Raw genomic sequence first — 144179 nt, 5'->3', positions numbered from 1 at the left:
CAATTCTCAGCAAAGCTGGGAAAGCTGGCTTTAAACCTACAGCTAATGCTGACCTGCAGACAAGCACTGAAGACTGAGATCTCCCCTGCTCAGCAGCCCTGTCACACTGCCTGCTCAGCCCACTCGAGATTGTCTCCCTTTTCCTGCTGCTTCAGGCTGTTCAGCAGCTTACGGGACACACACAAAAAAAAAACCACTAGAAAAGGGGCTGCTTCAAAACTGCATTTTTTTGCTCTGCTGGCAAAGGAGAAGGCTGGTGGAGAGCCAGATGTTATCAGCTCCGTACAGCGAGTAGACATACACAGTTTCTGTACCTGATGGAGGAGCTGGTAATTAATAATATGACAAGGAAAAGGGGTTTCATTGCCAAAAATCACAAGCAGCCCCTGACTTAGTGTGATCCAGAATACTTCAAGGTTTAAACAGTTTTTTCTGTGGTTTTAGCATTTCCCTGCACAGATTTTCAAGAAGTACTTTTCCACCGCGATGGGATTTGGGATGTATTCACACAATCCAAACATGCACGCAGGTAGCTCACTGTAAGGCAAATCATTGCAGTGAGAAATGTGAAGGTGGAAGAGCCGAGCGCGTACATCCACATGCAGTTACTGAGGCTTGTCTGACAGCGAGTACCTCACTAAGCCCATGTAACTTTATTGCTGTAACTGATGTGACCAGACAAACCGGTTCAGGCAGAGAACATACCCATTTCCACCTCTTCCTATCTCCTATGCACTCTTCACAGTGCTATTTCAAAGAACTGACACAGAAAATACAAGCAGCTTCTTGGTGAGTAGGTGGTGGATGAACTCTGCACGGAGGGTTGTGATGATAAAGTTCTCCCCTGTGCTCTCGCACTTGGCTGCCCTTTCCTCCTCCCTCCTCTCCCTTCCAAGAAGTTTCTTTTCAAATGTTATTGTATTTGCACCATTAATGTCACCATCTGAATTCCTCAACCTGCTTACAACAGCCCTTAGATCACGGATTTATTATCCAAATGCCAAGAGTCTCGTTATCACTAATGAACTTTGGGAAACAGGAGAACTCATACATGATGGTCTGGGTTTATTTACTCAGCTGACATCTTTTAACTACTGAAAAATGTTACCCCTTTAAATCATGTAGTCCCAGATATATGTGCTTAAAGCCTGGCAACTCTGCTGACAAAAGATATTGTGACCCTTCCCCAGCACAGCTGATGACCTTCAAATATTAAACAGGATCCATTTTCTTAGACTTTGTCTGAAATTGCTTTCTTGTCCAGAAATCTGAGTTATCCCAGTCTAAAGAAAGGAAATCTGTGAATTTTGATGCTGGAGATGAATTTCCTAAAAGACCAGGAATACAAGCATGTGGATGTTGAAATAAGCAAGCCATCACTTCCCCCATCACCTAATTTTGTTAAAAAAATAAATTATATATTTTGATCAGCTAATCATTCATCACAGACAAACTACATTAATTGAACCTCTTTCCAGCAGCTAGTCTCCCCACTCTATAGATCATAATTCCACAACACAGGAAGCAACTTTGTGATTAAACAGGTAAGTGACACACTCGTATCACGTAATAAACATTGGCTTTGGTCAAAAACTGTGAACTTAATACTTTGATTCGCACATGCAAACTATTAGTTTGGGATATGGAATACTGCTGCACACAACTTTAAACTTTATAGAGAAAAAAAGCTTTCATACCAGCAGGATTTTATAGTCCAAATTTTCATGGGAAGTACTTGACAAAAAGGCGTGAACACAGCTGAAACAAATTCAGTTAAGATGTTACACACTTCCTTAAGATTGCACATGTGTTTAAGAGTTCTGCTGGGCTACGAACCAAAAAAACAGTCACAGAAATCCTTCTTATTCACTCTAAAATTTTGTTTTAGTACTTCTGGCCCATCCACACACAGGCTGACATTTCTAACAGAGATCTGTAACAACGGAGCTAAAGTCTGCCGCAAAACTCTCCCCTTCCATTTACATGGCGGGGCAAGGCCAGCTGCTATCAAACAGTTAAAAGGTGGTGTGAAATGTCCCATTTCAGCAATACCTCACAAATTCAGCCTGTTCCTCTTCAGAAATCAAAACCTGTACTTTCAAGATCAAAAACTGCTTGTAACGTACTGTTTTGAAGACACAACTCAAATGCACAGAGAGCTCAGACTCCTGACGTGGTCCGAGAGCAGCAGTGATGCTCACGGCTGCGTGGAGCGGGAGAGCAGGCACTGCAGCTTTCTCACTGAGTGAAAGAGGGCAATGGCGTTTCTGTGAACAGAAAAAGTTCCCAGAGAAGTTTCTGTGGTCAGTTAATTGTACCAGTTCCAGTTTCTTCACGAGTGTTTACAGTCCAGCAGGCTACTCTGACACACAGCAAATCTTCAGCTAGCTCTGATGGTCTGTATGAAGTGTAACATGTTGGCTTGACCAAAAAAAACATAGAAATAAAAATAAATGTACCATTTCCATGACTTTTTAAAAAACAAAACAAACAAACAAACAAACCCACCAAAAAAAACAAAAACCAAACCACAGAGCCACTTAAGACTTTTCAGGTGACAGTCATTCCCCACCTTTTTTGACTGATAAACCACCACCCAAAACACTCAGTGTCACATCACGTCTTGTCCATCCCTTTAGCACCTGAAGTGCATTTTCTTGATTCCAGTTGCAGAAGTTCCTACATCCACTTCCAGCTTTTCAAAGTGGAAATAAATTCACCATGAAAAGCCATTTCCACAGCCCAGCATTCTGCCGCTTTGGCTTGCATTGGATTTCCAGCAAGTGAAGCAACACAGGAGGAGGAGAGCAGTTTCAAATATTTTTGTTATAGTTGATGGTAGCTGCTTGCCAATTTCTTACTTAGACCTGAGTTTCCAAATGATAAAAATACAAGTGAACATCTCCAGATAGATAGATTTAGATATATAGAGATGTATCATGAGCATAAGTTGTCCACCCTTTAAAAGAAAAGCACAAGTAGCTAAAAAAATAATAGGGGTTGTGTTTTTTTTAACTTAAGTTTTTATTTGCCTTCTAGTTCCTGAGTCTTTACAGTGGAGCCAGATCACATTTTAAAGCCATTCTCTCAAACCACAATTACTAGAAACCCTTTAAAACAAAAGCCAAGATTCTCCTGCAGTCATTTGCCTGCAGGAGCTGGGACTATAAACACAAGACCAAATATCTCAAGACTCAGTAAAAGCACAAGATCAGGCAACACTGTTTCAAAGCATTAAAAGGTATTAAAAGCTCTGGTCACTATAGGGTATAAACCAAATACTAAAGGATCTGTGACTAGAGATCCTATTACACAAATTGATTTGCCCAGCTATAATTTTATAGAGAAAGCTCAAAAAATAAAGATGCCATGTAAAAGGTCATTGATCAATTCACCCGGGGCAAGTAACCCCCACATCGATGGGCAGAGGTGGACACGGTACCAGAAGCCATGTGCCAACTTGGTGCGAGCTCCAGCATCTTAGCTTGGCTTTGCGGATGCAAGATCCAGGCAGGTCCCTTGTTGGACTTTAATGGCCAGCTTCAAGAAATCCATCTGGTTTTCCTCTAACTACTCAACTTCTCTTGGAAGACAAAAAGAGAGAGAAACAGAAAGGGAAAAAAGGGAGGGAGGATTTAGAACAAGATGGGTATCTGAGAAGGGTTTAAAAGCTTCAGTTAAATATGGTGGGAGTTGGCACACTCAGGTTTTATTGTCAATTTTACATTCTCATAAAATTTTACAGCTGCAGATGACCTGGCATGCCACCGTCTGCCTCGCTGCGCCTCTCACCGCAGGCGTGCTGGTGGTGACCTGCCAGCTGCCCCCGCTCCGCTCCTTCATCTCCTCACCTCTCACCCTAATTGATTATTTATCTAATGCAAGGCTGAAATTAAATCCTTGCAGTCAGTTTACCGTAAGAGGAGAGCAGTGGGCAGCGGGGATTGGAACACATCTAATAAAGTGCAAATTTCCCTGTTTGGCATGTGCTATAGGACTAATCTCTCAACCCTGACAAGACTGATAACAGACCTTGCGCATCGCTTCCCACTGCAATCAGGGATGCGGGGATGCGCCAGGAAGCAGCCGTGTGCAGGGACTGGCCCCAGTCCACCGCCTCAGGACCCTCTTCTGTGGCATTTGAGCAAAGCCTGAGAAACAGCAGTGAGAAAGGTGAGTTTTGTAAGGTGCTGAAAGCTACAGAGCCCACTCGAGTTACCTGCTTGTGGAAGCAACTCCAGATGAAAGGGGAAAACTGAGAGGAGCTATGTTATACCAACAGCAAGGGCAGGGCACTGGAGGAATGGGCTTACACAGAAGCAAACAAAAGAAAAGGAACCAAAACTTTTTCTTTCATTTTTTTTCTCTTTTTTTTTTTTTTAAATAAACACAGATTCAGGTCAACCAAAGTGTTTTGTGAATTCATATTGTTTTCTCTTAATTGTTTGTTAAAAATCTTACCAATAAAGTCGGGGGGGGGGGGGGGGTGTTCATCTTGACATTTGCAGAACACAGTATTTTCATGCAAAATGACAAAATATTTTGAAGATTACTTTAGATAGTGGGGGTTTAAAATGGTCAAAAATAAACTGTTCTTCTGCCCAGTCTGGCCAAGAATGTTGGTTTGGTTTGGGGTTTTTTTTGGTCAATCCTAAACCCTTTAACTCCCCAAACTGCCACCATAAGCTGAAAAATTAATACACAGTCATTCACACGGCTTTCACCCCTTCCCTGACACCCTGTACACTCAGCTGTAGAAGAAGAGAGCTCTCCTTGCAGCATGCTCTTTGGTATACTTTGAGGGAAAAAAGATGAAAGACTGGAGGGTCCGGGCCGAGAGAGGATGACGGAATGTGGAGCAGGGTAGCTGGGGCAGGGCAGCACTGAGATGAGATCCACCTCCTGTGGCTGCGGAGCGGGGAGAAGGGGTCTGGCCAGGAGCCCTACAGGTCTTTCAAGTGAGGTAGACAAAGAAACACATTGCACAAGTACAGAGGCTTTTCTCCTTTCATCTCAGCCCTTCCTGCATTTAAACAGTATGCCACTTAAATTTGTCTAGTAAAGACAGAGCAACAAAACAAGCAGGAGATAAGAGATGTTCCTACAGAATTTATCATGGATAAATGCAGGGTAAAGTCCTTTTATCTCAGTGTATCAAAGGTGTGTCCATAAAGTTTAGTCTCTTACCTTTGGCCTCTCAAAAGAATACAAACCTCCCCTCTCCATGGTCCCAAATCTGCAGCACTGTACAGAGGGCCCTTCCTCACCTTACACTGATACACAGACATATTCCATTCAATTACTGGAATAGTTGTTAATTTTACAAACTTTAACACCAAGGCGCATCTGGTCCTTGAGTAAAGGCTTTAAGCAATGATGCTTGCGTTTGCGCTGGGGTTATCTAAGTTGCAACATCAGTATCCCCAGTTCAAAAGGAGCAACGCAAGCTGCAGACTCACATTTCTTCCCCAAACATCATTAAGCTAAATCAGAGATGGAAAAAACTGAGTCCTGTTGTTAACTGACTAACCTCTGTTTCCAGCTGGGAGAGGTAGAGACATTACTTGTGAAGCAGCTGCCTTAGGCATAACTGAGATGGGGCTGAGGATTCAAACCAAGTAATTACAGAAGTTTGGGAAAGCAGCTAATACTTTCCAGCATATGATACTGCTGTTCCACTAGTTGTCCTGAGAATCAGAGGAGAGTGAAGTCATTGCCTAGTAAAATCTTAATTGGCTTTTCTTTTACACTGATGGTATACTCAGTAGCATTAATCACATCCTGATTAATGATTGACTTCAAAGCAGGATACTTACTTCACTAGAGGATCTCCAAGAGCTCTGCCACCATTAATGGATTTTACATGATGCTCCACTCCATTTTAAAAAAACCAAACACAAGTTAGGAGGATGCAAGCGCTGTAGCGCAGTATAAGGGAAATAGCTGGGAAGGAAAGACAAGAACCTTGACTTCCAGCTCCGTACTGCACATCAGAATTTCTGAAGCTCAGCTCGTGGCACTGGGAATAAACAGCCAACCATCCAGCTTGGGTTACCCCCTGTATATACTCAAAGTGCTAAAAATAAATCTGCAAAATAAAAGCTCCCGCCTGGCGCACCAAAACACAACGGACATCAAATTGCATTAGAATGTTTATATTGAGGAAAATTGCATCCTGCAAACTTAAATTATCTCTCTCCTCCCTCTCCCCTCCCACCTGCCACGGCCCATTTCCTATTATATTTTTCTAACAAACCAATAGATGCTTGAAATCACGGAAAGCCATAAAGAATTGGAATCAAATTAAGTCTACATTCTAACTGCATTAGGTGCTGTCAAGCATAGTTTACTCACTCTTCACAGTTCTATCTAGAGGCTAGACAATTTTGTACCCTTTCTCTACTAATCAAAACTGATTACTCTGATAATGGACCCCTGACGCTGAACACTTTATGAAGGTAAATTATGCCATATCGAACAGGAAGGGGAATGGAAAAATCATCCAGAGATAAATAGGTCTAAAGATGCATATATTGATCTTGCACTCATTCTTTCTCTCTCTTTCAACATCTGCAATGGCTAAAGGTTCAATCAATACTTTCAGTGCTGTAGTGCCATCTTTTATAATACCATCATAATTGGCCGTTACCACCACATGCCCTTGGATTGGCCTGTACTGGGGCCTTTTATAGCCAAGGTCTTTTGTTTCTTCCCTACCCAGATCACATAACTGAAGGGGCAGGTTAAACGTGGCCCCGGTGTTCTCCAAATCAGGCCCTGCCTGTGCACCAGGGAAAGGGGAGGACGGGGATGCTTGGCCATGAGCTGAAACTGCTGAGAAATTCAGCCAACAAGCATCTTCTAATTCATTTACAAGAAACGTGCAAGCACAAGCAGATCTTACGGTTAAGCATATTGATTTTTGATTGCAAGAGACAATGTAACTTTACTGTTCTGGAGCTTCAAAACTCTTCCTGTTCCCAAAAGAAAGGATGGCTTTGGTTTAAAAGACTATTACCAATTAACAGAACAGACTGCTCAAGGAAGTGAAATTCTGTTTTGGTACCTACCCAGCATGAATTTCAGTAATTTTTGACTATTCCATTAAAGGACAAAGAACAAAACTGCTTCCCACCCCAGCAAATTCCCAGCATAGTGCCTCAGTGGACTTCCCTGGGGTGGATTTAGGGTCCTGAGAGATCAAGGTGTTACAGGGAATAGAGTGCACATCTCCAGAAGAGAAGGGAGGCAGGAAACGGCCTTTGAGGGCTTTTGTTTTCATTGTGGAAAGCCTGTATTTGGTCACATTGCGTTTTGGCCATATTGGTTTCCAAACATCCTCTAAAGCACCTACATGAGATACCACCAGTACAAATAAAAAATTAGTGTTATCTCTGGGTAGGGACCCCTCTGATTTCAGTCCAGACCCAGCATCTTCCTTCTCATACAACTGTTCATTTACTGAAATGAGATACTTACTGCTTTTTCATAGAAACTGAGAACATGCTGAACAGTAACCCATCAGCTGCTAATTTTACCTGCTGCCCTCTCTGGAGCAGAGTAAAAAGCGTTTGATTGTCTTGCAGAGGCCTCACCTTGCTGAACATGGCTCTGCATCAACAGTGGAAGCCTCTGCTATCAGAAGAGGCCAAAGATCCCCCACAGCCACAGACAGCAATGTAAGCATGAAATCCTCTATAATCACAGGTTAGGGCATGATATGAGCTTGTGCAGACCTCAAGAAAACTCCTCTTGGGAATCAGTTGGCAAAAAAATAGATAGAAAAATAAAAACAAAAAATCAGCATAGAGCTCTCTGCATAGCTGCATAAAAGCATATGCTCCATGGAATAAAAGTGACCCTTGATAAAATTCCTGCATTGCATCCATAAATACTCCATAGAATTCCTTCATTGCATCTATAAATATTCTATGTGTAACTTACACCTGTGAAACAACAAGAGCCAGACAATATGTTGTTGACTTTCTTGGTCCTAGATGTTTAAGTATCACTCAAAACAAGGGGAAGATTTGTTGCGTCAAATACAAGCTCTACTACAGAAGGTACAAGCTGCTCTTTGCTACGTGACTGTGGACAAAGAAATCCAACCCACTTATCGATATGGTGATTTAGTCTACTTGCAAGTGTGCAGTGTTTAAAGACATGACAGATGACCTGTGTGAAACACAAATAAAAATGCTCAATTAACAAATGTTTAGCTGAGCTGATACTGGACTATATCTTCTATTTTGACACATCTCATTTATGCATCTTTCTATGTAGTAGGAATTAATACCCCATTCTCCACCCTCACGAAACATTTTGTTCTCTCCCCACCCCTGTAAATCTCCAGGAGGCCAAAATACTTCTTTGCACTCCACTAACCCAGGATAACTGACTCCAAATTAGACCGTAGAAAAACACAGAGAGGATCCCTCTGGGGAGGTCAGCAGCACTATTCCAGGAACTTTTAGATCAAGAGAAGAAAAACAAGTGAGACCATCAGGAAGCAGGTAAATGCATACACACACACACACAGACATGCATCAGGGGTCTGTTTCCTACCCATCATTACACCCAGCCTAGACAAAACCATTGTGCCCTGAAGGGCAACTGTGCTTTACTGCACTCACCAACATGCTCGACCAAAGGAAGGTTTGTTATAAAGCTACATCTGCTGTCCCAATTTGGATAAAAATTTCTGCCCTAAGAAATCTAGAATTGTCTTTGGTTCTAGGAAGAGAAAGTGACTGTTTAATCTAGTTTAATTCATTAAACTAACTCACGCAAAGTGAGAGATTTTAGTTATCAAGGATGAGCACAACAGCTTGGATCAAGATCTGAGAATTCTTTTTTACATCTCTTCAGGTCTCATCGGGAGATGGCTTGCTTTCAAAACAACTGGCTTGTTGGTGAATATTTAGAAATCAAAACACGAATATCTGGCGCTCACAGATCAAAACAACCTTAAATACCGCCACAGCCCCCGCCCAAGCCCTGTCAGTCACCACGGGCTGACACCCACGCAGGCACCCACATGCTGGCAGCCGGGCCTGCCCGTGGATGCTCAGCAAGATGAATGTCCTCCTCTCAGAGATGAGATACCTATCCCACAAATCACTGCTCTCTTCCCCCTGCACCTTCCCTTCCCTCTAACCCTCTTCCATTACTCATCCACTGGAAGAAAATGCAAAGAGTAATAATAATTAGACAAGTACAAATAGCTGGACGGTGCTATGGATGGTGCCTTCCACTAAATAACGGGCCGTTACCATACCAACGGGCAGGACAAGCGCTGGTCTAACAGCACTTAGAAGTGCTCTGGCGCTGGCACATCATCTGTTATCCCACTGCTTGGGCTGGCCTTGCCAAGGCACGAGGCGCTGCCCAGGTCCTCGCACCCCATCAGTTTAGATCAGGAGGAACCGGTGTTTCTCATGCGGGAGTGCTGGGAAAGCCTCCCCATTAGCCGCAAACTAGGCAGTGGCTCAGCTTTGCTTTGGGAGGGGGGGACAGGGATGGAGTAAGCAGTTATGGGGAGAGGATGGACTTTGGGTCCAGAAGGGTGCATGTGACATCCACACTCTGACCTGCACTTCTCAATACCTGCAGACAAACTGTCTAATTGGGGTGTCTTGTATAAAAACCCAGAAATTATAGGAACACTGATAAACTAGAAGGGAGAAAGCTGGAGAGAGTTTGATGGCCTTGGTCCTTGCAACAGTAGAAGATCAGCTGGATTACTCATGCATCCGGTGACACAGGTCCAGCAAGGTGATCTTGCTGAAAGCCTAAAACGCTTCGTTATGTCACAGGACACAGATAAAAGAGATCACTTAGAGAGATCACCAGTCAGGTGAGGCTCCGAGTCCTTATAACTGTAAACAGTCTTCTGACGCAACATGCTTCCAGCAGCAACCCAGCTGCACGAATATGTGGATGCTTGAACGGAAAGCCTCTTTAAGAGCAGACATAATAAACACCCTCTGTGATCCTGCTAGCAATGTTAATAAGTCAAGTTCAGATATTTTTGGAAAAAAAACTATTGCAGAGGAGTGATGCTCTTTGAAGGTCAGCAGCATGCACCTTCCCACGTGTGTGCTGCTGCAGGGTGATCCTGGCAGATGTTCGATCTCCATCATTTTTCCTGTCTGCCCAAGCATCTCAGCTAACTATTTCCTAGGAATTAAGAGTATAAAACTTAACAGGCTCAGCACAGTATAAAACCCAACAGGATGTGCAAGAAATACTTGTGCACACAGTAGCTGCACACCCAAGATCAATGATCTTTTAAAAATCTTGATCATTGCTCCTAACTTAGGTAATGAAATCTGGTTGAAAGAGAATGCCTGGAAACACCAGTTGTACCTTTCTGAAGGGACAGAGGGTGGCAGTGGGGTTTCCTCCTTTTGCCACTACATGTTCAAAACTTCAACACTGGAAGATCTAACAGCAAAAGAAAAAAACCTAACTCTGAAATATCAGTTACCAGTTTTTCTATCATGTGATGGGATGAGAAAATGGGAAGAGGAAGAAGTAAATAATTTTTTAAACTGCTGAAAAGTATTTCATGAACAACCAGTTGTTCCATCTCATACTCTGCAAAGGTAATCAATTTTTCTGCCCAAAGTTTTTATTTAAGGTTTTATTATGAGGCTTAGTGATCACATATTGATTTAATTAAATTAATCTGTCTTTCCTTGCTGATCTGTCTTTGCTGCACATAAAATGGTCAATGTCCCAGTTAAAATTTGCAATACATTTCCAATGGTAACCCTATCCATCAAAATAAACACTATCTTCTGGTTTTAGGATCTTCAGATATGAATTTAAGGTGCAGTTGTTTTTGTACTATCATATAGAAACCTGATGAAGCCAGCAATTGCTTTAACCTCTCTTCACTATAGCTAAGCTACGTGAATTCCCTTCTCTGTCAGCTTCCTTTGTGGACTCCCCTCTTCCTCCCCGACAAAAACCTCCTTGGGAGGACCTGTCAGTTCCTGTGCTAAAATTATTCATGGTACACATGCTTTTAGGACATGTCCTGGTTTTAGCTGGGATAGAGTTAACTGTCTTCCTAGTAGCTGGTACAGGGCTGTTTTGAGTTCAGTATGAGAAGAATGTTGATAACACTGATGTTTTCAGTTGTTGCTCAGTAGTGTTTAGACTATAGTCAAGGATTTTTCAGCTTCTCCTGCCCAGCCAGTGAGAAAGCTGGAGGGGTACAAGAAGTCAGGAGGGGACACAGCCAGGGCAGCTGAGCCAAAGTGGCCAACAGTGTATTCCATACCATGGGACGTCACATCTAGTTTAGGAACTGGGAAGTGGGGGCAGGGAATCACCGCTCAGGGACTAGCTGCGTGTCGATCGGCGGGTGGTGAGCAATTGCCCTGCGCATCATTTGTACATTCCAATCCTTTTATTATTGCTGTTGTCATTTTATTAGTGTTATCATTATAATTACTAGTTTCCTCTTTTTTGTTCTATTAAACCGTTCTTATCTCAACCTACGGGTTTTGCTTCTTTTCCCGATATTCTCCCCTATCCCACTGCGGGGGGGGGGGGGGGGGGGGGGGGAAGTGAGTGAGTGGCTGCGTGGTGCTTAGTTGCTGGTTGGGGTTAAACCACGACAGACACTACATCATCATTACAACAGGGATCTTGTGTATACCTTTAGTTAGTATTTATTTCATCTTCCTTTTCTTCTTTACTCCACAAGGGAGGTGGGCAAATGCCAGAGGAAAGACAGGAGCCAGTGGAAGCTATCTTTCAAAAAAAAACTAATAAAAGGGTGGGGGTTTTCCATTTCTTTGAGCCAAGAGGACAAGCCCCATGCAACTCTGCTTTCCCAGTATTCAGGATCTTTGCAACCACAATAACGGCAGGTAAAAGAAAGTGCACAAAGACAACAGTTCATGCGAACAGATAATGATGTAAGTGCTAGGATAATTATAAAATAGCTCAACAAAATAGCTTAAACAGACACTCTCTGCTATCTCTGCCTAGTTCTGGGACAGTCCTGTTCCTAGACACACAAAGAACTGGAATAAAAGGGCATTTTCACAATGAAGAGGTCAAGCAGATCATTTAGTTCCTGCCTCACACTAACTTCTAAAGTACGTGAAACAACAAAGATTTTGCTAGAAGATACAAATATTAAACAGAAGGAGTTATTCTAATTTGCTGCTTTTTCACAGTACAGATGAACATGTCCATGAATTATTCACTTAAAATCCACATACCTGCAAGGTCTAATGAGGTCTAACCTCATTTCAAGGACTTCGTTTGCATCCTGCATTTTTTCCCCCCACTGTTTCTATTGCAAGTTGAAGCAAAAGACTTCCTCCTATCTATTGCTCCTTCCCTTTACTTGTGGAACTAGTTCAGTACCCAGCTCACTTCAGATATTACCAGAATACAAGATATTACAAGAATACAAGATATAAGATTCTATATTACTGGAATACAAGCAGTGAATGAACTTAATGCTCTACTTGACCCTGCTTTGCAGAGGGTTGGACTAAGAGGATCTCCAGAGCAGCCTTCCAACCTCAACCCCTCTGTCAGTCTCTGACCATAGCGATAAAGACATGGATGGACAGTAACGAATGTGACACTTTGTCTGCTAAGGTGCAAGACAATGTGTCTCTGAGGTGCAGCTAATGGCACTGGAGAATCTAGACAGCCACCAATTTGAATATTTTAACCACTTTTCAGTTGTGTAGGGAATGCGTTGTGCTTTACAGCAGCCAAAAGCCTGAGATATCAGAATTCAAGTTTCCTGCTAGATTTTACATTAGCAATTCAGCTAAAAAGTCTTCTCCAGAAAAAACCTATAATTCAAACTAGGGAGGTTTGATTTTGGCTGATGCTGTATGTAGGTCTAATCTGCCGGGGGAAATTATCTAGCCCAGCAATTCCCAAATAATTCTCCAAATTATATCTTTAATTTCATGACTCTAGAAAAAAAATTCACCATGCAGTCTAATTTTTTTAATTGGGACAAAAGAACAAATAAAGTGAGTAAAAGTCACTCCTATACTAGGACAAAGCAATTGCAGAATACTTTATTCTAAAATAGCCAGGTTGGTTTCAAATCACAGTAAAGGTCTTACTTAAGCTCTTTTATTTTTTCATAGCACCTATACCTCTTGACAGACAGCAGTTTCTGTTCTTGCTCAGATTAAAGACCCCTGAAATTTTTTCAACAGAGTTGTGACCCCAAGATGTACCAAAGTCAGCCTTTTACAATAAGCTTGTTACAATGAGCTGCCTTCTCTCAGCAACCTTTGTGGGCCATTCAGCAGCAGCTCTGAGACCCTAGGAGGCTGCCTACAGGCTGAAAATGACTCCTAGAAAGGTATGATGCATTTTCCATTTGAGTTCAGATTAGATATTTCCCAGTACAGAACAATCATCCAGCAACTTCTCTCATTAAAAAACAGAGGAGTTGAAAAGACTCTCCTAATCCCTTTAATTCTAAGAAAAGAGGAGATGTTTTTTCCTTCTTTTTTACATGTATGCATCATCAAGAACCAAAAATGGAGTTATTCCATTTTCTGCTGCAGCCTACCACACAGCCTTATTCTTCTCTCTACTGTTACCTTTTCCAGACAACACTTTAAAACACATTTACTCTCTTTGCAACTACTTTCCTCTCTCTTTTCACACTGTCCACTCACCATAAAAAGTCATTTTGAAGTGACTGGCAGTTGGAAGAGAGGTCTTCACCCCAGGCAAGGCTTGCTCCCTCCCCTGCAGACCTCGGTTTCTGCGGGCCCAAGCTCCACAGCGGCAGGGACGCTTCCCGATGCACAGCAGTGCCACAAGCATGCTCTTGTCCAGCTCAGGGCAAGTTTTGGTACACGAGGTGATCAAGGATAGCTGAGGGTTGTGGCTGCACCAGCACACCAAGCTGAACCTATTTCAAAAATCAAAATAAATGAGGGCATCAAATCCTCCAGGCACAATTTCAGGCATTTCAAGGGGAAGGAGGCAGGGAATAAACATCTGTTAATTGAATTATTGGTCCCATTTGAAATGTCTGTGTCCTGTGAGAGACCTGCCATTATGCGCATCCTTCAGCCATGTGCAGTTAGAGGAAACCAAGCAATACAAATAGCCCCATCTTCCCTCTGTAAACCAATTCAAGGTCAAATTTAAGGCTTCAGCTTTGTGGGACATCACTAGCAGATGTGCAATGGTATCACCGCAGGAGTTCAGATAGACAGGCTAAGACAGGAGCACCCATTTAGTTTTGCAGCCTGAATTCTGGGGCATGACTCCAGTCTGAGATTTCTGAGCAGAGCTAGGTTGGCTCCCGCAGGTGTCCTGGCAGAGCTGTCAGCAGCAGCTTGCGGAATTGCTGTCCCTCTCCAGCATTACTAGCTCCTCTTTTCTCTCAAAATCCACTCAGTTTTCAAACCCCCTTTTAATAACATAGGAAGCCTTCATCCATCCCAGTTCCCTAGCTGTGCCTCTCCACAGAGCTGCTTTGTCCCCTTTGCACTTAACAAGACAAAGAAGGTGGTTAACAAGAACTTTTGCAGATACATTTTCTTTTTATTTTTAAGACCTTCGGAAGCCAACTCATCTGCTCTCATGGGCTTCTTGCTGATACGTCTCACTTTATTAGTGACTTTGGCCTTGAGTGTCTCAGCTGTTTGATCAATACTGCAGGGGGTCAGTGATATTTTCTCACTTTTAGTGTCTCGCTGCCTTTAACTTTGTCACCTGATGAACAGCACTACCCCTGGAACGCTTATCTCGTATCGATTTTCTCCAGACTCCTGCTGCATTTCCAGCTGTCCCACCATTTCCCCCCCTGTCACCACATGCCCATTTAATGTTAACTTATCCCCTTTCTCCCAGGCTCCTCATTCTTACAGGGTCCTTTGCCCTCCCCCCACCCTCCTTCCCCCAACAGCAGATTGTCAAAAAAACAATTTCCTTTTTTCACCTGACTCATTGTTATCCTTCAGCCGTTTATTGTTTGTCAGCCGGGCGCCCGCCAGCCACCGCTCCACACTGGGATGGGTGGAGGAGAGGTGCTAAGTTGAAGCAGATGTTCAAAAGCTGCCTGCCCCCCGGCCATACCACCCTACCCAGGGTGGATGGGCTCACATTTACTGTGGGAGTGATGTGGGCAGGTAACAGGGACCCTCAGCCCCCCACCGCTGCTATGTATTTCATCCCAGCCTGCATTTGGAGCAAGTGACAGCGTGTTGTAGGCTCCAGGAAGCTGCTTGCTATACTTTGCACCTCTTGATACTAGAGAAGTGACCAATGGCTACCAAAAGGTCCATTTGTAATGGAGTGATGGTTTTAATACTGCTGGTCCTAACTCAATCATACCCAATACAGATGTCTTTGTTAGTGGAATGGGCCACAGATGGAGTAGACATCTCATCCCTGGGCTTACGCTGGGCTGGGTAGAAGAGTAGAGAAATGAGTGCTGCTGCAGGTTTTACACCGGTAAGAAAGAAGAAATGGTTTCTTTGTGGATTTTTCCTGACATCAAAGCCTTTTCAAAAGATCCCTCTATGCAGACTCTCACCTAGAGCCACACACCTTCCCACTAGTTGAGCAAAAAGGCTCATAAGCAGAAAGTCTGTATCTTCCTTACAAAGAGTAAAACTTTCCCTCCCACCACAGTAGCTCAGAAAGAAAATAAGATGATTTTCATGTAGCATGGAAAAACAAAGAGTGCTGTCAACGGCTTCCAAATGTCTCTCTTTAAAATTATGTCAACTTAAAGACCAAAGGTGTTTTGGGGGAACCCTGCAAAGCACTGCCCTCCTCATGGCACAGGGTGTTTAATCACACCGTACCTTGCTCTGAAGCAGCTGGAGGATGAAGAAACCTTTCCAGCCATGTCACTGGCAGTAGCTAGCTGGTTTTAAGACTAACAAGGTGCTGCCCAAGGAGATACATCTCATTCCATGCTCAACATCTGAGAAATATCCTCAGGTATAGAAAGAAATGCTTCTCCAACCAGGTTCATTTCCAGAGCTTTGGGCTCTCTACTCCATGTGCTTCACCCAGCAGTTGGTAAGGGCAGACTACTGTTCACAGCTTTAGCTGAGAAGCCTTTTCTAGTGAGAGAATCTTACAAAGGTACCTAAATTTAAAATTAACTTAAACAAAAGAATTCATCTGGAATGAAAAAATGTCATAGGATCCAAAACAGTATTTCTGATTTTGCATTCTGACAGAAAAATACAAAGTAAAAAGAAGTTTCACCTGATACTTGACATTTAAAATTTAAGTTTATAAAAAAAAAAAAAAAATCAATGATTTACACAGTTCTATTTCAGTCCCATTAGAGCCACATAGGTGGGAGTCCCTTGATTTCAGCAGACCAGACCTAACAGGTTTCCATATTGTTTTCCTGTTACCAACCCTGATCTTTAGCCTTCAGCAGTCCTGAGCTCAGGGATGCAGAGTTGGTGAAAGCCAATTGCTTGCCTTGTTCTACTTTTACTGTAGGTCATTGGCTTGAATGTCTTCATTTTTAGGCAAATGGTATGGTGAATTTTAGGGAAATCACTCCACTACCTGTATTAATATAGGAATAGTCCTCTGCAGTACTTAGCCCAACATTTTCCTGATTTATACCTTTTTAAAAGTTTATTTTCAATAAATACATCATCCCTTAAGAGTTGAGCATCTTCCTACGTAAACTAGGATGATACAGTTTTAGTCTTGGAACTATTTACTACAGGGCCTATTCTCCATCTAATCATAACAAGTGCTGCAAATCATTTGTAAGCACTCAGAAGATTGGTTCTTATATCTAACAGATAACACCGGGGGGGGGGGGGGGGGGGGGGGGGGGCGGGATATAAAACCTTATCAGCAGGAAAAAAACACCAACTCCTCCCTTTAATCAGGCCTGAGGTCCTGCTTGTTCTAGGAAATTCCTTCTACCTTAGGAGTCAGAGCAAACCAATTCTCTTTGGTTGAATTCCCATTGCATTTTGCCCTTCGGTGCTATGAGCATTAATGCTGCTGTATGAGTGTTCATTTGGGCAAATGCTGCTGTACTGCTGGGTAGGGCGAAGGGTCTTTGAACCGGTTCAAGTGCTGCAAAAGGAAGATGGTGCACTGACCAGCGAGTGAGGCCAGATCATTCCCCACACCTGGGGATAAACCAGAAGGGAGGATCTATTCGTAGACCATCCAGCTTAACTCTCACTAAGGAAGCTGGGAGTTGAGGTGAAGGAGGTGATCACCACTCTGTAGATCAAGCAGCAGGACTTCCCCCCCCCGAACAGCAAACATGCAGAAGAGCCAAGGAACAGTTTTTAGCATTGAAGGGTTTCACAGAAGCTTGTTTCCCCACCAGGACCAGTGGAAAAAGTATCAGAGGCAGAAAACCTTTTCTGCCCAGCAGGAGAACCAGAGTCCCAGGGACGGGAAGAAGAGTGTAATGGCAAGTGCTGCAGAGAGTACCTCTCCTCAGTGCAAGGCTGCTTCATAGGTCCTGGCCTCCCAGCTTGCTTCTGCTGAAGCCACTCGGTCCCAAATGAAGTTATGAATGGGTCTCACCCAACTCCTTTGCTCCTGAATTGGATGAGGACAATACACATTTCTAGAGCTGCTGGGCAGCTTGTCCCTCTCCTGCCTGTGAGCAGATATCAGAACTCCTAGGGTCTTACTGTGCCTTCCTCCAAGCCATCCTAGGGTATGGAGCAAGCAGGCTGAAGGGCCACCAGAAACTCTCCAGCCCTGCACATCCCCGCTGAACACTGAGCATTTCCCCCAAGGAGCTTTACCAGTTTTCCCATTCCTCGGTGAGGTGCAGCACAAACATTGCATGGCCAGTGCTGCGTAGCCCTCTCTCAGTCTCCTGGCATTAGACTCTCTGATTTAATGTATATGTGCTCTTTTATTCATCTAACAAGTTTATTCCTTTGTCAGGTGTGGCCTCATATCAGAGGGCTGTGCTAAGATGGATACACCGGGAATTTATTGCTATAACAGGTTTATTCTTACAACAGCTATTCATTTATGCAGACTCCCCTCTATTTGGCATCCCTGTGCATAAGTGAAGGCAGGCAGGCTCCCATGCAGCAGAACAAGCCTGCATTGCCCTCCTGCGGCCGGCCGCTGGATCGGAAAGCCCATACATTAATCATAGCAGCGGGAGTGTAAAATTCAATTTTACCTCTCCATTCATTCTGAGATGAGTTGAAGGCCGGCCTTGTACATATAAACCACACTTTACTTCATCAGAGCCCTGGTAACAAATGGAGTGTCTTCTTCGGGGAGTTTAACCATCAAAAAACACCGTGCCATTTAATTCCACGCGTGCCTAGGGTCAAAGAAGGAGCTCTTGGCATCAGCAAATGCTTCAGCCCTCAGCTGCGCAGTAAACTATGTTTTAGAGATTGTTCCTCAATACGAAATGATCAGTCCATTTATCTGCTAAAGCAGCCTGTCTCTTTGTTCAGTCTCCCAATATTTTTTCCACTGACCTGATCTGGACAATAAACCAAAGTCATCTTAAGATATTCACCGTTCAATTTGTTACTTGAGTGCCTCCGAGCCCGGCTGTCCCTGCTGTCAGCACCACAGACTGCCCAGCCTTCACCATTAACCCAAGCGCCTGGGGCGGACTCCCCTGACCCCGGGTCTGGACCCGCGCCGTGGCATTGCCAGATCTGCCCAGCTCACTGGGACAGGCTTGCCAGTCCCACCTACTGCCATTTCCCAAAGCCCCGGCAAGGTGTTTTGCCCAGTGTCCAACTCACACCGAATACACAAACAGTACTTGTACAAGGATTTGGGTGTCTCTGCTCCCTGGGGAGCTGCTTTTGCAGAGCTGCAGCCACACTCCTTCCCCCAAGCCAATGCAATGCTGGTTACCTTTTGCAAGAGGTAGCTGATCTCTACTCAGGGGGTGCAGTGTGCCCCCTTTCACCCGCAGACTCTCTCCCAGAGGTGGTGTTTTACAACCTTTGACTGAAAAGGGTTTAGAAGCCCCACCAGAGTCTCCCGAGTGAATGCATCAAACACTGAGCCATCGCACAGACTAGGGATTTACCGCTTATCTATCTCATCCTACAGCTAGCATTTTGACTGTTTTGCAGGAGAGTGGTGTGCTGAGGTCCCAAAAGCTAAAGCCAGGAACACAACATCCTTACAGCTCTTTGCACACTTATGAGCAAAGGTCAATGAAATGGTGTAACTATGTCCATCTCCCTTAGAAGGGCATGTAACTAGTGCACAGCTAAATCACTGTTGGCCATCAGCATCCCACTAGCGTCTGACTTCTGGGTTTCCAGTTTTGGAACTGGTTCATGTATGTCTACATCACCTTACAGGAGACTTTTAGAAACTCAGTTCCATGAGAGTTTTCACAGTACCCCAAAGAGCTGAACTCCCACTGGAACCACCACCTCAAACTCACTTTTCCCTTGTTATGTTAGGTGGGTTTCCCACTAAGCAAACTGAACAACATGAAGCTTATCCTTTGGCATCAACAGTCCCTTTGCATCGCACGGAAGATTAGACACCTACACAAGGCTGTGGTGTCCACTGCAGGAGCCAGACGTCCAGAAGTTAGACCTCGCAGATCCCTGACTCACGCCCAGATCCCTTTCATGCATGTACCTGTAAATAACTAATGCAAGTTTACACTACAGCAATGGAGGGATTTAATCTTTAAAGATGTTAAAAGAGCTTCCAAACCACTGAACCATACTTGCTACTCAGACAAGAAGCTGCCTAGAAAAGCTGCTCCTTATAATCATTAATTTTGATCCACTTGCCATTTTTCATTACGTATTTGCCACGTGTTGCTCCACTTAGGAGTTCCATACTGCCTATTCAGCATCACGTAAGCACCAAGATTTTAACAGCAACCTGCTGACAGCAGGAGCTTTCTCAATACTTCCCACCTTGATTGCGTCACACCAACACTTCAGCCAGAACAACACAGGCACACAGAAGCAAATGAGAAATGTCAGAATTCTCAAGAACAGCACTTTCATTTCATTATAAAGGCCCGGTGATCTGGAGGGCTGTGAATGTGCACATGTCTGTGCAGAGCACAGCTTGGAGAGATGAAGCCTTAAATAGCTGGACAGTTGCAGAGGGGGCCATAACCTTAATTTCTTTTTTCCAGAAAACTCTTCATTAAAAAGGTTTTGATCTTTTTTCCAAAGAAGTTTCTAAAACTTTATCCATGCTTTGAAGTTTCACCCTGCTTCTACCCCTTTTTTTTCCAAATAGAAAGGGAGGGGGAGCAACCCTCACTTTCAAGTCTGCATCCTTCTGCAGTGGAAAAGCATGGGGAGGAGAGATACGTGGCAAACTACCTTCTGCCACTTGACTGTATTAGGAGAAGGGAGAGATGGAAGACTCACTTTCTTTACTACTTTTCCTCCAGTGACCACAAAGGAGGAATTAAAGGGAGACAAGTGACATAAACAAACCCCAAAATCTAAGAGAAATTGAAGCAAGGAAAAAAGTGCAACTCAAATCAAGCATAGCATTTAAAGATCAGTCAGCACTGAAAAATGTCAGATGTCAGCAATCTGCTAATTCCAGTTTTAGAAAGAAGAGTTTTCTTTCAAAATGTTTCAGCTAGCTTTGGTGAGAAAACTCCAAACACACAAACCCACTTGCCAAAAACATTTTTGCCTTCCAGAAAGCATTATGTTGGTGAGAGTCAATATATTTGACAGATGTTACAGTCTCCTACAGCTATAGGAGATAAAATTTCACCCCTGTTTACACTTCAGTAAAATGAACTACAAGTGGATTTACCCTGTGAGAGACAAAGTCAACAGCAAAATTCAGATGTTCCAGTTCTTTCTGTCTCCAACCAAAAACTCATTCCAGAATAAATTCTAGAGGGAGAAGGTGGATACACAATGTTTATCTTCTAACTTTTGTAAAAATACACAAACCACCCTGCTCCAAAGCAGTCTATAGTACCCCTGGACTCCTTGAAGGTGTTTATCCCTGGAGAACCTGCCTTGGGAAGACCTGTGATGGTGACAGGCACTCGCACTGTGCCTGCCTCCACGGCTCTGCTGGGTGCCATCAACATGGCTTTGCCCTGGTCAAAGCTCTGTTATGCTCAGCTCAACTCTTTCACTGCACCTGATGCAGGATTTCTGGTAAAGCCTAAAATACCTGTCTTGCCAGAAATTATTGTTTGTTTAGGTACAAGGGCTCCTGGAAAGCTTCCAAACCCTAATGGGAACTTCATTCAAATGACTAAGAACTGAGTAGTGGGTTCGTTCCTATATATTTCAGCTTTCCTAATCCCTGGGATGTCACAACACATCTTCCCTCTGTTCCACTCCTCACGCTGACAAGACAACCCTTAAATAGACTAAAAAGGACTTGGTGGCAAAGGGACAAGAATTAGGAGTCATCTATAAAAAGTTTTCGGATGGAGAACAGCAGGAGGACATAGAACAGGTCCAGAGCAGCAGCTGTTCTAACCAGCTGTGTACCTGCAGCCCTCATCTCACCATTGCTCCCTTCGTTCTTCACTTAACGATGAGCGTTTTCCACTTGGACCTCCTCCCTCATCTTCATAAGTCTTCCTTGTGGTACAGTGCATCCTCAGGAGGCCTCCAAATGGCGCTTGAATTGAAAGGTGCAAAGATGAATAACACTAACAATACACCTATCTACCCACACGGTAACCTGCACAGTGTGCATTACACACGTGCTCACATGCCACAAATCCTGCTCACAAAATAGCACCAGTGGGGACATTTTGAACAGTGATATCCTAGGAGTTCCCAAGAGGCTTGAGTGGTGCAATTTGCCATTTAAAAAAATTACTTAAAATTAGTTTTTTCCACAGATGTTTTGTTCACAGGATGAGAACCAGAGCATAACATGACCCTGGACAGCTGCATGGAGAGTAATCCAAGTCATTTGTCTTCTCAAGCCTAAGGGACAGGAATGCCTTACAACATCACCATGGCCACGTGGGCACCTTTAGCCAAACAAAGGGGGAATGACAGCCTGTTTGCTCTCACCACAGCAAGAAAGGTGCGCACTGCTGTAAACGAGAAGCACATACACAAGCCCTAATAACTGGCTCCATCGCTGTATGGTGAGTTCTGTAAGCTAGATCAAGTGTCCAAACCCCGGGTTTGCTCCCTATAATGTAGGTGCTCAGACTGACAAACCAGTTGTGAAGGCAGATTTTGTAACAGAGCCAGGAACGAGGTTTGCTCCCTATAATGTAGGTGCTCAGACTGACAAACCAGTTGTGAAGGCAGATTTTGTAACAGAGCCAGGAACGACCACCTCTGGAAACTCTCCAGTGCAGCAAGTCTCGTGCACGGGGCTGCGGGAGGAATCACTTTCTACTTCTCCATCTAAAACAAGAGGCTTCAAGGCTTCTCCGATTGATCCCTCACCACTGTAACACACTGCTTTCTCATCAGTGCCTCTTCCTGCAGTGAAAGGGTTAAATCAGCATGGGCTACAATTTCCAAGAAACCAGAGAGATTTTGAGCAAGACAAGGCACCTTGCTCAGCTCCAATGCAGCTCTGAAGCCCCCCGCACCTTGCAATGTGCTGGGCTGCCCAGCATCCCCCAGGGAGATGCAAAGAGCCCGTTTTGGTATCCTGACTGGTCTGACAGCTCCTAATGGCCATCGGTATTTCATACTGTCTCAGCCTGTATTTACATGTCAGAGTGGCTGCTGTGATCAATGCCTCACACAAGCACTACCCCAGCCTGTGCCCGCATAGCAGCAGGGCCAGACTGGATGTTCATGTGCGGGACCCACCTCCCCTGCTAATGACTGTCTCTGAAATTATGTCTTCTGAAATTCAGCAGAGGAAGGACATTCCCTTCGGGGACAAGTACCTTTTGGGGCACGGTTTTGCTGATCTGTTTTTTTTCCTAGATAAAGTGCATCTCTTGCTTCTCCACTCTTCTTCTAAGCCCCGACACATTCCCATCCCTGCAGTGCCTGAAGGCATCTGCTAGGGTCTGTGCCCTGTTGTCCCAGATACCAAACACCCATGTGCGTACCCACACCCTTGAAAACAGTCTTCGGCTTCCCAAAACGTTAATAGGCAAGGGGAAGAATAGGAAGGAGGACGGATTAACTCTGCCTTACAAACAGATCCTGCTCTCGGTAGCAGGACTGAATGTGAGCTTGGCTCTTTCAGGTCCTAAACTCATCTGAAAGGGTTCCTTCCCTGCTCTTGCTTCAGCGGGGCTGTCGCACGGCTCATGGGTTGCTTACAAAACCCTGGTAACTCACCAGATACCACAAAGAGAAACAGCAGGAGTTCCGTAAAACCTGGCTCACGGAAGATGTTTCCTGGCATCAAAACGTTCCCTGTCTGATGGGATTATCTTTCTGCCAACAGGCATCTGCAATAAACAACCTATTTCTTGGCCTCAAGGAAGCCAAGAAGCCATTGTGATTTTTTTTTTCCCTGTCCTGCTCTTTCTCCTGTAAGTTTTGGCTTTGCCCAGCCAAGTAGTGCTAGATGGAAAGTCTACCGAGAACCAGTGGGTGATCCCCCTGTCTGGTCTGAAACCCACTGACCTTGAAGGACCCTTGCAGGCAAAGGCTGCACGAGCAAAGCAGGACTCGTGCCTCTGCACTGCAGGGAAACCTGCCAGGGCATCTGTGAGAGGTGATAGGGAGCTCTGTGCTGTCCATCACTCACCTCAAGGATAGGAAACATCCTCCTCTGACTTCTTCCACCTGCAAAGCCCTTTTCCGCTCCTGCCTCTCCCTGCAGCACCCAGCTTTGGGGGAGGAGAGCACAGGGAGCAACCCTCAGACCTGGGAGCCATCACAGAAACAGCGAGGGTGAGATCTGCAGCTGCAACCGGCTGAAACCATCTCCTGTGCTTACACTGTAAACGGCAATCATGGGTTTCCTCACATGGTGCTGCTGCGTAGCCCAGGAACTGCTAAGGAGAATTAAAATAAAATTGAAAGACAAATTAAAAAAAATATATGTATTTATTTAAAATTATTATTATGATTCTACAAAGGAGGAAAAGGGGAGTTTTTCCAGGCAATTTTTGATCTCTTATAATTGGCAACACAGCTAAATATAACCTCTGCATGCCACAGCCTCGCAAAACTGCAGCCCTGCAAAAGACAATTTTGAAACAGAACAGGCAGCCATTTTTGCATTCTCTGAGAGAAATCACATCTACCATACTGCCATGAACAGAACGGGATTTTTTTCTCTTTTTTTTTCTCTAAACTGTTAATTTTGTTTATTACAATAGTGGCTAAAATCCAACACAGATCAGAAATTGCTTTATGGTGGGTATGACAGCTGCTGCTCTGCAGCATGGACAAACCAGGAAGGCAATAAAAGCCAAGCCGGAGGGTGGATTGGATCCACCTACCATCAGGGAAAGGCACTGCGCAGAACTGCCACACCAGGGCACCTCACAACCTTCACCCTGGCTGCGCGGAGCTAGCCGCAGATGCTTACAGAAAGCAATACGGCATGTCCCTACCCCAGACGTGCGTCCCTTCACACACTCCACTGGGCTGGCCTCTATTTTGGACATAGACTGGTATTTTCAAAATACAGGCGATGGAATTCTGGTCCTTGAGCTGCTCTGAGCCTTGTTCACATCTCCAGAGCTCCCCATGTACTTCTGTAAGCAGAACTGGCCCCAGTGCATGGGTGGCTTCCCTCCAGGTTTTTCAGTTTTACAGAATTTTGCTGGAAGGAGGCGCTTTGCTAGTTTACCAGTATTTCAGAGGAAAATCCACACGGTTAATGCTGACTTTCAACCAAGACAGCTTCACCAACTGAACACTAGAAGAGCATTTCGGTACACCTGGCTTAGTTACAAGTGAGATACGAAAAGAATACTGGTGTGGGGAAAGAAGAAAGGTCTAAGTAACCAAGACAATATGCAGCCTTAGACTGATACTTCAGTAAACCTCCAGGGAATACCTTTTGTTAATGCAGCCCACTGCTCTAGCTTAGGCATTGATTCCACAGGAGGAACTCTGTGCATGTACAAAGCCCACATGCAGGAATTTTGAACTTGAAGGATTCTATTAACTCTTCATTTTCTTATTATGGAAGTATTTCTATCAGCCAAGAAGGCTGCAAAACTTAGTTTATTGAAAAACTGAGAGCTGTAGCTGGAAATAGTACAAAAAAAGTTTAAAAAACCTCTTTTAATTTCAGCAGTGGTTGGTCACTTGGATAAGCTAAGTATAGAAGCCAGTAACAAATGCTGTCAGTCTCCTTGAATATTAACACCCTCCCACCCAGCACACTCTGCCACACCTCCAGCTACAGTTTACAGTAAAGGTGCCATATTTATGACTCAGTGTGTAATTGAAAGAACCACTATAGAATTTATTGGTTGGGATTTGGGGGTTTGGGAGCATTTTGTTTGTTTTTAAACCAGTGGGGCACACAGCACTCTGGTTTTTTTCACTAATCTCTGAACTTCAAATACTGACTTTATCCAACAGCTATCGATAGCTTTTTCCTTTATGCTTTCTCATCCCACTTATCACTAAACTAATCTAATGTTAAAACTGAAGAAAAACTTCTAAGAATTGGCCAATTATTTGTTCCCCAAGACGCTACTACTTTAAATTGATTCCTGCCACCTACTGGCACCTTTCTCAAAATGCAGTCAGTTTTATGCCAAAAATGTGCATCTCTAGAAGCTTTCTCAGAGAAAGACAAAGTTATTAATTGACAGAAGAAAAACCCTGTACAAGTTCTCAAGGACAAAAGCTCTGCAAGTCTGAGAACAGACCAGAAACTGGATATAAGGACTGGTTTTCCATATGCTACTTATGTTCATCTTGCAAGTTGTTTATTCTAAGTCCCAGTAGAGGAACTTACTCTAAATGCCGAGTTGTAGTGTTGACTTTCTTTGCCATTTGTTGACAGGATGGCCACTTGATAAAGAATAATATAAAATTATGAAATTACAGTAATAAACACTGGTTCCAAGTTGCCTTCACTGGAATTGCTCAAAAGTGATGAACGAGGCCAGTAAGTGGCACTTACCAGAACAGGATGACAACAGTTACTGATGCACACTGATGCTCTCAAATGAGGGGGTTCTGAAGAGCTAGCAGAAAAAACAGGTACAGCTAATTTTCCTTAGTAAAAAAAAGCAGCTGAAACATAGGAATGATTTTGACAGCTACATTTCAGAATAGAATCACCTTTCAAATCCAAAGATGGTGCACTGCCTAGGTGATTTTCACCTCCAGTGTGGCAGGGCGAGTGGCTGAGCGCAGCCTCGCACAACCTTCCTAGCACTGAAGTCATCCTGCCTGTGCTCCTGCATCAGCAGCTGCCTGCCCCATGAACAAGCCGACCAGTCCTTAACTCCAGGACTGCTGCTCAGGGGTTTTACCACCAAAGTCACACAAAGGGAACAAGCACAGCAGTACTGGCTCAGCTAATTAATTCCCAATCAACTGCTGGAAGTTTAGTTTCCCACCAACCAAGCCAGCAGCTCACTAACCACCTGCTCAGCAGCAATCAGAGGAGTAAACAAACCATGCACTGCCGTGAGTCACCATGTGAACCGATGATGAAGAAATCCTGCACCTACTTGCACCTTCCCTGCAGATACCTCTCTGTTTCTCTGCTCTTTTCTCTTCCTCTTTCCCTATGTCCCAGGCTCCCAACAGAATCAAAGCAGCCCAGCCCTCCCTCGTAATCAGAACTGTCTTTGCAGAATATGGCCAGAATTACTGGAACATTCCTAGCTTCTTACAGCCCTGTCATCCCTCATGCAGAAATGCTGCTCCAACACTCTCCCCATCTTAGCATCTCTGTCCTGTTTTTCCATTTGCTGGAACAGGAAACTATTCACTGTTTGCACTTACCCACGAGCCAGAAAAGACCTGAACCACCAGATCTAGAATGAGTCATACAGATATCTGACTCTAGTAAACTTTTTTTTTTTTGGTTTAAAGACGCTTGCTACCTGACTTACCACTTTTTCCCAATGCCTGCCTGTAATGTGCTTACTGTAGCACATATATAAAATTAACTCAGCTTAAAAATAAGTTACATCACATGACCTTATACCACATTGCTATGTGCATGGCTCAATTATATATCCTATTATACAGGCTTTTTTATCATAAAGCTCTGAGAAGAAGTGGCAGTTACCTCTCCCTTATTTGTTTCCCTTTTTTCATTTTAGTCTTTTAATTACTTGTCTCTTTCTTCAGATTAACCAGGAAGAGTTGTGACTGTTTTCCTGTCGGTTTATCACAATTATTTTTAATCTACAAGATGAGAAATATATTTCAATTAATACTGTCTTGGCTGAATTTTTATTCCAATTTAGCTTCATCTTATTCTATAACTGACAATACTAAAGTCATGAATAGAAACACAGACAGCACTTTCTGATGGACTTCAGGAGTACAGCTTCTTTTTTTCCCCATAGCAATTTAACATTAATGGATTGTAAATTTACTTTTTTAAAAAAAAAAAGTCTCCTTGCCAGTGGTGTTATGACTTCTATTTCAAGCAGCATTTTGATTCAAGAGCCTAGTATTTTAACCTCATTCTCTTAAAAGCCAGGTTTAAAATCCATAAACTGTTTTACAAACTCCTGACAACCATCTTCAAATTACTCTAACCTCCCCCACAACAGCAGAGACTGTTTATGCAGCAAAGAGCCAACAACAAGGCACAGTTACCCATCTCCTTAATCAAAGTCATTTAAAGCATAACGCTATGTACAAATCTAGCAGATTGCTGTAGGCCAAAATTTTATAAAGTAAAGAGATTTTCAGGTCTTTAAAGTTTTAGGTCTCTGTCTTCAAGCACCTTCAAAGGTGCACCTAAAGGATGCAAGCTGTGCTTTCTCTCTAAAGGTAACCTTAATCTGGATACTAAACCCGCTTATTCTTAACCTGCATCTCTAGTATAAAGTCTGCCTGTTCTGTGTCTGCACCTCCAGCAATACCTCAATAGTTTGTAAAACTGCTAAAAAGACAAGTCTCAATTTCTGTTTTTGTTTACAAAGACCTATTGCACTCATAAAAGTACAATTGCTTGCAGCACATTACAAAGCTTGTACATCCCTGGGTTCTGAACTCAGCAGGAGTCGCAATCATTCCAAGAGAAAAATTTGCAGCTGTACAGCCAGGTAAAACAACATCTGGAGAAGAGAGTTCTCCAGAACCACCCAAAATTCTCAGAACTGGCAAATGAAGTGGCCATCCACTGACAGCCCGTCACAATTCAGACCACCACAGTGCAACCACCCAGTACATTGGGAAATCACCCACTACTCAGGCTGAAGTGATGCATTCTCAAGCTTCCTTGATTCAATGGTTTTATTTTTCTTAAGAATACTTCCAGAGGACAGAGAGACACAGACATTTTACAAGTCTTCATATTCAGTTCTTTCTCCGATCCTTTAAGAGAAAAAAACCTGCAAATTGAGTCTTTTTAGTAAGTGACAACACTGCTCTCAGCTCTGGCTAGGAGACAGTCCCTGCCCCAAAGAGCTCCCATTCTAAGAGAGAGAGTAATACAAAGGTGAGGTTCACAGGGAAAACAACACGGAAGGTGACACGATTTGTCATGCTGCTGGTGCCATACATGGAGACTGGTACATCTTTTTGTGCTGGCAGTCAGTACATAGACACCGAATAGACCACACATTGCACATGACAGAACATGTTCTCTCTGCAGGTGTTTGGAAGGGAGAAGGTAAAGAAGCTCTCAAGAAAGTTTTCAAGGCAGTCCTGTGACGAGGAAGGCATTTCTTCTACGTAGAAATTTTTGCCTATTTACATAACTTTTTTTTTTAAAAGAAAATAAAATTATAGTTAACATGCCAAAACCACATTCATCAAATCAGTTGCTTACAAAAATAAAATTATCAAACAATGTGTTTCTAAAATAAATATCAATAGGGATGGAAAAAATAAATACATGTATCCAAGCTATCTTGTTAAAACACAAAAAGGTACAGTTCCTTACTGAAAAGTAGCCATGGAGTCCCAATTAAAGCAGCAACAGTTCAGAGCATCCTTCTCTTCAGTAACACATGAAGAAGAGTCCCAAGCAGCAAAGAACAGATTCTTAATAAAAAAAATATATAGGACTGTGTTCGTTATAGAAAAGTACAGAACATTTTCTTCTTTGCTGAACAACAGAGGCTAAAAAACAGTGTTCCATGATTATACCCCTGCTGAAATTTTCTGGTATTTCCAAGCAGTGAGACGTTAACATCTTTTCTCTCGTTATGAAAAAAGAAAAAAAAAAAAAAAAAAAAGCCCCATCTGTGAATTTGATTGTTTGTGAACATATGTGTATAGTCCCCTGATTGAGAAAAAATTAATCCTTCTTAAAAATACTGAGCTACTTTTCCTCCCTCTCCCCAAACAGCAACTCTCCCATACAGAAACAAGACATTTTAATACAATGCTGCCTACAGAAGGACTGTTACAGCATAAGGACCAGGGGCAGCTCGACCTCAGGCAGGAGACTTTTACTGCTTGGGAGTAAAAGCTGCACTTTTAGCTGCACCAGTATGGGATGGTCCAACATGAAATCAATGTTTCCATGGCAGCCCCTTGCATTTCAAGGGCTAGTTCATTGCCCTGAGCTCCTGCTGTCAGGAGTCAGTCTCAGTTTGGCCGGTAGTAGTCACAGTGCTCTAGGTAATAGGAGGCAGGGTACCCTATTCCCCACTCTCATAAGGCAGCCGTACCACTCCAGGAAATCAGTTTCCTTCTTGAAGGTTTCAGTTTTTTTGTGGTCCTGTATGTCCTCTTACTTTTTAAATTGTTTTTCTACCTATTTAAAAGGAGCAACATGCCCAGATTAACAACAGTGGTCAAGTAGGCAAAGAATAAAATGTCCACAATGCAAGCTCTACATAGGTTTACAATGTATTGGTCATGCATAAACCCCTACAGATCCTGGCAGGCATTTAAACATTGAAGTTGATGTAAGATCAAATTGCTAATGAACTGACTGCGGAATGGACTGTAGCCAGCTTGAAATCACTGGTAGGTTCTGCATCTGATGTCACAAGACTTAAGTCATGTCAAATCAGTGGTCATCTACTTTAGCCCTTTTTGCTTTCAAGGAAAGATGCTGCAAGAAAAGAGAAGAAAAATTGCTTAGCATATACACAATCAGAAAAATGTTCAACTAGAAAGCTTTCAGTCTTTAATCCCCAATTAAAGAAAATCTTATACAAATATCAAAGACCACCCTTCCCAAGCTCTGCTTGTTACCAATATTAGCTAAAATAAACATAAGAAATAAAAAAAACACATGTACCCCAAAGTGGTATTCTGGCTTGGTATAAAATATTATCTTCTAGTATTTCTGTACTAACTGCAACCATAGGAACAATTTCCCACTGGAAGTAAGTTGTCAGCATGTAAAAACACAGAGATGGACATGTGCTCCCAACAACACATATGCATAAACACTAGGACTATGTACATGAAGTACAAGATTTTAACTAATGTGTTAACACTGCAGCTGTAGTTGCATTGGACCTTTGAAACAATATGCTCTTAAAGAAAAAGGCCTACAAAAATGTGGAATGAAAACATGAAATCCTGCAAAACTTGGAATGAGACATAATTGACTGAGACCATGATCAAGCTGTAGAAGAAAATCTTTTCACACAGAATGCTATTCAGTTATAATTTGTTTTTAATTCGATACAGGAATAAAAATTCTCATATTTCAGGAATCACTTATTAACACAAAGATGTATCCTTCAGTAGAAAAAGGGTCTGAATGCCTATAAATTAGCATAAATTTGTGTGTCTTACAATGGCTTCCTTATTCAAAATTTACATGTATAATTCAAAGCTTTACACAACAGGAATATTTCTAATTTGTAAACATTTTATAAAGACACCCAAGCCTTTTGGCTGATAAGGGTAACTGCCCAAACTGGAAAAGAATTTTCCTCAAAACCAGCACTATCCTCCAGAGCTTCCATTTATTTTAGGATTAAAGCAATGCTTAGGTCATGCGGCAAACTGAGTTCATCTCTATCAAATCAAAAGGATAGCAATGGTAAAAATTAGGTTCTAATGTAATTTCATAGCATATCTACAACAGTAGTAGTACTACCTTGAAAAACATGTTGTCTCAGTCAGGTAAGTAGTACTATTCAAGACAAGCCTTCTTCACTTACAAAAAGCAACTCAAGTTTTGCCTGAACAAGTCATTGAGTCACATTCCCCAACACCACCTACCTAAAGGAAAGCCTCATCCCAAAACTGAGCCTGTGGAGAGGTCATATCATAATGGGATGTTGTGTTATGTATGGGATATTACAGCATGTAAATTTGTGAGTCAAAAGGACTAATTATTCCAGGAGCAGATTTGATACAACTGGAACAGTGGCTCACCTGCGTCTTACACCATGCTTGCAGAATATCTAACAGCAGCTAAAGACTTAGGGGTCTACCCTGCAGGGGTCATTACTGCCTTTGGCAAATGCATTATAGAAAAAAAAGGCAAAAAATATTCAGCTACTTATTAAGTGCATTTATAGGTGGTAAGTGTCTGGATAACTGAGATGAATTTTCCAAACTCAATATTAAAAAAACAACCCTCTCAAGTCAATTACATGGACAGATGCCAATGCTGCTGTATACTGTAACCACAGAGGTATGTCCTAAGGTGCTCCATGCACCACAGTGTTTTTCTTTTTTCCAAAAACCCCAGGAAGTGAAAGAAAACAAACATCAGATTCTCAGAAAAGTCAAATAGTGTAGCAGATGTATAAATCAGAAACACCCATTTTTGCAACATGGCTGCTCATATGCACAGATCTCTTGCTTTGCATAGGTCTGATACACAAGTGCATTTTTTTCACTCAGTATTTTGGAAATACTTCACTAATTTAGAACATAAAGCTCAGTAGTTATTAATCTCCCATGGGAAATTCACTTGCAAGATCAATTTGGCAATCTTGCTTGTACAGTATTTACATGCAATGTGGTATCAACAGCTCCAGCATAACTAATATTTAGATAATACCAATCCGGTCCTCAGAATGACCAGTGAATAAGTCTAGATTGATGGATTCACATGGGACAGAGTTTATAAAGGATGGTGACAACTGTTAAAAGATACTTGTAAAGAAAACATATGTATATCACACACAACAGGATTTGCAATAAAGGTTTGCACAAATAGCAGCTGTTCTTTGCCATTTCAAGTTTGAACAGATCAGAGCTGATTTTTTTTGCAGTAAAGATAATTAACACTCAGGATTTGCACAAACATTTGCAAAGCATGCAAAGACTCCTCAAATTATTGTACAAAGTATGGCTGCTGCCTAGCTACAGTGCTGCTCAGAGAAGTGCTACCAAGTGCCTATATTCAAGTGTAAAATGGTTGAAGGCTTCATTTACCAGTGATAGGCTATTTTGTAACTTTGAGATCATGTCTGCGGGCTAGATAATAGGGAAAAAGCTTTCATGCATCAATTTATTATCCTCTTTCTTGATATTAAAACCACTACAATGAACAAAACAAAATTCATTTTTGTACCATTAAATAGACAACAACAAAACATAAACACTTAAAAAGTTCAGATACAAGAGCTGCTAGTGCAGCAATGGTACCGTTTGGGCTTTATGCCGATTCCGTACCGTTCCTTGCTGATAAAAATGAGGTGCCAGTTCCAAGAGCCAAGCAGATTCAACGGCAGTCACATCTCTCATATAATATTTAGCAGTCTGTATGACTTCATTGTAGACTACCCTAAGAAAAAAAAAAAAGTATTTGTTATAAAGCAACGAGGGAGAGAGATGATTAACAGCATGTTTAGACAGTTTCACATAGATGCTGCCAGAGGTAGTATTTACAGAGTGACAAGAGAGTCTTTAAGTTATAATACAGCCTCTTACACCTCTTTGCTTCTGGTTGTTCAGAGTACTCTACATTAAGACAACCGTTAGACTGCCATTAAAAACACCTTCACATACTACCAGGACACATGGATGCAAGGTATAAAAGAAAGAATATTTCTTATAATGGGGCCAAAGGTGACTCATAACAGATGCTTTGGAAGCGAGAATAGTAGTGACTCTGTAATATCATGAGGAAGGATGTCAAAAGCACCAAAACCCTGGACCCATAATAAGTAGGGCACAAATCACAGCATGACTATCCCTGGTACCTGTCTGCCAACAAGCAAGATAAGGATTAGAGGAAGAAATCAGCTTTAACTACTGCCAGAACATCTCCTGGTAAAAGATTTAGAAGCAGATAGCCATGTGGACTCAATCCCTGCTGCCAGCATGAACAGGTTGCCAGCATGGGCAACTTATTTCTAAAGTCACCCTTCAATAAGGAAAGTCATTTTTACCAAGTAAGTGCAAACCCACACGCTGAAGGGTTAGTCACCAAAACTGTAAGTCACTAGCTGCCTTCTATACACAGTAGAGCTGCAAACCCACAAGGTTTGTGGCCTCTCATTAATTGGTATTTTGCTCTCAAAAGCAAATAGTAGAGAGTCCAAAATTCTCTTCTTTGCCAAACACAGCCCGAGACTTACCAATACAGCTAAAGAGAAATCTGAGGAAAACAAACAAGAATGAGAACATATTTTATATACACCTGTAACAGACAGAGAATTGAAGCCCTCGGTATAGGATGGGTGCCCAGGCAGCAGTAGCACTGAAACTAGGGTTGCTGAGTAAGTTAAACCCCTGTCTTACAGGATGCCATGAGCCAGCAGCATCTTTAGGCTGGTGGTGGCAATACCACGTGGCCTTGGAAGACAGGTCTGCACCTGGTCTGTAACACAGGGGTCCAAAAATAGATTTAAGCCCAGAATCAGTATTCCCAAAAACTCCAGCAATACTGCTGCCACCAACAGCAAAGAGGCTGTGAAGCAAAGAGCAGCCTTAAGGTTTTGCCAGTTAAGACTTCCAGCTAGCTGTCTACAGTTCTGCTTTTCTATATGTCTGGAAGTGCCCAAGGCTGGGATGGAAATTCCACGCTGAGGGCTCATCAACTAAAAGTCGAGCCCTGGAGGACATGTATGCTGGAACAAACAATTCTTCCAGTACTCTCCTACCACCAGACTTTCTTTCCAGATTAATTTCTTCTCAATTTATTCTTCTTACTGTCTGTTACTCTCCCATAACCTAACTTTTTTCAGTATGTTACCTACTGTAAGCTAGAAAATTTCAGAAGTATATCTGCAAACCATTCTTCTTATTATTTCAAACAAATTGTGTTTTATTTTTAATAGCAGTGACAGGATGTTAAAAAAAACTGGCAAACCAGCAGCGAATCAGGCTGGTTTCAGTGGCAAAAATTACTTTAGCTACACTCTGCTCAACTCGGCCCTGAAGAATTGGTACAGTTAAGAACAAGTGAGCTGGACTCATTTTTATTTTGTGAGCCAATGTAATTGATGGCTAAGTTCCAATCAGTTACACTTCTGCAAACCCTACACAACAGGTGTAGGAGCCCAAATTCAAAGATAACAGATGACACTGGCCAAGTTTATCCTTCAAAGTCTCAGCAACAGGCAAAGAAGGACAAGAGTCCAAATACTTCAGGTTGATCATGCTGACCTGGTAGCTAGAAACACACTTCTAATTGTTATCAAAGCATCTCAGACACACAAATGGAATTCTAATATCCCAGCTAACACGAAAGTACAACCACTTCTTTCCTCAATCTGCTAGACAGCCATAACTTCTCTCAAAGTATTTGCATCATGCATTAGACACATATGTCCTCTCCTAGCAAGCCATTTGCAATTACTGTAGCACCTATTTGACAGAACATTTACTTAATAGGCTTAATAAAAGTAAATTAATCCTAGTTCTATCTAGGTACAGAGATCACGCGGAGAGCAATTTGCAGTGCAAAATATGGTGCCTATTTAAAAAAAAAGGGTCACCTGACTCTGCTTACCAACTTCTGCAGGTTTTTTTGACAGTTAAAGATCACTCTATTTCCCTGATTTATTTGGGTACTGCCTACAAAAAGATGCAAAGGAAATACCAATGGAATTCTCTCTGTGGGAACCATGACCTTCATATCTAATCCTCCACTGATGGAGAAAAGTCATTCATGAAAATGTCTGGATGCTGAAAATATCTTGTAAAGATCATGAAGCAAGTGAAATCAACTTTAACTTACCAGCGTGGAGGTTTCTCTGCATACAACACTGAAGTGGGGTGGATATGAAGTTCATGGTCATCACGGATAGTCCTTGAAAGCAAGATACTAATTCAGACCGTGCATCTGTTTATTGCTTAACATTTGGTTCCTTTCATCCCCAGTAAGAATGTTTAATAAAAGGCAACAATAAGAGAGCTAGAGCAAATTAAAAACATTTGCATTTAATGAACAGGCTTTCAGATGAAACCAGGCTTAAATCTTGGCCAAAGGATAATTTAAAGTCCTAAAGGAGTTCTATCTACATTAAATAAAAAAGTAGTGTTTCATGCTCTTACTGAGAGCGCTACAACAGAGACACGGTACTTGCTCGTATTAACACAAGCTAATTACTATTAGTAACAGCTTCCCACTATCAATAACTCTAATTATTTATATTTGCCAAAGAGAAGAGATAAACACTGAAGCAGTTTGAAGATACAAAACTTCAAATATTTAGTAAATCAAACCCTACATGTTTCTTATGGCAGGTGTCTAGAGAAGCAGCTCTTTGTCGATTATACTCAGATGTATGCAGTCAAAGGAGCTTTTAAACTAAGCAACAGCTGTAATGAAGCTATATATATCTACCTGTAAGCTCCGGTAGAGTGGAATTTAGCTGCATTAGCAAAAAATCCAGAAACTATGCATCTCAAAACAGGATCTGGATCACCTGAAGAAGAGAATTTTTATGTAAAATGAGTCAATGGAATGGCAAAAATCCCCAAAATACCACTTAATCATCTCAACTTTTCACACTGCATCAAGCTTTGAAAGGAAAGGCTTGAAGGCAGACAAACCCTGCAATCTCTTTTGACTTCAATTTCACAGCAAATCAAAATTACTACATAAAAAACTACTGTTGCCACTGGTGTCTCCATGAAGATAGTTTCACAGTCCTTAAGGAAACCTTGTGTGACAGCACTGAAGTCTGATTTTTCAAAGCAGTTAGAGACAAGTGCTGAGAAGTAGTCATGGCATCCATGCACGCACAGAACAGCTGGAAATCAGATCCCAATGAATGGACATCATTTTGAACATACTAGAAAAATAGCTTTTTGAGAAGTGAAAAATAGGCCACCTCCTTCTCTCTTATGACTCTTTTGGTAAGTCTGTCCATTCAATATATAATCAGTGGTGATAATGTCTTGCTGGAAAACGTAACTAATCAAGACTGGACTAAATGTTAATTGTAAAAATGGGCTAAAATGCTCATCTGCAGTCATTTTTAGGAAAAAAAAACGCTGGTTTTAATTAACATTATTTTTAGGCCAGGGACAAAATACTCAAAGGTTACAAGAAAAGCAGGAAGCAGACCGACAATTTGGAGACTTCCTTCAATATGTATTGGACAACAGGTTAAAAAAAAATATTTCACCTTCACTGGACTTCTTTGGCACTTTAAAGCGGACAAGAAGCTTTTTCAGCTGCTCTCTTACAACAGAAGCTCTAACAAGCCCTTTGTAGTTCAGAAAGTGTTCTTGACACCACTGAGAGCTCTTGCTGTGCTGTACAGTGAGAAGAATAGAAAAAATTACAACGAAATACCATCAGCAAAACAAAACCCAACCTCTTGGATCACATAGCCTTGTTCTGTTTTTCTTCTGTCTCCTACAACATATTTATTGTTGTTTTCCCTGAAAATTACCTGTTTACATAGCAACTAATAAGGGTACATAACACCAGTATCTAAAAAACATGTTTCAAACAACAACTAAATAGCAGCAGAACAAATGCCATGGGGTATTTTCATACAGATGTGCTTCATTTCTTCATGTGGTGAAAGAGAATAGCATCAGTCATTCCATTCACACACAAAAGCATCATATGATAAACTAGTCTGTATTCAATCTCAAAATGTAAACAACCTTTTCTGTACACTGTTTTCACTGGTCTTCTCTATGCAAAGAACTGTTTCTCCAGAAGCCAGCACTTACTCCAAGAGCTTCTGCATTTGGCTGTTTCTAAGAGAATGAGGCAGATATAAAAGCTAAACAGCAAAATTTCAGTTAGTGCCTGACTGATTGCTTTGCGGTTGGGGAGAAGGAAGTAATCTTTTAAACACTGCTTCAACTCAACACTGTTGCAAATACATTATTATAGAAGTGCTTTATACCAGCAAAATATACTTCTCCTAAATAGGTATAGCACTTCAAAACTGTTAAGTAAAACCTCAGCTTACAGAGAAGCGTTAAGATTGGTGCTAAACCTTAGAGTGGTAAATACATAAGGTCACTGAAAAAGAGGATATGATGATCAATGTGGCAATTTTTTTAAAAAAGACTGCTAGATTTAGATGCAGTTTATGATCGGTAAAACGCTGATACCTCTATAGAAAAGATGGGAGAATATGAATTTCATTTGGAATTTGATATCTGTTTTTCCTAGGCCATTTCAAAAATCCCAGTCTCCTTGAAAATACAGTTGTCTACCCATAAGACTTTTGTGCTGTACCCAAACCAAATTCTTTCTATTCCCTGTTCAGAAGAACTACAGAAGGTTTGTGGCAAAATATGACCAGAATATCTTTTAAAGCATAATTATCACTTAATAGACTTGGTAAGTCCTCAGCTTTGAGGATGCTATATCCAGAACTTTCAGAATCAGAACTGAGGATCACAAGTGTTTCCCATTCCTGCAAATCCACATACACTTGAACTGACTTACTTTGACAAAGGCTTCGTAAACATTAAGCATAGTGAGATGATCACCTTCTTCCACAGCAAACTTTCGGTGTTGCCTGGTCTGGAGAAGAAGAAATACATTTTTATGGGCAGACTGATTTTTGCAAAAATCATGTCAAATGCACTCAGTTCCCATCATCTCTATATTTCCTGGTGACTATTAAAATTCTTACCGTATTGGGTAGTTTTTCTAGGCAACAGCAATATTTTACTAGCCCACCTATATTCAGAAGCACTTCTAAAACTGAAATTAGAAAAATGAACTGAAAATGAACCCCCAAAATCCAAGAGAGGGATGCATTAAAATTAGGCTCCTGCTACCTATTAAGAATTTGCTACATGCTAAGACTTTCTTTTTTGTTACTCTTGAAAGGAAGTGGTGTTTGGGGAGGTTTGGGTTTTTTTGGCAAGCCCTTACGCTGACCAATATTGGTTTATAACCTTTCATGATTCTTGTCCTCAGAAGGAGGCTTTTAATACTAGTAAACAACTCCAAGGTTCCCACTGTTACTCAGTTTCTTCTTTTACCTATAACCAACAGGTAAAGTTCAAAACCTTGCTTCATTTTCAGACAAACTTGCAGTCTGCAATGGGTATCAATAAAATACTCGGCAGAAATCCAGAAATGTTGAACTAACAAAAAGAAAATGAGACACAACTGAACTTACAGCCTGAGCTTTCTGATTTGGAGGGATCACAAAAATGTTTTGAATCTGCATCATGGCAGCAATTGTCAGAATCTCCTGGGAGCAGCCAAAATTTCCTGAGGAGTAAGTGGAGAAATTCAGTAAAGGAAATCTTCTTTCATTCAACTTAGCCCAATATAGAATAAAAAGGAAAAGAAGCAGAATATATTTTTACAGTATATAAAACCAAAATACCTAAACTCCTGGATTTTTTTAATATAACAGTGAATGTTTTTAATGGAAAACTTAAGACAAATGTGTTAGGCTTATTAGTGTGTTAAATGTATTAGACATACTATTTATTAGAGAGCTCCACCAGTTTAACCAATTCTTTTCACTAAACAACATGCCAAGATGAAGCATACAGTTTGTTTCAAGTTTAGCAAATGTAATTAATTGTAGTGTAGTATTAGACAAGAAGCAGTGTCCTCTACTCATCACAAGACTATGAAGAAAAACTGTTTTTTTCCTCCTACCTGATTCCAGAAGCATCTTTGCAAACATAGGATTCAAAGGAAACTCTGCTATTCTCATTCCAAGAGGCTCTGTTAAATGGCAATGCATATCCAAACCTGCAGCGTATTAATAAATGTAGCTGTGATACAGGCAAAAGAGCACAGAAATTCTTCTTTAAGAATTTAATGTGTACTAAAGAGCAGAATTACGAGCTAAAATACAGCCAATGCACCTAATAGTTGCTGAATGTATATTAAACTAAGCTTAAAGGCACTCCTCAATATCCATTTACTCTCCCATGGGTCACCGGCGGTTTTTTTGTTTGATTGGTTTTTCAAACATACTTGAACAGATAAGTTTCTTCATTTTGACCAAGTTCCATTGCTATTGCCAACAATTTAGAAAACCTGCAGTCAAAGTCAACGCAATGGCCAGAGTGCCTATTAGCTGTGAGACTTATGCATCTCCTTTTTAAGTATTTAGCAACATCTTTGTTCATGGGGACAGGAAGCAGGAGGAGTCCTGATGAGAATAAAAAAAGGGCATAATTATGGAACAGGCATAAATGTAGAAACAGGAAGCACTGTGGGTAGGGGGCAGAGGGTAGAGAGGGCGGTAAGGTGCTATTTTTCTGAGTCACATCTGCTTAGGTCACGGAGAAAAATAATTTAACTTTAATATAATCTAAACTAGAGCTGTACAGCTGGTGAAGATTCTCTACAGTTTAGTCTGCCTCATACATCAATAACTAAACTGTCAGCCATGTTCCAACTCTAACCTTTTTACTGGAGATGGTACAGGAGGTAGACATGACAGCTTGCTTTTAGATTCCCAGTTATCACTGAGCAACCCTGCACATTTACCATTTTAGTTGTATGGCTTCCTACAGTCAAACACCTGCAGTAAGGTTTACCCATGCAAACCACTGAGTCATATTCTAATCCAGAGCACTGTGCTGAAATTTCAGGGAACAATTTAAATGGGAAAGCATTTTCTTTGCAAGAGGACATGGGAAAGAGAATGAAAAAAAAAAAATTACAGACACAGGACACAATAAGAAGGAAAGAGCTCACTACGAAAGGCAGCAAAGAGTGAGAATTGAAAGAGAAAACTGCAAGTAAGCCAAGTTATATGAGGTACGACAAGGAGGCAAAGCACAAGAGAAAAGCTACACAAGGAGAGACTAACAAGAGCCCAATAATAGAACTTTGAGGCACTGTAGATTGCATAAATAACCACAGCAGAGTGGTCTGAGGAAACAACTGTGGCCCATGCATTATATAAACATATTATTTGTCAAACTGTGTGGTGACAACAAACCACAGTTGTACTTCAGCTATGTTTCACAGAGAAAAGCAAAACCACAAATCAAGGAATGAGATCTATAATATGCTGATCTTGTCAGCATATCTGAAACCACAGATACCTCTATCAAGTGTTTACTTTCCTTTATTATTTGATATGCTATCATCTCACTTATTATGACAATGTAGTAATTCACTCACCACACCCCCTACACTGTTAACAAAACCTAATAGGCATTTCACATAATGTCACAATATTTTACTTAGAAACAGGTATGAAAGACAGCTTATGTGAAAAGATGAAGTAATATATTTAAACACATAGTCACAGAAACTGCAAAAGTTAAGGTATGATAGCTTTCATTTGACCAGTGCAATATGAGAAGTTTAAGTGCTACCACAATCAACAGCTTAGAATACGCCATCTTTCATCTACAGAAAGATAACTGCATTCCTAAGCAGGGAAGAGGAGAAGTTACCATCTTTTTAATTTCCTACAGGATCATCAAGCCAAAATCCTTTGGCTTCTGCTGAATCCTACAAATCTCTGTGTAATTTTCCATGGATATATATAGAGAGCTTGTACACAGATGCCTATGTAGCAGTAAGCCTGAATATACACAAAAGCCCTGCACTGGATATTAGTCTGAAATAGGTAAAAGTTTCCTTGAAATAACCTTGGAAGCAACCACTGTATCCGTATATATATAGGAAATTGGAGGTCTTAGAAAAAGATACTGCAAATATTTTTATTGAACATGTTTAGGAGAGATTATTCAAGTACTGTGGCACTAAAAAGTTTCAAGTAACAACCACTAGGATGTGATGGGCTGAGGGATTAAAACACTATTTTAAACTTAGGTAGAGTGGTTGTTTCTGACAGGTGACAACTTACAAACAAACCTTCAACAAAATATTGGATCTCAAATAAAGCTAAAAATAAAGCTACTTTTTACCTAGTTATTTACCTCCTAAATTATGCTTAAAAACAATAAGCTCCAACTGACAACTCAGACTTTCAAAGGGGCATCAAAGGAGAAGACTGATAAGAGATACTCTTGATGTAATCAGTTTGCATCACTATAAAAATAATCAGTCTAAAAACAGTGATGTGTTTATTCAACAAAACTATCTCAACCTTAAAAGCATCTGCTCTGCACAAGTTTCTCTGTTGGCACCGCATTGGCACAATAGGGTCCTGACCCTAAACTGCACATTTGCATGCTATTACAATGCAAATGATGAAATACATGTTCATACTTGCATAAGAGAAATTTAATCCTTACTGCATCTGCAAACGCTTGGGCAACTTCACTTCTGCAAGTTACATAAAATCTCCATAATAAACCACCTAAAACCTTAAACTTCAGCAAAAATTGAAGAGCGAATCTGTATATCTCACACACACACACACACACATTTCTTTCCATCTTAAACACTAACATCAGCATTTCTCTGCTTTGCTACAAAAGCTGGGCAGCCAAGAGAGTAACAGCTCTGTACTTTTCTGTGAAGCTACCATAAGCATAACACTTTTGCCAAAACATCAAACAGCTAATCAGTGAGTTTATTGACCTTTCCTCTCCATTTCCCTAAGGTGGTTTTGGCTGTGAATTCACCCTTGCAACATGCTTCTGAGCCACTGTGAAGGTCCTTGTTCCAGGCTTGAAAAGGTTGCCAAGAATGAAGTGCCTTAAGTGAAACCCTCCTTTGCGAGATGGAACTGAATCAGCACAGAGCAAAATCACGGCCAAGCAGAGAGTTACAGCTCCATGAGATTAAGAGAGCAGACTGCCACAAGTTACAACGCAGCATTTGTAAGTGATGTAAAAACACCCACAAACCTCTGGAAGCTTCCAAAACTTACACAAGCTCCTTTACACTACTCTTTTCCTCACATTTACATTATGGAGCAAATATTGTTAACATTGAATGAACTACAAACACTGAGTTGAAGTTAAACAGAGTTTCATTTTGATTACTTGTTCTTGTGTCAAGTTTCTGTTTTGTTTAAGTTTATGGAATTCAAAAAGATTAAATAGCTGTCAAAACACCAAGAATATAACAGTTCTTCCTATAAACAAAATTAGACAGCATACATTCCACTAACCACAACAAAAAGGAATTGAAGGCTGTGGCTAAAAGTATTATAACAGGTTATAGGTATCCAGCAGTGGCATAACGAATAAAACCAAAATGAACACATTTAGAATCACAGAATATCTCAAGTTGGAAGGCACCCACCCATAAGAATCATCGAGTCCAACTCCCTGCTCCTCACAGGACTACCTAAAACTAAACGATATGACTAAGAGTATTCTTCAGACTCTATACTGAATTTGAGAACAAGCTGTAATTAGTAATTCAGAGAACATAAAAAAAAAAGATATGCTATTAAGTAGCTAAATAGTAGAAAAGTACTTTGATTTATGCTCTCAGGTCTTAGAGCTGTTAGACTAGCTTTTCCTTCTTTTCATTAGAAGTTTGTGTGTATCTGTTTATTTGTCCATAATGAGAAAGTTCAATACTAAAACTAGAGCAGACTCTCTTTGCGAGCTGCATGCAAATGAGCTCCTATGCATTTAAAAGCATGAAAAGCAAGCAGGCTGTGAACTGAAACACAGACAACGAGCGTGAGAAATGTAGTTTCAATTCATACAGGACAAAATGTGCTGCCTTTAGGAATGATCAGGTTGGTTTCTTTTTTTAGTGGTCGCATCATGTATTCACAGCTAATAGAATTAGAACAGTTTGACTTGCTACAGGTTTGAACTTTGTCTCAGCTGCAGGACCAACAACGCTAAAATCAACAGCACTACACCGCATAAGGTGTAGACTTCTAACTGTAAGCCATACTACATTCAGAGCAGAGACACAGACTAGAACTCATTTTTAAAATTAGAACTCATTTTTAAAATTATAACTAGATTAGCTCCTAATAACTTTTGTCAGTCATACCTTCACAGTTGTATCAATGAGAAGGTCTCAAAACTAACATGTGACACTTGCTTTGCTAAGCCATCAGGAAGCACACTCTCTATAGGTTTTAATTCTAGCATCCAATGACTGGCCTCTCCCAAATTCAAGCATCAGATTTTACTTACAATGTTTAGGCAGAGTTCCTGCACACATGTCAAGATCAGATAATAGTGTAACATGCTAACAGAAAAATTTAAAAACAAAATTTAAACTTAAAATTAAAAACAATGCTTTTTAAAGTCTGACTAAGGAATAAACAAAGTAGTAATTATATCAAGCTTGCTAAATTCTAGGTTATTACAACCAGTCTGATCATGAAAGAGATGTCAAACCTTTACTTTCAACTTTTTTTGTTTATACTTGCAAGCGCTACATGCTTCCATCACTGGCACAGTAACACAAAATGAAAGATCACCACACCAAGAGCTTGAATATCTAACAACTTATCTAATTGGATGCAGGTAAATTTAGCGTCTAACTCACGTACTGGTCTAATCAGTGTCTGAACTCCATTTGTATCTTCATACCACTCTGTAAGGACTGAAGAAACATAGGATCTCCCTGAGAGAATCAAGTCAACACCCTCATCAGCTCAGAGCCCTGTTCCTAGCAAGGACAAATAGCTGGTTCCTTCCATAAAGGTGCAAGAAAATACACAGAAGATGGCTATAAAATACTTGTTTGACCAATCTAAACAGTTAAATCCTAGTTCATACTCTATTCAATAGATTTCTAGTTCCTCTGAGTAAGTTACTGCTGCCTTTTGCTTGCTTATCTATCTGAAATAACCAGAGGAAAAGTAAATTCAGAGGAGACCGAGGTACACTTTAAAAACACACCAACAAAAAGTTTCCACCAGTCAAGGCTGCATTTTCTCTTTCTCAAAGCACACTTCTCAAATGCAAGTTTGATTAATGTCCATCCAATCACCAAATTCAAATTAACTATTTTTTTTCATAACTCCTGTAACATAACTATGAATAAAGCAAAGCATAATATTCTCACCTCCTAAAGCATACAGCAATTCTAAAGCTTGCACCATTGACTGTGCAGGAGGTGGCTGTGAAGAAAAAATGTGCATTGTTTAAAGTTATCACCATAGAACACACAAGTTTTCACAAAAATTCTTAGATCTTCCTCTTTTGCAAAATCCTTAAGTTCTAACTACCTACCTTTCTACTTATGCAAAATGAAGAAAGAGCTCTCGGACTCTTCCTATCACCCTTCCACTGACCACCAGTGTTGCGAGTCAAAACCATCTCAATAGGCTCAGCATCATCACTATGATGCTCTCAAGATCCGAGCTAGAAGAGGCATATTTGCTTTGTGCAACAGTGATGCCAGTGGTGATCAGAATGATTACTTAACTTTCTTTTCTAATCCTACCATGTTAGTTTTTCACATCAATACAACAGTAGCTAGAAACTTTACATAAAGCAAATCTAAAAGTTGGTACTGCTCTTTTTAACGAGACAGACAAGCACAGGTTTAGTTGTGTAGATATCAATTTTTTTTCCTTCTTCATAAACTCAGTGCAAAGGGACTACAGTTACAGTTTTGCAGAATCTCAGAATTTGTCTTTCTAGGCCTTTCTCAACTTCTCAACATTTCTAACAGCAAATTCTAGAATACAAACAGTCATTGTTTCTAAGTTGTCACACACATTACTTGCACTAGTCAATTCCCAAAAACATGCTTTGCTGCCCGATAGTGCACAAGGAGTTATGCTTTCCAAATTAACAGGGCAATGGTTACTGGTTAATGGTTCTATGGGTTATCAACAAGTCATCTACTGATCTTTCTTCACACTAAGGAAAGATGACAGACTTTACAGCTCAGGACTCACCGACAGAAAGGGGAACCTGAGCACGTTGTCAATTCCCAAAGCCTTCAGCTGCAAGATGACAGGTGCAAGGTTACTGCGCTGCATCTCAGGAACAGTGGACTTTGGCAACTTCTCGAAGTCCTCCTCTGTTGTGGAGGAAAACAAAGCAATCTGGGACTGAGTTTCAACTCCCACCCTATGTAGTCAACATGATAGAATCACACCCATTTCAAGTTAAAATTATCGAGTATGAACAATTAACAGGTGTTAAAAGAACTCTAACTCAAAGATGATCTTTCTCCCATTACTGTACTTAAAGAGAATTTAATTTAAATAGAAAATTCAACAGTTTTGGCTATACTGCTGATTCTGTAGCTGACCAACTCCATATGTTAATTTTAAATGTTATAAATTCTTCACAGAAATCTGGAAATGCTTTATTTCTCTTCTGTTTAATATTTTTATCAGAAAATAAAAGGCAGGGTGCAATACTACAAAAAAACATTTTTTTAAAAGAAAGTTCAAAACCAGCATGCTTTCATTAAAAGAACACTTTAGTAGCTACTCAAACAAAAGGAGGTTTAAAAAGCATATTTAAAATAAAGACTAAGGATTGAAAAACTATTTATTTAACAATGCCTTTTTAAAAGCACGTTCACTATAAAGTCTAAGTCTGGAAAAATACTTCATATAAGATCAAAATCCCTGTACCTTCCATTAACCAACTCTTCTGCAGTAAAGAAAAGGGTACACACATCCCTACGTTGATCTAAAACTCCAAATCAAGACAAGAAATACATTATTTTCACCTGAATTACTTTCATTTCTAGACAGAACCCTCTTCTATCTCTGGTCTATCTCAGACCTTCCCTAAGACAAAGATAGTGTACGTTTTCTCTACTTTTGTCCACTCAGTGCATTTTCTTCTTCTTTTTTTTTCCCCCCCTCTCCTTTAAAATGTTTCTTAAAGCACGCATCAGGCCAGCTCTTGAACACACAAAAATAACTTCAGTGTAGTCACGATTTCTCCAGTAAAATACTTAAAAAGCTATGTAAGCTGGGTATATTATGCAGCAGACATTCTCTCCAGATTATTATTGGACACACAAATTTAGAGAATAAATCATGTCTTTGTTTAACATGGCAACTGCTGGCAACCACACACACATTTCAAAAGAATATGCTTGATCTCTCTAAGTCTCAAAGCTCTGGTAAAACTAGAGGGAACCTGAGGCACATAAGCAACGGCAGTGCTCAGCTGCAATGCCTTTTTTCATTAAACAGCTGAGAACAGAGACAGTTGGATTGTGGCTTTCTGAACACTGCTAGGTGGCCAACAGATTTACTTGTAACAGTAACTTTTGTACAGTGCCAGGGTCACCGATTCAAGAGAAGCGTTTGGGGTTGGCACCTATTCCTATGAAAACTGGGATACACATTGGTTTTCCCTCAGTTACCTAAAGGATTTCCAGAGTCCTTTGTTAGATGCACAGTCTAAAGGAGACTTTAGTCACAGAAGAAAGCATCACAGGTGGGTATTATAAATTGAAGCAATTACTTAGAAACCAAGATCATAAAACGATAAACTTCTTAGTAGACTCACCAGAGCTGCATTAACATTACAGGTTTGCAATTGCTGACAATTTCATAGCACCTACCCTGCTCAGGTTTGTGTTTCTGTTTCATAAAAGCATTCAGTGTCCAATGCTCAGCACATATGAACAATGTATTTCTAAATAAGCCAGAGGAATAATGAAGGAAGATTTCTATCTCTCACTGAGAGAAAAAAATAGGGGTTTTGTTCTTTGTCTAACACTAAAACCACTGTAAAACAAAATGTAAGCAAGTTCACCTTCCCTACACATCGAATTACTGACCTGTATAAAGCCTGTAACATTTTCCAGAGCGGTTCCGTCCTGCACGCCCTGCTCTCTGATTAGCCGAAGCTTTAGATACTGGTACCACCACAAGGCATTCAATAGCTGTTTTGGGGTTATAGGCCCGAAGCTTCACAAAACCACAATCAATTACGAACGCAATTCCATGAATTGTGATGGAGGTCTCAGCAATGTTGGTGGCTACTATCACCTAGAGATACAGACACAATGGGGATACTGTGAACTCCTCAATCTCAATTACACTATCAAGCCCTAGCATCAGTGCATCAGGATTCCAATACAAACCACTTGAAAGTTCTCAGATATAACAGTTCCAGTAAACACTAACTCTAGAGTACAAAGGATACAGTACATGAAGCAGAAAGAGCTTGTCAGCTTGAAATAAGCCCAGTTTCACAGTCACTTTCTTATTCAAATTTATTCTCCCTTCATAAAAGTAGAAGAACTTGGCAGTGTTTGCAGAGAAAAACATTAACTGACTGTAAATCAAATCTTCTTATTTAGTGAACTAAAAATATTTTTTTCTGCTTCGCAGTTATATTGAGTTGTTACTTGTAACACTAGAATGGGGTAGGGGATAGCAGAGAAACAGAGTTGACTAAGTGTTCCATGTTCAGTATTCCTGCAGAGATATACTTATATACATGTCCTAAAATATTGAAAAAATAATTTTTCCCAAACAAGAAAGGGAAATTTAATCCTTATTTCACCTGAAATTAAAAAAGCAAATCTTGGAAGTTAATTGACTAATGCCATATCCTGGAGAGAAAAGAAGTATTTATACTCAATGTTCTCCAACACCAGATGAACAATTTTACTGGTTAGACTCCAGCAGGCACAAGAATTATAACACGTCACCCCTGTGTAATTCTGTCAACTTATCTCAGCCCCAACACAGGTTCTGCCTAAGCAGAAAGCACTAATCATGACCAATTATATAGTTCTGTGACATTAAATATCTGAACAAGACTTGCAGAAGTCAAAACAAAGCTTTTTTTCTATTAAAACCAAGCAAGTTTTGACTTGTTTCTTAGGTGAAAATACAGCACTTACCCACTCTGTCACTAATCTTTCCATTACTGGTGGAAAACAGCCATAGACATTTAGACCACAAAAAGAAATACAAACAGGTAAACGTAGAGGACTTCAGAGTGTAAGAAGCTGCAAGTGGACATAGAAAAATACAAGGCTGTACGAAGACTCTTAAAAATTGAGAGGTTGATGAGGTAGACAGGAGAGTTATAACTGACATGTCTAGGACTGATCAAAGATGAAAAGGGAAGCCAGAGAACATGTTCTTGGTTCGCAGTCTGAAAACTGACAGGCAGTTTTAGGAGATGCGGAAAGTCTCCCTCGGTAAGCGTTTGCAATAGGCTCATGATGTGAACCTGGCATATACAATCTGTGTAATGCACACACCCTTCTGGGTGGTAGAAATTGAGACATACACCACAGCCTTACCTTCCTGACACTGTGAGAAACTCTCTCAAACACTTTCATTTGCTCAGGAGAAGGCAGTCCAGCATACATGGGGAGAACACGGAGGTGCTTTTTCATTCCAGTGCGAGAAAGGGCCCGAGCCTGCTCTATGAGCATAGAAACAACAGTCTCCACTTCCTCCTAGAGCCAGAGCAAGAAAGGGACCAGAATGAGAGAGATTTCACTTTGATATCACATAGCTATCACCTATATACCAAAAATGCATTAAAATAATCCCAATATAATTTTACTTGTTCAAACTCCAGGATCTTTTGACTAGTTCCCTCAATTTTGTAATATTCTTACATAAATTGCTATTCATAATAAATATCTTATTTATATAAATATTTATGTTCATTGTTATTTGAGACAATGTCACACTACAAATACAGGAACAAAATTACAAGGGAAGGACTGAACAAAGTTCAGGAGGAAACAGGCATATTTTCCTGTGTATCTCAACTTGTGAGAGCAAAATGGGAGGCCAATCTATTTTGACAGTGCAGAATGCTGTGGGTCTTGATCAGGAATGACACAGTAATAGCATTAACACCTATTGCTCAACTTCACATTTAATCTCAGAGATCAACTGTGGCATCTCTTAAAAAACACAGACAACAAGATGTTCAGACATCACCTGATGAGATACCCAATTCACTCTTCCAAAGTTAAATCACTAATGGGGATGAAGAATTTATTCTGAAAATATGCAACATGTTATTGAAGCTCTTCAAGGTAGCTCCTCATTGGAAAAATGATAAGCTACCTCCCATTTACTCTTCTCAGCTGCAAAGTGAGCTGACAGGCATAAATAGAGCAGAAGAGACTAGTAAATTTTTATCTCATAGCAATTTGTTTTTCTGTCAAAGACTTCAGATGTTAAGCCTAACAAATGTAAATTCCATTTGCCTTAACTATTAATGATGACTCACTGTCAATTTAACAACTTTGTAGGTGTGACTAGCACCAAAACTCCACACACTATTCCACTTATTAACAAGGCTGAAAGCATAGAGCATTAAATGAGAAAAACTATCATCATCACTAGCTTTGATAAATGCAGGCCATGTATTTTCTACAAGTCTTTGGGACTGGCCTAATTCTGCTCCCACCAACGCAGAAATGTTTGTCATCTTTAATGAGATTAAAGTAAGCACAGCTAAGGAAAGCAGGAGATCGAGGTGGCTTCACAAAGCCCACAGTACAGCACTGTAAAGCAAAAAAAATTGGTTATGTCTATACCTGGCCAGTTAAAAATGCCAGTATATCACCATCATTTTCCATCTGATGAATTTTCATTGCAGTTTCCACAGTTGATTTTATATAGTCTGGAACAGGACTATGGGGAGAGAAAATAGCAGACATTAGCAGAAAAATAGGTACAGACTTGTCACTTCCATAAGGAACAAACAGAGAGCTAGGTTTTGGACACTATACATCAGCCATACCACATTGAGTTCATGATGCATCCTTGGGAATCAGCCTTCAGCAATTAATTTGTTTCCTTTACACTACAGTAAGCTTAAAAACCTGTCTGCTGCTATAAGCAATATCCAAACGTTTCCCAAATTGAATGTTACACTTCCTTACCATTGTCCAGGAATTTCTGAGCGCTAACCTAGACAAAATGATAACACAGTTGCACACTCTCCTAATCACCACTGACAAGATCAAACAGGAACACACCTCTGTATGTAAAAGATGTCCACTGGAAATGTTCTCCCCTCGACAGTAAGGATCACACTGGTATCTTTGCTGGGGTCACCAGTATCGTTTTGATTAAAGAAATCCCTGAATTTCTATATTAAAATAAAAACAAACACTTTCAGTTTGATACTTTAAAGAATTGAGGGAGAAACCTAAAGACATGAAGAAGTTAAATTACTACTACTTGGATATTTTGTTCATGAATTTGAGAGTGCCAATTTAAAAATTTTAAAGTTTGATTCTGTTGCCTTCTATTCTGTCCGGGGTTCAGGCATTTAGCACAAATACACTGTCTTGCATGTTTATTACTTTGAGAAGCAAAGATTGAGAAGAGGTAATAAAATTAATTAGATCAGGTGATACAGTTAGAAAAAGCAGATATATAAACTTTTTATTGGATCTCTAACAGTAGCAAAGTCAAAACTAAGAAGAACCTAGAAATGACTGGTCGTAAGTTTTGGGTAGGACTTGCATATTCTTATCCATTTTTGGAGGAGCAAGTAAATTTTACAGCTCTTACTGAACACCAAGATCTCACTTTGTAAAAGCAGAGTTAGGCCAATTTACCTAAGTTTTTGATTTACACGTTGCAAGACACCTTCATAAATTTAGATTTATTGCCATGAAGTATTTTAAATATGTACTAGCAAAAGAATGAACATTAAGAAACCAAATAATCTGTCTCAACTTATATGACCATTATAGAAATACCATAAACTTTCTGTACTTAAACAAATGTTTATATAGTCATACTAATCATTTTGCTCCTATTAACTTATTTTTACATTAACTGTAACATATTTGAAACATGTGATTTCTGGCAATTAAAATTTTGCAAAGGTGAAGTATTGTAATGTTATCTAATATAACATACAGAACACATAGTAGTACAAGTACTACCAAAGCACAGCATACTAACAAGGTTTATGGCATATGATATTTTTCACTAAAGGAAATCTCAGTACACCTACATCTTCAGTGCTACACGCAAGATCTCACCACCACATCTCATGAAGGTCACAGTGGAGTTAGGAAAAGTACAGAGAAAAGCAATGAAAGTGATAAAGGAGATGGGGTAGCTGCCTTATGAGGAAAGACTAAAAAGGCTGGGGCTCTGCTTGGGGAGCAGAAGGTTGAGAAGACACACAGCTGAGGTTAACAGAATCAAAGGTGACAGGTAAAGTAAATGTAAAACTGGTTTCAGGGGGTTTTTTTGGTTTTTTGTTTTTAAAAAAACCAACAAATCCCATGCTACTAGAACTAGATGGTGCTTGATGAAACTAGCAGGTTTAAAAGAAATTAAATAAAGTACTTCATTATATAGCAGGTGGCAAACTTCTGAAAATTGCTCTCACATGATGTCCTGGAGACTTACAGCTTCATCAAGCAGATTCAAAGACAAATTAACAAACAGCAGTTCCATAAACACAGAGTAGAAGGAAACAGCAGGAATGTACTGCCTAATATCTCTATTACAACCATCGCAGATGCTGAAGCAGCTCAAACAGAACAGACCCACAGCAGGTGGACAGGCTTATTTGCTCTCCCTAAACAGCATCTCCTACTGTTGCTGCTGCTACAGACAGAACACCAGGCTGGATGAAACACTGCTGTGATCTAGGAAAGCATTTCTTCTGTTCCTACTCAAAATTAAATTAAAGACATTTTCAGTAAGTTACATAAGTTTCCACAGGCCAGAAGTCAATCAGAGAAATAGTAAGATCTCACTGAAATCAAATCTACTCATTTATCAGTTATTTTTACTGGTCTATGGTTGTCTCAAATTACCGCTATGAGCCAAAGAGAGCTAAACCAATGTCTCTTACTAGACTAGATTAAGCCAAGAGAACATCTTTTTATACAACAATACCAATAAGAGGAAAAAAGGCATCAATATATGAAAAGGAGATTCATATTTAAATTCACTTCCAAAAAAGTTTGCTAATACAAAACAAAAACCAAACACAGCAACCTAACTAGAGCAGATTTTTTTCCTGCACTCCCTCCTCTCTTCTTCACCCCTCCAACAGCAGTAATGCTTCACAAGAAGCAAGCAGCACAGAGGATAAGCTGTATAAGAATAGAAGTGGAGCTGCCACTTAAGGTCACTTCATTTCAGACCAAATCTGTGAGCTATACCTCTGCATCCAAGGTGGCTGAAGCCACAATCAGTCGAAGATCCCCACGCTTCTTTTGAACCTAGAATAGAGACCAAGAACACCCAGAGTAAAAACTATTTTCTGAGATATGAGGCTAGAACCAAGTTTAGAGCATCCAGATTACCAATAAATTCTCTTTAAAAATACTTTGAAACTACAAGACAGCTGATGAACTCCTATCACCCCATAGATCTAACAACCTGATGACTGTTTGGAGTTTTACATATTCATTTTTAGGGCATTCAGTCTATAATCATTATAGCTTTCTCTTAATTTCCAATGGGAGTCAGATCTTTTGTAGGTTGAAAGTTAACAACAACTCCCCGTCAGATCACTTCACACAATCATCACCAGCAGAATAAAGACTACCCTTTTGCTAATATCGTCTAAGGAGAAATTTCACCATCGGGGGAGGAAATAGAGGATCCTGAGTGTCAGATTTCTAAAGTAAATAGTTGGGTATGTACAATAGGCTGTAGAATAAATGAGGAACTAGAAATCACCCTCTCTCAAATGGGTTCACTAATCAGCCATCAAGATCAGAGGTTTAACAAAAAGGATGAAAATGAAATGGTTACAGAGAACATTAAAAAACAATAACCTTTTTTAGTAAGCCAATGGCAATATCTGTATAAAGAGTCCTTTCATGGGCTTCATCCAGCATAAGGACACTGTGAATAAAGCAGAAAGATAAGATTTCAGAAATGGTTTGATTGACACTAGAATCAGTGTCTTCCTGTCTTCAAGAAATAGCATTATTTGAAATCTGCTGCTGGATTATTACTATTTACATCCACTTAGAAAACTATGGAAGTTAAAAAAAGCACGGCAACAAAGTAGGGAGAAAAATGTAGATTACACCACGTGGTACACACATACTGTTCTTTATTAAGGCTAGCTTTTGGAAAGGGCTAGAAGAAAAAAGGTCTATCCTTACTGTACTGCATAGGTTTTCTGGATACCAGAATAGCCTGTGTTTGTTGTTGATTTTTTTTCATTTATTTGATTAGTATCATAATGAAAAAGTGAATTTAAAACCAGTAAATTAAACAATGCAGACTCCATGAGGCCCATCTAGCTTTTGTTCCAAAACTACAGCACCAAATCCTGCCGGGTTTGGTGTTCCAATGATCAATGGATTTTCTAACAGTCTTTGAACATAAAGAAGTCAAACTCCTAAAATAATTTTCACATCTTTCGGCATTTAATTTACAATAAACACACCTTGGTCTAAAAAAATGCAGTTGTTTACCAAATTACATTTCAGCAAGAATTCATGCCATATTTCCTTACCTGTATCTTGTTAATAAAGGATCAGCCATCATCTCCCTCACCAGCATACCATCAGTTAGAAACTAAAAGTGAATGCAAAGAGAAATGTAAAAAAAAACCATATCAGGTAGTCTTGATTACTTATACAACTGTCAAAGATGATTTTTCAGGCGTTTGCCTGAATTTTTCCTTGCCTTTAACTTTCTAATGATCTATTAAACTGATCAACTTTCAGCTCTGGAAGCCAAATATGTATTTTTGAATGCTAACCCAGATATAAGCAGAGTGATTGCTTTTTAATCAGTATTGAATTTTTTTTAATTAGTTATTTTTTTATTGAAAGAAAAACCAACCAGATTGGCACCACTGGAAATGGCAATTGAAGTTTCTTCACTCTTGTCTGCAACGCAGCTACATCTGCTCTACCAATAACATCCTGTGTGTCAATCCAGTCTTGACTCTCTCAAAGTAGGCTACTTAATATCTATCACACACTTCTGACCAGAACACAAACGTTAACATTTCAACAAAATGCAACATTTTAATTTAATACTTTCTTCCTACTAGCCAGTGGAAACCCACAGCTTTATGTAGCCATCAAACAGTAGTTTGACCTGGGACTCCAACTGTGGCCTTGAACTAGGCAAGAACTGGTGTGGAAGGTAAAAACCTCCAAATTTCCAACTCCAAATGATTAATCATCACACTCAAAAAAAAACCAAACCCAAAACCAGCTGCATTTAATGAACAAACATCTCAATTTCTTTCACTTTAAAAGGGCTACTAGCCTCAGACAAAAAAAATCAAAAAATAAATTGTCTCATTCATCATCATTGCTATTCCAGCATAACTAAAGCAAACTCTTCTCTGTACCAACACAAGCAACATTAATATTGCTCACAGCACTGAAGAACAGCTGCAAAGCTTGCTATTTAATCCACATCAAATTACTCTCAGTTAGCCTACTCATCTTATGTTTTATCTGTGCTTTTAATCAAAATCTATTTTTGGGGTGGTGAGGCTACTTTAGCTGTGATTCACTGCAGCCTTTCACTATGACTTTGAGCGATGTATCAGGTCACACTAGCACTGTACCAACATCTAGCCATACCTACCTTGAAAATCTCCTTTAGTTTTGAAATGGTGGCTGCCAGACTAGCAGGATAGAACACATACTCATTTTATTAAGGTTTGGACAGCCACAGCCATTTCAAGAACACTTTTGGGGTACCCACCTGGAAAACTGAAATGCTATCTATTCTCTTTACTGGGCATCACAAGTTTCTCATTAATTTTGCAAAAACACTTGAAGAGTTTCAGCTAACTCTTTCAGAGTAACCGCATACTGTTCATGTTTCACCTTAATTCTTGTAGCCTGTGGATCTGTGCAGTCATCAAACCGAATACAATATCCAACCTCATGCCCCAACACTGCTCCTCGTTCATCAGCAACTCGGCCTGCAACCTGAGAAAAGAGATTCTTATAAACAAGAGACAGCGCACAGCACACTTCTTTGTATCATTATTTTGTCCATTGAGAATTGGCATCAAAACACGAACAGAGCTAGTGCTTCCAAAGAATTATTTGTTCTCGTTCAAACACAAAATTCTGTTCAACATAACAGCACATACTGAACATACAAGTGGTAAATACTTTAAAATGTTTTAGTGTAACTTAATAAATCTGTTTTACACTGCTTCTACTCAGGAAAGTTACAGAGGTACCTTTCTGTGATAAGTAGTCTGACAGACCTACAAAGGCAACCACTCAACCAGTCACAACGCTGGGGAAGGACCATCTACCAGCAGCTGTGGGAGTGCAATTTAAGAACACAGTTGGCATGCAAAAAGAGAAAGAGTATAGGTATATGGCATACAGAAAAAGTTATCAATTAAGCTGATCTGTCACTGAGCTTACTTAGACTTTTTTTTTAAATAAAGATGCTACCGTACTTTTCATAACAGAGAATCTTCTATGCAGAAAACAGACAGACAACTGGCAGAATAATTAAAAGCAGCATCCATTTTTGCAACAGTACTACCCTCAGCCAGTTTTAAGCCGATAGCTCCTTCAACTAAAAATCTTGAGTTATTCAGACTTATTCTACAGAGTATTAGGTATTATCAGGCCATGGTTTCAGCAAGCTACAAAGACATTTAATAGCTAAAGACACAATAAAACTCCACAATACATTCATTAGTCCTAGTAGAATTCCAAGAGCAAGCTATTTTCAGTCATTTGAATGACATTCTAAACTATACCGACAGGCAGTGAATTCATGATTTCACTTGGAAACTTATCATTCCATCACTTTCAGCCCAAGCATTCAGGATAATTGTCAGTCTGGGTAATGCAAGCAGACGTTCAAGAATTTCCAAACTATGCCTTATGTCTTTGCAACTACCTAGGTTGCTTCTGACAACCCCCATACTCGAGATGGCAAAGCAGATATGTACACCTACTAAAACAAAAGATCACTTTCAGTTCAAGACAAAGCAATAAATTATCAGCTATATCTCTCATCTCCCTGCAGCAGCCATACAGTCCAGGCAGTTTGCAACAACATTCTTGAAGAAAAATCCTACTGTGTCTATATAGTAAGCCCTAATTGAATAATCTATTTTAGGCTTAAAAGTAGCTTGTTAAGACATGAAAGGGACAAGAGAACTAAGTTAGTCACGAGAAATCATTGCAGTATACACAACATCTCCTGTAGAACCATGCACTGTCAGCTGGATGTGCTATGAAGGAGAAAACGGAGGACACTGCAGGCAGCCTGCCCAAAGCACAAGATGCAGATCACTGCTAGAGGCTGTTTCCTTAACCATGTTGGATCTGGACAGAGAATACTGGATGAGATGAAACAGCAAGTTGTACAGCTGCTCAGTCTACTACATTTTTATCAGAGCATGATATGTTGCAGGTACAGTTTAATACATTATAAAGAAGAGGCAAAATGAGGGTTACAAATGGCACCTCAGTTTTCAGTACAAAAAGAATGCTGCAGCAGAAACTTCGGCCCACCAAGTCAGTGTTTGGCAACATTTATGAAGACAAGGAGCACTGGATGCCTTCTGTGCAGACTGTTACCAGACTACAAGTTGCTGCCCTCAGCATCTCCTCTTCTTCCTCTCCTAATACATCTAGCTGACGCTATGTTCTCCTAGACATACTATGTATATAAAAAGGTTTCTCACAATAGAATTGTTTCTTATTTTCCCCGACACTCTTACAAGCGGAAACAGACAAAAAAAAAACCCAAAACCCACAGCCACAAAAAAAACACAGAAAAAAAATATTTTAAAAAACTTAGGTATGAATTGCTAGAAAGAGGTACACAATCTCCTCTTTCTTCCACTGGCTATGTTAGTGTACACAGATTTACATCACTACTTTATTTACTTTGTGAAAGAAGTTAAGGGTCACACAAGCATAGTTCTAGTCCAGAGTCCATCACAGCTCAACCCTGCACAGCCCTAACTTCTGTACACAGTTCTGCTGATACCACTCAATTTTATTTCAAAGCTTCTACATCCGCAATTCTGGACTTGGAATCTTTGGCACGACCTACTAATCAGGTTGAATTCAGTGTATAGTACCAGCAATTCTGGGAGGAAGATAAGCAGAAACATCTATTCGTTCAGGAGCTCATGCAGTTGTGATTCCTGCTATCCAGCAAAACCTGCTAATAAATTGGAGGTTATAATGACAACAAAGTGGGAAAATTTGGACACAGGGAAACTTACTGAAACAGCAGCAACCCGACGAGGCTGTGTCACTCCAACAACTCTTCCTTCAGCTGTCCAGCCGGCTTCTGCTAGGTACTGCAAACAAATATTGAGGATAAGAAATTAATTGGTCATGCTGTGATTACAGCAAGGTGTTAGTTCTCCGTTCTATGTTCTTTTTTCTGGTTCTGACACTGATGCATGACCTTAGGCAAATCAGTTACTTAGAGATTTTGTGCATTATTAATCTCACCATTAAAAGTAATTTAGTACAATACCTACCTCCTAAGCACATATGCTTCCAGAAAGCACCTAAGAGCAGCTCTTTGGTTCTCAAATATTTTTTAACTACTTAATTTTTTTTTTCTTTCCTTTATTTTATCACCCCTTTAAGAAAAAAAAGCTAAGCAGCACAAGTCCTGCGCTCACAATGAAGTGGATAACATTCATCATTAGTTTGCGATTTTTAAGTTAAAATCAAGAACTAACTTTGAAACATTCTCAGACTTTTTCCATTCCTGTCACAAAAGAGAAAATTTTACAAAACCACAAAAAATACAATATTCCAGAAATTTCCAAGATGAAAGCTCATAATAAAAGTGTACCTTTTTTCCTTCTTGAAAACATATTCTCAACAAAATTTTAAACATGATTCTGATAGAGTAATAAACACCTACTATAGCATAGTGACTACTGTTTGTACCAGCATAAACTTATTTGTTGTATATGGTCCTTTCCTGTAGTGGAAGAAGGTTTTATATTACAGATATACCAGCTCCTGCTATTTTCTCCTTATATTTCTCTCCTTTTGGTCACACACACAAGCACAGGTGACTTCAATTTTCACAGTGCAGTTCTGGGTTGCTGGTTTAACCTTTCATGTAAAATCCCCTGAAGGAATACCTGATTTTACCAAGTTAAACAGACACTTACTTGTGGAATCTGTGTTGATTTCCCACAACCTGTTTCCCCAACAATCACCAGAGTTTGATAGTTCTCCACTAGATAAAGTATGTGATTTCTTAGCTGAAAGAGAAGATGACATTTAAGCATCAAAAACAGATGCGTACAAAAATAAGAAAATAATTAAAATGACAATATTTACTTATCCAGCAGACACAGTAGATTCATGTTACATGGATTTTACTGCTGAAAGCTGAACAGTTCTTTAAAATCTATAAATGAAACGTACAACATACAGTAAATAATATAAACCTACAAAGCCTGTAAATCTGTCAGTAACAGCTGTCAAACAGGACAATCAATTTCAACAAATAAAGAGACCAAGGTCATAAAAATATTATTTTATGTTGCAAAGTGATTCTATACTGCTCTTGCAAAAAAAGACATAAAAGCCAGACATCATACAAAATATTTAATATATCAAAAAGAACTTCCGTACCTTAAAAACAGGCAGCTTTTGTCTTTGTTGTTCAATAGAAAGAGAAGCATAAGGATTATAGATGACAGTTATGCCACTACTCTCAGCAGGACTCTGTCTCTCCTCTGAGACACTGACACCAGGACCTTCCGTGCCTAGATGATATAAGTTAATTTTAACTGGAAAAATACACTTCTGTCTAGTGTATCACAATACAACCAAAATAAATATGTTCCTTACAAGGAGGAATCATGGGTAGCAGTGTACTAACTTTTCTATGAAAATAATCAAAATATTAACTAACAGTATGCACGCAAAAATTCTTTCAAATGAAATATGTGTCTCCTGTTGGTTAAAAAAAAAAAATCTAATGTGAGTAAGTATTTGAATTTTAAAAGAAGAAAAAGGAGGAAAAGAAGCACATAGGAAACATATACAGCAAGATCTTGGCAACTTTCTTCTTTTTCTGGGCAACGGTTCTGATATATCTTAAATATCCTTCTCAGAAGTATGTCCATGGATTTTAAGCCAGCCAGACATGTAATAGAACTTCCCTTCACTAACATCAACTGTATAAACATTCAACCTTGCGCACTATTGAGATATGCCACTTGCTTCAGATCTGAATTTACTTCCGTAACTGAAACTTGATTTATTCCTGCTGCAGGTTACCATAAAACTACTGACAACCGAAAATGCTGAATCATGCAAGTAAACTAGAAACAAAAACTCATCTCAATAATGGAATGTATCATCTCCAGCTGCAGATTCAACTGGGGAAGTCTGAGAGCAAAGATGATTCCCCTACTTTGCAGGATTTGCTTGTTTGGGCTTTTTCCACTATTTCCACTGTTTAAAAACAGTTAGTCCCTATTCAAAGCTGCCAAGCAGGTTTTAGAGCAAATTGATCCAATTTTAAGAGTGATGACTAGCAACAATTCCAATAACTATTCACTCCCAAGGACAGATGGGGAAGTTAAGAACCAGAGACTTGAAAATCTGTATCTTGACAAATCAAAGAAGTTAACAGATATTGCTTCTCAGCACCCACTGATTTTCTTTCACAGCATTGTCTATGCTTTTTTTTTAATATACTACTGTCAACATACTACTATAGATACACATATTGTCTACACACACACATTACTATAATATTCAAATGATTAAGAAGCTGTTTGCTAAACTAATCTCGAGTCTGGAATAGCTTTGCAAACCACAGCATCCCACAAAGTGGTAACCAATTAAAAAAAAAAATTGCCAAACTCAGACCCACCAAGCTCCCCTTTGGGATAAGTGAATGGGAAGGTACACGCTACCCAAAGCCCGAGGGAAGGATCACAGAATCACAGAACAGTGGAGGCTGGGAGGGACCTCTGGAGACCTTCTAGACCAACACCCTGCTTACCACAGGGTCACTTACAGCAGGCTGCTCAGGTCCTCGTTCAGTCAGGTTGGAGACCCCACAACCTGCCTGACTGCTTGTTCCAGAACCTGATCACTCCCATAGTAGAAAAGGTATTTCTCATGTTTAAGCTGGCTTTCTCGTATTTCAGCTTGTGCTCATTGCCTCTTGTACTGTCAGTAGGCAATACCAGGAAGAGTCTGGCTCCATCTTCTTTACACCCCCCACCAGGTATTTACATACATTGAAAAGATCCTCCTGAGGCTGCTCTTATCCAGGCTGCACAGTCCCGGCTCTCTCAGCCTCCCCTTGCACATCGCACGCTCCCAACTCTCAATCATCGCTGTGGCCCGTCACTTTGCGGACCTCCTTCAGTAAGTCCATGTCCTTGTGGCGCTGGGGAGCCCACAGATCACCCCCAATATGGCCTTCCCAGTGCTGAGGGGAAGGATCACCTCCCTCAACCTAACAGCGATGCTACTCCTCACGCCACTCAGGATGTAGGCAACCTTTGCTGCCAAGGCTCACGCTCAGCTCGTAGCCCACAGGACCCCAAGGTCCCCTCAGCTCTGCTGAGCTGCTCTCCCTGACATGTGGCACCTGGGGTTATTCCCCCTCAGGGACGAGACTGCTCATCTCCCTTTGTTAAACCCCTTGGGATTCCCCTGCCCCTTTCTCCAGCCGGTCGAGGCCCCCTCGAAGGGCAGCACCCCCACCCCAGCGGGCTGAGAGCGGACTCCGTCCCCTCCCCCGCCACCGGGCGGACCCCGGCTGCAGTCACAGAGACCTCGCCGCCCTCCAGGCCCCGGCGGCGGAGGGACAGCGCGTTTCTCCGCTGCCCTCGGCGTCTGAAATCCGTGCGACCCCCAAGAGCCGACGGCTGCCGGGGGCAGCGCCGCGGCTTTCTCTGCGGCCCTCACCACAGACAGCCCGGGAAGAAACTCTATCGTACGCAACCCCCGCCGCCCCCGGACCGCCGCTCCACACACCGGCCGTGCCCCCTCACCCGGCTTCCAAAACTTCACCGGTCCCACGGGCGCCGCCATCTTGGGGTGAGAGGGCAAGCGGAAGCGGCGGGGATCACGTGACGTGCCGTGCGTTGCCATGGTGCACCGGAGCGGGGGCCCGCCGGCCCCGAGGGTCTCTGCCGGGCCTGAGGCGGCCCCGGGTGCTTTTGCTGAGGGAAGCCGCCTCCCGCCGGAGTGCGCTGGGCGGGAGAGCTGACCGCTGCCCCCGCTTCTCTGAAGGCAGGCGAAGGGCCCCGTCCGTCCCCGGCACTGTAGCGTAAAGGGCTGAAGCTTTGGATATTTCCCACCCTTAACGGCAAGAACGGCTCCCCGTTGATAACAGCGTGCGTAAGGTCCGTGCTGTTAGTCAGACACACGGAAGGGATGTTGCTGAGGAAACGCGGTTGATAAAATCGTCCTCGAGTGTGACTGAAACCCACCCTTCCCCTCCGAGCCAGAAGGAAAAGAGTGAAGTAAAGATAACGCGGGCCCGGGGGGCACGTCTGAGCCAAGCCTTCCAGGTACTACTCCTGTTGCTGAAATGAAGTGTATGACCTGGGGGAGAACCTAGGATTTATCGGGATTGAAAGATCGCTTCCAAAAAGTCCTTGTCTCAGTAATTAAGTGAAACTAATCACTTCCTTTCTCCACAGGAAGGATGCCTCCCCACTGTGCGTGCCACAGCTGTTGCACTTTACACCAGGCAGCTGAAGAACTAGAAGGAAAACAATTACAGTAATAGTTAAAAGACCCAGCTGTGCCCTACCACAGGCTTATTACAGCCCATGAAAGTTATTATTGAATCAAATTTAATGTAGACTTTGAGTTAATTAAGCATAGGCTGGAGTAAAAAAAAAACCTAACAGCTAGCTTCTAATAAGTTTAGTAATGCTGTCAAAAACTCATGCTTAAGGGAAAAAAAAATCCCATTTTATATTCTTCTTAATCATTTTCATTAATAACTTGACACGCTAGCAGTGCGGTTGTGGTGATTCACACAGACTGCATTTCACAACGCTGTACCTCCATGGTCACTTGTTATGCTAAGTCTCTAGGTAACCACTTGAAAAAGAGGTTATTCAGTCATAATTAAAGACATTCTTAAAACCCTAGCTATTTATTTCAATGTACTTTTCAGATTAAGTCCACTCTATCAAAAATAAACACAACTCTTATCACAGTATTTTGTATCATTGGTATATTAGCAAGTGCTGAGAAAAAGCCCTACTAACGGCACATGGAAAGAGTTGCCTACTAAAGTAATGAGATGACTAACAAAGTTAAAAATTTGTATTTGAGAAAACATATACAGATATTATTGTGAAAATAAGATTGCACAAACAATATTTTCCATGGATTACAACATTGTATGGTTTTTGTATTTATGGAAAATACACTTAATAAAAATACATACTTCTGGATGAAAGCTAAGACTATATAAACTATTGAACATTCACAGATTAGGAAAGTCAGAACTATTACATTTCCATGAATGTAAGTGCAGAAGAAAAAGGGCGCAGGTTAGTTGTATCCTAATCACTACGTTACTGCATTGTCCATAAAGACCATTTTTGTAAGCTGCACATGTCCAATGTAATGTTATCCTGCTGATGTGGAGCATAGACCCATATGAAATTCCCTAGCTAAGTTTTAACCTTCCCCTTCAAAGCCCAGAACCCACAAGACACTTACACAAGCATATACCCAAGTTTTTTGCAGTAGCAAGAGCCTCAAGAACAACTTGAGAAATGGTGTCCCTTTGCTTTTGCCACAGCTGCCATGGTTGGACTAACAAGACTTTCTGTACTGGCAGGCTGCTGGAATTTCAGTGCTTCAATGTACAACTGTTTGGGGGGATAGTTTATTCATTTAGGGGTTTTTTTTTCCTGTTTGTCTCCAGAAATGAATGGATATATTTTTTAAATCTAGCTTGCGAGAAACCTTAAAAATAAATGGTTCTATTTATGATTTTCATGTTATTGTATGTCTGGTGGAAGTAAGGTTTTTGAGAAATAGCAGCAGCTTCACAGATTTCAGATCTACTCAACTTTTTTCCCATAAGATCAGACAGCAGTAACAACCATAGAGAAACCAAAGAGTATATACAGTCATGCCAAGAAAACGGTCTTATTTGGCTCTGCTACAAACATAATAGGCTCTTAGGAATACTGTTCCTTGCACACATTTATTGCATGATGTCCGACAATCCAAGTATTCTTATAATTAAGAAAGGGTCACTTGGAATTCAGTCACTGCAAGAGCCTTGTTCACCTGACAAGTTAGCTCGTTCTGCTTAGCAGCACAGCTTTGTGTAATGTGACATTTGAGGACTAGTAGCATGGTACTAATCTACTAGTTCCTAGATTAAGGTTACTGCCCTTCAGTTCTGTGTCATGAAACAGTTCGTGGAGAGTTTGTGCAACACAAGACTAAGCTTAGACTGATTTCAGAGCCATACAGCAGTCCTGCTATTCATCTTTGGAAGACGTTTAAGCAATATTCTTTTCTATACCTAGTTTCCTTAAAAAAAAAAAAGTGTTTGAGCAACTGAGCTAAGACATTGCTAACCCATCATCTTAAAACGTGTAAGAATAGGTTGAAAAATGAAAATCTGACAGAATACTAGAAGTCAATAATGACTTTCCAGGTGTTAAAGTGTTTGGGTTTTTTTAAACAAATCTGAGCCTGACAATATCGTAACTGTATCTGTTGATCTGCATTATAGTGGTCTTCAAAAAAACCCACAATTCCAGTATCACTTTCTCTCAGTTCGAGGTTTGTTTCCCAGCTGCTCTTACAAACATACTGTAAGACAGTACTGGACATGGACAGCTGGACGTGGTTCCTGAGGTTCTGCTTCCTGCCCTGAGTCAATGTGCAATTCATCTCTCTATGATCCAGTGTGGCCTCATAACTAGAGAGCCATTCCTCTTAGTCAGTGGAGGAGAGGCATGCATTGCATTATTCGACACATAGACTGCCTCCCTTGCAGCATGCAGCCAGCTTCTCTTCCATTTTAGATTTCCTACAAAAGCTCTAAGATACAAAAACTCCATTCTCAGGAAGTTTTCCCTGGTCAAGTCTCTGGAAGCCACTGTTATCCTGACCAGCTGGTCCAACACTTTATTCTTCTTGCAGCTGGATAACTCTTTGAGGTTGATAGGCTTTGACCGTGCATAAAGAATCCGAAATTCCAGATCAAAGTGTGCAACTGCCGGGCCTGACAGGATCAAAATGTTGCTGCTGTTCAGCTTCCCATCTGTCCACGTAAAACTAGCAAAAGAAGAATGAGAAAATTCTGAGTTGATTCAAAACAAATAGTACACAAAGCATTAACTGAAAATTCTCTTTCCTCACATTTAGTAAAATCATTCTTATAATCCAAATGATGAGCCGTGTGCTCTTTTTAGGACAAACATTACACATAAACTCTGATAAGGAAAGCAGTTTTGCAGCATGGCTGTTTTTCCTTTCCATGTAAAGAAATCATGTTAAGCAACAGAAAGAAATTGGCACTTGCCTGTAGGAGCCTGTTGTCACTCTAATGCCATCAATTAACATGAACTTTTCACGGACTTTTCCAACGATTTTGGCACCCGACCTCGTGTAGTATGTCTTCCCAGTGATATTTCGAATTCTTATCAACTGTTAAAGATACAGCAAACATCATGTGGATTTCAAATTTAAATGATTGCTTTTAAAGGACCAACACAACAATAACTGATCACTGATGAACTAGCAAAGGTTGCTGTGCAGCGGCAAAAGATTCACTCTCTAGGAACCAAATGATAATTTTGTCTTGTTTTAGTAGGCAAAGAGGTGGCATTAAGGGGCAAACCCATAAACTGATTGTGCACAATGTGATTGTAAAAACTCCTGTCGCCTAACCTTGGAGGGAGCCGAACTCCATAGACTCCTGAGAACCTGCCCCTCCATCAGCCTTCAAAGTCTCTGCGAACCTGAGCAACTCCAGTCATGCTTTAGGAAGTGGACATTCCTCTTGCATTTCCTTGAATATTCAATTAGTATTTGTGCTCAGAAAGCACCTGTAACATCCGCTTACAAAGATTTCAGTTTTCCTAATAATTGCCTTCTTATGCAAGAATGGTTAAGTCTTCCAAGAAAGAGCTAGAGCTACATAAACGCCATTTTAAGTTGTGGCAGCAGGCGTAACAGTTTCTTCTTTTGATAGCTCAAAGATTACAGTCATAAGAGGATCAATTCTCTATCCCTAAAAATATGACAAGGCTTACCTTTTCCCGTTCAAGGTCAACTCCCAGATCCTTGCACATTTTTAGAAAGTGGGAAAATGAAGACTGATCTAGAAGGATATAGGCTTTAACTTGCCGCTGGCTACAAGCTTCCAAGAGGTCTTTGAAGATATCGGTATCTGTGAAGGAATCCATAACCAGGGCAATCATCTGCAACAAGTTTCAGAAGAAATCATTAGGCTGTTGCCACAGCATCCCAAGGGAGATGGCACATGAGAAATTTGACTTTCAAATTAAATATTCTCCCCCACACCCCTCCTGTTTTTTTCCCTAGTGGTTATGGAACACAGTAGTCTTCTGTGATAGGGTATGTTCTTCTGTTGTTCACAGGACTGCTGAAACATTTAATAGGCATATAAGAAAGAGAAGAGAAAGGAAAAAATGACTGATTAGAACAAAGTTTGTGAAGAGAGTGGTATTTTGGTAAAGGTGATTACTGAGTACAGTACACTGAGGCACAGGAGACACAATATACATTGCCCCTTCACTGTGATCACTTATTCCTATCCCTGTATAGTTAAATAGAAAAAAGAATGTATTGAATTTATGGACAGAAATTGTTGTTAAAGATTATTTGCCTCAATTTTGTCATCGCTTGACTGATTTATAGAAGATAACATTTAAGATTTTTATTATTGCATTGTAGAATCTCATCTTTTACTAAAATTTCAGCTGCAGACATTGAAGCTTCTTTTGCCAGGATCTGTATCTTATTTGGTTTGATAGGAATGAACAACCTAGCCTGAAAGCCTATTGTGGAAAGACGCTCGGAGTTCATCACTGATTAGCAGCAGTGATAGCTCCTGCATCTACTCAGTAGCACATTGCTCATGGTTTTTAATTAAGATCATACTAAAGCCTTCCCTTTTTTACCACATAACTTCACCTTCCAGAAAAAATTACAGAAATCTGAGCATTTTCTCCTTTCTCCCCACCTGTAGCGCAGTGCCAGGACCTACGAAGGCAGAGGGAAACTTGACACCTCTCTGAAAAAAAAACCTAAGTGAGCTGATAAAAAAAAGTATTTTGCATGAGGAAAAGAAAGGCATTTTGCTGTCAGTTTTCTTCAGTTACATCAGTAACTTTTGGTGTAACAGGAGCACTGAGCTGATTGTGGAAGTGTTTGGGGGTGCTGAGGATATCTCGGAAGAACCAGAACAGTGGCAAAATAAATGTATTGCTTCAGGTTTCTTCCTCACCCTGAGATACGGCAAAAACAGGGGTCTAGTTCTGTGTTAGACAAATTTGGTCTCCGATTCCTAGGCAAGAGGTTTTTTGCCTGCAAACAGATGTCTTTTCCTCAAAAGCATTGCCTGAAGAAAAAGGCGAGCTTATTTCCAAAACTTAAGTTTTCCAGAGCCTTTCAAACTTTTCAAATACAAAGGGAAAGAGTTAAAAAAAAATGAAAATCACCAGTGTTCAACGGGTGATTTTTACAACTCACCTCTCTATTTAAGATAAAAAATGAGTTTTTTCTTCCACTTATTATTCAGATTCTCATGCTATTTCAAGCCAAGATCTGATTACTCGCCCAAGCTCCTTGAGTAAAAAAAACCCTCCCTTGAGAGCCAGCTCCTGCCCTCGCAGATCTTTCCCACGGGCTGAACCCCCAAGGTCTGCTGCCTGCCCGCCGTACGATGTGGAAGCAACGACTACTTAAAGGAGCTGGGAAGGGGCGCCTTTAGGAGGTATCGCTCGCAGGTGCCAACTCCCTGAGCGAGCTTAGCGAGGCCCGGAGAGCACGGACTCGGTTTTCATCAATAGGGGGGAAGAGAGCTGGCCGGTAACGAACCTATTCAAAACATAAGTACAAGAGATGGGGAGGGAGCAATAACCAAACAGCGCAGTAAGCAAAACCGGGAGTTTATTTAAAAGTAAACGAAGGGGGCAGGACGAGGTGGCTCTGGGGAAGCCGTGCGGCAGCGGGGCGGCGGGAGGGCGGCGCGGCGGCAGAGCCCCCTCCGCCCCGACCCCGGGCGCTGCCCGCCGGCGGCGGCGTCGTCGTCGTCGCCGCCGCGCACTCACCTGGCGGGCGGAGCGGATCTGCCGCCGCACCGCCTCCTTGCAGCCGTAGATGCTGTCCCCGCAGCCGGGCTGGAAGTGAGCCTCCACCCGCGTGAGCCCGCGGAAGGCGCCGCTGGCGAAGCCCGGCCAGCCCAGCTCCAGCGCCGGCGGCTCCAGGTCCGAGCGCTCGGGGAAGTAGGTGAGCGAGGAGGCGTCGAGGGAGGCGCCGGGCGAGGGCTCGCCCGCCGGCTCCGGGGCCGCGGCGGGCGGCAGGGCGCCCCGCGCGATGGCCTGCACCTCGGGCTCCGAGAGGAAGGGCGGCAGCTGCTCCCGCCGCAGGAAGGCCCGCAGCGCCTCGGGGCCGCCCGCCACCAGCTCCTCCAGCGCCAGCCGCTGCGCCTCGCTGTACGGCCCGGGCGGCCGCGGCGGCCAGCGCCCGGCGCCCTCCTCCAGGCACTGCGACGGGTTGGCCATGGCGCGGCCCGGCCCGCTCCTGCCCCGCGCCTTTATGGCGGCTCCGCGGGCCGGCCCCACGCGCGGGAGGCTCTTCCACGCCTCCCGCCCGGCCCCGGGGGAGCGGGAGGGAACCGGCGGCGGCGGCGGCGCGAAGGGAGGCCGCCTCGCGGCTGAGGAGCCTCCGCTCCGCCCGTCCCCTCGCAGCCACCGGCAGCGGGGAGGAAAGGGGCGCGGGAGCCGCGTCGCCCACGGGAAAGTCAGGGTCGGCGGAGCCCGGCGGGCTTCCCCCCGCCCGGGGAAGCGTCCGCAGGAAAAGCAACCCTCGAATTAAGCAGGGAGAGTAAGTACAGCCCTCGAGCTGCTCCCCAGCCCCTGATCAAAAGGCTGCTCCCGAGGTTGGAGAGGGCAAAGGCGGCTTCATTACCGGCCGCTCGGCTTACCCGGCGTAGCAGGAAAGCACCAACAGCAGGGGAAGCGCTGCGTTAGTCACCCAGATTCAGAATGCCAAACAAATAGAAAACAAAGCTCAGCAACGATCAGGTGAAAAGCCCCGTGGCAAAAGGAGTTTATTTGTAAACGGTTTCTGGTTCCTGTAAGAGTACCATAACAGCTGCACGGCACAACAAAGTTAAAAAGCGCAGAGAACAAACACGCTGATTGTACATACATTCAAGCGCTGCTGAACACGAGCTCTCAAAAATACAACTCGAGATTGGCTCTGAAGGTGTATCTTGGCTCCCTCTCTGCAACTTGCTTCGCTCCCAGTGTTCCAGCTCCAGGGACCAGGCAAGAAAGTATCTTAGCTTCTTTAAACAAGTGCAGACAGCTTTTTTTTCCCCTCCTCACCTGCACCTCTTTGTACATCTGCCTTACAGCTTTAGGGAAGGAGTGGCTGCTTTGAAATCCAAGCAATAAAAGTAGCTAAGCCTCTTTGTCCATATAGATTTCAGAGGTACAAATGCTAAAGTTGGTAGACTAGCGTTGCTCTCTACACTTAAGTTGCAGCCTTTTGGAGTTTTGGATATTTTTCTGTTTATTCACTCATTCATTGCTGTTTACAGGAATATTCAAGACAACAGCTGAAATGTGCCATCTACTGGACACACGTGCCCATAAATAAGAAGAAAATACATAACCTAGACTCTGATTTGACTTGGCAGAATTCAGAGTCTGGTTGGTCACTAAAAGTACCGGGGTGCAGGCCTAAAGACCAACACTACAGGTCAGAGCTCAGAGAGGGAATCCATACACTTCTCAGATAAGCAATCCAGCAAGCACAGACAGCAAGCACATGGACAGAATATGGCTAACAAATATTCAGGGAATGTCTCTGCAAAGCAACTTAACCTAAGATCCACTTAATATTGAAAGTAGAGTATTTCCAAAAAATAGAGTGGCACTTCAGCTCCTCAAACCAAGTTAGTAGTGGGTAAAGGATAAACAGAGCAGCAAAGAGAATAATTCAGATAGGACGGTCTAAAGAGAAAAATGATTTTTTTTTTTCCACTCGTACAATAATATTAGCAAACATAACCCATAACATTTTGTAGTGCATTTGTCAGTTTAGTTTTCAACAGGGGCTTTGTCACATGCCCTCAGTGATTGTTTTGCCTCTAAGTTCACTCCAAAGAAGGAACCCGTTTACAGGTCTTTTAACAGAAGCAAGATGGTTCAGATGTTCCTAGCCCAAGCCAGAATTGGAAGCTTATTTTACAGCACTAACGCTAACGGTCTTAATTCTGTTTAACAAGTTGCACAAGAGACAAAAGTTCTTTGAAGTCATCCCAAAAGAGAAGTACAGCAGGTATGCTGCAGCAAGACACTGAACTCCAGGTATCACCTCATCTCCCACTCACAAGGACAAAAAACCCCAACACTGCAACAATACGTTCCTATAAATACTCTTACAGGTCCAGTATGTCTAGCATTTAGTTCCACATACTAGACACATTTACATCAGGGCTGTACCTAAAATGGGTATAGTTATTTGGAGTGCTAAGCTGCTACTTCCTGGTCTTGGTTTTAAGAAGATGCTCTTCTGAGGATATGTATATATATTTATTTTTATAAATATATAGATATATGTCTCTACACAAAGGTGTGAGAGGATGATCAAACTGAAGAGCTAGTCAGCTCTATATAAGTTGTTTCTCCTCACGCCAAATATAAAGTAGAAATAAAAGCCAATATTAAAAAAAATAAAATTGAGTATACCTTGACATAAGCTAAATCTCCAAAGGCACTCTGACTCAGATTTTTCCAAGTTTACATAAACTAAAGCCAGAGCATTAGCAATCCTAGAAAGCAATAATAAGTTTACTTTTCAGGTTAAACATGCAGAATGAAAATTAACCTTCACCACTAATGCGTATAAGAGGAACGTGTAAGTAGTTACTGTATAAATAAATACTTTTTTTTTTTTATTGCTTAAATTGCATAGTATAGAACAATGTGGAGAGTGGTGTACACATGTATTAAAAAAGCGCTGGAAGTGGAAGAATCAGCAGGTACAAAGTGACTGCTATTTGAGACTGGAGCTTTTGTGTTCTGCATTCAGTGCAGTAATTATTTATTCAGCGAAAAGAATGAAACGTCCCGGAGGCTGCGCAGGCTGGCACTGATGTCACGCCTCTGTTTTAGATTGCATCTTCCAGTGTATTGGGTCATGTAGTTTTCAGGCACACGTCCCCTCCGGGATAGGATATCAACCATGTGGCTAAGCTTCGACCTGATAGTGGAGTAGTGGAATTGCCTCTCTTTATGTAGTTTTTGGAAATACTCTGCCCTGTGACTGGTAGAATATTCAAAGGACCGGAGAGAAGATAGTGAGCCGGTAGAGCTTGCAAGAGAGCACTGGGATGATGACGAAGACAGTGATCGCAGACTAGAACTTGTTACAGCCGTTCCAGAGAGACAGGATCCTTCTTTTGACAACTTTCTGTGAAGCAGGGGTGTTTCTGTGTACTCCTCTTCCTTTGTCTGTGTCACTGCAGTCTTCAGCAAAACTGAAGTCTGAGTGCCTGTCATTCTAGCAGCGACAGAAGTCTGAGTGCCAGATTCTGCCATTACAGCATTGGTCTGCGTGGCAGCATTACACACAGTCACTACAGGCTTCTCTTCCCATGGGCCAGTTTGAGTCGATGCACTTTTCCGTTCCACTATGGCCTCTTGATCACTGAACCACTCTTCTTCATAGAGGCAAGAATGCCCCAAGTTAAAAGGTTTTCCTCCAGGAGTATCTTCAGCCAGTTCTAGTTCTTTTAACAGTTTCTTTGGAGTACTAGACAATCTGGCAAATTCTGCTCTCAAGTTGCCTTCCACGGTATCTTCTTTAGGAGACTCTATTCTGTTTGCTAGGTGATCAAATATCCCACTGTTCCTGCAGCTGGATGGCCTCTTAGGGCTGATGGGCATTGACTGGGCATAAAGAATCCTGAACTGAAGGTCAAAGTGTTCAACCACTTGACCTGACAGTAGCAGCAAGTTGCTGCTGTTCAGCTTCCCATCAGACCACGTGAAACTATTGAAAACAAACCAAGATTCACAGTTAATCTTCAGAGCATTTCAACACATACAGTTAGAGATAGCAAGACTCAGCTTAGAAGTGCTGTGCATAAAGAAGGTATAAAGTCGACAGACTATTCACTCACTCTTCTCCAGAAAGAGCTCTGTTTAGCTGTAGCCAAGTGCTTTGCTAGCAACAAATTGTGTAAACCAGTTTTCCAAAGCTGTTTCCAGTTTTGTGTTAGTTCCCCTTAGACTCAGCTAGTCCACTTGCCATTGGCATTCATTAATACCAGGCAACAGCAAAGTTGAATACATCCTTCCTGCAGAAACTCCCCCTTTCTATAGCTTCATCAGGCACCAGCAGACCCCAATACTTGCCTGTAGGAGCCTGTTGTCACTCTAATGCCATCAATTAACATGAACTTCTCATGGACTTTTCCAACAATTTTGGCACCTGACCTCATGTAGTACGTGTTCCCTGTGAGAGTTCGAACTCTCATCAGCTGTTTCAGAGAAAGGAAAAAGTAACATCAGATTTAAGTTAACTTCCAAAACATTTTGATTAGCAATTCTACCTAAAAGCAGCTACGGATACTATGGAAGACAGTAATGAAATGAACTTCCTTTCATTGTCTGCATGTGAGTGTTATTAGTTACACAGTGCTAAATTTCTGTTAGATTAGGAGAGTCTGTGGAGAGAACAGCCAGTTCTAATTAATTACTGCTCACAAAGCTAGAAGTGTTTCCCCATCCAGAAGAACTCTCACTGGGGTGAACATAAGCCTGTCCAAGCTGAGCCATAACACAGTCATATCAGCTTATATTCAGAGGAATTGAGTAAATCGCCCGAGTCACATCATCCAAACCCTTTTAAAAGAAAGCAACTATGTATTAGGAAAGAAATGAGGTGTTACCAGAGCTATACCACCCCTGAGCTTCCCATGTTTCTGTTTTCCTTAGCCAGCAGTTCCTTGAGCCAAAAAATAAAGCTACTTAGATCTTGCAAAATGCTTGAAAATGCTTGCTTCCTCAGGACAGGGATCATAGTGCATGCTCCACCCAGCACACCAGGCTGTTGCATAGCATGGCCATAGCTCCTACATACGAGTAGCATAGGGTAGTAGATGTGCCTTTTCTGCATGGTTTTCACCGAGTTTGTGAGCAGTTTCACATGTTGGATTAGAGACCGTACTGAAACCATGTGATATGGAGCCTTGGTCTTCATTAACTGAGAAACATTTCAGAAAATCCCCTTTTATATCAGTTAACAGACAAGATGCTTTAGTCTTTCAAGGGAGTCTGATATTTTACAGAAGGGTATCTTTGATATCCATAACCATAAACTGTACCACAAAAAACCCCTCAAAACCAAACCTCACCCACGTTTAGTACTTACACTTTCCTGCTCAGGACAAACTCCCAAATTCTTGCACATTTCCAAGAAATGGGGTAGAAAGTCCTGGTCAAGAAGAATATAGACAGGGACTTTGCGGTTGTTATAGGCATCCTGAAGGTCACCGAAGATATCAATATCTGTGAAGGAATCCATCACAAGGGCAATCACCTGCAAGAGAAGTCACAACACTTGTTGAAGGGCTTTATTTTACACAAGGCCAGATCATTGCCTTCCCCAGCCGTTTTCTCCTGCTGCTGTCATCAAGGCCAGATGCACGTTTTTTTGTCCTGCTGCGCAGGCCCTAGCAAGTTATAAAAGATTTCTGTATTCCTGCAATGTTTCTGTAAATTCATTGTGCCCTGGAGCGCAAAGTCTAAGCCTGAAGAGGTTTTTGATCACATCTGCTGCTGCTTTTGTTCACTTTCACAGCCTGGTTTCCTACATAACCTCCTGTAATGTGGCCTTTTGGTAACATTGGGGAAGCTATCGCAGCAGAATTGGGAATCCAGACAAGCCATCTCCACTCCTGTCCTCCCAGCGTGGCGTACCTGCTACAGATAGCCACTGCCTGCAGGAGAATTAGCTCAAATGGCCTCCTCACTGTCACAGCTGAAGATCTCACAAACCCCAACTGATTTGTTTGTGTGGTAGGAAGGCAATGCTGTCCCTTGTGAGACAATACACAATAAGTTACCGAGAGATAAACTAGTTCTGTGACAACATATAAACTGAATACACTACTTCCAAACTCTTACTAGAGTTCTCAGTTATTCTGAGTTTCCGTCCCACACCTTCACAAGAAATCCTTTCACTCACTCAAATCAACAGTCCTTACAGAAGGCAAGTCCTAAACCAGGAAGATTTTCTCTCAGTGGGCCAAAGACAAGACAACAGTCCTACATTTATGAACAATCTCTCCAGCTAATTCAGAGCTGCATCGCACACCACTTTGGTGCTAGAATTCTCACCCTTCAAAACCAGGAATACACGTCTGTGCGGGGGACACAAAGGCATAAAGGATTTGGCTTCCTGACTTAGTTTTCTATTCTCTTTCTATTAGACCAGCATCAAGGACAACAGTTATACAACTGCTGTGGGTACCTGGCACCTGCCCTTATCAGGTAGGCAAGGCTTCCACACTGCTGCAACACACCCAAGGCATGTATGCATGTAACAGACCTGCTCTGTGTGTGGCATTGCCCGTACTCAGAGGAAACATTTCCCACAAGAACAGGCTAAGCTTTCTATTCCCACGGGTGCCCTGCTCCCCAAGGGATTGGCTTCACATAGATGAGTTCTTGGGTATAACACACACAGGCATGTTGGTATCTCTACATAAAGTTAGCTTATGCTTGAGCTTCTTACATGTCTCCTGTGCTTTTCTTTACCCAATCACTTGTCTAAGTGCCAAAGGAAGATAAAGAAAAATAAGATGCTTTTGACAAGACCAGATGAGTAAGAAAATAACCCCTGAAAACAAAACAATTCACACTAAACCCCTTGGAAACACTGGTGCCTCCAAATGACTACTCAATTAACAGCACATTTGAGTTCTAATCCCAGAGCTAGCAGCTGAAAAAGGAATACACTTAAACTGAAAATAAGCAAAAGTACAGTTATGTTTGTTTAGAGGAGAGAAAGAAAACCCTTTTCTCTACACTCATCCATTCAGGATAACAGAGGCAAAATAGCAAGCGTCCCCCTTAGTCACTTAAGCTAACCACATTTGAGCAAACTGAGAAGAAACTATTCAACATCTGAAGTTTTCCCATTCCTCACATTAACCCAGAGAACTCGGACATGATTGAGAAATACTGCACAGCATCTGATATTCAGTAAGTTATAGGGGGTCAAAATTTCTCTCCATTGCATGTCCACAAAAGCGCTCCCTGGATCAGGCATGTACATGGCAGCAGCAGGAACAGCTTGCCTGGCTCTTGGCTTGGTGAGAGGGAAGGTGTTTGGCAGGATGCTACAAGCAAGAATGTGACAAACAAGTAGAGCTTTTTGGAGAAACATGTTTTCATGGAGTTTACTCGAGTCACCAGGCTGGTCTCGTCTACCTGATAAGGATGCTTTGAGAACAGAGCTTCCTCTGCCACAGTTTCTGGCCAGAAGCCCATCAGTCATGTCATCCTCAAACTTGCCCTAATCTTCTGTACTCAGAAGGGGGCAGGGACTAAGCTCAACTGCTGATTCAGCCAGCACCTCACACACAGAACCAGGGGTTGCTTCACCTGGCCACCTGAAGAGGAAGCTATACATTTAAATTTCAGCTAAGCCAATTGAATGGCTGCTAACGAGAAGGGTGGTTCCCTCGTGGGGATTACAGTTGGAAGCTATAAACTCAGGTAACATAACGAGTTACAAAGAACAGTTAGAAATTACTACACTGTGTGATTTTTAAGCCATACTCTGCATCAGATCAAAACCATTCACTCCTGTAGGAGGGAAATCCTGCTAAGAGCAGGTCTGCACATTACTTAAGGGCAATTAACAAGACAAAGAAGGGAGATGTAGTCATAGGGTTATCTCCGTAGACAACTGTCTTTTACAATAAAGAGGCCTTTTTTGTGTCATATCCTTTCAGGGACAGTAGGAGGTTTCTGCAAGCGAATCTGGCTTGCAGAGCACATCAGTAAGGAACCTGGAATAGGAAGCCTTCTGCTTTGAGCAAGAGCGAGATCAGCTCGACACCAGCGGGTGGTTTGGCCATGAGCAGCAGCAGCAGTTCTGCACGCAGTGCTGGGGGACGGGGAGCTCTTGGCCCCCCACCGCTGAGGCAACGTAACCGGGAAAGTGAGATTTCACGGGTGTAGCGCACAGATGCCCGCTGCCAGGATGAGTGCCGCTCGTTGTGCATTTACGAGCTTGCCCTCCTAACGAGGCTTTCTTTGCTCGACGGGGCTTTTAAAGCCGCTCGCCCTCGCTTAGCGTCACACGAAGGAGATGCTCACCGACACCGTTGCTGATTTTTGTCCCGGTTCGCAGACCCGCTGGAGAAGGGCCCCGGGGCAGGGCGCTTTCGGGGGGCGCTGCCGGCAGAGCCCGCACCCCCGGCACCCCCCTCCGCCCCGACCCCGGGCGCTGCCCGCCGGCGGCGGCGGCGTCGTCGTCGCCGCCGCGCACTCACCTGGCGGGCGGAGCGGATCTGCCGCCGCACCGCCTCCTTGCAGCCGTAGATGCTGTCCCCGCAGCCGGGCTGGAAGTGAGCCTCCACCCGCGTGAGCCCGCGGAAGGCGCCGCTGGCGAAGCCCGGCCAGCCCAGCTCCAGCGCCGGCGGCTCCAGGTCCGAGCGCTCGGGGAAGTAGGTGAGCGAGGAGGCGTCGAGGGAGGCGCCGGGCGAGGGCTCGCCCGCCGGCTCCGGGGCCGCGGCGGGCGGCAGGGCGCCCCGCGCGATGGCCTGCACCTCGGGCTCCGAGAGGAAGGGCGGCAGCTGCTCCCGCCGCAGGAAGGCCCGCAGCGCCTCGGGGCCGCCCGCCACCAGCTCCTCCAGCGCCAGCCGCTGCGCCTCGCTGTACGGCCCGGGCGGCCGCGGCGGCCAGCGCCCGGCGCCCTCCTCCAGGCACTGCGACGGGTTGGCCATGGCGCGGCCCGGCCGGCGCTCCGCGGCGCTTTTATAGCGGCTTTGAATCCAAACAGGGCCGCGCCGCCGCCGCCAGTGGGGGAGCCGCGCTCCGCCCCGCGCCCCGGTTGGCTGCGGCGAAGGCGGCCCGGCCCCGCCGCTCCGCCCGGCCCCGCTTCAGCCGGGGCGGGCCGAGGGGAAGGAGCGGGGCTGGCCCAGCCGTTCTCCGCAGCCTCGGCGCCAGGGGGCCGCCCGGCCGCCTTAGTGCCCGGCCCCGCAGGCCGCGGGCCCCGGCCCTCCCCTCCGCAGGCTGCGGAGGTCCCCTTGGCTGAGGCGGCCGTTTCCCGCAGCCTGGCCTTCACGCGTGACCCCTTCCTTGCGGCTTCAAGGCCTGACACGGCCCTGCCCCGCGGCCGGCCGCGCCGGGGACCTTGGCCCTCGCTGCAACACGGCCCTGTTCCTCTCACCCGCCGTGTCCTGCTGTCCCGTCAGGCGGGGCTGGGGGGCTGCGGGTGCTTTCGGCTTCGCCCGAATCAACCTCCCCCGCCCGAGAAGGACCCTCTTAATGAAGCGCCTTAACAAAGGCCGGGCCTAGTGCCACGGACATGACGAAATCCAGGAAAGGCAGTTACAGTTTTGGCCTTCCTGCTTGTCCCCATCGCGAATTGCTGCTACCTGCTGGAAAAAAAACCCAAAAGTTACACCTACCCGCTGCCTAGATTTACTCTTCTAGACACTCCCTGGCTGTACGTACAGCTGAGAGAGAGGCAGAGGCATCCAGGTAGAGCCCCAAAATGTAAACCAATTAAATAAAACTCAGTGGCATTTTTGTATTATTAAAAGAAATTTAATGTAATTTTTAAATTAAAAAATTCAATCTCTCTATTAAAGACACTGAGTCAGGTGCTAATACTGTCAGACATACCCTTTTGGCATGAGTTTTACATACAATTTAAGATTTTATGCATTGCTTCAACATGTTAAGAAACCATCTTTTCATACTTACAGTAGCAATAAAGTCAATTCCGTACAATATCAAATATCCTTTTTTTAAAAAAAGTTTTAAATATATTAGACTCTGATTGCCAAAATGCCATTTTATACACAAAGCTGCTAATACAATATACAGTTCTTAGATTATTTTTTCACATAAAATACATTTCATCAAGTTTTATTTGTACATCATTTACTACTGATCGATGGAATTACAAGTTATTGCAGAAGGCTTGCCATCATTTGTTAATATCCTGTACATGCAGCAGTCACACCGAGCTGTACCAGGGTTACCGACACTCCTGTAGTCCATTCTCACACTGCAATCTATAGGCTGAAGACGTAGAGGTGGCAATACTAAGGCTGCATCTGCACTGTTTAAAAACCCGTATCTCCCCTCCAGCTGCGGGTGGAGGTAATTGCATTGTAGGTGTAGGTTTGGGAACGGGTGTCTTGAGCAGAGTCTCCTCTACTACAGCTTCTGCAGTTGAAATATAGCAAAATATTCTAGGTCGTAATTGTGCCATGGCAGATGTTGCCTGAAGAACCCAGCAGTACTCAGATTGTGGGGCGGAACTGAGAAGTCCATTACCAGTTTGGCCAACACAAAAACAGCAGAATAAAGCTGAAGAACAACCAGGGACAAGAAATTCTGTTGTACAGCCACAGGCAAAACAAAACAAAACAGTGTAAATATTAGCTGTGTTCTGTAGTAAGAGGCTAGACTTTGCTGCTACAAGCGTGTTCAGGATTCTGCCTGTAGAGAACTGCTGTAACAAAGGAGGCCAACATGATTTGTTAAATTAGAATGAAGACCCTGTGCATTTCCTTTCTGTGTATTTAGGAAGAAAGAACTGGCGATAGTGAGAGAAACTGAAAGAGCAAATAAAAACTTCAAAATCTGGTATGCTCTGAACTGTTATCCCCTTGCAAAATAGTCTCCAAGTTAAAGGACAGCACTAAATAGTCACCACAAACCTTCCAGAGACTAGTTACCAAGTTACCTTTAGCAAGTATGATAAGGCACAGAAATATCCAGACGTAGGGAGAACACCTTCCAGCAGATGGACAACAGTTCATCTATGGCTCACTGGAGACCAGTGCTGTTGCTTTTTCGGTTAAGATGCTCCTGTTTCATGGTATTGCTGATTTAGTTTCAGCAGAGAAGATTTGGGTAAACAGAGCTCCAAGATTAAAGCAAAAGGACACTAAACAGAAGTTGTAATGCCATTTGGTAGCTTGTAAGTGCTTTCAACCCCACAAAATAAGACCCTGCTCAATAAACTAGAGAATTCCCTGCCTCCACTGAGTATTGCACTGATTCATTATTGCTATTGCCCTGCCATGGTCTTCTTCCCTGCCAGGAGTTCCTCATCCTCATGGTTCCTGAACCACACCTGCAAGGTGGTACAGAATCACATCAGAGTCAGTTCTTCCCAAACTGGGAGGGTTTTAAGATTCTGGAGAACCACAGAAGTGAGATTAAGTGGGCTAAAATCACTCCACTTGGTATGTGAAACACAGATCCAGGTCTGACGTCAAACAGATCCCAGCAATGGTACTTAAGCCCTTATCTAACATTTCAGTGCTGAGACTTTCTTGGTTGAGCTCAGTAAAGCAGAGACTATTTTGAGAGACACTTTTTCCATCTAAAAAAGAGTCTACATGGAAAGTAAAGCTGGTCTCATCAGCCACTTAGTTTGCTAGAAACAGTACAACTTCAGCATACAGGAAGATTTTGCAAGCAGAATGGTTATTCTCATGTGCAGTTCTGCCTACAATAGACCCATCAATACATCCACGTTCTCAAATCTTTGCGTAGTCTGTATGAATAACTACCACCTTTGGCTTACTGCTAACAGAAGTGGGACTCTAATCTGACCTTGAATCTGTACTTAGATGTTTACTGAGCCTAAAACCACAAGAGTATAGCATAAAAAAACCCAAATCTTCCTCTAGTAAGCCAAGTGCTAGATATGCCAGTCACAACATAATTTCTAGTTTCTACAGCTTTTTCACAATTTTAAGATCCAATGAAATAGCCAAGTGCCTTCTGCTATGTACCTTAGAGCTTTCCACTGGGATGGCCTTTAAAACACATAGATATAGAAAACCACTCTTGTTGTAACACTGCTAAATTTTATAATAAAAAGCCCTATTCCTAGAGGTAGGCTCCTACAATGCACATGTAAGAGTATCTATGTGTTTGTTATTGCCCCAAAAGCCTGTTTGTCTCTACAAAACAGTTTACCAGAAGCAGGTTAAATATCCACTTTACAGAATTGCTCATCCCAGACCTAAAACCAACAGCTCTGCATGCAGCATGAACTGCCAGCTCCTTCCCTGAGTATATTCACCAGTGCGCCACAGGCACTGACCATTATATCCCAAATGTCACCAACGCATGAGCATGAATCAATTCTAGGTCACTCTTCAATAGCCTTCGCAAGTCCCACTCTGATGCTACTTCATCCCAAAGCCAGTGGTAGATAAATACTTGCCATGGCTGTGAAACATGGCCTGGAAGATTTATTGATTACTGACTTTCTTGTCTGAATAAGAATTGATTACATTTGATCAGATGCCACAGTGAGCATGTTAGCTTACAGTGATAAAGCCAGAAGAGCTGTATTACAGCCAATTTTACAATTATAACACAAAGTCCAATTAGGGGGATGTTTTGTAATCTAGAATCTGTAATATTTTTTGCCTGATAGCAAATCAATTATTGGTTTGCTCAACATCACAGCTAGAGTGATGAGTTCCTGGAGTTTCACATATAAACAGAGTGAAATACCAATGGACTAAAAGCTGTTTGTCCAAAATGGACTGGCTTCCTACAGTTTTAATGTATTAACAACTCTCAGTGAAAGCACCCCTCAACTACTTAACACTATTGCATTCAACAGTCTCCTTTTCATTTGCTTGGTGTTAGGTAGGACTCAATACACTTGATAACACAAAATTGCTCTGAGAAGGAAAAGGGCCCAACTCCTTCCATGGGAGGGAAGGCATCAGCTGGGCCCGAATTTTGCACCACTTACAACCTAGTGGATAGCGGCACCAAAATTTGTTACACTGAGTCCAGAACTTTTGTTAGGATGGATGTGGAGAGACAGCCCTCACCATCATGGGAGAAAAGAGGCATCTGAAAGAGCATCTCCCCCCGCTCAGTAATTCCCAGGCTACACTTGGTGTTATCCCAGAAGAATCTTCTCAAGATAATCAGAAGACCCACTGTTAACCACACACAGATGCCATGAAGTCTGTCCGGTTACCAAATCATATTCTTTCTACTACACAATGACTTTTAAAATCCCTTGAGCTTAAGTCAAGCACAAGAAGTATTTTCTAGTCTTATACTTAGCATATGCATTTCAATAATGGAGGAAGCTCAACTTCTCTGAATGTTTCAAAACATACAAAGAAATCCCCTGCCTTTAACTGAACTGAGGTTTAAAAAAAAATCAGATCAACTGCTACCATTTTCTAATTTGTTCCTAAAACTGGTGAGGGAAGAGAATTGTATCTTCAGAGTTCAAAAGAGTAAATTGTCAGCCTGGTAATAACCTCACAGGTCCAAAAGTGTTTCCTGCACAGCGTGGTTGTGGTGGTGACACACAGCCACCTCTGCTGCCTCGAGGAGCCGAGAATGAGGAGCCCAGAGCCCTGTATCATAATACATCCAGCCCCAGCGATGAGCTAGATCTGATGGGGAGCAGAGGGTAGCACTTAACAGTGAGTTTCAGCCTCAATCAACTTTTTATAGCCTAGAAAAAAGTAAAGGCTGTCAGGATTCCCATAGGGGGAGCGTACGTGTGAAGTGTAACATTGATGTCTAACAGCCGCCAGCTAAAAGGAAGAGGGATGGAAGCTGCATTTACTGTTGCTTGGCTGAAGCACAACGACATGAGCTGGATTTAATCCAATGATGACTTACGGAGACCCAAACAGGCTTATGTTTTTAGAGTTTGGAATTTAAACTGCCCAAGACGACACATATTCATGCAGGCAAATAGTTGTGTTTGCAATAGCCCCTCTGTGCAGAAAAAGGGTTGAAGATTTACAGTTAGTTCTGTAGATAAAACTTGTTAACTCAACTGCGGCCAGTTCATCAGAGCTCTCACCCATGGGGCATGCACCTTTCACCTTCCCCAGGTATGCAAAGCCTTAACTTGCTAAAAAGCCAGTGCCAAACCCCCAGGTTATACTGCACTAGTGTTTCTCAGGTAGTCTGTCAGAGCTAACATGAACTACACTAAAACACTGGTGTTGGTGTGCCAGCCACTCTAGAGCAGAGAGGCTTTGCTAAGTACTGCATGGCACTAGGTGACTCCCTTATACATAGAGGCATTTAAGTCTTCTTCTGACAGCTGCTAACCACTGCTGATGATTTCAGCATGGGAGCTGGAAAACAGACAAAGAAAATCTCCTGCCCTGCTGCAATGTTCAACTACAAAAGCAATGATTTAACAGTTATTTATCAGCCAAAAACTTCAGGTTAACACAAGTGTTGTAACATCTAGGGAGATTAGAAACACTTTCATGGCATTTCTAGATTAGTGTTAGCAAGCCTTTCCTCCTCAGCCCTCCCGAGCCCTGTGGTTCTGGAAATCCAGAAAAAATCAGAATGCAAAGCATACTGCCCATAGTATCTGTGTTGAGCGTACAGAGTAAACAAACAGAATCAATAGGAAAGTGAGATCAGCAAAAGTCTTTTCAGTTTTAACAAATTAAGAGTCTAAATAGTACAAATAAGTTTTTTAAATTACTTATCCCAATATAGACCTTTGTCAGTATTTTATTGCAGTAAAATCCTATTGCCAGGGCCCCTTATTGCAACATCAGTTTTAAAGCCTATTGAGTGAAGCCTGTTCCAGGAAAAGTTCTGCTTCAAACCTAGTAGCAGTCTGCAGTGATGAGTTTACATGAGCAGAATAGGACCCAACCAGTGGACAGTTTTTGATGGTGAGCTGTCACTGCAAGGAGATAACACCTTGCAAACTTCCTAAAGCAAGTGCAGCATCTATGCTTGCTTGTTGCTCAGGCCCTGTAAATGCTGGATCCAGCTGTACGGAAAACAGCTCTGTCCACTCTTGCAAACCCTGTGTGGGGGTTGATCTCCCCTCCAGGATATATGCATCACTCAAGAGTGAAAATTCAGGTCTGAACTGTCACCTTCCAGAAGCTTGGTGACTTACAGCAAGAGGCTCAGATGCAAAGATTTTAATTCAGATCCTTTCTTTGTTCCAAGGCATCTCATGACTTCCCAAGGACAGGGAGGCAGTGCACCATTCCTTCTTCCCCAGGGAGCAAGACTAGGGTGACTTTTTTTACATCATATTGATGCGCACCCCTTCCTCTCCTAAGAGCCTTGCTCCACCTGTATTACTCATTCAACTGCAATGGAAGCAATTGGCAGGGTAAAGTACAATTCAAGATGAACGAGGCCACCACAGTCAGGATGTCCATAACCAAACTCTCCCTTTGGAATGCAAACAACCTGGCTGCTGCAATAGATCCAACCAGCCCACCCACGACTTTTTTCCTCTGGGGTGAGAAACGGATGAGACTAGGAAATTCTGCAGCACCCATGCACCTTCTCTTCCATTTCCTCCATGGGAGCTTTGAATTTCAAGAGGGGTGGATCACCACTGGACACTGTGTAATACACTGAGGTCCCATTGGAGCTGTAGGGAGAAGTCCTGGATCCGATTAGATGCGACTTGGCCTCACCCCCATTCTCAGCAACTCCTCCCACGCCACTGCCGAAGTGGGTGCTGAGGAAAGGGTGATTGAGGAGTTTGGCTGCAGCCCGCTGCCGCTTAAGTTCGGAGAGCGTTTGATGGTTGTGCTCCTTGTAGGTACCCCAGAACTGCTGTGTGTCAGGGAGCCCAGGGTTGCCATAGGGCAGCATGTGGCCTGGGTTACTGTCAGGGTCAGCATGCATACTCCAAATGTCCCCGTTGGAAAAGGTGTACTGGTAAGTGCTGGCAGATGCCATGAGTCCATTCTGGAGGGGGATTTCAGAGTCACACTGGGTGCTTTTGTTTGCTAACTCCGGAAGGAGGGAAGAGTTCTCCAGCACCGAATTCTGTAACAAGAAGACATGAAAGAAGAGCATCTTCCCCCATCCCTCATAGCACGGTTCATCCCTGTGACAACTTTCTAAGCCTGCTCACACTCCGCCTTTCCACTAGAGAGGTACTACAGCACAAACATTGAATTCACCCACTAACAGGACCCTGTAATGCTGTGAGCCCCAACCAGGAGCTGGTTGCCAACCAGGGACATGGAATGTTAACTCAGAAGGAGTTAAAAAAAAGATAGATAAGCATATTAATATAACGTGACAATAACTGAATTAAAAACAAATAACTGCAAAGCAAGATTACAATTCTTTTGTGTTTACCAGTTTGCTAGCAGTAGAGAGAAATGTACATGCTATTTTTTTCTGAACTTCCTGGTTCAGAAATAGGGCATTATCTCAAAACTATTTATGCAGCTGTAAATCCGAAACAGTCCTTCCACTTGAGTGGGATATCCCAGTTTCTGCCAAATGAGAATTGGGTCTTTTGCTTACATCTGATGGAGGAGGTTTACAAATTTTTCAGCCGCCTTCCATCCCAGGGCACCCATTGCTATTGAACCTGCGCTACCAGCCCTCCTCGGTGACTCCCATAATAGAGAAGAGATTCCTTACGGGGTCTGTATTCTCCTGGTCAGACCGAGTCTCCCCAATTTCTCCAATGAGACCCGAGTTTCTTCCTTCTTCTGCTGCCCCCAGTTGCTGCCAGACAATGGCCTCTTTCTCGCACTCCTTCCTGTAAAGGTTTGTTCGGTCCGAAAGGCTGGCCCTCCTCACCACCTTCCTGTTAGACAGGGAGAAGGGGCATCGAAGCTGCGAGCATGACACGACATTTCCTCTTACCCTGTAGCTCTTTACACCTCCTCCTTGTGCTTCACAGCCTCTCCCCGCTGGAATGGAACGCAAATTTTGCTTCCTGGCACCCACGCAAAGCAAAGGCACTAGTGTGGCTATTAAAGGTGGGAGGAATTTTAAGGACTCTAAAAGTAGTACTGCAAATCTGTGTTAGATCTCATACAGCGCACCTAATGGAACTACTCTGCAACCAGTGGAGTAAATATAGAGGGAAACAGCCCACAGGCTGTTTAGGAAGTTTTGTGGTCTGCAGGACTGCTTTGGTGTCTAGTAAACATCTTATAAAGACCTGTGCAAACTGTGTCTGAGCACAGTATCTTGGCCATGAGACATATTATTGAGAAGCTCAAGTTAACCCACTTGAAGCACTGATTTTCTGACACCAGTATCAGTGGTTTAACAGGGTAAATTCTTACCACTTGGTCCTCTGCTCGGAGAAGTTCTTAAACCACAACAGCGCAAAGCCATTTTCCCCCCAAGAAATAACATCTCTTTCTAGCAAAAGAACCACTCTTCAAAGGAGCTCTGCTTTCAGCAACCGAGAGTCAGCTTCTGCCTTTCAGAGTTTGTTTAGAAAGGACAGACGGGTTGCTCTCCTCATGCCGACTGCAGAGTGCTCTGCAACCACATCTGGGTGGCCAAGCTTAGGCACCGGGTGACCTGCAGGGAACAACGCACTTACCCCCGGCTGCCAGTGCTGGAGGTCCTTCGACTTAGGGAGGATTTATGCCTCATCTGAGACTTCATGATCACATCGTGTTTGTGTTTCAACTCCAGAAGCAATACTTTGAATTCCTCCTCTTCACACAGATCTATGGCGCACACAAACCAAGCCATTAATCAGACAGTTCAAATGTGGTACCATTAACACCATGTTACTAACTGTGCCTTCCTAGTATATACAACCACAAAAGCTAGGAGGAAGAGAAGGGAAATTTAAGCAAAATATGCTTAGGCACATTAATCTCTAAACAAATTAGGGGAGACAGAATGATTTGGACACCTAAACAGGAGCAGAAAACAAGAGCTGCTGACTGTGATGGGGGCTCAGCTTTGCATTGATCCAGCTATTCAGCTAGGTTTTGTCCCATCTCTGCAGCATGCTGTGCCTTTACCCATGAAAGGGTGAGAGATATATTGACCACTGTATCAACACTTCAAGATGGGAGGAAAAGAAATTTCTGTAATTACCAGACTGCAGCTCCCCTGAATACAGCATTTCTACTTAAGCCTCCAAAATGAAAAAAAGAGCAGACAAAACCAGACTAGACCAGGGCAGAAGACAAGAACTTTCAACCTTCAAAATAAGAATGCATATATTTTTCAATTAAGGCTCAGAAAACCTTTTGCCAAAAGAAAATATGGCACAAGGTTATAATACACATGTTCAGATGCTAGCAGTTTTACTTCCAATCTGTTCCAAGACTTGTGTATGCCTTCTCATTCCCCTCCAACCCCTTGTAGCTTACCACACTTCATTGCATCAAAGCAAAGTTAGACACCCATGTCTTAGGGCTGCACTCAACAGCTGCTCAGGTCCAAGACTACAATGTCAGGGCGGAGAGACTCCCAAGCACAGGTACAGAGGGATAACATGAGTGTAAACACACAGGCAGAAAGCCTTGGTGCTTGAGAAACTCCTTCTCTCTTGTTTTTATGAGCAGGAATAAGCATTTTCAGAAATAACAAAGTAGGTGCTTTAAAACTTCAGTCCCAGTTAAAGTAACTGCAACTTTGATTCCAAAAACGTCTGAAAAATGATTTTAACGCTTCTGAAAGCACCATGTGAAGATTCCAGCACACTTAGGGGGAAAAGCTTTTCTTAGTTATTTCTTTTTTTTAAGCTTAGTAAACTCACCTATTGGCATCTCATCCAAAGATGTCCTAGCACTCAAACTAGCCCCGTGGGACACAAGCAACTCAGCCATCTGCATCTAAAGAAAGGGAAAGAAAGCCAAGTTGACAGAGGTATTTTAGGCAATCGCTTTCCTCCTCAAAGCTGAAAAGTTGGAATAAGATAAGAAGAAATGGCATGCATGCTCAACTCGCCTCAAATTATTCTGGTACATGTGTGATGTTAAACATTTTTCCTACCATTTACCTGCACAGACGTACTCGCCCCAAACTTTCTCAGCAACAGGTTCTTTTTGGAGCCCCAAGGACCTCATCTGATGGCTGCCCAGAGAGTCCAGCCCTAGTATAGATTTCTTCTATTTGCAGAGCGCTCCACAATTTGTCCAGGCAGAAAGAAATGTCATCCTCATCCATGACATTTGCAACAAAATCATTACCTGTCCCCAGAAAGCAGCAGCATGAAGAGGTTCCCAGCCATCCCAGTCCTTAACATCCAGGCTTGCCCCCTGGTCAAGAAGGACTTCAGCTGCATGCAGATAACCATTGGCTGCAGCTATATGTAGCTAGGAGATAAGGAATAGAGCATGAACCACCTGCAAGGACCATGAATGGTTTTATACACCAAGTTTCAGTGGAATTTCTTGGATAACATCCGAGTCTAGATCTGGACAGGCGGCACATTTCACATTTGGCAGATGCCATCAGGTCAAAAGGAGGTTGTTCCTGTTACTGAAACTCAGTATTACCTGCATGTAATTCTGTTTGGAGAGGAAACTGCTTAACAGTTCTTAAAATAACTTACATAAATGGGTTAGAAGAATAATGTTTTTACATTTTAAATCAAGGGCTCTTAAATGCTTCCAGCTCTGTAGGGAAACAGCACCATTAAAATGCAAGCTTGCAAAGGAGAATATCATCCACTATAAACTCTGCATTTCTCTTGCCAGAAGAATGTCTCCTCTTCCCCATTTAAGTGCTGCGGATGTGATTTTTTTTAATCAAATTTTCAGCCTACTTTAGTCAGGACTCTCTTTGTGCAACTGCACTTCCACTCATGCTCTAATCATTTTCACCATTCAAAAATAAAAAACATTTTAATCCTTGGCTACTTTTAGTTAAGTGAATATGATTTTTCAGATCTTGGCTTCCAACTACAACCACTACTTTGGAGACATCAATAATAGTCTCCTTTAGTCCCCCATGACACTTCATGTCTCTGAAGATTTTCACAATTGCGGTCTGCTGTTGCATCTCTGAGCAAGACATTGACCTATGCACTACTCTGAAGGTATGAACTCCACTCAGAGCTCATCCTATTTCAGCTGTGCTGAAGAGGAGAATGAAAGCTTCTTTTCAAATTTTCCATGTGGATTCCACCACACAAAGTTAAACCCTCATCTGGAAATAAATTCTGATGCTTTCTGGCAATTCAATTAATTTCTACATAAATTCCATGGCACTGGGTCATACCCTCTAGAGGCTGTATGAATTAACAAGGAATCACTTGGGGGTGATATAAAAAGGGAAGCCAAGAGGTCTGCTTAAATTTAGGTATATAATCCTTGTTAAAGTGAAAAATGCGTTAAAAAAATAAGCTGCAATAAAAGCTTCAGTCATCCAAGTTTATCTTGGAGGGATGCCCTCCCCTTACACGCTTCTGATATATGCTATAGGTGACAATTTAGATTAAGAAACTTGAATGCACTGCCATGGTCTGGCCATCGAACAAATGACCCCAAGTGGCCTGTATATCAGTTATGTCTGGACCCAAGCATCAGTTGACCGAGGTTGTATGAAAGTCCCAACACCTAAGACAGCATTACTGAACTTTCCCTAAGTTGGGACTGCTGTAAGCAAGGATTTAAGAGACACGTCTGCAAGTGAAAAAGAAGGGAACAGAACTAGGATTGTTCAGCCTCCTCAGTCCCTGTCCAGTCAAATCAGATGCCAGCTTGTTTGTGCTGTACATTTGTCCTGGGTGCTCTCCTCTGCTCAGGTCCAGATGCCATCCTATGTGAATAAACACAGCACTCTGTATGAGCCAGATGCTATGCAAATCAGAAAGAAGAAGAGGCAGAAAGTCTTCAGAGTGCCCAACACCAGGTCCTGCTCCCATGAAAACCAGAGGACTCATGTCTCCTCCGTGGGGGTCAGATCAGACTATGAGACTAGCAAGAAGCAAGACATTACTGGGAGGTCATTCAGTCCCATTTCCCCAGAGGTCAGCAGAAGTGCTATGTTTTGCAGCTTCTCATTGTGGGATTTCTTGCACCTTTCTTTGGAAGCTGCTAGTACCAGCCACTGTCAGACAGGACCCAGGACCTCAGCAGCCTTGCTGCAAGACCTGAGCTGCTGGACAACTGACAAAGCTCACATGAACAAGGGATTCGCTTCAAAAAGCACAGGGTTAGACACTAAGTTGTCACTTGTACTCATGGACAGCACCTGTTCCTACATGACAATAAACTAAAACAGGGAAAAAGATCAAAATAGCTTCCTCAATCCTCTCAGTGACTTGTACGTGTTGATTTTCTGTAATTCCTGCCACAGGGCAGGTTTCGTAACCTACGGGCTGAAGGAAGGCAAAATTGAAGCTGCCACAGTTTCACTCACCAGCGTAGCACCTTGGGCATCAGTCCTGTTCAGGTCTTGTCCAGTCGCAAGTATGTCATGAATGTCACAGATCATGACCTGCTCCGGAGCAGCCCGCATCTCATTGATTCTTTCCTGTGTAATCCCTGTTAAAAGTCCAGTTAGAGAGAGAAAAGTTGGAAAGGGTCTTTGTCTCCACTGGTTGAGTAAAATTAGACTTATGATTCCTGGCTGATATGACCTCACATCCTTTTCAGAGGCTACGTAGCTGAGGGGACTGTCAGCTGTCCTTCACCCTCGTCATTATTTAGGAATCAGAGAAACTAGACAGAGTCAGGTTCCAAGAAATTATGCCAGGCAGCAGCTCTCTGCTTTTCTCTAGAGGCAAATTAAGAGCTGAGAAACAAGGTAATTTTTAGTACTACATTGACCCATTTTTGTATTTTACATGAACTCAGTCTCCTTACCTTGATAGGCCATGCAAGTCTCAATGACATCCAGAGTTGGCTCATCTTCACAGAGGTCATACGGCATGTTGCCATCTGCATTTACTGCCAACAAGTCTGCTCCACTGCAAGGAGAAAGCGGCGTTACACAAGAAAGGACCTCAGACATCCTAGAGCAGACAGTGCCAAACACTGGGATAAATGCTTACCAAAAACTAACTGGAGTTTAATAGTTGCCCAAACGTCACCAAGATTTGTGTGAGATAAGAAAGATTTGAAGCAAAGCCATGGAGCTATGAATGGGAAAGATGAAGTCCAGAAGTGGATGAAAGGCAGCATGCTACACCTCCCTCATGGGCTATGGGGCACATCAGCCACTGGGCTGTTCCTGTCCTCTCCTGATCCTGGCACTGGACAGACTGGCAGCTTCTCAATGACAGAAGTGATTTATTTGCTGAATTTCTGGATAATAATGCCAAACAACTACCAGGTGCTTGTTATCTGGGCATCTGGCAGTCCTTCACTGAAAAGTTCTCAAGGACCAGAAAAGTTGGGAAAGATAGGGGCTGAATGGTGGAAGGAGCCTTCCATCTAGCCAAGGGCACGTTGGCAAAAAATAGCAATAAAAAAAAAAAAGCCTGTCAACTGGTGAATTTTTTCTTTCTGATTTTCCAAAAGCACTTCTCTAAGTGCTTTATTGACCTCTGGGAGGTCACTATTTGGAAGTAAAATTGCCAGCTAAATTGATTACTGTCCCCATATTCCCCCGTAGTAGAGAATTTCCAGCACTTTCTGAACTGTGCCACTTTAGCTAGCTGTTAAATAGTTTCAGCTGAATTCTGATCTACCTTGACAGCCATGGAAGGACAGCAGACAGTATCCACTTGCATTTAGATTCCTGTTTATTTATTTTTTCCCCTCTGCCTGAGCGGAGCAAACTACATTGAAATTCACATTTGCAAAGTACCAGTGTTAGTTTAATCAGCAAATAAGAAAGCAAGGAACGGGACATCTTTTGTGGGCTACTTCCTCTGATGGTCTTCAAGGGCTCCAGGTCCCATCACCAGTAACACTGCCTTCGAAGACAGTGTTTAACCAGCCATTTGATATGTGACACCTCCTGTAAAGGACAACTTTGATTGTTGCAAACAAATTAAATCACCCCACTCCTCAGAAGCCCAGGGGAAGACTGTTTCTGAGCATGGGATCATGACATTAGAGTCCAAATTTGCTGGCAACTACTCAACACAGGGCAGTCTATGACAACTAAGGCCATAAACTCCAGTTCCTCACCTTGCCACTCATCCCCATGACACTCCCTTATCTTCCATCCCCATGACACTCCCTTATCTTCAATTAAGAGTCAGAAATGCACTGTATTGTTCTACATTTGTTTTCTCCATTTTTATGCCCCCCATCCAAAAAAATTTCCTAACCCAAGTGGGAACATCGTCCAAGGGATGACTGCTTGCATCCTCTGCTCCACTTCCTTCATTATACAGCCAAAGAAGAAGGGCCATATTTTCCATGCCAGTCTCCCAGATGACAGCATCCCAGGGAGAAGTCTCCCTCCCTGAGGGAGAAGCAGCAGGCACTGCTGTGCAAGGCAGCATGTTAACGCTCCCAAAGCACACTCTGCTCTCTACACCATCACTCTGGGAAACAGAGGAGAGAGCTCCATACAGAGTCAGGACTATCTGCTCCAGACAGGATTCACAGCAGGTGCTTATTAAATGCTGCACATGATATATCTCAAAACACATCTGGCTTCCTCCTCCTTGCTGGCAAATCTAGAAAAGACTTGAGCTTTAGGGCCTTGGTAAAGTCAAGTGGAAGGTCCGGTGCAAGCACCTCTTGTCATACCACTGGGGAACAAACGCATTACAAGAAGCTAACTGGTTACTGATTAAGAGCCAGTAAGACAGGTCACAAAGTTCACCCAAGTATTTGAGCTGTACAAACATGCTGCTGTCCTTCTACATCAGCATCTCTTTGACTGTGGCTGGAAGACCTGAAGTTGTGCTTAAGAGCTTGAGGGTAGATCCTGCTGGCTGCTCTTATTTCTACCCATCCAGCAATCATGGTTCAAAAAGCACACACAGACACATACACACCAGAGTACAGGCAAAAAGTGGCAAATTTTGGCCCAGGCTCCAGAAGCTTCATGAAACTAAGTCAAGCCACCTAGGGTTTTACTGTGTGTCCTCAAGCCTTTCTGCTCTTCCTCCTCCACCCCCTTCTCTCTGAAGCAGGAAGGAATCCCAGGAATAGCCTGAAAGCAGGGACTAATCACCACCGCTGCAATCTCATAAGGTACTAAGCAGTCTTGGCTTCCATCCACAGAAGCTGTGTGTAGAATCAGATCTGCAGAAAGGGACCGACACAAAAAGCCACCTACTGCTGGATGAGGATCTTCACCAGGTTGATATGACCACATGTAGCTGCTGCATGCAACGGAGTCCACAGCTCATTGTCCTTCGCATTGACATTGGCCCCGTGGTTGAGGAGAAGCTTGACTATCTCTTCATAGTTGTCTATGCAGCACTGGTGAGGAAGAGATGCAGACAGATTGGTTTTTTTAAACTTCAGGAAGATAAGGGTTCAGTTGTACCAGCGTACCTGGACGCAGAGACCTACTTTATCCTGCAGTGTTTGGCACCAAGCACCTCCAACAGAGTTAAACACCAAATTGAGCGCAAGCAGGTCAGAAAGCCACCATGCAGAACACCTACACTGGACAGACTGAAGGTCACTGGTGTTTACAGGGCCTTCTGGCTTGGGGGCAGAACCAGCAGGGAATAATAGCAAATATGCACACAGCTTTTGTTCCACTGGGCCTTCCATATTCAAGAGCAAACATAGCAGAAATTAAATGGAACCAGTATAACCACATACCAAGGGATGAGCTGACAAGCTGACATTCCCTTTTCTTAGGGAAAATCCCACACACTGGCATGTGATGAGTAAAAGTCTTCTCAGCAGTTCACGCTACCTACCACAGTTATCTGAAGAGATGCAAGTTGGATTCCCAGAATTATGAGGTACTTCACAGAGCACCTTTCATTTCCTGAAAAAAATCAGCATCCTTGATGCATTTACACCACAGTCCCAGAGGCGACCCGCAAGAAGGGCCTCAACCACTTTCCTCTGGGGGAGGTGGAATTTGCTCTTTGATCCACCTCGTGCTCACTTCTTGATATGAATGTGTGTATGATAAAGACACTAAAATAAGATTCATTCTTGTGCAAGAAGCTTGTTCGTGGTCTACGCATTACTGCAGACCCACATAGGAGACTCACAGCTCAGCACTGCGGTATGGGCTTGTAATAGGGCTGAATTACAACCTACAACAAGCATTTTAGCAGCTGTGTGACAAGGACCCTTTATGTATTTCTGTTTCTGTTTACTATTTGTATATGGAAGTGAGGTTAAAATCATGCCTGTCACACGGCCAAGTTATCACAGAAGTGTAAGTGCATCCTTCACTGGAAGCCACTGCTAATGGGCTATAGTGTTCACTTAGGAGCTTCTCTCTGTTCAGGGATTCAATTAATTCTAGTGGATGCAAAGTTCCCACCTCAACTCCCAAATGCATCTTTACAATAACTGATCCTTCAGTGGGGAAGGTGGGATTCTCCATGGCTTCAGTACCTAGTGGGGAAAGCAATGAGGCTGTCAGCATTTCTGTGTGCAGAGTAACATCTCTTTGGAGAGGTGGGGGGGGGCGACACCTTTTGTCCTTCTAGAAGCCAGTTTGCATTTTTAAGCAACCATCTATCCAGCTTTGAAGAGAGCAATCGACTTGCAGAAGAATCCAAAATCTCAAGTCAATGGGAGCATTTACAGCAGGGACTAATAGCAAGAAAACCAGGAGTCCCCATTCCGCCCTCAGAGCGAGTGTGACAACCACGCCACTGTTTTTCGCAGCAGCGGAGGCGGCAGCTGCCAGGCACGGCAAGTCCCACGGCCCTTCTGCAGGCTGACTCTGCTGGTGGTTTCGCACTGAAAATCAGAACTCATGAGGAGGGGTGGGGATGGGGGCCGTAGGAAGAAGAATAGAAAAACCTTTACGGGATCAGTGCAGAGGCTCTGAGGAAGGATGCAGGCTCACACACCACTACAGCAAGGCTGTATTTTACTGGCAATCAGCTGCTGCCATCTCATACAGACTTTCAGAAGTCCCCGAGCCTATCGAGAGCAGCAGCAGGCTCTCCAAGCATCCTGCGCATTGTTTATTTAAACCAGTTTCAAAACTCGTGAATTGCCAAAGTCTCTCAATTTGATTTGATCTGCTTTAAGAGTTTATAGCCCAGCCCTGCAAAGACTAAGGATCGAAGAAATGTTGTTTGCATCTGAAATCCAGCCCCAACTCCTGAGCTCTTATCACTGCACAAAGTCTGGGATACAGCAAGAGAAGTGTTTCATCTCAGTTTGCTCCCCAAGAAACAGGATCACCAGCACAACATAGTGAAGTTTCACTGCTTTAACTGCACAAAAAAATGAAATACAAGAGCTCTCTCTGTTTACCGCGACAGGTCTGCTCAGAGGGCAGTGGGAAGACGTGACAGTGCAGAGCAGCAGGGAGCCTCCTCCCATGCCTCACCTGATGCAGTGCAGTTAATCCATCTTCATTGCACAGGTCTGGGCTGACGTTGCTCTTCAGCAAGTAACACACTGTAAGGGAAGGAGACAGGAGGAAAGGAGAGTCAGAACCGTAATCCTAACACATCTCTTGCTCTCAGCTAGCCCTGGCCAGTTCAAGACAAAGGCAACCTGCACCATCAGGGTGTTCCAGTGCGGGCAGAGCTGCAGGAGACCTCACAGCCAAGAGCCCAAAACTGGCGTGAACCCGCAGTCACTGCAGTGCCGGTGAGAAAAAAGCCTTCTTGGTTTTATCCAGCAGAGAGCACCAGCATGCAATTTTCCCCCAAATTCCTTCCAAAGGAGACTGCTATTACAGCTATCATTTTCATACGGTTGTGCTGGAACAGTCTACATTTTTATCTTGTGCTTTGCAACATCTGAGTGCAACCTCTGCAGACTGCAGCCCAGGGGAACTCAAAGGCAATCGGTGATTTTGGGCTCCTGAGTTATAACCGTAAGAGACATCCCACTCTGGGAGGGATGAGGTCTTGCCTCAAGAAGTTATCAGTCTGGGACGAGAAGCCCAATACATTCAGGGGCCTGCCACACCTAAAATACATCAGGGTTGCTTTGGCCACTTCACATGAGCTGTTGGGTATTTGAAGAAAGTTTCCCAGAGGCTTTATTTTTTAATTGCTGCTTTGGGGGGAAAGGATAAGATTTATTCCATTAAAATGCAAATTTCTGAAACACATGAAAAGTCATTAGCCCCTAGGTAAAAAATAAAGTTTGCTCTGAGGTACAGATCTTGCACATAGTAATAGCAATAAGGCTGGCAGAGGACGTAAATTAATAGCAACACCAGGAACTCTTCAAATTCAACACTGCTGACAGATCTTGAGGATCTATACCCATCTTCCGTTGTTTACTTGTTTATTCCCTGCATTTTTCTCCAGAGATTTCACTACCTAATGCTTTTCCCACCTCAGATGTCACTGACAGCACAGGCACAAGCCGGAGGTTCATAATCATCTCCCTGGGGCCAGGGTAGCAACAGATATTCAAGACCCATCTTATTTGATGGCAAGGATGCATCCATTAAGCGAAACCAGAGCTGCAAAATAAGGAACACTAACAAAGCTAAGAGGGCAATAACCCTCTTCAGAGCTGGCAATCAAAACGACTGCAAGGCTGGTCACTCCCAAAGCATCTTGCAGCCTCTGCTGCTGCTGCTGCCTTTGACTGATCGCTGTCCCACTGTTAGAGGGAGCTCCTTCCCCAGCACATCCACAGGGAAACCCATCACAGGGCTGTCCCTGGGGTCAGAGCACTTCTGGCATCCAAAGTAGGACATGGAAAACATGTCCACGATGACATCAATGTTGATTTATGAAGCTTTGTTTAAAAGATCTGGAAAATGCACTCACAAGAAAGGCAAATCGAAACCCAAGTGAAATTTTGTTTGGAAGCCACCGGTGTGATGTTATCAAAAAGGAAGGCAAAACTGGACAGAAGTGAAATAAAACACTTTGTATCACAGGATTGTTTCACCCAACTCAAAATGAATGCTGGAATTTATGTTCAAGGCATTGACACCTGCTCGATGAAACTGATACAAAAAAGCAGAATACCACAAAGAACAAAACTCATCCCCCACCGCGGCAAGTCCAAAGAGCCTGAGTTTTTTCCAGCTCAAAGGCCAGTGCAGGAAGCCCACGCCTACACTCAGCTCACACCCCCCGACACTTGCATGCTTGACAGTAATAAGAGCGCTGAACCCCAGCCAGTATATTCAATTTAATGCCTGTGCTTCTACTGTTTCTGGCCAGCCCCAAGCTCCTGCTCTCCTAATCCAAGCTGAGTGATAGGCGAGCCATTCATTAGTGGATCTGATTGTCTCTTATTTACTTCGGATGCTCTGCCATTAGGGTTTTAATTCAATCTCAGTCATTTAAGAGCCATTGTGTACTAATGACGTGCAGCTCCATAATCATGTTTTGCCTGATTATGGAGATTTGGACAAGTAGATGCTGGCAGTTTAACCTTACAAGTGCTGTCCCTCCATGAGAAGAAGCAGTAGGATAAATCGCAGCTTGTTATGGAGTATGGGGTTTTGTGTTGAAGGCTCTGCAATCATGGCTTGACAGAGCTTGTAAGAGTCCTTGAAGGGTTAAGATTCAAAGAGGGATTTATCTTACCCTAAAGCAGCTTTGAATTCTCCACTAACCCCTGCAGCAACCCTCATGCTCACAGTGCACCTCCCCTTGGCTTCCATCTGCCCTCAGGACCGGCTCACCACAGCCCTCAAAACATTTCCCAGTATCTCCCAACACACTGAAGACTGACAACCACAAGACACCAGAAAAGACACAGAAAAGTCAGGTAATGAAACTAGGTATGGATGTGGTACCAATAAGTCCAGGCAAACATGACTTGAAAAAGAGATCAGACTCCTTTCCAGCCAGTCCTAAGCTGAAGTTTGCATCTCAGGGTTTGGCAGGGGGGAGCACAGGGCTGGGCAGCAACAAGTTCTGGCCCTTTTCTCTAAAGACAGAGGGATGTTGCCTTCAGTATTCCTCACGCTCCAGACAACAAATCCCAACAGCGAGACAGAAGTCTCCAAGAGCTGTGATTTCCTATTGCATATGCCCACTTTCACAAGTGAGGGGATTTACCCAGCATCCCACCAAGCTCGTAGCAGAACACAGCCCCGATTCCTACCCACCACCCCCAGAAGCAGGACATGGGGTGGCAAAGAGCAGCTTCATCACCCCCCCGCTCCCTGTGGGCAGACCTCCAGAGGGGCGTGGAGGGAGGACATGGACATCTTTGCCATGTCCACTACCCAGAACAGCCCCTCCCACGTGGCCGAGAAGAACAAGTCCTCCTTTCTGATAAACTTCAGGAGAAATGTGGGTTTTCCAGTGCCTTAAGAATAGGACGGGGGGAACACAACTGCAACGCTTTGCAGTGCTGGAAGCTGGACCCTCAGCTCCAGGGCTGTGGCACTGTCACCGACCCGCTCCACTGCTTAATGCACAACATAAGGGACAGGGACCTGAGCAAGCAAAGTGCTTCTCTTCAAGCCTGCCGGTGCTGCACGCCTCGCTGCAAAGCTCAACACCTTCTCCTCCCACCTCCAGGCATGAATGATGCCATACAGGTAGGAAGCATACGCTTCAGCTCGCAAAGACACAGATTAATCACTTGACGCCAGCCGATCGCCTTCTGTCAGCTCAAGCCCCAGCACACCACTCGTGAAAGGAAGATTCCCCCATATGCACAAGGTATAGTGTGGAAATGGGTCCTCCGCAAGCTCCCCTGTGAGCCCAACAGAACAGGCTTTTATGGGTCACATTGGCAGGTTCAGCAGGCAGCAGCCTCCACAATAACACTTACGATTAACTTCTTAAAGAGAGCTCAGTGCCTAAAATGCTGAGCTCTTTAAAATCTGTCCTTCTTTGCGTGAAGGCGGGGGGCAGGTGGGGAGCAGGGGCTGGATGCGTAGATACACTTTATTACATGTCAAGCACAAGTTGTGGGAAGCCGTTTCAAACACATAGCAAATGAAGGAATGAAAATGATTACAATAAGAGCTGGGTGGACAAATTGTGAATAATTCATCGCAAATTATATTAACTGAACAATCACTCAAATGTATTTTCCATTATTCTGCTTGCTCTGCCTATAATTGAACCTCTCACATGCCAAGATGGTGTACATTAATCTTCAATTTATATTTTATCATTCACATCTGTGCTGTGTTAAATAGAAAAAGCTCCCACAACAGCTGTGAAAATACATCCTAGGTTTTAAGTCACCCTCCATCACATGTCCTGGGGCAGCCTCAGACAGATTCTCTTCCCCAAACACAACAAACCCACTTCTCAGGAGCTCCCTCTCCTCCCAAGCATGTCCAAGCCTCGCTTTTCTCCCCAAAACCTATAAATCAGGGGGAAGACAAAAAAAACCATTGCAAAGTCCCTAAGGAAAATTCAGGTGGGGTAATCAGCTCTCTCACCTGCAGAGATATTACAGCACTATGGTTTTTCACTGGTTACTTACCACTGAGTTTACACTAGAAACAGCTTTTCCAGGAAAGTTCCTAAACCAGATGAAGACTTTTCCATGGAGAAAAAACACCTTTGTCAGTGCAGTTCCCCCGAAGTCAATAAGCTGCACCATAAAATTCTGGATACTATTACACTCCCATCTATACCCAGCATTTGCATACCTCAAGTATTAATAAGTCATAAGAGAAAAAGCCAACTGAAACTGATATGGATACCAGGGAGGGAAAAAAACAACAAACACCTTTCTGACAGGAGGTCCTGATTACTCCTAAAAATATATAGTGGCAAACTGTCGATACTGGCAAGGAGGCTTACCTGTATGCTCCAAGTTTACTCCCGCACGCAGGCCATTATTTTTTAAAAATCTAGGTTTATCCTGATCCTTTGCACTCAACAATTTCTTTTTGAAAATATTTAAACTCTTCTAGTTCATTTTTTGGTTCTCAGACTACCTTTAAAAGCTACTATTGTACTGAGGTTTCTATGGCAGTAGAATAATTCTTGCATGTTTATACCTAATTTCACTGAATAAAATGAAGTTTCACTTGGATTAAGATGCACACTTTCACACATTGCCAGAAGTCACTTCCACCCAAATGTAACTTTAGTCAAAAACCCAGCCTAGTGGAAGAAAGTCTTCCCAGCATTACTTGTAGTGAGATACTGGCGGTGTCTGTGCCACATAGGTATGTTGGCAAATGTCTAGAAAGACTGATCCCCAGCCTGCCAGGCATGGTCCTATGGATGGGTACAGCTACTTCAAAGCTGCATTTTTAATGCTATGGTTTTGCAGAGATATTTATTACACAAGAGAAACATTGCCAGAAAAACAGCATTGAAACTATGAGTGCTCTGCCAGCAAAGCATCCGGCTTCCTAACACAGCATACTATGATATTCATATTTAAGAGCATATCTAAACCCTGAGCAATAACAGGATGAACTTACTCAGCTTATCCTCCGCTCCCTGCAATGTACAACTGATAGCCCATCCTGGACCAGTGATAAACTCCGCATCTCCCTAAAGCTTTTTGAAAGACAAAAAACGCCACGGAAAACAAAACACCACATTTAGACAGCTTCAAACATTTAGTACACCTAAAAATAAACATGGCCCAGTTTGCCTGCTGAGCTAGCAACTGAGACAACCCATCATGATTGATCACCAAGCTTTCTCGGGAAGGTTCAAAGCCTGTTAAGACACTTCCCACCTAGTTTATAGCTGGGCACACACATTCCTTCTAATATACCCCAAAAATCTGGAAGTTTGGAAAGAGGCCAGCAGAGCCCCATCTGCTTCGTGCCATATTCACACGGGCAGGGACATTTCATGCAGCTACACTCAGCCCAGGTGCTGCTTCTCTCAAGGGAAATCTATTTCTGATTTCGATGCTTCTTGCTTAAGAGGGCATACCCCTCCGTAGCCTCAAGGAGCCTGCTTCACATGGCAGGCTCTTCCTGCAGATTTTGGGGCCCAGTTCGTACACAAGTTTTATTCTGACAACAAGTGAGAGTTGTCAACAACTCATACACTTATTTAACGCAAAGGGTCTAATTCTTTCTCCCTCTCTTTGTGTGTATTTCAATCAATTTTTGCTTTATGCTTTGACCACTATCCATCATTGTAGTACCAGAGCACCAAGAAGAATACTATAAGGGGACAGCCACCTACAGCTGCGTCTTGGATGAATGGGCCACTGCCAGGCACCCAAACCCTACTGCATCCCTCATTTTTCTTGTTCTGCATCTACAGGACTTCAAGCTCTGATAATCCACTTAGTGCTAGTGATGCTAAAGCATCTTTCTTAAATGGCTGCCATCCACCTAGGATTACTCAGATAAGTAACAGTGTGCAAGTTACCCATCTGCAACCAACAATGCTCAAAGGAAGCAGCAGAAACAAAGGCAAATTCATTTCAATAGGGAAAATAAAAATTAGAGCATGCTGCCAATTGAGAAGCCTTTCTAAGGATGTAGCATCATGTTCAAAAGCACCCTCATCCTCTCCTACTCCTCAGACTAAGAGCGAAATTGGTCCATGCAGGAGATTACTTTTCCTTTATGTATTTGGTAAGTCAGAGATTATTTTCCTGGTTTCCCATTCCTCATCTGTTATTGGAAGAACAAATAAATCATTTTGGTATGGTTTTTAAACAGATGATGGGCTTTAAAAGGGATGAGTGTTTTATATAACCTTCAGGCTCAGCTGCCTTCAGCAGGATTTCTGTCGGCAGGGAGCCAGGAAAGCAGATTCCCCAATATCATTGCGACAGTGACACCTGGGCTGCCAAAGAACCTCTTCTCTCTTTAAGAGGCATTTTGGAGTAGGTAGTTGAATGGTGTCCATTTAAAGAGTACTGAAAGAAAAATTTAAGTCAGATTTATGGAGGTATGGATCAAGGAGACCAAGGCCAAGTTCCCCAAAGATGACTCAGAAGCTGTAGCGATGAGCAGAGCAATGCTGGCTTTTAGGGTGCAGTGGTGCTCAGCAGAAGGCACTGACAACGCACAGAGGGAATCGTCCCACTGCAGTCAGAGCCACACGAGCCAGTGGCCTGAGCAAAGAACACCAACAAAAAATGAGGGATGAGGGACAGCCACGTCCTCCAGCAGTGGCTCAATAGGAACCTGCATCCTCCAGCTCTTGAGTTTGCACCTGAAATGTTGGGTTTGGTGGGTGCAAGCAGGCAAGCAACACATCTCGCTTCCCTTCATGTTTCAGGCCAAGTTAGATGAAGGGCACCTAGAGAGTCAGTAAATGCTCAACCAGGACCTCCTGTTCTCCTACTACTCTGGCTACTTCCAGCTTTCTTCCTACAAAAAGCTCTTATTGGAAGTCATGACAACACATGCAAATCCATTCAGACAACACAACATCAAAGCCTTTTATCTGAGTAACACAGAGGATCCCACTTATATACCTGTTCAGAAACTACTTTTGATATATTGGACCAAAACCTGACTACTGAGACATGCAGCAGTCATCACCTGTGATGTCTATACTAAGCTTATTAGAAAATAAATCTTTCAGGGTACTAAAAAGGAAGGAAATGCAGCAAAAATTTAATTGGCTTTAATACAGCCTAAGAAGTGTTTAGATAAAAAGGAGCAATGGTGTCAGGAGGTAAACTTTTGCAGCTGTCTGAGTACATGAAGAGCTTCCCCAGATACATTAACACAATAACATAACAGGTGATCTGAGGAGCAGAACTGCAATACCCCCCCCCAAGCTCCACACAGAGCCAGCCTGCCAGTATTTGCAAGAGGATACTCTAATACGCTCTGTGTAGCAGGAAATAGTTCATATTGCCATTTGGAAGTGTTATTAGGTTCCAGAGTCAACAGCCTCTGCCCCAGCTCGTATTTCAGGCATCCTATAGCCTCAGCTAAGCAGCTGTATGTTGACCTGAACCACAAGAATGTTTTTAAGACCCTCAATTATAAAACAGGAAACTTTCTATTTAGAGTAACAGAAAAGAGGGTTTGGTGGAGGGGTGAGGAAATACATATCTGCTTTTCAAGCTGCCCTGAATTAATACAAAATGATTCCCCGCAGCGACAGCCTGCTGACAGCCCAGGAGCTTGCCAGCAGACCAGGCTCTCCCCCTTCTCTACTCCTCAGCCCACCCCACTTCAGAGACCCCTTTTCTCTGTTGTGCATCTCTAACCTTGCCCTGGTCTTTAGAGAAGCTCTGACTGTTTCAGTACCTTCTCCACCCTCAGCAGTATCCACTCTGACCTCGATCAGCATGGTTTGGGGTTTTTTTTTTTCCCCCCCTCCAACTTTGTCCCTTTAGATTAGCATGAGTACATTGGGGATGAAGATCTTTAAGACATACAGGACCAAATCACATCCTTAGCTCTGTTCCCATGGATCACTGCATTCATGAAACAGGGTGCCACACAGCCATGGTCTGAACGCCTGCGTAAGGCAGGAGTGTGGTGTGCCAGGGCACGGTCTGCAATGCAGCCCTCTCAAAATCAGTTTTGTATGACACAGCAGGAGCTGGTGCCAGCCCCCCAGGTCAAGCCCGGCCCAGATGTGTCTCACACCATTACCCCACACCGGAGACTGCAGGGGACACGCCAGGAGTTAAAGTGTAATCTGCTAAAACATCACTCCCTGCTCGACAGCACTGTTTCTTACTGGAAACTGCATTGCCATGCAGTGCTGGAAGGGAAATGCCTATAAAAGCAGTAAGTTCTCCTCTTTCTTTTGTTGTTGTTTTTTTTTTTTTTTGTCAGATAAAGAGAGATTGTGGTTTCCTTTCAAAAAGCAAATGCTACAGAAAGAAAACTTTCACACAAGTTTAGCAGCAACCTGAACTTTACCAGAGAAGCATCGGACTGATCCTTAGCAGCCCTTCTGGTTTTGCAACCTGCAATTATTCAGCAGCAAATTTTACACTATTCAGAGATTTGAATTTCAACAGAGCCTTTCATCCAGAGATCTCCAAAAGCGCTGGCTGCTGCCATTAGCAGAGCGAGCTCCAGTCTGTCTCCTGGGATTTTACAATCAGTATTCACCTCGTTTCACAGATGTGACATCTCAGCCCGAGTTAGACCAAGACTCTGGAGGCTCAGGTTTCTTTGCCAAGGTCACAGTGACAGTCCACGGCACAGCTGTGACAGTGCCCTTGAGTCCCAGGTCCCAGCTCCACCCTTGAAGCACAAGAAAACTCTCCTTTCCTCTCCCCTGTCCTCTCTGTTGTTCAGACAAGAGGAATTGGGCAAAGCAGCTGAAGCCTCAACACTAACAGCTTTGACGGCGACTAGACCCCAAGGTGAACCTTCTATTTGACAGAGCATGTTTAAAAAGAGAAATCAAAGCTGTGGCTCAGCAGCAGCTCTCGGCTGGTATCGCTCCCTCGGGAAGGTCTCCACCACTTGGCTTGGACCTGTTTGCTGACCACATCGAGGACCTGGGCTGGGCAGGGAGAGTGAGTTGGAAGAGGTGGGGGAGCAAGGTCAGCTGAAGGGCTTGCAGTGTGGCAGCACGCTTCATTTAATTATGAATCAGGAACGATGTCATCACCAAGATGGAGAACGAAGCACATTTGGTTGCCAAGCCTACATTTGACAACCATCTCTGATCTTTACCAGCAACCCAGGCAGGACTACTTCTTTTTTTATCTGCCCTCTCACAAGCCCAAGTCCCAGAGGTTTGCAAGTTTTTGGGGCTGATCAAATCCCACAATTCCCCCAGAGTTTCATAGAATAGAATCATAGAATCACAGAATCATTTAGTTTGGAAAAGACCTTCAAGATCATCAAGTCCAACCATCAACCATGCCCACTAAACCATGTCCTGAAGTACCCCATCCACTCGCTTTTTTAATACCTCCAGGGATGATGACTCAACCACTTCCCTGGGCAGCCCATTCCAACGTTTGACAACCCCCTCAGTAAAAAATTTTTTCCTCATATCTAACCTAAATCTCCCTTGCCTCAACTTGAGGCCATTTCCTCTCGTCCTATCTCCAGCCACCTGACAGAAGAGACCAGCACCCACCTCACTACAGCCCCCCTGCAGGTAGTTGTAGGGAGCGATCAGGTCTCCCCTCAGCCTCCTTTTCTCCAGACTCAACAGCCCCGGCTCCCTCAGCCGCTCCTCATCAGACTTGTGCTCCAGGCCCCTCACCAGCTCGGTTGCCCTCCTCTGGACACGCTCCAGCACCTCCACGTCTTTCCTGTAGTGAGGGGCCCAAAACTGAACACAGGACTCGAGGGGCGGCCTCACCAGTGCCCAGTACAGGGGAACAACCACCTCCCTGCTCCGGCTGGCCACACTATTTCTGATGCAGGCCAGGAGGCCGTTGGCCTCCTTGGCCACCCGGGCACACTGCTGGCTCACATTCGGCCGGCTGCCAACCAGCACCCCCAGGTCTTTCTCTGCCGGGCAGCTTTCCAGCCGCTCTTCCCCAAGCCCGTAGCGCTGCACGGGGTTGCCGTGACCCAAGTGCAGGACCCGGCACTTGGCCCTCTTGAACCTCATACAGTTGGCCTCGGCCCATCGATCCAGCCTGTCCAGGTCTCTCTGTAGGGCCTCCCTACCCTCCAGCAGATCGACCCTGCCTCCCAGCTTGGTGTCGTCTGCAAAAGCGCACACACGAGCGCATCTCTCCCCGTCAGGGAATCGAACCCTGTTCTCTTTCAACCTTCATTTCAGCACCTATCACACACAGACAAATCACACACTCTAGAACTTCTTTTCTGTGTTAACGAAAAAGCACGTTCAATTTACTCTCCAGGTCAAAACCCTCCAATCCCAAAGCAACCCTCAATGTCAAGCATCACCCCCGCGCAGCTGCTGCCTCGCAGCGCCCGTGACAGCCCGATGCCGGCTGGGGACACAGAGGCAGCAGGCTGCTGTCATGGGCCACCACGCAACTGCACAAAGTCCCACAGCTAGTGGCATGCTGGCCCTTGGTGGGACCTGGCCTGGAGGTGTAGGTGATCCTTCTACCACCACGTACCAAGTAGGGGCATTTCCAAGACTCCATGCTGCAGAGTTGTTTTCAACATAACCAAATGGATTAGAGAGCCACAGGGACTTCTCTCCCAGCCCTTGGCAACCACCAAAGCCTTGTCAGAGAAGTCAAGAGAGTTTATCTGTGAACATCATCATCAAAGGTATTCAGCACTGCATGGAAACCAGTTCATACGTTCAAGAGTTGAATCAGAAGTTAGCACCTGAGCTTGGCAGAAATGCAGGTTTTTCACAGCTCCAGTAATACTTATAATCAATGAGACAGGCCTGACAGAAGGTACAGAAAGAAATCGGTGTGACGGCTGCTGTGCACAGAGGACACTAGTTCCCCCAGCCAGGGCCTGAAGCTGGAGATCATCCTCCTCGTGGGCCCTGGGCCTGATCCAGTTGAGGATGGTCTGCTCAATAAAGATCACAGCATAAATTTGCTGCAGCTTCCTAGTCATGCAATCCAAATTTAAGACTCATTACCTTGAGCATCCAAGTTAAAAAAAAGAAAATAAATAAAATAAAGAGTGGACAAAATATTCATTTCCTTAACATTTCCCAATTTCTTTGAAGAAGGTTTGAAATTGCCTTCCACGACTCCTCAGAGACAGCACAAAAGACATGTAAATTAGGTCAAAAGAAGTGGGCATGCAGTGATACAACCTGGGTTGGTCTATAACCTGTCAAGTGCTTTGCATACAGACCATCTTGTTTTAATAGTTATTTCACCTGTCTCATCATACAAAGTTGAAAACTCTTTCCAACTTCTTCTGTCACAAGTTCTACGTGATTTCTGCTTCCCACCACCTCAAGCAGTAGAAGATGAGTGTTCCCAGGCTGGATGATGCAATATAGCTTTGTGGTTGCCAGGAGGTTAGCCCACAGGGAAGCAGCTTGAGAGGCTGACAGGTTATTTAGACTTTTCAGAGAGAAAAAAAACGTCAACTTGTTGCCTTCACCCATCCCTGCCATATCCACAGACACCAAAGTGCCAGCCTCACGCTAACTCAAAACAAGATAGCTTTTGCTGCCAGCTCTCCTCTGCTCAGCTTCCTGCACTTGGGCACAGTAAAAAAGAAACTGCACACAGGGTTGGGAGCATTTTTCTTTTTAGTGAGTGGCTCCTTCACTTTCAAAAGCCATCTCAGTCAGCTTAAAACTTTCATCTGCAGAATATGGCTTGAATTCAGCAAAACCCTTCAGATCAGACCCGGGCAGAGAAAGAAATCCAGTTCCCTCTCACAAACTGCTGAGGAGTTGTGTACATCGTGGCAGAGGAACAAGGATGCTCTTCATGGGAGGGGAGCTCTGGGGTCCAAACCCACAGGCACAGCTTACACCAGGGATGTGAGCTCAGGACTCCCAACACTCACAAGACTGGTCTAACAGCCTTCAGGGTCAGTCTAGGAGTCTTTTACTTAACATAAAGAGGAAAAGAGCTGAAATTCTCCAGAAAGTGCTTTGGCTTAGTGCTTCAGACCAGGTCACTGATGTTTCATCCTGTTTCTGAATGAGCACTTCAGGCTCAGTGCATACAGTAATTTATTTTTTTTGCTTTTTATTTACATGCTGAGCTTACTAACAAAATACATAGTTTAAACTACCAAATTAAAAACCACATCATTCCTACAGCTTTTATGCAGGTTTAAAGCATCCCATTTATCAGAGCAGTATCTCCAAACATTGAAGACACAACTCCTCGATGCTGGGAACACGCAGTTGCAGGAAACAGCAGGCAGCAGAGAGAGAGAGCAATATATCACAATTCTCTCCCTTTGTCCCTTCGAGAGGTCTCCTGTCCGGCGATGAAAGACCCTGTCCAACTCTCCACATTAGTATTGCAAGTCTATTGCCTCCCATACCCTCTTCAGCAAGAGTCAGCCCAGAGGAGTTATAGTTCTCCTTTCTGCAATAGCAGAGAAAAGCTTCAGTTTGCCAAAGTATACTGCATTTCCCAAGAAAACTGCAATTTTCAAAATAATTAACAGTCATTAAAATTCCCCATTAAGTTTTGCCATTAGCAATGGCAGGACTATTCTCCTCTCCACAGTAGTGAAAACTCTGCTAACTTCTGTATTAAAACCAGTTTTGTTAATGAACCATTTTATTCCACCCTGTTTGCTTATAAGAGAGCTCCCTCACATCAGGGAGTTTTTCATTACATATTTAACACTACAAGAACCCAGGCGTCATGGGCCACCTTTTAGCTGTCACGGTGCAAGAAAGGTGACATCCATCTTCTGAGCTTGAATGGCAGATTGCCCTGTCTGTACTCACTGCATCCCTTACACCTATATATGAGCAAACGGGGAGAGAGCCTCCTTACGCTCTCCTGCCACGCTGCTGGCCATGGCTGCTTCTGGGCAATGATTAAATTACCTAAAAAAACCCCAACACTTTGAACATTAAGACAAGAGGAAAGCCACCAGGCTTGAGTTTTACATCATCTCCCATCGACTCCACAGTCTAATATTTTGACTTAAAAATTTATAGTAACAACAAAATGCTTTAGCACCTAAACCCACCTTAGTAAGTTCATTAAAGTAATTAATGCTTAAGTGGCTGCTCACGCTGCTCTGCTGACAGCACTAATTACAGGTTGCAGAGGTGGATCCCAGTGACAGCACAGGGAACCAGTTGTCAGTTTGAGGCTCATGCACGGTGCTGGGAAGATGTGCAGTCCCATGCAACCGCTTGGGCCGGATCCAGCACTCCTCTACTTTTTCCTGCTACTAGAACCAAAATTCAGTATCTCCAGCACTGAGTATAATTGAGCAACTTTGGCAGCTTCTGGTGAAAGAACACATATTTTTCTGCTGACCAACATCCAGCAGAAGAGGCCTGTAGCATGTTACTCAACACCCTTTTCGAGAGCAAGTCCTTCAAGAATGGGAGCGGGGCTGGCTAGCCAGGGTGACAGGGCCCTTACAGACCATTGTGAGGGACAGGAATCAAAATGCTGTGGTTCCTGGAGACAGCACGGACCATTTTATCCCTTGTGAAATGAAATGGGACGGTTGCGCTCTCACTCACTAAACCAGGGGTATAACCTTCCTCACACAAGCAGTCCTGTCCTTCAGACATGGGCAAAGATCCACATGCTCAGTGCAACTTGTGCCAAGAGCACTTGTACCTGTTTAGGGAGATGCAGGATATCTGATCCTCATTACTAGATCTGTGATCAATTATAAGATCCATCCCTCCAGTGGTTTTGGTCCTACCTTTGTCTGGAAAAAACACAGTCTTAAGAAATTTGATTTCTTTCCAAGCAGCTGTTTGTAACAAATGCTTCTGAGATGTTGCCCACATATCACAGACTGAAGCAAATCCCACTCTAAGCCACCCACTCCACCAACCCAGTTAGTGCTACAACACAGAAATCCTGTTTGTTTCTGTACATCTCATTGTAAATAATAATTCCCAGGGAAAGGAGCCCACCAGATCAGGGCATCCAACAAGGTCTGGATCTCGCATGAGCAGCTGCAACTAGTACAGTTGTATAATGGAAACTTGACCTACAAACCTTGAACCAAATTCTAGCTATATTCCCCTTTGAAAAATGAGTGCATGAAGGCTGAACGCGGCTTCTGCCCTGGCTGCTGCCAGCTCTTACAGCTGTAACCTCTGGCTTGGCTCCACGGCCCAAGAGGACCATTACCTTTCCACCATCCGGCACACCTGGGAAGAAGGGGATCACCAGCAAAAAGCGAGTTAAAATGGGCCCTGGTTGCATAAGTTGCATAATCTGTGCAACCTGTTACTGGGGAACAGAACACATTTTGCTGGCCAAGATCTCCACACATCACCACGTACGTTCGGTTGAAGGACACAAGAAGGAACAGCAAGCTCTAGCGCTGCCTCTTCCACCTAACAGGGCACTAAGGGCTCTGAAGCAAGGGACAGTTTCCCAACAAACGTGCATGCCTCATAGATCAAATGGCCACATACGGTGCTCTGGGGACAGAACAACTGTGGGTGCTAAAAGGAGCAAGATGACAATCAGGCTTGGCATGAGGCACAGATAGTTTTCGGGACAGACCGCATTAACCTCTTCACTGCTGAAGCCTTGCTCCCCAGCGGGGCTGTTCCTCTAGACAGACCCAATAAACCAAATTGGTTTGAGGTAGTTTGTGCCTGTAATGCACAGCAGCAGCAAAGAGATTAAAAAGGAGAACATATGCACCAGGGATTTCTAGTAAATAAAACACCTATAAAAGCGGAGATGGATGCTCAGCACACACGGGCGAGGTTCAGGCAGGGCTATCCCCACTGCAGGTGGAGAGGAACAAATCACGGCAGCTGTGATCTGCAGACTCACCGTGGGAAGTCACCATGGGAAGGGAACAAGACGTAAGCAAAGCCACCTCCTCCACCCCAGCACCAGCCCACCAGTAACCAGTCACGAGAGCCCTGGTCAGAAGGGAATTCAGATAGACCTGAGCCCCAGAGCAGCTGGGCAAGATATGCAAACCCTCCCTTGGATTTCTATTCTGCAGTAAAAATCCAAGAGCATTAGAAAGAGGTTCTTCAAGGAACTGTGGGGGAAGCAGGAGCTCTTACAAAGAGCTCCTTATATTGTCAGCAGTTTGGGGATGCTTTGCAACCATCTGGTCCATCCCTCATCTACCCCAGAGTATTTAAATCAAGGAGTTTCTTCAGATAGTGGGCTAAATCGGAGTGACAAGGTTTCTCCACCTTCTTGGCTCGCAATCCCTTCCTTTCTGATATTTCTGAAGGAGAAATTTTTTGTTGATGAAACATATCCCCCAGGACTCAACCAGCAGTGAGAGATGGGCCAGGCTACGCCGACCCACTGACGGCTCCTATTTGGCCACATTTCTGGATCAGCTCCCATGTGTCCATGTCACACAGGGTACCATATCTCCCCTTACAGATAACACTTCCCTTTTCACAAGAAAAATAGCTTGATAAAAACTGCTGACCCCTATTCAACTTATCACAAGAGAAAAACAAAACCAGCTTGGAATCAGGAAAGGGCTATGTGAGCCTCTTTGGAAGATGCCCCTTTGCCTCCACCTGCCTTTCCAGGCACTCAATTCGAGTGCAGTAATGACAACAGGAGCACACGTTTTAGACATCACACGCAACTGCAGCGGAGAATAACTCACTCAAAACCTGATTTACTTAATGACCGTACCAGGAGCTTTGCAAAACCCAAGTGATTTCAGAGGAAGCCGGTGCCTTGCTGCTGCTCTGAGTCACGGGAAGTGCAGCGCCGCAGCCAAGCCCCAGAGCGAGGCAGGAACACTGAAATTTCCCCCAACTGTTCTTATCTTGTCTCACAGTAACTCAAGGCTCGTTTTCAAAACCGGGGCCTATTCAGAGCAAACAAACAAGCCACTGCATTCACTAAACCCTGCTGCGTCCGGGAAGGCGCTGTAAATCATGTGCACAGGCAGGGTTTACATGCAAAAGCAACAAGGAACGCGCATCTGCAATGATTTTATGGCACACCAGCACAGATAATGGTTTTGTGCTCCTAAAAACAGGTGATTTAAATTCCAGGGTGTCACAGATTTTAATCCTGAGCTAATTTTTCCTCTATTCTATGCTCTAGCATACATCACCATTATCGAGAGAGCAGAACTCGCAAAAATCAGATTTCCTGAAGATAGACTACAAGAAAATGATGTTTTCTACAGCAAATCAGTTCAACAGAGGCTCAATAAAACATGACTGATAATTAGTGCTTTCTTTCTGACAGCTAGTAGCAATTGTCTTCTCCTTAAATCTAGTGCATTTGCCAATTTAAAACTAATCTGTCCAAAAATGAAACAAAACATCTGGCAAAAAATTCACAATGAATATTGGCTAAGAGTTACAAAGTTATACACCAGAGCATCAGCTGCTACAGCATCAGACAACTCAACAGTAATTAAGGTAGAGCTGACATGGCCTTGTGGAAAAAGCCATCAGGCGAATGGAAAATGGATGGGAATAGCTAAATCGGTTTAGGTTTCCCCTGACAGGAGTAGATCAAAAGGAAACTAACCTGATTAGGAGGGAGAGAGCCACTGATCCAGATTCATTGAGCAAAGCAGAACAGCTATAAACTGACATTTATGCTTGCTTTCCTTACCAGGGTCACACAAAGCAGCCAGCATGTACCAATGGATCTGGCCCAGATTTACGGGTGAAGGGTAGACCCTTTTAAATACGGACAGCTTCCCTCCCCCATAGCTTAATTTCCCAGTTAAGCAGCTGTCCAAAAAAAAAAAAAAAAAGGCCATAAAAAAAGCCTCCCCAAATTTAATTAAATAGAGTAAGTGATGCTCAGTGCCTGTTGGCAGTGCCACTCTCCCTGCACCAGGCAGCTTGTTCCTATCACGGGCAGGTTGAAGCTACCTCACCAGACCAAGGCTCTTGGCTCAGCCCATTTCAGCCAGTAGGAAGAACCACGCAGGAAGGATTTGGTTCAAGCACTGGCTGTGCCCACACGTGGGTCCCCAAGCATCCCACTCGTGGATGCACGTGAGTGTAGTTATGTGGTCCCTGATACAAGCCAGCATTTGGACTAAGGCAGGGCATGTTGGTGCTCCCCTTGGGATGCTCGCAGCGCTGTATCGCTGTATCTTGTGGGAACACGACACATGCACACCCCACGGGCACCGTGCCTGCTTTCCCAATGGAAGCCTGATACAGATCCCAGCTCCCAGTACCTGCACTGGCTAGGGCACCTGGAGCCATCACCTCCTCTAGCAAATCCTCTCCCCTGCGAGATTAACTCACTGTTATGCACAGCTGCCACCACCACTTACAAAGGTCTAATTTTAGTTAAATGCAGCCACTCAGTGACTTGCTGTGTGCCTGGGCTCCTGGCTCCACCAGTCGCTTGTTAACCACTACCTGAAAACCCTCTGCCACGCACAGCTCGGCTACCAGGCTTCTCATTAACACCAGGGCCAGCCGGTGCAATCACCTGTGCAGCGAGACACGCCTAGGCTGGCAAAAGCCCTATGGAGCCCTTCACACACCCACTCTCCCCAAACCCCACGGGAACAACTCACTCCCCAGGGCTGATGACAGCACAAAAAGCTCCCCTCACCAGCAGTCTCGGAGAACGCTGCCCTGGCCATATCCCTGCATGCTCCTGCCAGTCCCGCTGCTTTCCGGAGCTGTGCACATCCCAGGGGATGCACAAGCACAGGTACACGTTTTCTTTCCAAAGCAAATACCCCCCCAGCCCGTGACCCTTTTGCTCAGGTTAAAAGCCTAAGCCCACAAGTCAGCGTTTTATACGATCACTCTGTACACTGCAAATTGTACCAAATCTAATAAGATTTTTGGTGCTCCAGGAGGCTGTTCCAGAGCCAGGGGCAGGCTGCACTGCTCACCCTGCTCCCGTATCGTGTGCATCCTGCTCTCCCAAGGAGACCTCCGGCTTTCCCTTCACCTACCCCACAAGCATTTCCACCAGCAAACTCTCTCCAGTCACAGCTCTCTCAACCCTGCTTGCCTTTGCTCACAGCTCTCAGAGCTGTAACGATGAGACAAATTGCTCCCGTGCAGAAGCAAGACCTTCCCGTAGCATCGAGGGCACGCAGAAGCGCTGAGTGCTCCCAGGTCCCGTGCACGGGAAGCCCTCCTGGTTCTCCTGCTTCCGAGCCACCTCCCGCCCAGTGTGGAAGGTGGTCTCCCACACAGCAGGTCTGCCACGCTGCAGGCTTCTAGTGCAGCTCCAGAGAATTCGGACTTCCCAACAAGAGCAAAGGGATGTCCACAACAAAACAGCCAGTGCCCAATGACCTCTCGTATTTTAATGAGAGATAATAAATGTAGCCAAGGCTTTGCATGAGTCTCACCAAACCTCCATGTTCATGCACAGGCCAGACACTATCTATCACCTCCCAAGGAGCTGATATCGAGTTGGATGTTATTAGGCTCTAAGACAGATACTGCTTTGCAACAGGGCAAAACTGCAAGACCAACTTTGCCCACTGAGGTGTGAATAAATAACCTTCCCTTGCCCCCCCAGTCCCAAGAACCCCTGGTCTGCAGGTGACAAAGCTGTTATTTTCATTTCCCAGTTACCCAGCAACCAGTGCTGGCTTCTTAACCCCTCGAATCAGCCTGCTGGCTTTTGAAGCCCTCTGCAGCATCCTAGCCGTGGCACCTCAGGACCTCCATGCACAACGCTGCATGAAGGATCTCTTTCCAGAGGGCACAGCAGGGACAGGACAGTTGGCAAACGAGGTGCCACAGCAATAAGCAGCATGTTACAAGGAGAAGTTTTAAATAGATGTGAGCAGCTCAGTGGGTAGGTAAACAGGATCCCTATTTCTTTCCTGTTCCACAGCTGGAAAACCCACAACCCCTTCCTGTGGGAAGGGAAGGAGGAGGGTGGGGAGCTCACAGCACCGGGGTCGGTTCCCAGAACTGGGTAATGGCTGCCCTGCAGCAGAGGCGAGACATTTCCACTACTGCTGGGAACTCCTGGTGCTGATCGGGGCAATCGCCAAGGGGCACAAAATGCCATGACAGTGTATTTTAATACCACAGGGCAGAAGTGCTTAACTAGGTGGCCTTTACACCACCATCCAACAGAAAGGAGCTGAGCATTTTTCAGATGTACTCTGTATTCTTAAGGAGCACTCTGTATTCTTAAGGTTAGGTGACCAAACCAAACTGACCTCAGTGGAAGTTAAAAATATCCAAATATCTTTAGAGATCTGTGCCACAATGCTCAGGAATTCACAAGAAGCCCCCAGTTAGTGGTAGCTGAATGGTAGCTTGGTCCAGGAAGGGTGAACAAGCAATATGTTTCTTGAAGCTTTCAAACCCAAGAGAATGATACAAGGATCAGGCAAAGCCAGATGGCGAGACCTCCATCTTGTCACCCTTGCATTGCTCTGGGCATGGCTCCCTCCACCTCTAGCTGCAATTCAAGCTGTCAATCCCACTTCACAGGAGGAAATCTGTCAACAAATACCACCCTTCAGCTAGAAGACAAGTCTTTGAATGTAAGTGAAGCAAGAAATATTTCTTCTTCTCTTGTTCCCCTTAGGATAACTGGACAGATCAACACTGCAAACGTTCCCACTACTAAACACATGGGCAACTGTAGAGTGCTGAGTGATACAACGCAATGATGACCCAAATCTTGAATCCACGCTACAGATTCAGTGCTCAAATGACAGCTTTTCTTGCCTTGACGAGTGATGGAAAATTGCCACAGATGAGAATAATTTGGGTCAGGAGGCAGAGCAGCAGCTTGTACGTAGCTATTTCACAACTGCATGATTAAAGTTATGGAAGAATAAATTTACTATGAAAGCACACAGGGAATCCTGCTTAGATGGTCTTTAAGATGAAATTTTAAACTCAGTGGCCCTTCTAATAAAAGCAAAATGGACTTCCAGCATCTCTCCATGACCCGCTGTCCCCTACCAACCCAGATACGTTGTGGTTTTGGCACAGCATCGAGCAGCAGGTTGGAAGTTGACTCGTTACAGCCTAGACTGGAGCTTCATATCACATTGAGGGACTTACATCATTGTTTTGACAGCATCAGCTTTAGGAGGAAAGAAAACCCTGTGATCAACTGCCTGACAGCCAGGCGGATGTCACTGCAGATCCACGGGGACTGCCCTCCTTCGCTGGAGCTCTGGCTCCTTCTAATGCCTGCTATTTCAGGCTACCAAACCCAAATTTTAATTAAAAGAAGAGTCCCATTTAAGTTCCCATGGAGCCCTGCTCTAGCCTTGCTAATTAAAGGCAAACTGACAGGATCTGAAGTGAAAAAATAAACCAGGTCTGAAAAGTTTAAGAGTCACAGAAAGAGTCTGAGCTCCTAAGTAGGCTGAAACTCGCTCTCTGTGGGAGCACCACATGTTGTCCAGCCCCAGGTTTCTCAGTTAGGTCCTCGTCTCTGTAGAGCTGACGGACTCTCCAGAGGGTTACTCACAGCACCCCAGACACTCACCTGTCTCCTCTGACAACACATGAGAACTGAACCCAACATTGGCAGAAGGATGCAGAAAGTGCTCTTCTCTCTACGTCCTTAACTTGAGGGAAATGGCTGTCCTTCACTGCAGGGTCATTGCTGCTTTCCAACTCCAAGAGGCTGAGAGCTGGTATGGATTTCCAGGTGACTTCCTTGTCCCAACCACAGATGTTCTGCAGCAATGAAACGTCAGTGCAGTAAAGCTGCTCCATTCCTGTGCAAGGACTTCATGGTTTTCAAATCAATAATATTCTCCTAGTAAAATTTTGCTTTTATTGAAATAGATAGTTTTGATATAGAGAATCCTTCAAATTGGATAATTCGAAAGACTTTGAATGCACCAAGCCGTCATGTCTCACTACTGTCGTTTCAACCAGAACTGTGCACGTGCGAGTATCAGCACTTGATCTCCGACCTTTGCTGCTCTGAATCAGACCAGAGTGGAAATACTTTGAAGGTGCCAGAATCTCCCCCACCCACTCAAAATATGAATGTTTCCAGACAGATGTTGGTGTAACACAGGACAAAATACAAGCTGTGTGCAGATAACACTTCTCTACTGTGGAAACCATCAGCTGCCAACTGAGTTAAAATAGGGCTGGTGCAAGCAAGGAGAATGGTGTGAGAGGGACTTTCACCTTAATTCCTGCTCTAGTCTCCCCTTTTTAGAGGTGATCACTATAGCAGTAGCCCTTGGGAGAAAAAAAAAAAAGTGGTTTTCTTTTGTTTGGTGGGTGATTGTTTTTGGGGGGAGTGGAGTGGGGTTGGTTTTTCTTTTTTTTAACTAATAGGATTCCTCTTGTCAGCCCAGGTAAAGGCACACAAAGATAAATGAGACTTTGGAAGATTCCCACTGCAATTCAGAGCTTGGTGCTCTTACACTCAAGGTGGGGACCAGTCCTCTGTGCCATTTTGAAAGCAAAGCCAGGCAGAACAGATGAGACCACCAGGAAAAAGGGAATTGAGATATAGCTTGAAATCCTCGGCCAAACTGACAGATGCTGCAAACTGTTATAAAATGTATAGGGAGCATGGGGAACACAACAGAGCAACTAAAGCCAGTTTCCTACATGAGTGATATTTACAGCCTGTCTACCTCACACTATCTAGAGAATCCAGAGGCCAAATTCAGCAATAAGCAGTTGCAAATTGCAGGGACTTCAGCGGAAACTGCATCCGCTTGCTAGTAGCTGCACATGGACTCTTGTTCCCTGAATTAAAAGGAGTGCAGGGTGCTTGATTCCATCTTGGCTTTTGATTACAAAGGCATCAGCAGACAGAATTAAACAGTTTGCTTCCTGGCCTATTTAGCATCCTCTGGGTGACAGGTTAGAGGGTAGGCAAGGCTTAGGAGACTTTTTTTAACAGTTGTGCCAGAACCTGATTATTTTTTTTTTATTTTTTTGTCAAGACATTTGCAGTGGGTGATAAGGTTTCCCAAAGATCTGGCCAGGCTCCAGAGGGAAAAAAAACAAGCAGTGAAAGTGTATGTAAAAGCAGCTCAGCACTGGGTTATAAGGCACCGCCTGAACCAGCTGCCATAGCAACTGCTATTAAAGAAAGAATTAGAGCGTTCTTCACGGAAGTAGGAAAACTCGCAGTCAATAAGCGTAAGGATGGCATGCAAAGCAAAATAAAGGAAGATAAATATAAGCAAGTAGGAAAAATATGCAGAACTGAATGAGAAGCAGGGCCACTTGCACAGGTATATGTGCTCTTGTGTTGTGGAGATGCCTATAAATACACTAAGATACCTAACTCCAACCTCATTAGCAAGCATTTTAGATACAGTTGATCCTGCCTTGGGGCAGGAGGTGGATTACATGACCTCCTGAGGCCCTCTCAACCTCTATTTTCCATGATTCTAGGAGGAAGAAATCTACACCAGCTGAGCTGAGCTGGCCCGAATCCAAAAAGGCAGGAATTTAAATCTGGGAAAAAAAAATAGATTTAATCCACTTTTCAAGTTCTCCTTGACCAGGAGAAGGGGCAGAAAGCAGAGCCTGCAGCCACAGCTTACAGTTCTTCCTGTCCAGAAACTACATCCAAGCACCACATTTTCAACTGCATCAGGGTAAAGCAGCCACATGAGGGTTAGCCCTGCAAGAAGGGTTCACCTCCCAAAATATTCATTTTCCCACCTATATTCATTTGCAAAGAAGAGTTAGATACTTGGCTGCAGAACTGTCCTTATGGTTGTGTGTTGCTTTGGTTTGGTTGTTTTTTTTGACAAAACACACTTGAAAACAGAATGATGTTGCAAATACCAGGTACCAGCAAGCTCTCAGGAGTGATCAGGCTAATGTCTTACATCCTTTTGGCAGAATTGGGTTAGATATCACAACACAGCACCGCAGCGAGACAGAGCCTTGGCTATCAGAGGTCACAGCCAAGGTGGTAAGACAGACGATATTTCACTCTGGGTTGCTGCTGCTTATTAAGCAGAAGATACCAGAGGTCCCCGACTGAGCTGCTATTTACACTCTCTGGTTTCTCGTTATTGGAGTGGGACAAACACACAGTTAATTGGAGCGTAGGAAACAGCACGCAACTGGAAGGCAGCCAGGCAGGCAAGAAACACGTTGCCTGCAAGAAACTCCATGTCACAGCCCCCCAGAGTGAGGAACTGGCTGGGATGTAGTGTCAGCCCTTCCACACCGTGATCCCCCCAAGCAGGCAGCCAGGTGTGCCGCTTTCAGTGCTTGATCCAACCCGTACCTATGGCCATCGCTGCGTTTCCATGCCTTGGTCCCCCTTGTGCGGATGGCAGGCAAGTGATCCCCCCAGGGAAATCACACGGACAACCAAGCGGGGAAGTTACTGGCCGCTGATATATCAGTAAGTATTATCAGGCTCAGATTGGGAAGTTCTGGCTTTGACATTTGGCAGCCTGTAGATAGCAGAAAATAAGCAGCCATCCAAGGCTGCCTCCACCTCATTGGAAGCAGAGCAGCCAGGACAGGGAAGGGAAAGGTTAAATGCCAGTGATTTAGTACTTGGTTATAGGCATAAACATCTCCAAGCACCTGGTTGAATTAAGGTCCCATTGATAATCTGCCTTTGGCTGACAAAAGTTCTGACGTTCCCAGCCAAGGCAGCCGTTGCGTCCTGAGCCCTCCCTGCTGTGATTTGGCCGGGCAGGGTTTGCAGAGCAGATGGTGACCTTACATATCCTACCTACTGCACCTTGCATGCACAACCCTAAGAGTTTCAGCCTTTAGTCCCCATTGTCTGTATCTCTTTTCAAAAGGGAATACTCCTTAATCACGGTTGTGTTGAGAAGCAACTGTCAACAATACTAATAAACCAAAGAAATGCCCAGTTTGCATTTAGGGGTACATGCAACCAATGAGACACCGGTTCTGAGTTTCCCCTCCAAAACACATTGTAGCCAAATTTTAGAAGCCAATTAAGTGATTTAAACCACTTCTAGTAAGAAATAAAATCTGGGATTAGCAGCAGTCATTGGCCAATCCCTGTTTGATTTAAAACACCTTGAATCCAAACAGACCATCCTTACTAGAGGGACGAGTAGTTTGAATCCAATGTTTATTCATTATCTTGTAATACTATTTATTACAAGATACACAAGAAATATTTTCAGTGGTATCAGAAATGGTAGAAACTGGCACATGCGTAAAAGCCAGAAACCGAAACGATGTGAAACCAACCCATTTCCATCATGCAAGCCGAGAATGCACACCCTGCTGAAACAAGGTGAAAGCAGAAAGATGTGCCCACGGAGGTGGGGGTGGGCAGCCAGGCCTGCAAGGGGGGGTGGGGGGGTGTTTAAATTTTGATCAAAAAAATTCCAGCCAGGATCCCTACATCACCATTTCTTGGAAAGGACAGTCAGAGCACATTTGCATGCACGTTTTCAGTTCTTGTTTTAGTCAAGAGAAGCAGCTCACTGCTCAGGGAGCAGGAGGGAGGCTGCTTGTGCTATGAGCCTTGCTGTGAATTGAGAAACTCAAGAGATGCAGAATGTCTGGTCTGTAGGTATGGAAAACGTCTGTTTCCCAACTTGCACATCTTGAAACAGCAAGCAGCGATGCTCAGTGCATGCAACAGCCAGCACCCCGAGAACAGACACCCCAATCTTTCTTAAAGGGATTAAGAAGATGCTTGACCCACTGAAACCAAAGCTCTTCTACAACAGCTGGTGCACATTTTAGAAAACACATTCTGAAGTGAAGGAAATATTTTGTTATTTGAAAAGTAAAAAAAAGTATTTCTGATCAAACTTTTTTGATTAAAGAAAGGATTTGAAACAAAATGTTTAAGTTGACTCCAAATTTGGGGAGGGAGAGGGCCTCATCCCAGGAAAACCTGAGATAGACTTTCAGCATTAATTTCCAAACAGAAAAGTTGGCAATTCAAGCTCTCATGGAAATGGAAATAATTCTCCCACTTGATTAAAATTCCAGGAAGTCGGGGGGGTGGGGGGGTGGGATTATTTACTTGTTATGACAACAGAGAAAGTTGCATATTCAATATTGCTCGTGCTCCCAGATGCCATCTAGTTAGCTGCCATATGCAAGCCACCCCACATTGGCATTGCATCCAGATTGCATGAAAAAGCCAAGCTAAATGTGGCCAAATATATGAATCTGCTTTTGGAAGACATACCAACCACCATTAACAAAATTAGCAAAATCCGTCTTTGCCAAGGGCTCCCACACACAGCTTCCCAAAGAGGACAGCTTTCATTTCCACACCTATGGAGTTTAAAACTCAAGAAAAGCCTTTGTTATTGAACAGAAACTTTTCATTTCTGACTCGAGTCATTCCCCAAATACCCAGATATTCACTCAGACTGCTGGCAATAAGATTTTTTTTTTTTTTCCCAGAGCCCTTCAAAGGGCACAAAAAAACCCAGGAGAAAAGTCTTCTCAGACAGATAAATGCACTTGCTCACAGACTTGGACAAAGGAACCCCGTATAAAAAGCTTCAGGAGACTAATAATGTGGGTGGAAAATTAAGGCACCTCATAAAAGGTTTTTAGTAACAAGGGAACAGATCACATCAACTTGGAAAGGTTAAAGAAAGCAATTTATAGACACTAATTAGGGCCTCTTTTTAAAGTGCCTTTGCAAATGACAAGGTTGGGTTTATTCCAGAAAGGTGCAGAGGGAGCGCAGTAGGAGCTGCCTGGGGATGGCTCTTAAAAGGGTCTACCACGCTCATCATTAACACACATTTACAGGAGATTTAAGGATTGGCAGGGAGGGAAACGTGGGGGATGTATTTACACAAATAAGCTGTGCAATACTTATACCCTCCCCGGGGAAATCTTCTCCACCCTGGTGCAGGACCCAGCGAGCCCCAAGCTTGCGGCCGCTGCTCTACTAACGGGAACCGTTTTGCTGGATGCCAAGTCCAAGGTCATCAGACCGGAGTTTTCCTTCACTTTCTGGCTCACCAGCTGTAAGGATCTGCATGGTCAAAGTTCTGCAGAAACGCTGTTTTATGCAACACTCCGGCTCTGACAAAGTTTTGCTTGCAGGATGAAGTGCCAGAAGGTGGGAGCTGAAGGACTTTGCAGCGACGTTTCCCGGAGCCATGGCCAGGGGGGGAGCAGGTGCCTGAGGGGAGGCAACTCTCATCTGAGAGCAGGAGAAACCAGGGCACCTCCAGTGCTGCTGGAAGGTGAACTGGTCCTACGGGGGCTTTATTTCTCCGTTGGTTCCCTGAAGCGAACACAGCTCATCCCCCCAGCTAACAGGAACACCTCCCGCTTCTGTCATTCAAGTGGGAGCTGACCCTGCAAACAGGCCGGGGGTGCAAAGGGACTTTGAGGCAGCAAATGCCACATGCCTGTACAGGCAGCCACTTCACCCACCTCTGGGATGTCTTTTTTCAATTTACAGAACACCGGCTCCTCTCCCCACACTCTGGGGCTCCTTACATAGGAACTCAGCGATGTAGAAAGACCTGGACACGACAGCCCTGCAGCAGCCGGGGCTGCTTTCGGGAATGAGGTGCTGCCCTGGGAATGGCAGGACCAGCCTCCTCCCCACGGTTTCAGTCCATCACCTTGCAGGACAGCCTTGAAGGGCCACAGCCTTCGGCAGCCCTTATAATTTCTTTGTGATTAGTACGGTAGCTTATAAAGCATTGTTTTATTGCATTATAAAGCAACTCTTCTTCGCAGCCATTAGAACAGCCCCGAGGTCATACACAACCCTGCCGCTCCCTCTAAGCTCCGTATAGACTGAGCGTCCTCCTCTTTGCACCATCTCCCTGCAACCAGCTCAGATCGTCCCTAGAGCTGGACGAGGACAAATTTCCACTTAAAATGGTGATTGTGCGTGATGCCCCTCCACAGATACCCCTTCCCATCTCCTTAATGAGCAGGCCTGGTGTGGCAACTGGGAGCGCTCTGCTTTCACCTCGGAGCTCACCCATGAACTGTCCGTAAATATTTCAGCTTTCCAAACTGAAGGTCCTGGCCAGCACACTGCAGGCCAGGGGGACCCGCTGCCCTCAGTCTGGGGTCACTGCCCATCACCTACTTCTCCCCAGCATGACTGTCTGCTCACATCTGCCACCAGCGTGTTCGCGGCGTGCTCCCTACCCTGGTTCTGTCAACAGAGATCCAAAGGGGCTTTTAATAGCGGCTTGTTTGTTAAACCTGCGATATTTTGACAGATCTGTTGCAGAAGACGCGAGTAACAAGCAGGCAGGCGCCGTCACCCCTTCGCAGCTCCTGCCCACGCCGGGGCTGATGCTCCCTGGGGTCCTTGCCTTCAGACCTGCTTTGCCACCACGCCGAGATACAGCAGTGCTGCAACACGCACGGTCACCCGTCAGCAGCCGTGGAGGAACCCGGGTTTCTTACAGGGGAAAGACGTCCTCTTCTCTGAGGCTGCTGCATTTGCAGAGCCAGAGGTCACAGGCTAAGCGGGAAGGCGGGGTGGCTCAGCCCGGTGGCCGTGCCATCGGTGGCAGAAGGAAACAGGGATGAGGGAAGGTGCTGCAGATACAGACGGGCGCACAGGAGCTAAGCGAAGCAAGCACTGGTCTTTCAATTACACCTGGGCAAGGTGCAGGCAAAAGACAGCGAAGTCAGCGCATCCAGGTCCTCAGGGACGCAGAGCTGCTCCCCAAAGAGCAGGGCAGGGTTTTGCACCCACCGACTCCATCCTACAGGGTTCAACCCACCGCCTCCATCAGGAGGTTACGCCACAGCACAAGACACCTTCCAGCAAAAAGCCAACATGCTATTTAACTCTGATTTCTTTCTTTCCCCTGATTTCATCGCACACTGCCTACTACCATCCCCTCTCCCACTTCAGGAGCGATAACCTTAAAAATAAATACAAAAGTACAGAAAAGTAACAAAGAATGGAAACGGCACACCCACTCAGAGGTAGCTCAGAGGTGACGTGTGCCAGCCGCACCCCCAGCTCTCTAACCTTCCTCACGCTAACTTCTCAACTTCTTAATAATTTATATTTCACCTCCCCCTCCACTTCCCACATGGAAACAAAAGATCATTCATACACCAAAATAATCACCCGGGACCTCCAAAAGCCCACGAATTCCCTCACTTTGGCCTAGGGCACTTGATAAGGAGTTCTCCCAGTTTGGCATCTGGGTTTGACTCTGTCCCGTCCTCCCCTTTATACTGGTCCCACAGCCCAGAGGGGACAGACTAGGGACAGAACCTGCCCCCCCACTATTTTTAGGGCTTGAACTAACCGACCACAAAGCAAATCAAATTTAAAAACGTGAGGCATCTGAAAAATCCAGCTACACAGGGAAGTGCCTGTGGCACCGCGGATACTGCCCCTGCCCTCTCTGGTGGGTGGAGAGGTTGATTTTCCACCGAGCAGGGAAGTGCCTGTACCACATTTGATGTAACCAGCATCGCATTGGAAAGAGCGACCGATGGTTAAAGCCCGCTACCTGGGCTCGCCTATGGAATGAGGTCAACACAATTACAGTACCAAAAGAGACCTGCTGCAATGGATTTTCCCTTACAGGAGGAAAAGAGTAAAGCTGTGAGCTGAAAGCTCAACTCCTGTACCGCCAACAGCAAAGCATCCATGTCCACATGTGGTGCAAGACTCTTGTCCACAGGACCTGTACCACCGGTACGTTAATGCCGTTGCCTGAACACACACCAGCCCTGCCTGCTCACTGCCATCAGGGTGCACAACTACCCTCCACCAGTGCCATGCCTGCAAACACCTCCACCTTTTGTGCATCTCTCAAAAAAAAAATGGAAAATATTTGTAAGGCAGACAGTGAAGGAGTTTCCCCTCCTTCCAAACTGCCCAGGCCCAAAGCCAGAAAGTGCAGAAAGCAAAACTAAAAAGTTGGGCCTCTCGCAGACCCATCGGCCCCATCGCACCCTCTAGCCCAAGCGCTGAGCAGAGGCACCGTCACCACACGAAGAGGAGGACGATGAAACACTCGTTATCCAGCCCAAAACTACAACCTGCCACTTACAGGTGGGCAGCTGAGTACAAAACCCAAAGCCATACTCTGCCAAGTATGTGCCAGCACAGGCAGAGGCAATACAAGTCATAAATCTGTCATCTCAGGCAATGTCAATAGACACAATTTCACAGTAGGGCTCTGGCTGGCTTCACTGCTGGGGCTCTCCTAGAAGACTACAATGGCTCAGAGCAAGAAACACTGGTTCACTGGAGCACAGAGCTGGAAGTAACTGTTAAACCTTTAAAGCAAAGAAGAAACAAATAAAAGCCTGCAGTTTCCAGGGCATTATCACAGGTCTGCTCTCCCAGAGAGAAGCTACAAATGCACGCAAAACCACAGACACACAGCAGGGCTTGGCAAACGCTTTTAACACACTGCCCAGGCAAGCATCACTGTCCACCACCAAAGCGCTCCGTTTCCAAACTGGTGCAGAACACCCACATGAGGACAAGTTAGAGTGCACAAAAGGCACCTTCTCAGAAACAGGGACATGACTTCGGGGAGATTCCTCACAAGGCAAAGACAAGGTCCTTGCCTTCCACCCACATACCAGGCAAGTATATACTGCTTGTTGCAAAAGATGCTGGAAACTAGAGCAACATTCACTAGCAGAGATGCAACTCAACTGGCCAGGTTTCCTAAGCATCTCCCTTGTCTCTGCCATGCCAAGGGATCAGGAAGATCACACCGATTTTGCCACCTGGCAGAGCGTCAACCCCAAATGCTGCTCCAGGTCTCCTGAGGAACATTTTTACTTCTCTGCAGAGAAGTAAACTCCGGCTCCCCAGAGCTTACAGGCTTTCCCCATGCTATGCTGAGGCTAATGGGGATTGACTTTTAGACATATTTTTTTTCACCCCTTCAGATTTTGAAGTAAAAGCAAAGCACTTTGATCCACTTTGAAATGGTACAATTACACCAATTTCTGAACAATTTGCAGTTCTCTTCTATAGGAAGTATTAAGCAAAGGCATGCTTTTCAGTATTTTGAATAGGGAAAAAATTCATACATCCATGTAGCTCTCAATCCATCCCCCCAAGCAGGGAAGCTGAAGAGATTTACACTGACATGTAAATCCCTGCAATGGACTTCCATAAAGCCACTAGAAGAGGCACATCCAGAAGGCAAAGAAGTGTTTCACACCTTCTGTAAGTAGAAAGTGTGAAAAGGAAAAAAGAGAGAAAGAGAAAAGACCTTTCCCCAAATCTCGGTCTTAACTCCCGCCCTATCCTGGCATTCATGCGCCCACTCCTGATGTCGGTCTAGGTAACACTGGTGTCACACAGTGCTTTGAGGACCCCATAGCTGTATCAGAGATGGCAACACTCCAGAGACCGACACCACGTCAAGGGTAGTCCAGTTCATGGATGTCAACACAGATGCCTTTGCACACCACAGCATTAAAGGGACCTCACATGTAGCCAGACAAAGAAACCACCAGATACAAGTGCCATACCTTCCTCCAAGTCGTTCCTCAGAGAAGCCTCCAGCAGAGCAACGCTGGCTTCAAAAGACACTTTCTTTCGGTTAACAGCATTTCTCTTCTTTTCATGCTTCCGCTTCTTGTGCTGCATCTCCTTCTCATACTGCGCCCATTTCTTCAGCTGCTGAGCCCTCCGCTTCTGGGCTGCCCGCAGCCTCTCCAGCGTGGGCACCTTATCCAGCAGCTGCAGCTCTGTCAGGAGGTCCACATGGGCATCCATCGCTTCTGCCGAGAGAGAGGGGATGAAGGATGCCCCAGCAGGAAACGATGTCCCACCGCAGGTCCTCTGGATCGCGGCCGCCTGCTGCTATACCAGCATCTTGAGGCTGAGCTGGGAAGGGCCCATTGCAGTGTCTGATGAGAACACGGTGGAAACCTGAAATGAGGAGGAAAGTGTGAGAGATCAAGTCTCATCATCCCATGCAGACAAGCAACTAAGACCAGCCTGTTGGAAAACACAATGGGCAACACCTACCATCTCAAAAGGCAGCTCGCTTAATTGCACTTTAATTGCTTGGTTGTTCTCACCAGGATTTGTGATTCCATCCTTCACCCACTCCAAACACTGAAGCAAAACCCTCTTGATTAAGCAGTAGTTTAACCGTGCAATTCATTCACATCTATAGTTCAATATAGCCCTCTCTTATGAGCAGAAAGAAGTCTTAATGAGCAAAGATCTTCCATAGTATTTGATACCATTCCTCAGACAACTCCAGAGATATTCAAGTACTGAGACACGTCCTTCCTTCCAGCTGGCCCCTTCCAGTGTAACCTTCACCGCTCGTTACAGGTGTCCCCAACACCACAGCCAAGACTGTGCTGCACTGATGCACTCCAACAGCCACCTCCCTGAAGCATTTTGGTCTGAGCAGCAAAACACAGGGCAGAGGGGACCAAGACTGCAGTGGCAGAGCCCAGGGCAGCCACAGACACAACATGAGACCGTCCCAGCACAAATAACCCAGAAGCCAGAGGCTAGAGATGCACGGGGCTACCCATCCAGCACCCCAAGGCCAAGCAGGTTTTCCCAGAGGGGCTTTAACCACCAGGAGCATCATCTGCACTCTTCTACTTCATCCATCAGCCCCTTCTCACCCCAGCCCTAGCTGAGGGCAGATGGACAGGATGTGGCTCCCAGGAAGGTATTACTAACACTTAAACCACTTCAGCTACTTAAAAACATGGGGGTTTGTGTTAATTTCTCTCTTCATTCAGTTTTTTTCTTTACCACAGGCTAGCTCATTCTGGTTTTGCTGTACAGGCTCCACAAGCCCAGCAACAAGAGCAGTTAAATCACAGCCCCAGACTCTTGGTGTCACCATGACATCAGAGAGCTCTAAGCAGTGCTACCCAAAGAATGATCAACCAGGGGACCCATGGGCAGCCACCCAGTCATCTGCTGCACAGAAGGAGTAAACACATCCCAGATTTAAGAAGCAGTCCAACAGAGAAAGGTGCATTTGAAATAAAGCCAATGTCATGAGCAAATTGAACGAGTCCTTTCCAAACAGACCCATGCAAAGCACATTGAATGGCAAGGTAAGTGTGCCAAATCAAGGTAAGCTACAAATAACCACATACAAGACGAGAGCTCTTATGGTTCAGCCAGCTTGGGGAGGGAGGAGGGGGGGGGGGGGAGAGAAAAAAGTTGATAGGGAAGGGAGACTGTGGAGAGCTTAAGTATTTACAAGCACCTGGGCAGCTGAAGCCATTCCTTGCTCAACTCTCCTGCTCCGAAAGAAAGGAAGCAGCAATCTCGTATACAATGGATGCAAAGCATCTATGGGAAAAATAGCAGCAGAAGAGAGGTAGCTAGACCCAGGTGAGATACCAAACCTTACCCCATCCAGCCAAGCCACAAAAAGCCATTGTTCATCCCTCTTCAGAGGGCAAAGCAGCCCAATCATGGAGGCGTTACTCTGAGGAGCTGCAGGGAAACGTTCATGCCATGCAGCACATCCATCACATCCCAGTGAATTTTGCAAGGTTGAGACATCCACTCCTTCCAGACATTGCTACAGACCTTCCACAGGGATTTGACCTTACCTATAAATATCTCGGCAGACTGACAGCAAGGCACGCCATTTCCTCCACAAGATAATTGGTTTGAGAACTGAAAACAAACAAACTCAGCCAGAGCACACAGGCAGGTCCTGGGCAGTCGCTTTATCCAGTAAATGGCCAACAGAAGGCCGAGGACAGCTTCAGCAGCACCTGCAACCCTTATTTTGAGGCGATTGAGGGACCTGAACAAAAAACCCAACCTTGTTCCATCCCATAAGAACTTAAAATTGCAAAAAAACGCTTTAGTTCCACATAGGGACAAACCCAAATCCTTGCAAAGTTTTTCGTAAGAGGGATGCTACCTAGAAATTCAAACACTTGCCTGAGATGGAAAATATCAGCTCAAGACTTCAGCATGCCACTGGAAAGCAAGGGAAGCATGCCACAGCTCCTCCATGGCATGAGAGCCCCACACAGCTCTCCCTGACCCCTGCCCACAGCCCCCATGAGCCAGGACTCACCACAGCACGCAGAAACCCTGCTGACAAGCACAGCATAAATGCAGCCCAATTTCCAAAAAAGCTTTTATTTGGGGGCAGATGCATTTTCCAAGCACAGGCACTTGGCTGGAAAGCTCTTTACCACCTCTCGTGAACTTGGCTCCGTACAGCACAGCTCCTGCCCCTTGCAAGCATTCCTGGGAAAGTATCTTTTTTGGCGATCTCCACTGCAGTAACACAGGCTGCAGATCTGAAGCCCCGTTTACAATACCTCGAAGGAGGGGAGATAAGGGCAGGAAATGCCTCTCGGCATACCACGTGTGGCACTCCCACCCTGCTCCTTTTCCAGGCCATTTCTGCTATTGTTTGCTGAAAGATGAACAAATATTTCCAAAAACACACCTGAAGTAGAAACGAGGACCTAATTCTGCAGGTTTATTAAAGCAAAGAAAGCTTATTTCAGAGTTTCCCTGTTTTGCCCCCCCCAAAGCAGGAAGCTTTCTCGGTGGTATTAGGACTGCACCTTGGAAAGAGCAACGTGACATTGATTTATAAGGAGAGGAGAAGCATGGCTTGCTCTACTTGCCTGTGTTTCAGCTTTCCTGCATGCACCTCATCCTCCAGCAGCTCCTCTGCTCTCACAACAGAACAAAAGGGAGATTCGAGTGGCCTACAGAAAGGAATGAAATGGAGACAGGAGATCCACAGACACCAGGAGACATCTTCTGGAAGTATCAGACACCAGTGTCTCCTCAAACCAACCAGCAAATGAACCTCTAAAGGAGCAGAGAGGTCACCATGAGAGGTCTTCCTGAAAGGGACACAGCTCAACTTCTCCCAGACTTAGGCACAAGTTCCCTAGCATCCTCCACAGAACCCAGAGCCTCAGAAAGACTTCGGCTCCATCACTCCAGCTGCCTCTTTTCCAGTAACCTAGTTTCTTCCTTGTACCAAAAAAATGTCACATTGACTTCTCATTGCACAAACTGGTCAGTCTAACTATAGCACAGTTTCAGGCCCCAGCATTTGTTTACCTGCAAAGCGACACAGAAGCTGGCTGTGTGGGTGTCTGTGGTTTGCAAGGCATCGCATTTTGGTTTCTGTTGTATTTAAAGAAGAAAAAAAAAAAGTGCCGTTCCTCGTGTTTGACCGAGCTGTGTTTCCGTGAGCTCAGCAGATCTGCCCGTCGCTGTGCTGAGCACATCCTGCCAGACGCACGTGGCCCCTGGCCCTGCAGGGACAACGGGTGACTATTTCAGGAGCCAAAAGGAAGGTGAGATGGTCACTATTGTATTGCGCTCATGCCATCACTTTCCTCTCGGCACTGCGGCAGAGAAAGACCCGCTCCAACCGTGTCAAAGATCAGTCTCTACAAAGGGCATGCAAGTGTTGGCAAACACAATCAGTTTTTTAAAAAAAGTTTGCATTTCCTGTACATTTTGTCTCACGTTAGTACAAGATTCATCTCACTAAGCCCAAAAGGACTTTCAGGGCACTGGTTATTCACTTGCAACATGAGAAGAGATGGCGATTCTGTGAAGCGAGTTTACTGAGTCAGTGGTTGCAACAAGCTGCCTACCCCATACCACCAACCCTGCCTGGAGGGGTCCTTCGTCTCCTACGCACACACTTCTTCCCATTTTACATTTAGAGGTTGGCACTTGCATCCCGCAACGGAGAAAAACAAGTATGCTTATTCTCCTGTTCCAGCACACACTCAGAGCTGCCCCCCTCGACCTTCCTACAAAGCATTCAACTTGCAGACACTTTGCCATTATATTGCTGAGGTTGGAGCTGGAACCATTAAAAGAGCCATGCTGCTGAGTGATGCTGGGGAGCCTTCTTGTCTCCCCACCAGACGATGAAGCCGGAGGTAAGACCTGCAAATCCTCTGTCACATCTCCCCAAGGCACTACTTAAAGCACAGCATGATACTGAAGCAGAATGCAAACACTTACAAGAGTCCTTCACTTAAGTGTCATCAAATGACTTCAGTTTTATTCCACTTAAAAAAAATAAACACGAACCATGGAAGAGCAACCCTTGAATGGACACCTTGAAATGAAATAGTTCAGCAACTAGAGAATCCTTCTAAGTTGTGCATCTTTGAAGCAAAGGTAAAATTCAAGACCCAGGTATGTAAGCAGCCACTTCTGAAATCAAGATCACTCCCATTTGCTGTATCATTTGTGGGGAGGCACCTGCAGGATTGGGCCCAGCCGATTAGGTGAAGCGTCTGCATTTGCAGCATAAAGTGAAGTCAGTGGCATGGAGAGTGACAGAAATAGCCCTCTCCTCCCCACCCCAAGCTAATCTTCTCTCAGCTGGAATTGGAAACCAAGCACGAAAGCCTATAGGAGGGATCTGAGCACATAAGTAGCCTGCAGAGGACATGGCTGCCCGATTTATTTATGTCATTAAGAGTCAACTCCTGCACCATGGCAAGGTGAGAAATTGCCAAATTGACCCCTCCTGCTTCCTACGAGGGCCAAGGCCAATCTATGCCATCATCCTGCCCCATGAAATGCTAGATGACCAGCCCATCACAGCCCTTTTGCTGAACCCATCCTCTGGCAACGAGCACCAATGAAGAATTCACAGGCTTCTCTTTCAGGCATCACTTTCAGGATTGCCACTGCTTGATGATCCAAAGTGGCTGAAGATGCATGTTCTGTATTGCTGTTTCTGCTGTTGGCCAGGATCTCCCCAAAGTCTCGGAGGAAGCAGCAGAGCAGCTCTTCATAGCTTGCTCCCCGATGAGGGAAAGAGCTCATTGGCAGCCCAGCAGCCATAACGCTGTCCAGAGACAGCCAGAAAGCTTCTGAGAGAAGGAGGTGAGAGACTTGAGGGACAGGCAGGAGCAGCAGGGAAAGAAAGGCCCGGGAGTTCAACTGTCCCCAAGGGAGAACAAGGAGGGGGATACAGGGGGCTACCCAAAGCAGGGATGTGCCACGGGGCTGACCATACACAAAGACCCAAGGTCTGTTCCCTCCCTCCCCGCAGCCCAGACCAGGGGTGAGAAGGGCAGCAGCATCCCCCTCCCGCCCTCTCTGGTGGAACACATTCCAAGTCATTTCCTAAACCGTGTCACCACCGAGCACGTAACCACACCAGCTCTGCCAAGGCGCTCCCCACCCCACCACTGTCACGCAAGCTGCTCCTTGTAGCAATCTGCAATACATTTGGGGCAATGGGAAACCAAATCCCACTTCTGGCCTGCTGATGGGAACAGTGAACCCTGTTCTGGATCAAGAGCTCTCAGGGTTTGTAGAGTTTTTTGGGTGTTTTTTGGTTTGTTGTTTGGTTTTTTTTTATTAGTAAAGGGTGATCAAGACAAGAGTGTCTTTCATGCTAAGACCACCACAGCCTAGAACCAGGATTTCCTTCCTTATTATAACTGCTTCTCTCACCTCCTGCCTTTTGGAAAAACATTTAATTAGAGCATCATCAACAAGGGCACTGCATCAAGCCCAACCACGCAACTACCCAAACCACTACAGCCTTACACACCTATAACAGGGGACTCAGCCACTGGGTCTTCCAAATGAAGACAGACAGCAGGTCAGATACCAACAGCAACCATACAGCAAACTGGGAAAGGGAGTTCAAATCACAAGAGACACACCTGCCCCTCCGAGGAATCACAGCCCCAAAACATTTGCTTTCATCTGCAATGCTACAGGACAGTCACATTTCCTACACAGCCCAGGGGACGAGGAGGAAAGAATGACCGTGGTGAAAGGCTGCAGTGGCAAGCAATTCAAAACACATCACTTCCAGCCTCCTGAAGGGTCTCCTTTCTTTTCTGAAACCGAAATTGTTATTTCTCTAATATCACGCCCTGCCAGACAGGTTGTACCATCTCCCTTGTCTGGATCTCTGTGCAACCACTGCGACGCAGGTGGGCACTGACCACTGTCTCCTCCAGGATGCCAGGGCTGATAGCAAAGCTGAAATCAGAAACCTGCCGCTGGTAACACACACACCCTGAATGCAGCCCAAGGCGGCACATTAAACAACAGCTTGACATACACCTAAGCCAGTACTTTCAAAATAATATGCAACAAACCCTTTTCCAGAGGTCAAGAGCATCCACTGATGAACAGATGAATACAGAACAAGGTCACTTGCTTGACTTCAGGCAGCCAACTCACTGCAAGAGCTACACCATCACCTCAGGATTGTTATTCCTAGTCCTGGGCTCCAGCCATGAGGTACTGGTGAAACCCTACTCGTCCCTCGGTGCTACTCTAACAGCTCCGGCCGTTGCTTCTGGCAGCAAATTCTCCTTGAACGCACCATGTGATTCTCCCTGCACCGTGCTGCGAGCCCCACAGCACCCGCAGGTTAACCGCACAGAGGAGTGAAAATTATGAAAATTGTTGCTGCATGATTTAATTTCACTGGTATTTTAGAAGCAAACAGCTCCTTTCCTCACTCAGGGCTTCTGCAGCATTTTAAGCAGCAGATGCTCAGCGCTACCAAATGAATGGTTCCTCCTGAAGGAATGAAGGGGAAAATGGCAGGAAACATCACTTTAAAAAAAAAAAAAAGAATCAAAAAAAAAAAAGAGGTTTCAGCCAAGACCCCTTGGAGAACATAAATCCTACAGTCTGCCCTGGAGTGCTAGTGAGGAAGAGCAGGAACAGAAGTCTTCTGGGCGAGAGATCTCATCAGAAATCGGGAGTTTCAGGAGAGATTCTTGGCTTTCCCACAGGTTCCTTGTATGCAAAGTAAGTAACTTAATCTGTGCCCCAATTACCTTCTTAAAGTGAAGATACTGTTTTACTGATCTGCAGCAAAGGAAGTTTCATTGCTGCTTGATGCAAAGGTAAGTTCGGTGGTGAAGGTGCATCAATGTAAGTTATTTTTCTAGCTTAATGGAAAGCTCAAAATTTAAAGCTAAATTCTTCCCCAGAGAATTAAACACATTCTGGTTCGGCCACTTTATCTCTAGTTCCAGATAATCTCTCCCTCTTCAATGAGCTCCTTCCTAGCAATGGGAATGAAATACAAGCAAGAAGAAAAAAAGTGAAACAGCAAGTCAAAAAATCTCTTTGAGCCAATGCTGGTAATAGAAAATTTTTTAAGTGCCTCATTCTTTTCTCCTCCCAACTGTTCCACTCGTAACAATATTGGCAGTTGTTTGAGGAAAGCCCCTCAGTATTTTCACTATATATTTCCTGTAAACACTCAACACAGCACAATATACATTCTTTTTCTCACCAATATTTCAATGTGGGCTTCCTTAAAAAAGGACCTTCTGTGCCAAGCAGTCCTCCCCCACATCAGCATCCTTGGAAACACGCTGCTCTTTCCAGTGGCACCTCAGTGACGAGCAAAACAAATCTGTGGTGGTCCCCAGATGTACATATGCCAGCCATTAAGCTCCTATCTACAGCTGGAGAGCTGGGTCTTTGGGTTCATTGGACACGGCCGCAGCCACGGAGGGCTTTGCTTTAGTAGGACACAAGCCCAAGCACAGCTTACATGCATGATTTAAGAGCAAGGCAGAGCATTAAAGCTAGACCCGCTCAGCACTTGTTTCCCTCCACGTGGTTCTTGTGCAAAACTGCTCCTTAAGCCCAATTCTCAGTGCAAGGCAGCAGGACTTGGAGGCGTTTTAGAAAACCTTAATCTAGAAGCTCCGTAGAGCAAATGCTCTTTTCTATGTCTGCTCCACACAACTCTCTTGAGGCTGCCACTTTTCTGCATTAAACTGTGCTTGCCTGGGTAGATTTTCAAATCTAGAAATTTTATGTTGATAGTTTTTATGTTCATTACAGGTCTGGGGTTTTCCCTCCCCTCTCCATTTTTATTCCCTAGCATCCTACTTACCAACCAGGCTCCGGAGGCAAGGCAGCCAAGCTCCGCTCTCACTGGCTCTCCCTCCACATCCATGGGCAGGGTGGGCTCTTCCAGCCCCCAGTTTGAGGTGTAGCTCCAGACCAGGTGCTGGGTACACCTTTGAGGGTGCCTTGGAGCTGCAGAAACTGCTCAGCCTCCTTTTGCGTTCTGAGGGTGAAACCTCAGGTTTGCCTCCTGCTTTCAGGTCAATCAGTGAATCAGTAAAAACAGACACCCTGGGGTCTTGGCCATCAGCTTGCCACACAGAGAAGGGAGAGGGATATTTCAGTCAGTTTGAACTTGAAAATCTAACCGTGATTTTGAATCGAGTTAAAAATCAGAAACTACGTTCGGGGCTCAATTCCAAACTACACACCAAAACGAGCCATCCCCTTTTAACCTGGTGTAATAGAGAAAACTATTCAACAGCCTGTAAATCTGCAGAGAGCATGCACTAATTGTACTGATTCTTTTTTCTCCTTAGATGAGGACTGTATACATCAAGCCACAAGCAAAGCTCTCCCCTCTGCTCCCCACTGACTGTACCCAAGACAGCACAGACACAGGCTCGGGGCAGCACATAGGACTCTAGAGAAGACGATGCTTGAAGACAAGGAAATTTTATTCCTTCAAGAATTCATTACATACCACTCCCCTCTCCCCTTTGCTCTCCCAAAGAAAAGTATCTGCTAACAAAATTTATCTCTAGCGTCAGAGGAGCAGCAGGATCCCTGCCCTTAGGCAAAGAAAGATCAGAACAGGATTTCTGTGCAAACATGAACCGAATCCCAACTTCCCTCGCACGAGAGCAGCCCCATCTTCTGAGCCAGGCAGTTAAATATTGAAGGAAAGGCATGCAGCAGCTCCGATTATGTGGAACAAAAATTAATTGAGGGCATAAGTCTCCGATTCAGCTCTCCATTTATTTTTTTCCACAGCACATTATATGTGAGTGTGGGTTGCAACACAGACACCTGCAGGGAAAGCAGCCCAACCCATCTGTGACAGTGATATTACCTCCTTTTATTTGTTTTTCTGGTTAAAGCTTCCATTTTTTATCAGCCCTGCAACAGACAGACGTGGGGAGTCCTCCAAAACTGCATCCCCCTTCCTGACATTTTAAACTACACATTTAGAGATCTGTAATTTGAAAAACAACAATTTTTTTCCCAAAACAGGCTTTAAAATAAGACATGTGAAAACAACAAAGCTAATTTCCAACAGAATCTCAAAAACACCATCGCAAGAGCCCACACCCTTCCCTTAAGATACAAATTAAAGCCCTATTCGCCCGCACCCCAGTCTTTTTAACAGAAATCCTTCTATTGTCTAAAGCCACTTACACACATTTTGGCCCATGGGAAAAAAAGGAAAAAAAAATCCTGGGAACAGCCCTATTCTGGCACAGCAACAAGCTAGATAAGTGCCTGGATTTTCCATATACAGCTCCTAGGAACCTCAAGCCGTGCCAACATGGGATGTTTCAGTGGCAGAGCTTTTGCAGGGTCTCAGCTATTAAGAGGGATGTGCCTTTCCCAGGGGATGCCAGCTCTCGTTGTCACCTCTGTGCGATGCACCAGTGCATCGAGAGGTGACAATGAGAGCGGGCATCCCACCTGCCCCCATACAGCTATGCAGCCCCCCACGGCTGTGCTTTACTACAGCAGGCTGGGGGACGCAGCATCCCCCCAGGGACTTACCATCTCATGGGACTACATTCCTCTATTTTTATTTTTTTCTGGTTTCTTTGCCACAAGAAGAGAGTCCTGCCTTGCTCTTCTCTTTCCAAGGCTAAGGTGTGATTCTGCCAACTTTGTGGCACTGCCGTGACAATGCCAGTGGCCAACGAAGCCACCACAACAACAGTCAGGTGGGAGGAAGGGACAATGCATGTTCGGTTCACGCTGTGAGATGATGCTGGTATGCAAGAGAAGACTCATCCGTGCACATCCATACTGGAGTTTCCTATACCAACATTGACACCAAGAGATAATAGCTACTTCCAAGCTGGACACCTAGACCATAGCACACGGTCCAAGGTCAGGTCCAGTGGGATGCATCAGCTCATGCAGAAGGTAGGATAGGTCCCCAGGCTACCAAACCACAGGAGCAAATGCCATGGAGCCCACTAGCACCAGGCATTTGTCCCCAGCCATGGGACAGATGTCACCAGCTGGGCACAACCACCACCCAACTTGGAGCACTGAGGTGCCAGAGCCAAACATGCCAAACAGCCCATCACAGCATGAAGAGAGGTTTTGAGAGACTGTTAAGAAGCACTGCTGTCAGGATGATGCGGTGCTTTGTGGTGGGCTTGGATATGACTGGCAGGATTTGAAAGTATTTGCTACACACCTGACAGGAGGAATATTGATTTTGGGGGAGGTTTAAGAGAGGATGCTCTTTCCAACAATCTGATTTACCCGTTTAAAATAGCAGTTGTATTTAATTACTGCTAACAAAATGCTTTCAACTTTTATGCTTACAGACACTATTGAGCATATCTATGACCATTCCAATAATCCTCAAAAGATCTTAACCAAATAACACAAAAAAGGTGCCCTCTGACCCATCCTGCATCCATCAGGGAGTCCGTACGCCTACTTAGGATGGTGTTGCCCACCTGCCTCTGCTGTGCAGGGACCACAGCAGGGTGCCCGCAGGCTCTTCTGGGAGAGTAAAGAGGTGAGATTCTGGGAAAAATGAATTATCCATGCTGCAGTGTGGGATGTTTTGCTCCATACGGCTCAAACATCTGGATTTGTTGTCTAAGGCACAACCCTTATACCTTGGTGAACTCTGAATGACTTAATGATTCCACTGCTAAACCATGCAGATGTCACCCCTCCACTCCAGAAAATTCATCCTCCTGCCCACCTAGCCTTTGCAGGTCGAGGTCAGCCACCAGCATGCAAGAAGGGGGCCCTGAGGCTGCTGACCCGACACTAACAGACCTCCAGCACAGCGGGTCAGGCTTCCCTGCAGCATGCCGACAAGCACCATTCTATAGTTGCTGCTATAGGGTACCACAGCATCAGCCCATTCGCAACGGCAGCAAAGATCAGTGGCACCAGATACTGTTACCACAGGGCAATCAAGACTGCTTTCCCTTGAAGCCTGCAGAAATATTATAAGGCATCTTCTAGAAAGTTGAACCATAATACTTCAAGAGGACAAAAGCTCCTTAAAATGCAGATCAGCAGAAATCCTGCATGGGAAGTAGGCTGCTGCTGGCAGGCCTTGGCTGAGGAAAAGCATCTCCGCCAACAGCCCCGCCACTGCCTCTCGCTTCCACCTCTGCCCAAGCACAGCTCCAGAGTAACTTGCCTTATCTTAGATGCAAACCATCAGATTGAAACAAAATGTTTTGCTAGCCAAATGCTAACAAAACGTTAGTACAGCTTTCTGCAGTGCCAACATCACCAGTTTCAGTCTTAAATCAGACACTCAGAGCAGCTTGCCACTGCCTTGCTTGCGAGGCAGATTTTATGCTTCTAAAGTACCTTATTTTTAGGCGCAGTTATCAACCCGCACATCATCATACATGCCCTACTTTCTATGTTTTCTGCATCTACTCTTGGCCACAGACAGAGATGGTACATTGGCTTGACTTGCTGCTCTGACAATACAGTTGCTCTGACATTCAGTTTCATCAAATATTTACCACTGCTTAGTTTGAAAATATGTGTTTGGATACTTTAGCTTAACTTGACTATGAACACGGTACCAGAATTGCTGGTACTGCTCTCCTCCTCATCAGTCTAGTTCTTACTTTGCTTCTGCCATTTCTGGGATTACAAGCACTAGGGCTCTGCTGCCACAGGCCAAGGAGAACCTCGTCCCCCCACGAGCACAAGGTTTAGCCATCCTTCTCTGCTGTCTCAATGTGTAGCCATGCCTGGATGTGCAAACAGGCAGACCTGCCCAGGGGAGAGACTCTTCCCAAAGATACTGAGATTTAAGGGCCAGAACTCAGCTGGGAAGAATGGCTGCTCTTAAGGGAGGCTTTCTGGAGAGCTTCCCAGGCACAGGTACCCACCCTGCCATTTGGTGGGTACCTCACCTGAATATTTGTTCTGAGAAGCAGTTTTATTTGGATGGCAGAAAAATCAATGTTCTGGTAGTGAAAGTCAAATTCAGGTAGCAGGGGCATCTTAAAGCCAGAAATCTGATCTAATCCTGCAGATGGTGGAGATAGCCCTTCTGCATCCCGCTGACACATCTACAGCACAGCTCCCACCAGCTGCTTTGGTGGGTTAAGCAAGCCCACCCAGTACAAAGCCCCTCTTAATTTCACGTACCAGATGAACTCTTGCTCAAGAACTCAGGAATAAAAGGCCAAGTCCTATGCAAATCCCCAAATCTCAGCTTAGCACCATAAAGTAGAGAAAATGATGGTAGATATTACTGGACACTTCACAGCCAGCATGGGGCTCACGCTTTCCTTGGCCTTTCTCCTCATGTCGGTATTTGACTTTTGAGCTGTTGAGCAAGTAATCAAGCAGAATTTGTGCCTGTGAAATGCTGCCAACATCCAATATTGCCACATAGAGCAACGCCTCATACTTGGGGTTTTCCCATACAGATCATTAGAGATGCCATGACTATGCCATAATGTCAGATTGAGCAGTTGGGACAAAGTTAAGGCAACCAGCAACGAAGAGCGAAGCTGCACATCTCCAGCCTTCCCCTCCTAGGCTGTCCCCTCTCTTCTCTTCCAGAAATACCCAACCTGCCACTCCTGCCCCTTCCAGCTCAAGAGCAAAGCATCAAGACGTAGGTAGCGTGCTGAGCAGCCCCTCACCTACAGAGCAGAGGCAAGAGCTAACGAGCAAACTCACAAGGGAGGTCTCTTGGCAACACAAGGTAAGAGAAAAGGAGGGGAAAATTGCTGCCAGCGTGTTTGTGTGCACTTAAGATGGCATTTCCAACCCTGTAATTGTTGCATAATGAATTTAGCAATGGAGTTCAAGAGCTATGATTCATTCAGGCCAAAAAACATGAGTCAGCACCCAAAGAATCATGAGATGTTAGAATTATATACATTTAACTTCAGCTTGACAAATCCAAAGGAGCAGTGTAACAGCAGAGTGTCTCAGCACAACTCAAAACATCATGCAAATATCCCCACTCCTCCTCCCAGCCAACGCAAGATGAGAGCAGCACGAGAGCAGCGCCTAGGTCGGCTGTTGCAAATAATTTACGCCTGCCACTTATGCCCAGCTCAGGTTATCAGCTCAAACGCTCTCTCTTACCTAGTGCTCACACTGACTCACCGAGAAAGGTGATAAGGTCCCATCCAGCCTCAGAAAAGACTTTTGTGCAATCTTGCTGTGGACCTCTGGGGAGAGGAACACGGTCCCATCCAGCCTCAGAAAAGACTTTTGTGCAATCTTGCTGTGGACCTCTGGGGAGAGGAACACTCCGGATGCTCATTTCACTGTGTGTGACCAGCACAAAAGCCAGACAGGACAGGGGAGGAGAGCAGAGGTGGCTGTGGGAGGCTGGTGGTCAGGGTGCTACAGCAAACCACAGAGGTGGCGGTGGGAAAGGAGTGCAGATCTCTGCAGGGGATTGAGCAAGAAACAGGGCAGAGTTATTACAGAAAAGGATGCCTAAGGTTAAGGAGCAAGTGCAGATTGCGGGGAGATGATGCAGAGAAGACCTCATGAAAAATAAGATGTTTCCCTAGCTCTCTTGGGTGATCTTGTTTAAGTCATGCCCTGTATTCTGTGCTTACAGAGCTTGCATATATGGAAAGGAAAGTTATTTTGAAGTGAGATAGGGTGCAAATTCAAAGCAGAACAACTATTCTGGGTTAACTCCCCAGGTAGGTTCTTATTCTAGAGTGGCAGTACCTTCTTCTAGTTTATTTCACTTTAAAAATAGATTAGGCCAATGGTTCTGATCTGCAAGGCCACGGTAGCTGGCCCACTACTTTTAGAGCATCCTTAATTAGGGCCTGGATATAGGGACACGGGGGTTCCAGGATGCAGATCTGATAGTCCGAATTTGGAAACATTAATCTAAACCAGGAATGAAACAAGCACCTGCAGGAGGGTCTGCACGGACACTGCTTGGGCAGGACCTGCTGCACAGCAGCTATTCCTGCAGCAGGCACACGGGAATGCACCTCGGCAGGGGCACAGACCATGCAACACGCTCTGCCAACCACACACCAAACAGCACTGGATGAAACCCCCAATCTGCACTTCGCACGCAACCAAAAACCTTCTTATAATGGTTTTATTTGAGGTTCATTTGAATTTACCATTTATCAAGCTTCCATTTAGCCTCATTAATCACAGCCTATCAAGCTCTTTGAAATGCAAACATAGAAAAGTACCCAGCAACTGCACTTCTCGGTTTATCCTTCTGCTGGAATTATGGAAGGCTACGAAGCAGGAATGCCAACCCACCTGTCTCCTGCTTTTCAACCACTTCCCATGGGATGAAATCAGCTGACTATTCTGGAAAAAAACACACTGATCTCTTTCCTGCCAGCTAGCAACATTCAAGGATAGCAAACAATGTGTCGTGCAGGAGAAAGTGCATCCCTGTGAAAGTCGAGGGGAGAGGCAGATAGGCAGCTCCCAGCAGTACTGGTACCTGCATCTGCACGCAGATGCTGTCTCTGGAAGCAGGGATGGCCAAGCCACCTTTGTCAAAGGCTTTGCATTTCCTATCCGGGCCCCTGGAGCCAGAGATCTCTCAGCTCACCTAATCCACGTCAAATGATATGCCATTTGTTTGCATTGTATGGGTATTAAGGCTTAGCCTTCCTCAAGCTATTCATTTTTTTTTTACCTTGGTGCCTACGTGGCTGTTAAACCCAGTATCGACACGCTTCTGTAAGACCTGCAAGGAAAAGGTCCATCAGGAAGAATCACATTACTCTGAAAGTAACATTTGCCCCAGCTAGCAGAGGTGGCAAGAGGTGCCACCAAGTCCAGACTCAGTCCAGTATCATCAGTTCTCACTGACGAACCCTTTCCCGCTTTGCTGTGAGACTCTGGATGTAGCATTCATTCCTCTCACCTCCCAAAGCCTGACAGTTTTTTCCACTGCCCTTTGTCTGTGCTGTTTGCTCAAGCCAAGTGCAGCGCTACCCCCCAAAGTGGGAACTATCCTGATTTCAGAGGGGAAGGTGCAAGCAGCCGGTGATTCGTATCCACAATTACCAGTCCCTTACACTGCTGCCAGGAGCAAGGCAAGCTGTGCTTCACACTGAGCCCACCACCAAGCCGGACCTGGTGTAGGAGTGGGCTTTGGCTTACTCAGAGTCTGACTGCTCCTGGGTACCGTGACTCTCCAGCACCTCCACCCCAGCCAGCAAAGCACCTGGGCTCTGCTGTCCTTTCAGGAGTGTCACCTTCAAAAAAAAAAAATTAAAAAATATAGTATCTATCTATATATATAAAGAAAAACCATGCTGGACAGCAAAAAGTGACAGTCAACAAATGAACGTGCCCTAAACAAGACTTTGGCAAGCGGCACAGCTGGTGTTGACCGGCAGCAGCGCAGGCAGAATGGTGCTGTTGAGATGAATGAGCAAGGGAGCACGTGGAAGGGAGACGAAGAGAGACAAGTAGATTAATAGAAGACGACAGATTTCTAGGAAGATTGCGATAAGCCTCTTGAAACTTCCCTAAAGGATGAGCCAGCTGGCAAGGCCATCCTAGGAGGTGGTGTAACTCGACTAACAGCCTTGCAAAAAGCCAACAGCTGACCCCTTTCACACATACCAGCTCACTCCTGCAGCTCTTTAAGCAAGGAGGGCTGAATGTGCGGAGCCTGGATGCTTCTACACCAGCGCTCGCCTGCAATTACAGCCCTCCTTGCAGAGAAGCTGCCAGCCCTGAACTATTTTCAACAAGCAAACAAGCAGCGAGGTCGGGCTGACCATTAGCGCCAGCAGAGCACACCATCCCGCTCTTCCCGGCCCCGACCAGCCAAATGGCACGTTTCATTGCCCACGCAGGGGCTAATCCTGACCCGCATTCCCAGCCACAGGCCACGAAGCTGACAGGCACGGCTGGGGAGAGGCATGTCGCTCCTGAAAACGGCTTTGCCAAAGCAGGGACGGGGACGGCAAGGTGATGAGCGGGGTCCCTGCATCATGCTTTTGCCTCCCTCCTAAATTCAGCTCTGCTGGGATCCCCGGCAGAGCCAAGTTCTCCAAAAACATTACATCCCAGTGAGCAGTTTCACCCTCCGAGGAGGAAGAGGAGAGGGCTGTCCACAGGGGAAGGCAAGCTTGAAATGTTAAGATTTTTATACTTCAAGGGACGATACCTTCAAAACCTGTTTGGAGGTGGAGTGGATACCACACACAGGTATGGCCAACAGAAGGAGTTCGCTACATCCCCTTTCCAGTGCCTCAAAACCCCATAAGTATTTGAAACTGGAGGTATGACCTGGGGCAGCAGAGGGTTTCAGGATGAAGAGGAGCAGCAGCCAGTTTGTTTGATATGAGGCAAGTTTTTCTTCTTAGGCCAATTAGCTGGTGATATAATTTGCCCACTAAGGTCACTGAATCATCATTTAGCAGTTTCAAAGGAGACAAGATGAACTGCAGGCCAATTTTCCCCCTCCAGCTCAACGAGTGATTCAAAATGCTATTAATGATAGTGGTTTGTAAGTATCTGGCAGAGGATTTGAGAGGGCAATTTATTGCCCAAAAAGAGACTGACCTATTTCTTGCCAAAGAAGCTAAGCCTGTGAAGATGTAGGACCTGATTTTGCTATCTTACATTACCCAAGAGCTGCAAAACTTGAGTCAGGCATTGGTAAAAGCAAAAAGAAGCAGCAGACCCAAAAACAGGTTAAGGAAGGTCACAGTCAAAACCCACTTCATCACCTGCAGGCAAGAGATGTTTCTAAGGATGGGGATAGGAAAGGAGTAACATCCCCAGAAGACTTTTAGCACAAACCCTGCATTTTCCCAAGTTTATATAAGATAAAAATGAGACATCCCCTCATCCACAAAAGATTCATTATTTGTCAACCTCAGGCTCCATAACCAGTAAACACTGGTTGATGTTTTTCTTCTTACTGGATGAAATGTGCCTACAGGCAACAGGCATTTTATAAATTATTAAACCAAGGGAAAATAAGGTTCTAACAAAGTGCCTGCAGAAGCACCAAGGAGCCGGTACAATTGGTACCAGCACACTCACACAGAGTCATTTTTCCTGCAACGACGGACGCAACAAGAAGACATTGTTAGAAATGGGCAGCCTGGACACGTGGTTTTGATGGCAAAAAGAAGACACCATATCTCAGCATTTCATCACATCCACCACAGATATCTGAAGTTCAACACTTTAAACCTTATTTTTCTTATGAAATAGTCACTTATGTTTTCCAGTCAGAAGGAAAATAAGTGTTTTGGGTTTTTTTTCAATTTCATGAGAGGTCTCAGGACATGAAGCAAAACCCATAAAACTAATGTAATAAGAGTATTTTCAACATCATCCACAGTTTTTAGTTCAACCCATAGTGTAGAGATTAAACAACAAAGGGAAAAAAATAAACAAAAAAGTATTCTTCACATTCAGGATTTAATACATTACGTCTTTCACAACGAACACGATCCCCCTTCCAGACTAAATTCAGTTCCAGCCAGAAAAACCCCTTCTGCTTTCTGCCATAACAGCGCTTGGCCCTTCCATCTGTGAAAAAGCACTTAACAGTAACAGCAGGGCTCAGGGCACCTGGGTCAAGGCAGGCTCGGTCAAGGTGAAAGCTAGGGCAGCTCAGGCAGCCGCTTCTCCAGAGGTTCCCTGAGCATTTGATAGGGAACACAGGAGGGCTCAAACAGAGACGGTTTGGGTTTTTTTCTCCCCCCCCCCAGGTTTGCAAGCCCTCTGCTTTCCTTGACAATTTGTGAGAAGCCACTTTTCTCTACTACTCCGTTGCAGCTTAAAGCATCCTCCTCCTCGAGCAGTTATCACGGTGCAGAAAAGATCTTTTCACGATAAGTAAGCAAAGACATAAATGTGAACTTATAGGCTTGTCAGCAGAAAGCATCTCTACCACCACTGACGCCTCAGACCCCTGAGCTGGAGAAGGGGCTGAAGTTCAGGCTGAAGTTCACCTGGTCTGCCAGCATCTGAAGGAGACTCTGTCTGAGAAAGACCTTCATCTCGCACAGAAACCAGTACTTGCAATCCTGATGCCATTTCAGGAATTACAGTTGCTTATATTTATGCTACTTCCAGTACATTTCTTCCACACCCGAATCACGCCAAAAGGGAGAGGATTTCTAAATACAATAAGGAAAACCCATTCACGAGCAAACGCAAGAAATTCCCGTCTTCGGTGCCTTGGCTTTTGCACGAAGACCCACGGTACAAACGTGTACTTAAATACCAACGCCAAGCGTTCAATGGAGTCAAAACTGCCTTAAAGTGGCAATCGCGTCCTCAGCACTAGATGCGGCCAAGGTAAGGTTAGCCAAATTTACCGAGGGATTAGCCGGGTGCCTGACGCCACCCGGGGAAGGCAGCGGACTGCATTATTTAAGTGACTCCCGCCCGCCCGGTCTAGGATTGCACAGGGCTGGAGTTACCGAAACTCCGCGGCGTGATTGCAGCCGCTGCCCTGGCCGCGGCGGGGACCCCCGCTCCGCGCCCGCGGACCGCTCCTCCGCGGCCCTGGCAGCGCCCGGGGCGGGGCGGGGACACCCGGACGGACACCCGGACGGACAGACACCCCGCTCCCCGGGGGAGGGAGAGCGGGGAGCCCCAGCGCCGCGCCCGCAGCATCCCGCCGGCCCGGCCCCGCTCCCCTCCTTGCGCTGCCGCGTCCCCGGACCCGCACTCACCCGTGGCAGCTCCACGCGGCGCAGCGGGCCCGGCCAGGCAGGTGGGCGGGCAGGCAGGCAAAGCAAGCAGGCAGGCAGGCAGGCAGCGGCGCCGCGCAGCCCCGGCCCCCGCCCGCCTCCGGCTCCGGCTGCGGCCGCCGCTCCGCTCCGCCCCGAGGTGGGGCCGCGGAGGGGGGCGCGGCCGCGGAGGGGGCGCGGATCCGGCCCGCCGCAGCCCGCCCCTCCGCCCGGCCCGGCCCGGCCCGGCAGGTGGAAGGCGCGGAGCGGAGCCGGGGAGCATCCCCGGGGATGTGGGAAGAGCGGCTTGCGCGGAGCCTCCTGCCTCCCGGCGTGCGGGGAGGGCCCTTGAGAAACGAAGGGCTGGTCGGCATTTGGGCGGGTGGGGCTGGGTGGGTGTGTGTGTGTGATTAAAAGAAAGAAATAAATATTTTTTAAAAAGGTCTTCGAGTTTTGGGGGAAGGTTGCAGCCGCGCCTCGGCCTTCCCGAGCCTGCCGAGAAGATTTGCCCTGGCTTCTGGCTGGGCGCAAGGTGCGGGGTGCTGCTGCCTGCCCTGAAGTTGGAAGGTCTGGGGAGGATATCCGGGTCAGAAACCGTTTTGCCCCTTTTTTCGGCGTAAATAGCCGAGCCCGGCAGCGGGTTCCTGTTTGCCACGGAGCCAGCCGATGCTAGGGACAGGGTCCCAGAGCATTTTTTTAGGAGAAACTACAAGCCACCCCCAACGCAATGCAACGTTCACGTCAGGCTTTTAAAGCACAGTGCCTGATGCTGAAAACAAATGCCATTCCCGAAGTATGCCTCATGCCCATTTTAGAGACGG

The 144179-nt window shown here is 44.3% G+C and overlaps 4 protein-coding genes across 5 annotated transcripts; all 4 read right to left on the bottom strand.

Moving 5' to 3' along the window:
• Positions 1–28300: 28300 nt before the first annotated feature.
• DHX35 (DEAH-box helicase 35) lies at positions 28301–61371 on the bottom strand. Of its 2 annotated transcripts, none has more exons than XM_075059290.1 (22): positions 61125–61371; positions 58738–58871; positions 58269–58361; positions 57354–57431; positions 54967–55071; positions 53628–53689; positions 52936–53005; positions 52315–52374; positions 50155–50267; positions 49711–49807; positions 48451–48609; positions 46969–47179; positions 45113–45237; positions 44272–44326; positions 39004–39099; positions 38510–38604; positions 37825–37902; positions 36536–36665; positions 35749–35830; positions 35140–35211; positions 32601–32739; positions 28301–30093 (listed from the first exon to the last, which is right to left on the bottom strand). In XM_075059290.1, exons 1-22 carry the CDS (start codon positions 61222–61224, stop codon positions 30049–30051), a joined length of 2199 nt encoding a protein of 732 aa, XP_074915391.1. In that variant the 5' UTR covers positions 61225–61371; the 3' UTR covers positions 28301–30048. The 2 variants fall into 2 exon arrangements, with proteins under 2 accessions (XP_074915391.1, XP_074915400.1); XM_075059299.1 differs by having other exon boundaries at positions 32628–32739; positions 61125–61172.
• Positions 61372–63042: 1671 nt separating this feature from the next.
• Positions 63043–67944, bottom strand: LOC142045614 (protein FAM83D-B-like). The gene is made up of 4 exons (XM_075059312.1): positions 67422–67944; positions 65379–65546; positions 64646–64770; positions 63043–64398 (listed from the first exon to the last, which is right to left on the bottom strand). The coding sequence occupies exons 1-4, from the start codon at positions 67872–67874 to the stop codon at positions 64008–64010; spliced, it is 1137 nt and encodes a 378-aa protein (XP_074915413.1). The 5' UTR covers positions 67875–67944; the 3' UTR covers positions 63043–64007.
• Positions 67945–68403: 459 nt separating this feature from the next.
• Positions 68404–76345, bottom strand: LOC142045592 (protein FAM83D-like). Its single transcript, XM_075059278.1, has 4 exons — positions 75893–76345; positions 72760–72927; positions 71742–71866; positions 68404–71376 (listed from the first exon to the last, which is right to left on the bottom strand). Exons 1-4 carry the CDS (start codon positions 76343–76345, stop codon positions 70422–70424), a joined length of 1701 nt encoding a protein of 566 aa, XP_074915379.1. The 3' UTR covers positions 68404–70421.
• Positions 76346–77207: 862 nt separating this feature from the next.
• Positions 77208–143447, bottom strand: PPP1R16B (protein phosphatase 1 regulatory subunit 16B). The gene is made up of 11 exons (XM_075059267.1): positions 143362–143447; positions 124156–124558; positions 93756–93826; positions 91551–91696; positions 89174–89277; positions 88728–88852; positions 86552–86677; positions 86119–86194; positions 84943–85072; positions 84021–84189; positions 77208–83411 (listed from the first exon to the last, which is right to left on the bottom strand). The coding sequence occupies exons 2-11, from the start codon at positions 124400–124402 to the stop codon at positions 82890–82892; spliced, it is 1716 nt and encodes a 571-aa protein (XP_074915368.1). The 5' UTR covers positions 124403–124558; positions 143362–143447; the 3' UTR covers positions 77208–82889.
• Positions 143448–144179: the final 732 nt, after the last annotated feature.

The sequence above is a fragment of the Buteo buteo genome, chromosome 2 (genome assembly GCF_964188355.1).
Source record: "Buteo buteo chromosome 2, bButBut1.hap1.1, whole genome shotgun sequence".
In the NCBI taxonomy this organism is placed as follows: Eukaryota; Metazoa; Chordata; class Aves; order Accipitriformes; family Accipitridae; genus Buteo; species Buteo buteo.
This window is presented reverse-complemented; position numbering and strand designations above follow the sequence as displayed.

What these genes read in the sequence shown, in the direction of transcription:
- DHX35 (XM_075059290.1), bottom strand. Translation starts at nt 61,224, where the DNA reads ATGGCAACGCACGGCACGTCACGTGATCCCCGCCGCTTCCGCTTGCCC. An exon ending in TCAGGTTCCCCTTTCTGTCG is followed by an intron (nt 44,327 to 45,112) that starts GTGAGTCCTGAG and finishes TTTTCTTCACAG; the next exon opens with CCACCTCCTGCACAGTCAAT. An exon ending in AAAGATGCTTCTGGAATCAG is followed by an intron (nt 38,605 to 39,003) that starts GTAGGAGGAAAA and finishes CTTACTCCTCAG; the next exon opens with GAAATTTTGGCTGCTCCCAG.
- LOC142045614 (XM_075059312.1), bottom strand. Translation starts at nt 67,874, where the DNA reads ATGGCCAACCCGTCGCAGTGCCTGGAGGAGGGCGCCGGGCGCTGGCCG. An exon ending in AGATCCGCTCCGCCCGCCAG is followed by an intron (nt 65,547 to 67,421) that starts GTGAGTGCGCGG and finishes AACTTGTTGCAG; the next exon opens with ATGATTGCCCTGGTTATGGA. An exon ending in GTGACAACAGGCTCCTACAG is followed by an intron (nt 64,399 to 64,645) that starts GCAAGTGCCAAT and finishes TTCTTTTGCTAG; the next exon opens with TTTTACGTGGACAGATGGGA.
- LOC142045592 (XM_075059278.1), bottom strand. Translation starts at nt 76,345, where the DNA reads ATGGCCAACCCGTCGCAGTGCCTGGAGGAGGGCGCCGGGCGCTGGCCG. An exon ending in AGATCCGCTCCGCCCGCCAG is followed by an intron (nt 72,928 to 75,892) that starts GTGAGTGCGCGG and finishes CTTCTCTTGCAG; the next exon opens with GTGATTGCCCTTGTGATGGA. An exon ending in TTTGTCCTGAGCAGGAAAGT is followed by an intron (nt 71,867 to 72,759) that starts GTAAGTACTAAA and finishes TCTCTGAAACAG; the next exon opens with CTGATGAGAGTTCGAACTCT.
- PPP1R16B (XM_075059267.1), bottom strand. Translation starts at nt 124,402, where the DNA reads ATGGATGCCCATGTGGACCTCCTGACAGAGCTGCAGCTGCTGGATAAG. An exon ending in GATTAACTGCACTGCATCAG is followed by an intron (nt 91,697 to 93,755) that starts GTGAGGCATGGG and finishes CTTCCTCACCAG; the next exon opens with TGCTGCATAGACAACTATGA. An exon ending in GACTTGCATGGCCTATCAAG is followed by an intron (nt 88,853 to 89,173) that starts GTAAGGAGACTG and finishes GACTTTTAACAG; the next exon opens with GGATTACACAGGAAAGAATC.